The sequence below is a fragment of the Etheostoma spectabile genome, chromosome 9 (genome assembly GCF_008692095.1).
Source record: "Etheostoma spectabile isolate EspeVRDwgs_2016 chromosome 9, UIUC_Espe_1.0, whole genome shotgun sequence".
Classification (NCBI taxonomy): domain Eukaryota; kingdom Metazoa; phylum Chordata; class Actinopteri; order Perciformes; family Percidae; genus Etheostoma; species Etheostoma spectabile.
In genome coordinates, this window is record NC_045741.1 from 33,913,392 (window position 1) to 34,035,601 (window position 122,210).

At 39.6% G+C, this 122,210-nt stretch overlaps 8 protein-coding genes across 12 annotated transcripts in view; 2 read left to right on the forward strand and 6 right to left on the reverse strand.

Annotated features, from left to right (window-relative positions):
• Positions 1-260, reverse strand: part of slc1a6 (solute carrier family 1 member 6) — a 12,425-nt gene extending 12,165 nt beyond the window's left edge. The window contains exon 1 of the mRNA XM_032525211.1: positions 1-260. This exon is cut by the window's left edge and continues 135 nt beyond it. The gene's annotated coding sequence lies outside the window, so the exon portion shown is untranslated.
• A 3,490-nt stretch (positions 261-3,750) lies between these two features.
• tax1bp3 (Tax1 (human T-cell leukemia virus type I) binding protein 3) lies at positions 3,751-10,675 on the reverse strand. Its single transcript, XM_032525232.1, has 4 exons — positions 10,435-10,675; positions 8,286-8,405; positions 5,955-6,032; positions 3,751-5,795 (listed from the first exon to the last, which is right to left on the reverse strand). The coding sequence occupies exons 1-4, from the start codon at positions 10,471-10,473 to the stop codon at positions 5,646-5,648; spliced, it is 387 nt and encodes a 128-aa protein (XP_032381123.1). The 5' UTR covers positions 10,474-10,675; the 3' UTR covers positions 3,751-5,645.
• A 1,283-nt stretch (positions 10,676-11,958) lies between these two features.
• hsh2d (hematopoietic SH2 domain containing) lies at positions 11,959-18,760 on the reverse strand. Of its 2 annotated transcripts, none has more exons than XM_032525221.1 (6): positions 18,682-18,760; positions 17,972-18,126; positions 15,264-15,353; positions 15,002-15,167; positions 14,003-14,251; positions 11,959-13,522 (listed from the first exon to the last, which is right to left on the reverse strand). In XM_032525221.1, exons 2-6 carry the CDS (start codon positions 18,097-18,099, stop codon positions 13,058-13,060), a joined length of 1,098 nt encoding a protein of 365 aa, XP_032381112.1. In that variant the 5' UTR covers positions 18,100-18,126; positions 18,682-18,760; the 3' UTR covers positions 11,959-13,057. The 2 variants fall into 2 exon arrangements, with proteins under 2 accessions (XP_032381112.1, XP_032381113.1); XM_032525222.1 differs by having other exon boundaries at positions 17,972-18,129; positions 18,682-18,696.
• Positions 18,761-22,068: 3,308 nt separating this feature from the next.
• LOC116695139 (ras-related protein Rab-8A) lies at positions 22,069-28,595 on the reverse strand. The gene is made up of 8 exons (XM_032525229.1): positions 28,352-28,595; positions 27,775-27,835; positions 26,284-26,344; positions 23,949-24,026; positions 23,656-23,745; positions 23,098-23,163; positions 22,709-22,759; positions 22,069-22,563 (listed from the first exon to the last, which is right to left on the reverse strand). Exons 1-8 carry the CDS (start codon positions 28,473-28,475, stop codon positions 22,474-22,476), a joined length of 621 nt encoding a protein of 206 aa, XP_032381120.1. The 5' UTR covers positions 28,476-28,595; the 3' UTR covers positions 22,069-22,473.
• A 1,900-nt stretch (positions 28,596-30,495) lies between these two features.
• On the forward strand, positions 30,496-32,254 carry LOC116695145 (40S ribosomal protein S27-like). The gene is made up of 4 exons (XM_032525238.1): positions 30,496-30,786; positions 31,213-31,318; positions 31,404-31,514; positions 31,697-32,254. Exons 1-4 carry the CDS (start codon positions 30,781-30,783, stop codon positions 31,723-31,725), a joined length of 252 nt encoding a protein of 83 aa, XP_032381129.1. The 5' UTR covers positions 30,496-30,780; the 3' UTR covers positions 31,726-32,254.
• On the reverse strand, positions 32,248-54,850 carry tpm4a (tropomyosin 4a). 4 transcript variants are annotated; one of them, XM_032525224.1, is made up of 9 exons: positions 54,428-54,850; positions 52,294-52,419; positions 37,494-37,627; positions 37,230-37,347; positions 36,996-37,066; positions 36,818-36,893; positions 35,600-35,662; positions 35,177-35,246; positions 32,248-33,420 (listed from the first exon to the last, which is right to left on the reverse strand). In XM_032525224.1, the coding sequence occupies exons 1-9, from the start codon at positions 54,539-54,541 to the stop codon at positions 33,338-33,340; spliced, it is 855 nt and encodes a 284-aa protein (XP_032381115.1). In that variant the 5' UTR covers positions 54,542-54,850; the 3' UTR covers positions 32,248-33,337. The 4 variants fall into 4 exon arrangements, with proteins under 4 accessions (XP_032381115.1, XP_032381117.1, XP_032381114.1 ...); XM_032525223.1 differs by lacking the exon at positions 32,248-33,420 and adding an exon at positions 34,092-34,414 and having other exon boundaries at positions 54,428-54,846; XM_032525226.1 differs by lacking the exons at positions 52,294-52,419; positions 54,428-54,850 and adding an exon at positions 47,479-48,036.
• A 17,205-nt stretch (positions 54,851-72,055) lies between these two features.
• On the forward strand, positions 72,056-109,905 carry si:ch1073-396h14.1 (disintegrin and metalloproteinase domain-containing protein 10). Its single transcript, XM_032525209.1, has 15 exons — positions 72,056-72,259; positions 73,966-74,113; positions 74,312-74,430; positions 75,246-75,401; positions 83,170-83,255; positions 84,304-84,426; positions 89,265-89,357; positions 89,723-89,891; positions 95,366-95,529; positions 100,823-100,994; positions 101,126-101,270; positions 101,534-101,717; positions 104,481-104,580; positions 104,941-105,161; positions 106,749-109,905. The coding sequence occupies exons 1-15, from the start codon at positions 72,199-72,201 to the stop codon at positions 106,851-106,853; spliced, it is 2,046 nt and encodes a 681-aa protein (XP_032381100.1). The 5' UTR covers positions 72,056-72,198; the 3' UTR covers positions 106,854-109,905.
• lpl2a (lipoprotein lipase 2 a) lies at positions 109,901-117,224 on the reverse strand. The gene is made up of 10 exons (XM_032525213.1): positions 116,960-117,224; positions 115,931-116,127; positions 115,412-115,591; positions 114,892-115,003; positions 114,545-114,778; positions 113,799-114,041; positions 113,371-113,491; positions 112,874-113,089; positions 112,577-112,684; positions 109,901-112,495 (listed from the first exon to the last, which is right to left on the reverse strand). Exons 1-10 carry the CDS (start codon positions 117,057-117,059, stop codon positions 112,474-112,476), a joined length of 1,533 nt encoding a protein of 510 aa, XP_032381104.1. The 5' UTR covers positions 117,060-117,224; the 3' UTR covers positions 109,901-112,473.
• Between the last annotated feature and the right edge of the window lie 4,986 nt (positions 117,225-122,210).

Here is a 122,210-nt window from a genome sequence, read left to right on the forward strand (position 1 = left end):
CGTTTTACTATCAAGCGGCATGTGCGCGTCCATGGAGCCTCCGGCGGAGAGGAGCGCCTTGCAATTCTGCGTGGGAGGAGGAGAGGTTAAGGATCCTTCATGAGAGAAAAAAATAATAGAGATGAACCACCTGCTGCCCGTCCACAACAATGAAGCCTGTGTAACTAACTGCTTTCTTAATGAATTTCATAATTAGAAAAGCAACTATATGATCACGTAATTAATAGGCTTCACATACCATCAGTTTATTGAACACTGACTTTGGGTCCTGAAGGAGCCTGCAGCCTGCTCACTGCTCCGAATCTCTCTGGGGAACTCGGGTATTTTTAACCCTTTGGCACCCAGCTGCCCAGCTTTCCATTCTAACACCTACTCATTATGTTCACGTTCACAAACGTTGCATTAATATGCACGACGCCTACCACAATCTGAAAAAAGCTGCACCAAATGCGTTTTTCTCTTCTTCACATATTCAAACTGTCTGTCATGAAAAGGAACTTATTCAGTGCAGGTTACAGGTAGCAGCGGTGTGCACAAACATCTTTAGTGTCATTATAAAAAGTCAGAAGCAATGTGCTTGTGGGTTTACGGAGGTGAGGGAACACGTATACGTTTTTATACATTTTGAAAGAAAAAATAAAACATGCCAATATTTTTGCATTATCTTGTTCCAAGCTTCAGAGCAGATGAGATTGAACCACACGTTCCATAGAAAGTCTCAGAACTTTAAAATGACATTGCTGTGCTGAGATTATAAGCCACAATGGACGAGAAGTCTTTAAAGTGCTCAGAAAAAAAGAAATGAATCTTATAATTCAAAGATAAATAGACCACTCCACGTGCTAAACACGAGATGGTTAAGTCAACGTCATGGCTCTGTTTGATGCAGACACTTTGTAAAACCTTTGAGTTGCAATTTCTTTTTTTTTAAAGCACACATGGAAATATTTGAAATGTCCATTCTATTATAAATGTAGCCAAACATATTTTTGGAACTAAAAGTTCTTTGGGTTTGCACAATTTGCCATAGTTAATGAAAAATAAAAAGTATCACACTTTCATTAACAAAATAAAAAACACACAGATAACCTCTGCATGCCTGCACATTCACTGCAAACATTCACCAAGCTATTATTGCACCTAACATGCAGATGAATCTGAGGCTGTGGACATCCCTCTGGTTCCAATCTGGTGGAGGACCAAAGTGATAGGAGCAGATTGCATCGCCATGGCAACACAATTATGCTGCCACAACGTGGGCGGCAGGGATCATGTATGATCCATGGTTAGATAGTGTGATTATTCACCAGCCTGTAGGAAATAACATTTTTCTCATATTATCTTTTAGCACGCAGAAATTACATTCTTTTCTAGTTCAACACATCAACAATTTTGTTTAAATTATTTTAATGTGATTTTTTGCATTGTAGGCTATATATAAATGGTTTGATATGTGTCTGAATGAATACATTAACTAGATTTAAATAGATTCAGGTCAGAGTAATGAAACTCGTTTTTAGGACCATGGTAACAAAATTATGAAGAGTAAATTTGTAAATGCGGATTCAATTATAGCACACAGTACCTCCTGCAATGAAGTTAGGTGGTCATTGCTCCCACTTATAGCTGCCCATTAGTTACCTAGCAACATGCAATATGTCAATGTTGTGGTATTGGTGAGTACTGGCTGTGATGTTTGTGCAACCACTTTATTGTCTCAACATGGTATTATAGTATTATGATGGCCAGGCAAGTGGAATGGAGCATGCTTCCCTCTGTCCCTGGAACAAAAATAACACACACACACACACACACACACACACACCACACACACACACACACACACACACACACACACACACACACACACACACACACACACACACACACACACCACACACACACACCAATAATTTCTCAAGGGGCTCAGTGTTGCCCTAAATTGACCCATGATGTGAGAGGTGTTATTTTAAGACCTAAAAAAAACATTACACAGCAAATTCAGCTCAGCTATGTTTAGGCTTCAGAAAACTGAGTTGTACATTACATTATATACCATTACAAAGCTAATAACGAACTATCAGTACAATCACAAACTGCAGCTAATAAATCAAAGATTATGAAATACATTGCGAAAGAAAACGAATGGCAACTAACTAACTGAGCCTCTCATAGCCACAAATATGAAACAAATGGAAATGTATGTAAGTTGCTTGTTCTTTCAGTTCTAACTGCTAGTTGCTTGGGAGAGGAAATGGAGAAATAAGTGCTTCTAAAAGACAAAATGGACTGTTGCAACACATTATAACTTTCTCACAAGCTTCTTTAATAGTGAGTCACTGTCTGCAAATAGTTTTTCTAATTTTGCTGCACTGTGGACTGTTTGTTTCCCAGATTCCTGAGTTCAAAGTCGCGTGATTGGTTCCAGACTCCCATATTTAGGAGATGAAAGTAGAGAAAGCTGTCTGTATCAAAATGCCTTGGTAAACACAGAAAGGTCAGGGAATAGATTGCTTTGAAATGTCAGCTGATTACTTTATAACAGGCAACATGAAGCTATTTTAAGGGCCTGTAAGATAAAAAAAATGTATAAATACAAAAGGTGATTTACAGTGTAGATTGGAGGGGGGTAAAAGATATGTTGTTATTCTGGATTATATTATATTGGTGCTTTATCAATAAGAAGTAGAGATTCATATTCCTTTTTTAGTCTTTTTATATCAAAGATACATGTACAGTATATAATAAACTGTATACATCAAAAGTACTTTGCTGGCAGCTGGCATACAAAATTTGACGTAATTGATACTGCAAGGGACTTGTTTGTCTTGTTGTACTCATTTCTAAATGTGCCACCGTATTGACATTCTGTAAAGCAGTGGTTCCCAACATGGGGGTCTGGAACTGCATTGGGTCTTCTTAAAGGTCCCATGACATGAAATCTTCACTTTATGAGTTTTTTTTTTTACATTAATATGCATTCCCCCAGCTTGCCTTTGGTCCCCCAGTGGCTAGAAATGGTGATAGATGTAAACCGTGCCCTGGGTATCTTTCTCCGTCTTTGAAAAAATGAAAGCTCGGACGGGCCAATCTGGATCATGTCCCTTATGAGGTCATAAGATGCAAGGTTACCTCCCCTTTCTCTGCTTTGCCCGCCCAGAGAATTTACCCCACCCATGAGAGAGCCATCATGGCTTTCAAATGATCAAAGTGGCAGTTGGTCAAGCCCCCCCCTCAAAAGCTATAGACTCAGAAATACTAAGGAAAGCTCATTGTGGGACTGGCTCTAGCGGCTGTAATTCTGCACCAAGGCTGAATTTTGGGAAAGAGTTTTCAGATATAGTATAATGGGAACCACTAAGGTCTATATAAAAGCCTCCAAAGAGCACCAGGTCATGGGACCTTTAAGATGATAAAAGGAACATGAAAGAAGAACCTGTAAAGCTGTATTTCTGTTACACAAAATTGTTTTTTGCTTTTTTTTTTCCCTGCAAAAAAACGGATACTTTCACCTTGTTAGACCTCTAAAGATCCTTTAAAATGAAAGGATTTTTAATAACTGTTCATTATTGTTTTCGATACTGAGGCCATAATCTGTGATGAGGGGTCACAAGCAGATTTAGATCCATTTTGAGGGCTCACAAGCCAACAAGTTGGTAGTCAGTGCGGTAAAGTATCAGAAGGTTTCATTCCAAAAGGATTTTTTGACTTGTTAAAGAAAACATTACGAGACATAATTTAGGCATACTGTACCTTTAACATTCATTTATTTCCATCAGCATATTGTTGACTCCCTATTACATTACCATATTATAACTGTTTGTTTCTTTACAGTTCATTCATTTTGGAATAAAACGTAATTACACACTTGAATATTAGATAAGGTTATTAATATTATACAAATGAAATGGTTGTATTAAACATAAAATATATTATATAAACCACTAACATAATGAAAAAGAGCCAATAAGATCACCCACGGATGTAAGATTAGTAGATTGTAATTAAACTAACATTTCAAAGCCAGAACATTGTCTATGATTAGTTCTAAATCACTTGCATCAGAGAAACTCATTTTCCTCAAACTCAGTGGTATTCAGTATTCATTTAAGGCTACTGTGCAAATTCTATTATCCAACAACATTCACTCCTGCTTGGGTAGGGCTTATAGTTTTGTCTTGTACTTTTGGTCATTGATAAAAAAAAAAACTTTTTCAACACATTTTGAGAGTTTTCTCAACGCAGCGGATTCCAGTGTGAAACTATAGTGGGTTTGCTTGTATTAAAACAGCAAATGACCAACCTTGCTGAACCTGAAAAACATTGAGAGAGAATATATTGAAACAGGATATGAGAGGTGTTATCCAGAAGTAGGTCCAGCTTGTGGAATGTTGTTCGTTTGAGACATAATTAGTGTGACTTGGAAGAATAACTAGAAGAGAGAAGATCCTTTTAAACATGTGATTGACATCAACAAGAAGCAAGATAATAGAACAGAAAGAAACATTAGTGAAAAGAAATTAGTATGCATTAAAACATTGTGCATACAAGTATATGGTTTGTTTTACAGATAACTGTACCATTATAAAAAAGAAAGAAAATGATTACAAACACTGCTTGACATATTTTGATCACTTTAGAGTGCCTTGGCTTTTACTTTGGCATTTGATGTTGTAATCTTGACAGGAATAATTGAAACCCTGTTTTGTTTTTATTTGAATGAGATGATACAATAAACACTAAGGAACAATCTTGATGTATCCAAACCATCAAGACCAACTTTGGTCAGCTGTAGGCAAAAAAATTCAAAGTCTATGATTGCTCCCTAAGAACTCGTATCAAGCATTGAGAACATCTGGCAAATATCTCCAAAGAGGGAATGAATCAAGAAGGCTGTGCTAAAATCAATTTAACAATCATATAGCTCTGTAGCAGAGAGATATGGAAACATTATTGTATGAAAAAAGGTCTTCAGAAAACTCATTCCAGCTCACCGTTGTTCAAAATCCAAATTATAGCAATAATTAATATCTACACTAACTAAACTAAAATTTTCTTGGGGATGAAAAAAGTATCTATCTATCTATCTGGTTTCTTTTTAATCCTTAATATTATTTTCTACAGCAACATTCTAAAAATTGGCAAAAATGTAAACATTTCTCAAAATGGATCATGCGAGGTTTGGAAAACTTCTCTTTACGTGAAACCGTCGGTAATAATTGGATGCCAAAGGTGGATCTAAAGACTGACTCTCTCTGTCTGACGTTGAATTCTTCATTTAATTTGATTAAATGTATTTAAGCCCTGTAGATCTGAAAAGGAGTTTTGGATTGCTCCATTTTTCACAAGGATATGCTACAAAGATATATAAAAAGTAAAGCAGATAACTTTGAGATGAGTATGAGTGTGTTTGGGAAAAAAAGAGCCCCATCTCTTTGTCTAATGACTGTCCTGCGCAGACTCAGACATCTGGATAAATCTCCTATATATTTAACGATCTGGTGTGATCTCTTTGTTATTTCTGCATTGACGTAGTTGTAAAGGCCACGGTGGCACCATCATCTGAATGTTTGGGAGTCTCAGTGTATGCGAGTGTTGGGTCTTGGGTATTGCATGAGTCTGTGGTTATAAGTAGTGTCACTACATTATTGCCTGGGGAAACTGCCCATAGATTGTTTGACAGCCTCCTCCAACGACTTCCTGGTTACCAGTAGCCGCACCACGTCCTCGTTCTTCTTTGTTAGTCTTTTACGAGCCTGGTCGTGGGTCACCATGGTCATATCCCAGCCGTTCACCTGGGAGGAAAAAACGGATTTTGTTTCAGAAAAGCTGGAGCTGTTTTCTCTAATTTGAGTTGATTACCAGTAGGTGAGCACAGCTCCTATCTGACTCTCTAGTGTACACATGGTGCCATCTTGTGGATGTAGATCAAAGCTCTGATTCACTACACACACCTGCATTAGTTTGTCGCCCATCCTCAAGCCTGCCGCGTCTGCTGGTCCTCCGGGTGTTATCCTGGTCACATAGATGCCCTTTGGACAATAAAAAAAATACATTGCCTATTCCATACGAACGATCAAATAAGAAATACAGACAGATGCAGATCTAAAAACATCAAACAAATTAAGAATGGGGCACCTCAAAATTATAAAATGACAAAATTTGACAAATACTGTAGTATAGTATAGTTTCTCTGGTTTGATAATCGTAAATCTTGGATTATTATTATTATTATTAATTACATCTATTGAATTCAATTGGTAGCACAAAAGTCAATTGCCAAAACCAGAGTGTATGGCTGGGAAAATACTGATTATTAACATTGTGAAAGTAACAAATTGTTTTCTTTTTATTTTATGATCTTGATTAAAATATTTTTTTTTTCTGTAACCTCTAACTATTACAAACAAGCAAATTATAATTATATTTTTAAAAGTGCCTTCTAATAGCAGCACATAATCCACAAAAACTCCATAACTATGACTGCGATTTAGCATTACTTTTGATTAATCTGATATTTATTTCCTTGGTTACTCGCTTGTTGTTGTTTAGTGAGAAATGTCTGTCACAAATTGCTTGTTATGTCCAAAGTCAAAGATACTAAAATAACAATAAAATAAAACACAAAACACAGCAAATACTCACATTTGGGAAGCTGGAACCAACATATTCTTGGCATGTGTCCTAATCGTAATTAATCGTAATTTTCAGCACTATTCGAAACCAATACTTAACAAAATGAGACAGAAGCCTATGGTTCTGTGTGTTCAGTGGTATTGTGAGATAAGAGCAGACACACAGCTCTGTGGTAATTTTCCAATAATGCTTAAAAACATGTGAAGAAAATGTAAAGGAAAGCCGGAAAGGTCAAACAGTAGAGGTCAATTTCTAAACACATTATTCCCCTGTAACAAGATATCTGTGCTTGGCATCAGTTGGCATATTTCCATCTCACACTTTAAACAGTAGGGCTGTAACAATATGCAATATGAAACTGAAATTGCGACATTCAGATCCACTCAGATGTCGCGGAGTGAGGAGGCAGAATCGCAACACACCCCTTACAACTCCCAGAGTTATCCTTCCTGCCCAGATCCAGTGCTACCACATCTTTAAATTCATATTAGTATTAGTCCTTTTGGTGTCTTATCCCATTTTGTCTTGTAAATTTAGCTTACTGTAAAGACGACTAAAAGTGAAGGGGGGTGCACCGGTAACGCTAACGGAGGTGTAACGTTACGAATGGCGGCTGCTCTGACTTGGGTGATTGGGTCTGTTACCTGACGGTTCAGTAAATTGCCGTTAGTGTCCTTAGCACCGGAGTTAGCTAAGTGCTGACCGTGCTGGCTGCTAGCTGGCTGGGGGGTTACTGTGGCTGTGTCTCCAGGCTGGGGCTATAATAATAGTGGATGGTTGCTAGCTGGCTGGGGGGTTACTGTGGCTGTGTCTCCGGGCCGGGGCTGTAATAATAGTGGATGGTTGCTAGCTGGCTGGGGGCTGACTGTGGATCTGTCCTCGGGGTTGTTATCAGCTCTCAACCTGACTGAAGCCTTGCAGCTCTGGGATAGTGAGGCAGAAGACACAGGTGTGCTAGCTAGCTAAATTACCTTTAGATTAGTCGTCTACGTATACAGTTAATGTTACTGATGAAATTGTGGGTTAGCCAAATAAAAGGTTTGTATCGAGTCGTGGGTCAAAAATCGTGATACAAACCAAATCCTGGGTTTGGTGAATCGTTACAGCCCTAGAATACAGTCAGCAGGTCAGACACGACTCTGTGTAAACCTGCAGTATTCCTCTCTATGACATCAGTAAGGGGAGTCTGGTTTGTTCCCACCTGAGGCTGCAGGTAATGTGTTCAGGCTTGTCCCTCATTTATAACTCAGAGTACTGCCCTAGTACAACTGTGCTTCAACAGGTCAGAGATGTGATCAGGAACAGAAGAAAAAAAACAAAAAACAGGTATTTCACTATTACCATTTATCATCTTTGTTATGGCTTTTTATGGATTTCTCTCTGTTGTATTATATTTGTGTATTTAGAATTGTCCTTGTGTATTTTTGAATGCCCAACTATCGTTAACAAATGAAAAAATCATTGAGACTCACACGATTTAGTTTGGGTAAAATACTTAAAATGTATTTAACTTAATGGGTTGAACATCAGTTTGACCTTTTACAGTTTGATTTTGAATACTTGAGCACAAAAATGTCAGATATTGATAATGTCTTCATAAAAAAAGACATGTCACTATCACACCCACCCACCCACACCCCCACACTTACTTTGTCTGTCTTGTCATCAGAGAAGGGGTTCTGTCCAGGGTCCTGGTCTATCCCTCCTCCGATGCTGAATCCCAGGATGAGATTTTCTCCCTGCCGCAATTTCTGGATCTGAATTCGTTGCTGTTTAACAGAAGAAGAAAAAACTAAATCAGATCCATCTGCAGCATTGAGCATTACTTGGCCAATTCATAAACCCTGACCCACAAAATGCATTCAGTAGGTTATAACTACCATTTTATAACGACAAGCCCCAGATCAGGAAAACAGTGGACACTGGATACTGGCTTTCAGACTGTAATTATTTATTTGTGTCAAAATAAATAAAAGCCCAAAATGTACACAGGTTTAAGGAAATGTGTCACTCTGTTCTTATGTGTAACTGTCATTAACCTTAACTGCAACATGAACTTCACTGTTCATGGTAATTTAACATGTTCATGCACACTCATTTACATAACATAACAGTCAGTAAATAATTATGCAAAAGTTTAAAAAAATAATGTTGTAATGTGCAAATGCAAAAGAAAAAAAGAGAGGGAAACCAAGTTGCAAAGCATGATAAATGGAGGGTTTGAGAGGCTGTTTCCTAGTTATGGAAGTCCATACAGGAACAGACTTTATTAGAGCAGCCCTGCCCTTGACACTGACAAGCAGCTGCAGGGTCACTAACCAGATGGATGGATGACTCTGACAGTAGCACTCCTTAGAACACTCCTCAACACAAAGACTGCCTGTGTGTGCGAGGATGAGTAACCAGACATTCACTGAGTGGGGTGTCTGATACAATGAAGTCTGAGGATATCTGGAACGTCAGGCAGTCAGGACTTGCCGGCACTACAGCACATTTTCTCTTCCAGTAAAAAGAGGTTTATAAGCCTGACCGGTAGATCTTCTAGCACCAAAATTATTACGAAATTATGCTATAACTAGGAAACTAGTAGTTTACAAATAGACCCATTGCTATATGTGGACCCAAAGGAGACACTGTTTAATTAAATAATGTTAATATTAAACCAATAAATTGGGCTGGTCAATATATTGTCTTATATTAGTCTATATTAGTTTCTAATGTTAAGAGGGCCACTCTGAAAATAACGTGGTCAAAACTCTTTGATAACTAAATGTAAGCAATAGTTATCAAAAAATTGTAAATAAGAAAACAAATATGAATATTGGCTGATCTTTTTTGTATTAAATTGGCTAATATGAATCTTGAATATCAATTTCAGTATCAGCCTTAAAAATACAGCATTAGTCAGGCTATAACAAATTTCTTTGATAGTTAAGTATTTCTGATTGTATGAATTGTCTAAACACTTCCCAGCTATAACGTTAGACATCCATGATATACAAACTTAATGGTCCTTTTACTGATAGTGGATGCCACACCATGAGGAAGTTAACCTGCATGCTTTCTCAACAGTTACCTGCTCCCCACCCCTCACATGAAATCTTCACAACCCTGACCTGACAAACTCCCTGCAACCCCAGCTATATCTACCACCTCTTTGGCCTAATCATAAATAAATGTTAGCAATGGTAACAAGTCCTACTTCATTTGAAGTCACCGCAAAAAAACCCACAACTAAACAATGTAATCCAACTACACTTTATATTCAGTAACGTTGCGTTCAAGCAGGGAAACTGAATTTCACCGATGGTGACGCCCATCTGTAAAAGAGTGATTTGTCAAGACAAGCCTACGGTGGGCGACGCCGTTTGATAAATTGTATGTGGTGTGCTAGCATTAAGATTTGATAGCGTGTCTTCAGGTAAGATTTGTATACTACGTAACACTTTTCTTTGTAAAGTGAGAAAGCAGACAGACTATAGTCTCTAGGTCTCCCTGTCAGCTCGCTCTCTTTCAATGCATTTACCGTAAAGTTCAGAACACAGGTGCCCCCCAACTTTAGGGGCGGCTAGTTTGACCATGGAGATGCGAGTGAAGACTAGCTTTGCTGTGTAGCACTTCGGCTAAACAAATAAATTAATGGTAATGTAGCCAGCTAACGTTAGTGAGTGCATTATGGCTAACATTTACGTTAGTCTAGTCAGAGTTTTGTACTGATAAGGTTTTACGTTAACGTCGGACCAGAAGCCGAACAATAGAGACCCGTTGAATGGACACAGCCCTTGCTCCCAAACTTACCACAACAGCAGTCAACGGCTGTCCCGGGACGAAAGACATTGTGTCGCTACGATGTGTAGAGTAACAAATGTATAAACTTGCAAAAAATATTGTTGAAGTCTCAGAAAAAAAGGTGTCGACAGTTGGTCAACAAGTTTCCAGATCACCAGCTATCTACATGAGTAACAGCAGGCTGATCCTGGTTAGAAATCCAAGTGCTTCTCAGGTGACGTCACCTCACCCCCCCAGCCTATCAGCTCTGCGCGTTTTGGAACAAGGGGTAGCCAGGCGGGGCGGTGTTTAACAGTTGACCGTTGTCCCCATAGACATAAATATTATATGTCTATGGTCGCCCCCACTGACTCTGCAAAGACATGCGATACAAATCAACTCTCCAAGGGATTGTTGGTCCCCACCTACCCCCCTTGCGTCCCGATTCAAGGCTGTGTGTTTTCCTTAAAAGGAACTAGCAAATAGCTTTGTGATCCTGCATAGTCCATCCCTCTGAGAGATATCACCACACATGTAAAGTCTTGAAGCCCCTCTGATGGGGACCTTGTGCAGTGATATTGCCATTGAGAGCGTAGTGACTAATTTTGCAATAATAACTAGCTATGGTAAACTGTACGTAGCCACCTACTTTTTTGGGGAAAAAGTAATTCTCCCAAAACACTGTTATCAGCTTTAATAAACATTGTTAATTTCACACTCATGGAGCAGCTAAGAACGGTTTGTTTGGTTGGCTTTACTTTTAAGTCTAATTTTTTAAATCCAGTTCGTATGGAAGCCAATTACCACCAGGAAAAAGAAAAACAATCAAATTAGTTAAAATATTAAAAAAATCATTCAAATAAACATAGATAATTATTAGATAAGTTGCTCTTGATTTATCATCTCAAACATGGTGAAAATAAGCATGCAAAGTGTGTTTTTATTTTTTTATTTTTAAATGGTTATCTATTTGTTTGTCCTGGCAGCAATGGGACACTAATTAGCTCATACTTTCCATTGAACTAAAACGTCAGAGGCAATTCTTAGGAGGACACTTAGAAGTAGGAGGACACTGTGGAGGGAAGTAACTAAGGGCATTTACTGAATTTAAATGCAATTTAAGGGGCTTGTCTTCTACTGTCCTTTTAGGCTACTTTATATTTATACTAGAAGCAAATATTGAAGTTTTAGTTCCACTTCAATTGTTAACATCTATAGTTACTTTGCATAAAACACAATATATGTTTAGATTATGACATTTGCTAAATTTGCTTTAGTAGAAATTGCATACTTTTACAATGTGGTAAATGATCTGAATGCCACCACTATACTCTTTGAGCATCTGATGTGGTTTACTGCCACTAGATGGTAGTCTATAATGAGGCAATTGTTTTCTATTAGTTTAGAATGGAAGGCTCTGAACTGATTTGACTACTATTCACCATAAAATACAAACCATTGTTAACCTTTTATATGGTTAAAAATGTTAAAACATACCCAAAGAATAACTAAAGAATTTATCAGAGTATGCAAAACAACAAGTAAGTCATTACATCCTTTAAGTATCTTTTGGCACTTTATGAAAACATATAAAGTAAAATTAGACAGAAGTCTGAAAGGGACTGCTATGTCACACAGGTCCATGGTCAAATTAAAACCCAGGTCAATACACCCCCACAGTAGGCACCCTACCACTGAGTGACATCACAGAAGCCATATCATGCAAAGGTCAGAGTGAGAAGGAAAGCAAAGGAGGAAGAAGAAGAGGGAAATGATGAACTGCATAGAGGTAGAGCAGAAACAGAAATGACGTACATTTCCAGTATGAGTAAATAAAAAAAGTGTCCCTGGTTTGTCGTAGTCAAAATGACATACGTCTCTTGTTTTACAATGCAGACAGATGAAACAGCCATGAAACAAAGGACTGTAGAAGAGCTGCAACAGTGTTGGAAACCAATGCATATTAACCATTTTTTATAGGTGATTTCTTAGCTAAATCATGTAACAATATTTGCTTTGTAAAGATATATTACCTTGTTATGGATATAAATGTGAAATATTCTTGAGATCACACAGATGCTTCATAATAATAACAAGCGTCTGACAAAGCCATTTCAAAGGTCAATTTTGTCTCACCTGAATGTTTCTTCCCGTGAAACCAGTTTGACCAGCGTCTGCATCCATCTTCCTCATCTCGTTGCTGATAACAGACCCGCATCTGATGCTATGACTGTATTCAAAGCAGCTGACATACTGTAAACCATGCCATTTCTCATTTACATACACTGCATCAAACTTCCTCCTGCCACCTATTAATACTTTTCATTCACTACATGGGATAGGGAAAAGGCTTGTAATTAGCTTCAGCAAGATGCATACACTATATAGTGTACATTTGTCAAATTACTTCTCCTTATGTAACAATGTTTGTCTGTATTGTCTCTGTTGAATAGCAAATAAATAAAAGATAAAGCACTCAAAAGTCACTGTCACTAATTACAGTCACAAGTGGACAGCGATTAGAAGGTTGAAACGATGCACTATCAAGCTTTTGTAACTTTGTCAATAATCACTGTGCGGAGTACACTCATTTATTCTCCACTTAGGGTTCAATCCATCTTTACATTCTTTTTTCTAAGGGAGCAGTTGTGTTTCAGTAGCCTGGAGCAAAAGGTGGAGGAGGAAGGTACTCGTGAGGTACACCTCCATCAGTCAGTGTCAGCTCAGTGCAAGTGTGGGGGAATGGTGGAGCGTTGAAGGTCTGCTGCCCTGTGATCTCGTGGTACTCATTCTCAGAGTTTCCACTCCTTTCAGGCTCCGCCACATTTATCTCTGCATACATATTCTCCTGTGATATGCTTTTCTTCTTTTGGAACTTCTTCTTGAGGTTCTTCAGGTTGGAAATGACTGACAGCTTTGCTTCCTGGTTCTTTACAGACTGGATGTTGGTGTTGCTGGGCTGTCCAGTGGCTGTAGGTGTTGGGGGGCTCTCAGGTGCAGAGACTGTTCTGATACAAGCCTGGTTCTGCTTCAGTGGAGGGACAGAGCTCCGATCAGGAACCTCCGGAGGCTGGTTGGATGGAGGGCTGTTGCCGGTGTTCCTCTTTCTGGTCACAGGCTGGAGATTATAAACATGAAACATACAGCATTAAAATTTGTTAGAAAATAAGAAGCCTTATATTTTAATGTTAAAACCGCATAAAACTTAATTTAAAATCTTAAGTATATCTCTTTAAACAGTCAAAATCTAAAACTTATCTGTGTTTTTTAATCAGATTTGATTGACAGTGGCCCGGCAATTTAAGGAAACCGCCCCCACAACTACCATCAGATTTTGATTTAAAGATGACTAAATTCTGAATAGTGCACAGAGGTTATATATATATTTTCCTTGCTGAGCCCACTTTGAATAAGTGGAAAAAAGGCAACAACAGAAACACAGAAATCTCTCATGGGAAACAACCAAAACTGTTCAAAGGTTGGGAGAAAATCATTTGTTCATATTGGGCCCCATCACCAGCAGGAACATTTGGGTAGATTTTATTTTAAGAACAGTTTTAGCACCAGACAATATTTAAAACAATAAGACCACCATTACCGGGACTGGAAGAGGGGAAGTGACACGTAGAAATTCTTCCTCCAAACTTGGGTAAAGTTTGTTTGAAGACGGGACTGGAGAGTTCTTCAGATTATTTGGTCGATAAGGAAGGGCAGGTGGGATATCCTCTTGTGATGTTTGCTGACTTGTGCTGGGAGGCAGTGAGTTGTTTGGTAGCAAACTTGTGTTAGGGTTTAGGTGTCTTTGGGGAAACAACAGCTCTGCATAGTCAGTCTTGTCTTTCGAGGTCTTCAGCGAGATCAGACAGAGAGAGAGAAAAACAGAACAAGTTGTGATTGTTTTTGCATGGTGCACAGGTGGCAAGCAAATACTATGATAGAAATGGTGACTTAGTTTTAACTCTGAACGCATACACTGTAAATTCCCAAATGCAAAGATGTAGTTCTGACCCTCTACTGAAGTGTCCACAGTTAAATTAAGTTAATTTCACATCATTCACTTAGTGAGCACAATGAATACAATAACTTACAAACCACACAAATTTCTATGTATGTTCAGTTAGGACACCTGTAGTCTCACATTGTCAGGGTATGGCTAGTCCACACAGCAATCAATGGGAAAAATGGGGGGAAAAATGTGCTCTGGTTTATTGGCCTTTCTTTAAACCAATCACAATCATCTTGGGCTAAGCACCGAGCGGAGCCACGGTGCCGCTGTAAAACAGCCTCGGAAAGGAACTTGTTTTGGTCGAACATGTGTACTTTCAAAAAACTCTTGATTCAACAGATTGTCTAGCTAGGTGTCTGGATTTAACCTGCAAAGATCTGAGGGGCAGTAAACCATAGTCCTCTTAAATCGACCAGAGAAAATTACAACACAAAGAAAGAGGAAGGTAACGGACATCCAAAAACAGACATCCGAAAAGAGTGACATCCGGCAGAATTTCCGACAGAACAAGAGCAATCCCAGAAGTGGATGTAGACTTGGATATAGACTAGGGTACCTGTATTCATGCAGAATAATAAAACATTTCCTCACCTGTCCACAAGCAACAGTCAGCACCTCAGTGAAAGGAAAAATGGGAGTCCTACGGTGAAAGTCCACCAGGTCCTGTAGAAACCGGTGGTGCCTGTTCTCGCCTACTATGACGTAATGGCCGTCCTCCAATGCATCGATCATGAAATGTCTGCAGCGGTCCTCAGCGCTGAGGGTCAAAGAGAGGGTTTTGAACCATTGGACCAAGATTGTGAGTGTAAACTGTGAAATAGAGCTCCTTTAATCCTTCACACTTAACACCCACCGGTATGAGAGAGTGTAGCCAATCCTGCTCTCACTGACTCTGATGAGGAAGTAACCAGGAGGCTTGGGCATCAGCAGTTCCTCTGCCATCCTGCACAAATAATTATGACCAAGTTACCACAGACAAAAAAACTCTTACACAAGCACTTTAATCTGTAAATGATCTAACAATTTTATTGGGTGGCACTGCATGTGAACTGGAGAATGAGTCACAAGGACATGTGTCATCTTAAGATGGGTAATAAACAGCTTAGCTTTTAACACATAACCAAATGTTCTTATCATGTATGGACTTACTATTTATATAGAATGGTCTGATATACAGGACATTATAGTCTTGTCAAGCAAGTAAACTGGCGCTATACTTAATAACAATCCTCACATATTCATTATACAAATGTGTTAATGTGTATACTGGGTGTGGAGGAAGAATGCCTAGGCCTACATTAAATTTAGAAATCTGCTCAATTAGAACAAGGTTGAAGTCTACCATTTAAGAGGCTACTAAGTTAGTTAGACAAGGGCTTGTATGGCTGGCTGATTTTATGTTTTCCTTGTATTCTTGTGTATTCTATTTCTAGTATTCCGATTTATTTTAAAGCACAGACCAATCTGTGACTAATGTGCATTATAAATAAACATGTATAAACAATGTGTTGTCCTCTTGTTTAATGGCGTAAGTGTCAGGGTGTGCCTGTGAAACCCAAAGAGGCAACTGGCACACCCAAAAACATATGCAAAAGGAATTTTTAGTTATAGCCTTACTAGAACATTTTGTTTAAAACTTGGCTATTATGGATTCATAAAATGTGTATTAATGTGCTTAAAGAAGCCAAGAAAAAAAAAATCTCCAAAAGGCATCAAATGACAGATTAGACATTCGTACAATATGTCACAAAAAGTTCAATTTTATTTCCATCATTTACAGTTTCAAAATGACAGAAAACTAAAAGAAATGGCGTCTGCAAAAGTTTGGGCACCCTGCAGAGTTAATACCTTGTACCCCCCTTTGGCAAGTATAACAGCTTGGAAACGCTTCTTGTAGCCAGCCAAGAGTCTTTCAATTCTTGTTTGAGGTATCTTCGTCCATTCTTCTTTCCAAAAGTCTTCTGTGTTTAGGATCATTATCCATTTGTAGAAACTATCCTCTCTTTAACTTCAGATATTCCACAGATGGCATCAATTTAACGTCCAAAATTTGCTGAAATTTTATTGAATCCATTTTTCCTTGTACTCGTAAAATGTTTTCTGTGCCACTGGCTGCAATACAACCCCAAAGCATGATTGATTCTCCCCCCCCCCCCCCCCCCCCCATGCTTAACAGTTGGACAAAGGTTCTTTTCATTAAATTCTGTGCCCTTTCTTCTCCAAACGTACTGTACCTTTGCTTATTGCGGCCAAAAAGTTCTACTTTAACCTCATTGGTCCACAGAACTTGTTTCACAATTCATCAGGTATGTCTATATGTTCATTTGTAAACTTCAAACGCTGATTTTTGTGGTGAGGACGTAGAAGAGGTTTTCTTCTGATGACTCTTCCATGAAGACCATATTTGTACAAGTATCTCTTTATAGTGGAATTGTTTACCACAACTCCAGTGTCTGCCAGGTCTTTCTGGATGGATCGTGGGTTTAGACTTGGTTTTCTCACAATCCCGCGAGCTGTTCTATCTGATATTTTTCTTGGTCTTCCAGATCTTGCTTTAACTTCCACTGTTCCTGATGACTGCCATTTCTTAATTACATACCAAGCAGAGGCTATTGACATCTGAAAATGTTTTCCTATCTTCTTATAGCCTTCTCCGGCTTTGTGACTATTTTCAGTTTCAGTTTTCTAGACAATTGCTTAGAAGAAGCCATGGTGCTGATTGTTGGGGCAAGGTCAGATGAGTCTGGGCATTTAAAACCTTAAGATGGACATCACCTGGTCTTTCCAGATGATGACTGAGAACAATCCATGAACCTGTCAGGTCTCAGCCTCCAAAGGGGGCGGTGCATGCTAGAAACTCTGCTGGGTGCCCAAACATGGACGCCATTTTTTTGTTTTCTGTTGTTTTGAAAGTGTAAATGATGGAAATAAAATTAATAAAACTTTTCGTGACATATACAAATGTCGAATCTGTCATTTGATGCCTTTTGGAGATTTTTACATCTTTTCTTTGCTTCTTTATGGACATTAATACAAATTTATACCTGGGGTTCCCAAACATTTGAGCCCCACTGTACATAAGGTTGTAATATTAATTAGATGTGGCACACTTGGTTTTTCTGAAACACATCCACATCCATTTTTTTAAGGAGCACATGCTTTATTGGGTTGAGCAAGTGGTATTTTTTGATTACTTCCTAAAATTCCTTGTTTATACTTTGTTTAGATATTTTTGTATTTTTACGCATTACTCTTATATTGGGGCTGTATTTTAGTCTGCTCTAGAAAGGAGGTACATACATACAGTTTTACTTTAACTCTTTCACTAACCTGACATTAATATTACACCTACAGCATAGCAAAAAAATAACTATGGATCCTAAAGAAATATACGACTATAGGCTACTAGAACAGTTTTAAACTTGAGCAATTCACTAAAAACACTGCATGCTGGAACACATCTTCATTGTGTACAACTTTCAATACATGACTTCCCACATTCCTCACTGTCTGCTATCCACTGCTACAGATGACGGACAGGGATAGACTTTGCAAACTTACTTCCTGGAAATGATCCCATGAAACCATTCAGGGACGATACCGTTCCTGATCACAACCTGGAGCTGGGACTCTGTGAACCAAATGAAAGCATCACGCTGTTCTTGTGACGACTGACTGGACTCCATCATCCTGAGAAACGGCTCATTTAATCTGGTCTGCTGGAAAATAAATATATTTACATAAATATTTACAGCTCACTGAGTCTATACATAAGTTTCTTGTACAATGTGTGCACAGAGTAGGCTACAACACATATATATATATATGGGCTAACAAGCACATTATACATTCAAATGCCAATTATTTGATAATCTTTGAATATTGTTTCTCTTTCAATTATAAATAATGTCACTGAACACAATCTATGGTGTGTACTGTAAACATTGCTCATTAACTTTTACATAAAGAGAACCCGTATAATACATTATTTGTGTTTTAAACATGTTTTAATGAAAATTGACAATTTACATTAGAAAATGTAAATTAGTAAGAACTGTAGCCATCTGTACAATGTATACTACTATACTGTACACTATTTGCACCAGTTATGTGGATTATTGAACAAGCCAGACCTACTATGATTTGGTTTATTCAATACATCTTACATTTGTTAGTTTGAATGTTAAAACAGATATAAAAATGACACTGCTTTAGTAAATGAAATTCAGAGATTTCTAAATTCAACATAGTTCACAGCAAAGGTTACTCACCTTGCCTGGCAGCTCCGTGGAGAAAATGACGCAGCAGATCTCACTCAGCTGACCACACCTGTCTCTCTGGGGGCGGAGGCAAAACTCACACCTGAGTAGCTGTTGAACAGTCCCATTTAGCCTATAGGACACTACATAATGTGGCCAAAGAGTAAACGCTTATCTGGAAGTGTGGCAGTGTATTTGGATGCTATAAGGAATGTAGCCACTGATATCATAAAGCCAGGTGTAAAAATCAAATGATCTATCAGAGTAACCTGCTCAGATGAAATGAAAGGCTTCAGTCCTGCCCTCTTCAGCTGTTGCAAAACGTTGTGCTGCAAATACACTTTTGATTTTATTGTTTAATATTAGTGGGTTATTAAAGAAAACTAAGTTGCTGCTCAGCTGCTAATTTAATAATAATAATAATATGCTAATGATGGACAAATGTGCAAGTGATTCGCCGACTTCCATCTACTGTTCTAGAAATAGAGGAAGCAGGAAGTATATTTACAATATAGTTCACTGTCTTTGGTGTTAGGCTATTGTTGGTGACATATAAACCGATTCAATGCTGTAAAGCAGCTTCTGGTACAGTCAAATAACTAATATGGGAAGTTTTCTCTCCACATGATTGTTTATATGAAAACAACAAATGTAATAAAGGTCAAAGTCTTACTGCCTGTACTTGATTCTGCTGCCTGGTGGTGTACAAAGCGGAAGTGTTGAGCTTGCTCAGCTCATGGGGCCTCTTATTCTCCATTTATAAACTCCACAACCTTCTCACTATCACATGGGAACTAGTTTCAAACTGTATGAGTCCTGTTACAAAGTGCCTGTGAAGATGCAATTAGTTTGAGACAATTCAATTACATATTTATAGTCCATCTGCTTGAGCAAACAATTTTTCTCTGCCTTGAAGCATATGTAGCCTTTTGTTTCATTTGTTCATCGTATTAGAAACAGATAAAAAAAAAACAGCATGTGAGAAATACTCATACTCCTAGACCAATGAGACAGTGAGCTGCAGGTAAATGCAGGCCCAGGAAGTTGTAGGAAATGGAAATATTGGCAGTGTGCTGTAGCTGGCTGGTTGGGTCTGGTGAGTGGAACAGTTCAAGTAAGTGAGAACTCTGTGAGAATTCATAGGAAGTAACATTTATCCACAAACTCCATCTTTACAATCCCAAATTTGGCACTTTTAACAGATAAACCATAAAAGTGTAGTGCTGCACATAGTTGCAGATTCATTTTGCAACAGAAAACCTTATCATGAATCAATATTTCCATAATGGGACAGCCTGATTTCATTGACCAACCCTCGGGAGTTAACAGAATCATGACCAATCTGTTATAGCATACCTAACTAATACTAACTAGTGTCTCCACTTGATCACGAGTCAAATTCAAATATCAGACCTAAACAAAACAGGGTAACCTTTTTCATACTGTTTTACGTATAAACAAATTGTAATTGTCTACATGAATTTCCAAAAATAAAGAGTTACAAATATCAGTTGCCACATTTTTTTTAAGAATCTTATTTTTAATAAATCATCAAAACACATATCTACAAAACGTGTAGATCAATAAGATTCATGAACCTTCAGTACAACCAATGTAGATCTTATTTACAATTGCTGAATTGTTTAATTGATTCCCCATGAAATCCTTCAATAATCAGCGATGAAATACAAATTTAGTTAGGGAATGCTGAAGATATGCTAACATGACCTGACAAATGTATAGTTGGTGAGAATTACAGATGACTCTAAACAAAAGAAAAACCAAGCTCATGTTACATTATAAATTTAAGGCAAATTTAAGCCATGAATTGACCGAACCTTTGAGAGCCAGTCATACCATAATTGTGCCTAAAGTCCAACCATGTTAAAGACAATGATTTAAATCCACAGGTTAAACCCTACACAGTTACATATTCAATGACTCCTCAGCACTGCTAGAAATGATTTGCTCTCACTATAAAAACATACTTTTCATCTGCTTTCAATTCAATTCCTATTCTTACAGCTGAACAGTTCCACCGTGCATTTGGAGTGACCGCAGAAAATAAAACAGTAAGGATCCTTTGCACATTTCTAATCTCAAATAAAGCTTGTCAAATCACATGTGCAAAGCTACTTTAGCTTTAAATGCATAGTTCAGACGGCCACGATACTGGGCCAAAACAAGAGAGAGGGGAGGGAACGAGAGAGACGAGATGGGTGAGGGGTGCGTGCATCTCGGATTCCCAAAAGCATCATTGGAGATGCAATAAATGCATAAAACGCTGGAAAATTGATAGAAACTTTTGTAATGGGGAAAACAATTCTTTATCAAAGGCCTTCTGTATATTTTCACTATACCAACTTACAAGACAAGGTTTCAGTGCTCAGATGTTTCTCGATGGAAATCTTGTGCATGAATATTCTTTGCTTTCAGTTTAGACTTGCAACAAGCACAGTCAACAAATGTTAAGAACGTCTTTTACAGAAAGAACAAAGGAAAAGTGCATAACAATAAGAACATAAAAGGGCACTTGGTCATTTTGGTGCTATGTTTTGTGTCAATCCATAAATACTGCTACAGCACAGCCCCTATCCCAAGGCACAGAAAACAGTTGTGTGCATGTTCCCCGATTGGAGAGGAAGAAGTATGACTGCATAAAACAATGATTACATCATTGCTGTGATTCCTTCTGTGCCACTGCTGTGTAACTGTACGCATCCAGATGTTAGAGTTAGGTATTGCTAGTCCACCAGTTGAAGTGCATCAAATAAACATCTGCCTCACACCAATCACATCTTGTCTCATCCATAGAATTTGAAATACTTGAAATGACGAGGCAAGCAACTACAAAAAGGAATCGGTGTGCCCTTCAAACAAGCATACTTAACCCAGTCTTACAACAACCATGTAAAATACTTAAGATAGGCTAAATCTGGGCCCCACATACACATTACATTGCACATTAAAGAGGAATGTTTCAGCCTAAGATATCGACAGAAAGACACAAGTAGAAAAGGTGGACAGAGGACATGTAAAGCCCAAAGTTGATATGAGTAAAATGCAATGGCGCTACCGTTTCATATGGTGAATCATAATCAGCGATATACATTTACATGTTGCGTTTACCTTATGTGGATATATAAATGTCTAGCCCACCCAGTCAGTACACAAATGTGGTATAATAGTTTGGATTGTACTCTCATCACCTTGGATACATACATCCCATTATTCAACAGATGGAGTATATTCAACATTAGGAAGCCCATTGAACGAGTAAGCCTTTTCTGGAAGTATAATTTGGGCTACTTTTAGTGAGAAGGATCGAATATTATATATATACTATATATATTATAATATATAATATATATATATTATATATAATATATATATATATATATATGACATCAAGTGACACTGACGAGGTGAGGAAAAAAAAAAAAACTATCATGGAATCAGACATCATTGTGAGAAGTCAAGGTTTGATTGTTTCTAGTTTCACAGGTTAGGAGGAGGCCGTCTTTAAAAGTCAATAAAATCTAAGGAATCAGTTGGCGCCGTCAATCTTATAAGCAACTGGAAAAAAAAGAACCAGACTTAGCATCTAACAGAGGCCACAGTATTTAGATTCACAGCTGACGAGGGAACCAAGAGAGCGAAAACAAACTTCTGTTTTTCCTTACAGAGAGAAAGAAGGAGGAAGACAGGTAAAGAAAAATAAAAGAGATGCGAGTGTGCTCTGTCCAGTTCTGTCCAGTGGGGGACACAGTTAAGGCGATGGTGGATGCCGACACTCCCATCTCCTCACAGGAGCGTGCAGCGGAAGAAACTGCTCTTCTTGGGTTGTTCTGTAATCTTTACTCCTTGACTGCTGCCCTGCGGGTTGTTGCCCTCCTAAAATACACACAGATGAGAACGCACCTTCAAACTAAGAACAGCAACACCACCAGTACATGGCACAACACAGATACCACACACAGTGACAGCTTTATATTAATAATATTATAACAATTAGGTTTCCACTCATCTTCATTCTTACCAGCTTCTTGTCCATTTTTGCTTTGATGTCTCTGGCGAGGGTTAAAAAGGCCTGCAGACAAAAACAAGTTAAACAAGAGAAATCATTTTTTTTTTATTTTATCAAACCACATTAGTGGCATTTCTCTGGGTGAGACCAATGGTTGTGGACAAGGAAGATTGTTGGTTTAAATTAAATTTTACAAAATCAGAAGAAGTTTGATTGATTCTTAGTCATCAATATGGCATATAAGATATGCACACAATCTGTGGGTTTGCAACGAAAAAGTGGTTACGACAAGTGGAAACAACCACCAGTGAAGGACACAGACAACAATGACCAAAGGCCCAACTCTTGGTGACAATACTTTCAGCTGTGAATGAATAATCAAAGGAAAAGTGTCAACTCACATTCTCAACGTTTATGTTCGCCTTTGCACTGGTCTCCATGAACTTGATACCATACTCCAGCGCCAGCTGACAGCAGGCAGAAAAGAAACAGAAATGTGTCAGTACTCTGGCGCAATGAGCCAAAATAATACATATGTACCCGATGAGAACACAGTTTAAGGCTATGTTTAGACATAGACATGTTTATCAGAGCTACTAGGGCAACTTGAAGGTCCAACATATGGAAATAATCCGACATTTTCCTGTGCTGGCGCGTGCCTGTGACATAAACGCGTATGCGACGAGAGCCACCTTCAGCAGTTTAGAGCGCTTTTACCCTTTAGATGGGAACGGTGGAGTGTTTTTAACATTTCCACTCTGGTGGGTAGTTTCACTTTTTAGCATTTTTAAGCCCCGAAAAAGCCTTCGCCGCCTAAACAAAACGCACATCTGATAATATATATATCTCTCTCTCGGTCTATATATTTTGTCGTTTTCACCCGCAAGCGTTGTCGTGTAAACAGGGCCCAAGTGTACTTTTAAATCAAGTGCATTCATTTGTCAACTTTATCATCCCACCTTCTCTCCTCTTTCTTTGGACACCTGTCGCTTGTCATTGACATCACATTTGTTCCCAAGGACCATCCTTTCCACATCTGCTGAGGCATGCTGTAAGAGACAGAGTGGTATAGTGAACCAACAGGAAATGATAAGTAATAGAATGTAATAGGTGTATGCATGTGCTCTTTAGCTCTTTGTAAAAATCAAATAAAACACACTCAACCATGCACACAGAACAGATGGCTATCACTATTTGCATATAGGAGGTGGGCAAACACACACAGTCACATCTACTAATGTAAAACATTTACCTCTTCTATATTCCGTATCCAGTTCTTGATGTTGTCAAAGGACTTCTCATTGGTAATGTCGTAGACTAACATGATGCCCTGAAGAATTCATACAGGAAAAGACAAAACAATGGCGCAGTCAGTCAACATGAAATCATTGCTTACTAACTGTCATTAGTCCATAGGGACAGACTTAAAGTGTCTAATGGGATTTTCTGCTGTCCAGGTCAACCCTTATTAATAATGGTGGGTCACATGTTTTCGCAGCCTCAACTAAAGGCATGGCACATGAATACCGAAGGTAACAAGGATTAGCTTCCTAAAGTGAAATATGCAAAGCCATGTAGTTAAACTTAAACCAAAGGAGATTCTAACAAAAATACCATTTCAATGCACAGAATGACCTCTGATTTCCCAGGTGTATATAAAATGAACAACAATAAAAACAATGCAGGGTGTGGTTCTGGTAAAAGGTTGGCGCTGCAGTGCTCACACCAGTGGCCCGTTTCAGGAAGGAGGTTTAACAAACTCTAAGTCTAACCCTGATCTCTGAGTTGATTTACCCTGAGTTGGGAAACTGAGTTTTTGGTTCCACAACAGCTGATTTGAGTTGGTACAATCATCTCAGAGTAGGTCCACTCATAGTTAAAGGTGCCCTGTCACACGTATTTCATTACTTTGTGGTAATGTCTGAAGTTCTACCATGGACTGTAACTTGGTTACCTTGTTTCAAGCCATTCTAGCGTGGTATAGAAAGCCTGCAGGAAGACTCGATTTGGGCCAGTTCTAAGAGCTAAGCTGCTTGACTCTGATAGGCTAACAGCTAGCCAAGGAGAGCTTGGCTTTCAGTAGCCTTTACCCAGCAAGCTCATGAATAGTAATGAGCTCAGGCAACATGACATCAGACTGACCAGCTTTTATAATTGGCCTGATTTCTCTGCTTATTTCTTTTCAGTGGCAAGAGGTGACAGAGGAGGTAGCAGTTCATTTTCACATTCAAGACATAAACACATATGGACTTAACATATTTCAGAAAATGCAAGTAAAAATGGTTTTGTGTGGCAGGACACCTTTAAGTGCGTGCACCACCACTATAAAAAAGGTAGCCCTGATACTACGATTCACCATGGCAACAACCACAGACAAACTGGTCGGAGGAAATACTAATGCGCATATACAGCGAGTTTGAACATATATATTCCTTAAAAAGGCAACACAGCGGCTGGTACAAAAGAGAGAGAATTTGCGTGGGGGAAAAAAATGCTGCTAGAGTATCATATTTAATCACAAGTACAGCCTAATATTACTGGTGAAATGATACTGAATCTAGAATCTATTTTGTTTAGGTGCAATCCTGCGGGCGAAAAATTACTACTAATCCCCTTCTTAGGTTGCAGCACCATCATTAACAGAATTATAATTCATATATTTTAAGTCAAAGGGCTTAGATCATTCACCTGCAATCCTGTGGAACTCTTTTTAATAACTCTTACTGGTTTGTTTCCAGGGAACACTACAAAAATGTTTAAAAAAACATTTAAGAGCGAGTCACACTCTTCATACAGTGGCTTTACTAATATGCTCTGCATCACCAATGTTGTAAAGAAAACTGCCGTTTGCACAAAAAAAAACGTAATGCGAAAAAAAATGCTGGGATGTAGGGCATGTCCACAATAGGTGATGTTAGTGAGATGAGGACAGATAAGGCTATATAAGCCTAAATATCTGATGGACTATGAAGAAACATGATACCGCTCAAATAGGTAGTTATCTGGAAATGAAAATACATTAATAGTCTGGGTTTCAATTTCCTCTCCCGATGTGGGTTTAACACCCTGTGAAGCAACTTCTTTGACAGGATTGTCGACAAAAGGAAATGACATTTTGAGAGAAGAAAAAAAAGCAAAAAATGCTTTACAGTCTGCCTAACACATTTATTAAACCAACCCTGTTTTTCCATTCATGCAAATAACAAACTACGCTAAAATGCACCTGATACAGACTGAGTAAATGAATGAGGAAATGAAAGAGCGCTGTGTCAGAAGGAGGAGATTGAGAGAAACTCAAGGTATTTTGAAGAAAACCTGCTTCCGACCTGGTTAGGTTCACGGGCTCAGTTACCGCAGTAACTGACTCTGAGGTTAAGTTACCTCTCTTTCTGAAACGGGCTGGAGTTACCCCTCTCTCTCTCTCTCAGGTTTGATTAACCTCCCTTTCTAAAACAGAAACCCAGAGTTTCCCTCATCTCAGGTTTACTCAGAATTTTCACTAAACCTGCTTACTGAACCAGGCCTCTGAAATAACCAGAGATGAGCTATACTATTGTATAAGTTGTTAAGATGACAACGCAACTTACCATGGCTCCTCTGTAGTAGGCTGTCGTGATGGTCCTGAACCTCTCCTGTCCTGCCGTGTCCCTACATGGGAAACACATTGTTTTTTAACCTTATGTTGCAGAACCTAGCTAGATTTAGCTAGCTCAATTTCCATCTGTACATTAAGCAAAGAGCCTGAAAGCAAGGGGAAACGGCTAACTTCTGCGTGAAAGAAAACGCATAATCAACTATGTAACCATCTTATTTTTGTGTTGTCATACTCAACTAGTTACCATTACATCAAAGAGTCTGCTAGATTTTGTTGAAAAAATAAAATCAGCAACTTTCAGTACACTAAAGGCCGTCTTATGGTTGTGCGTAGAATCGACGGCGTACTCCCGCAAACCCCTCTGCGTCTACGCCGGACCCTACGCCGTAGCCTGACGTGCACGTCTTGAAAAATGTAACTACACATCGCAGCAACGCACGTCGCGCGGCTGTGGCTTGGTAGTGTTGCATTTGTTTCTCTCACTGTGACTCTAGAATCACTACTCACTCCGAAGATAATCGCCATCACTCTCTCACTTTCTCCCTTGCTCTGTCACCCACTCCGCAAACACACCAGGGCACAAGTATAAACATCAGGCCACTTACGTAGGCTACGTCAAAAGCTCTGCGTGGAGCCTGCGCACAACCATAAAACAGCCTTAAGTATTATGTACTCATTAAGTCTAGGGGCAGTACTAAGAACAGGACTTGTGAGATGTCTCATGTAACCACAGGGGACATCTGCTGTTGGTCATAACTCTTCAATGCAAACTGCTCTTTAAATCAATTTTTGTTCTTTTTACATGTATTAAAACACACATTGGCCTAAAGAGTGTATATATGTTAGCTTTTGAATGATACACATTGGACAGCACTAGATTAGACGTTTTCCTCCTGGTTCCAGTCTTTGGGCAAGAGTGAAAATACCCCAAGCTACCGCTGTATTAAAAGCACAAAAATTAAGCAGATGTTGATCTTCCCATCCCAGCTTTGGTAAGACTAAGCAAATCCCCAAAAACATTTCTTTGATACACCAGTATTTGCAGAGGACATATTAGTACAAATGTTTCATCAGTACTCTGGTATCTTTTTTTAATTTACCAAAAGCTGGTAGTTATTCTCAATCAAATACAAGGAAAATCATGAAGTCAACAGCATTGTCAAGAGAGAATACAAAAGTGGTACAGTTTCAAAGATCGGAAACCTGTATGAGAGCGTGATAAAGACTATAATATTGGAGATAATAGAACAAGATATCAACAAAGGTTATAGTTATTTGTCATAAATATCGTACATTTACTAAACCTTTTACATATGTGTGTGTGTGTATATATATATATATATATATATATATATATATATATATATATATATCTCACACCGAGTCAATTGTAGTTAGATGAACCTAATAAACTGGCAATTATCATCCATCATGAGTCTCCACATAAAGGGTCAAGCATTTTATGTAGTGTGACTTATCTTACCATATCTGTAGCTTGATCTTCTTTCCATCTAATTCTATTGTTCTGATCTTGAAATCAATACCTGAGGAAAAACAAAAGTCACATGATTCAATGTAAGCACATCTGTCATCTGGCGCCGAAATTGAGTGATAATCCCATTGACAGTAAGATTAGCTAATGTTTGATTTTAGAAGCATAGTGGTTGACGAGTTCATTAATATTTTATGTAACGTTGGCTAAGAGAGTGCGAGGTACAGACAGCTGGTTATATGAAAAATGGCACTGCCAACTAGCTCACTGACAGCTTTGTAGCTTGTTAGTTCATCTCAAAATAGTTATATATTTGCTGTTAACGTCACAGCTTCGGTGGTACAGTTTGTATGTACAGGGACTTTCTCAGTATATCAACCAGTTAAAATATAATTGTCAGTTCTGGAAAATCCCCTCTAACAAGCAGGCTGGGCAGCTTCCTGACTAGCTACTTCAAAATGAATGCTAGCCAGAAAAGTTAGCAAAAAAAAAAATTAGCATGACGGGATGGGCTGCTCCTGTACCACTTTTCGGCAGAGACAGTAATGATAATACGACTTTTACCTACCTATAGTGGAGATAAACGTTGAGTTGAAGGCATCTTCTGAGAATCTGAATAGCACACAGGTCTTTCCGACGCCTGAATCACCGATTAAAAGTAGTTTAAACAAGTAATCGTAAGTCTTCGCCATGTTATTAGCTAGCTCACTAATGCGGATATCCCGCCCGTTGTAGAGACAGAGACGTCACTGCTTGTGAGCAGACTTTTGGTCAAATCAACTGTCAGTCTTCTCTGTCGTCGTGGCTCCGGAAGTCCGTCTCTATCCCGTTGGGTTCGCTCGTTATGATATTTATGGTCACCCGGAATAGAAAGTTGTTAATAAGTGAATAATAAGTGAATACTCTCACTATATATACATACTACATACATATGCCAGACTATATATTATTTTATGTTCTCTAATTGGCCGATATGGTGTCGATGTTGTGTATTAAGACATAATATTCCATCTTAGCAGAGACACTTAACGTGTTATCATCAATTAACAGGCTGACCACTAAATTATTAGACAGGTACAAATATATTTAAAAGCCTTAAGACTGTTTAAAAGCCGCTTTAGGAAAAGTTTATTTCAGTTTTTCTATGTCCGGACCGCATAGTCTATTTGAAAAACAGCTAGATGTATCAATGTGGCTGTGTTGGACTCTTTATTGTACTGTTTGCAAAATTAATTATTAAAATAACATTATTATGTACTTAACATGAACAGTTCATGCAGTATTATCTGAGTAGCCATTATAGTCCAATCATTGTAAGCCAAAATGGGGGTCAACCTTGAACAAATTGCAGCAGAAGCAAACTCAACTGATTTTGTTTCCTTAATATGTCCTGAGTAAGGAAGAAAGCACTGAAGAATCCCATTGGGGGAAAGTTTCTAAAAAATACCCAAATATAGCCTATTTGTATGCCTATTCATTCATTTTCACACCTGTATAGGGTAAAGGTTTTAACCTTTAGGTATCACTGTGAAAATTACTGAGTTGATTATTTACACCAAGACAAACAGAAAATGTAGTGCAAGTTTTTTTGAAATAGTTGGTTAACGTGGTCAAACGGTCCATACTCTAATTAAGTATGTGCTAATATAGCCAAGTGAATATGTCTTGTTGACTCTTGTTGATATCTTACAGTAAAAGGCAAACAAATGTCCCCATAAGGGGCAGAGATTCAATCATTCATTCAAGCTCCACTCAACTGTCACTCAGGTAAGAAATATGTTTCCTTTTGTTTCCCCTATAATGGATTTATAAACCTACATTGATAAAAAGAAAGAAAAAAAAACATACCTGGTGATCAACTACAATTTATTTGAAACATGTGGATGTGTGTTGAGCTGTGGTATGACCATTACTGGGGAAACAATATCAAGTTTAGGGATAACCAAGCTAGCTAACTAGCAAAAGTGTTAGCTAGGCTTAGGGTTACACTACTTCCTGCTCCGGAGCAGCTCATAAAGGTCATAAGGTGCAGCTGCCAGCTTGACTGCAGCACCCGGAATTGCAGTTGTAATAAAAACAAAACAAACAATGTAGCATGCACCCTGGCCTGTGCACACTGCAGGGGAGGGAGCTGCACAAACTCAATGCAGATGGCCTGTGATGGGAAGGAAGATGAGATTCTCTAGTGGTGCTTTGTGTATGTAATTTGATTGTTTAATCCAGACACTTTTATTTTACCTACCTTTTGTCTTCTGCATTCTCCTTACCCTTGTCTCTTGTTCTTCCCTCAGACTCATTCCCCAGAAAGTCCCAGGACCCAGCCCCAAACCCTATCTCGGCAATAATAAGTAATAAAAGCAGATTCCTTCTTCCTGCTTCTATGTATTATTGCTCATGGGTAGCCTAAATGAGCTCCATTTAGACCTTAATAGTAAGTATTTTAGTGTAAGATGTCAATAAGTTTTAACAAGACGTTTTCACTTGACTATACCCAATGTTTAGATGTTTTTTGGTATTATGCAAGTTTGCACATACTGAATTAGATTATGCACCGTTTGCCCATGTTAACAAACAATTAAAAAAAAACACTTTTGTTTGTCCTGATGAAAATAATCAACTCAGTAATTTTCATAGTGATATCTAAAGGTTACATTTTTTACCCTATTCACATGAGAAAAAGAATATTCTACAGGCTATTTTTAGGTATTTTTCGAAACTTTCTAATGGGATTCTTCGGGTCTTTTTTCCCTTACTCAGGACATATTGAGGATACAACATCAGTTGAGTTTGCTTCTGTTGCAATTTGTTCAACCTTTTTTTCATAAAACGACTGGACTGTAATCTGACTGTCGCGCCTCCCCTAAAGAGAAAGACCCCGCCCGCTTCATCTCGTTCCATGAGCGTTCATCAGAACAATATCAAAGTACAGCTGTTCTGTTGGTGCACTTACTACATCGTATTTGCATTGGACGATAACCCTGAGTGATTTGAGCAAAAATGTCTGTAAGTGAAAATCCTTTTATTGCTATATCTGTTTTTCTGATTAGAAACGTTACAATTGTAGAACAATTGCGAATGACAGAATGTTGCTTAAACAGTCTGTTATCATTTGAGAAACATTATATTATACAGAATGATGCATTGGTAAGCTGTTGATAAATGACGTGTACAACTAGAATTTGCCTAAATGTGCTTTAAAAATCATTATCTGTATTCAGGATGCAATTACAGCTTATCGGGCTTGCCTGGACATGTTTGTGTACTACTCAGTAGCAATTTATTCATCAGACTGTAGGTGGCGTTACGGTCTAACCAAACCAAAACATCAAACTACCATGCATCAAGTTAAATAATAATAACCCAAAGTATTAATTTAACTCTTTAAAATGACACATTTAATCATCCTCTGATGTGTGATCTTGGTTGCAGGGTAACGATCTGTTTTACCCTCGTCTTGCCAAGGAGAGGAGTAAACACAAGAAGAAGAGGTTGGTGCAGAGTCCCAACTCCTACTTCATGGATGTAAAATGCACAGGTAAGGACTGCACCACCAGCTAATTTTCCTCACTCATTTTCTAATGTGTTTCACTGTAATTTGTAATCATCTCTTTACTCACCAGGGTGTTACAGGATCAACACTATTTTCAGCCATGCCCAGACTGTGGTACCTTGTGCAGGCTGCTCTATAATCCTCTGCCAACCAGCAGGGGGGAAATGCAGACTAACTGAAGGTAAAAAAAATAAAAAATGTTGCTTAAGTTATTTCTCCCCAGTGTGAAAGTGAGTGGATAAATTATGTTTGTTACAGTTACAGTTTGTATAAAATAAAAGGTGAAATGTTTGAATTCTGTCCTTGTAACAGTTTTGTCTGTGGTAAGATTTTTAAATGTTTGATTTTTTTTTGTCTGTTTAGGCTGTGCCTTCAGAAAGAAATATTCCTGAGCAGAAATGTGCAAAACATCCATGACAGGCAGCAGAATGGAAGAATGGACCATGGAAAAATGAGTCTGAGCCTCACACTATGTGCTTCTAAGTGTGTCAAATCCTTTGTAGAGAAATATGTATTTTGACGATTTTATGATCCATATCTTGATCTTGGTGTTTCATAGTACAGAGCAGGAGAGGAGCTATGGAAGCTCAAGTTAAATCATACACATGTAGATGTTCCAATATGCTCAGATTGAATTGTATATACAGTATATCCGATTGATATGATAAAGCACTTCATGTACAGTGGTTTTGACTACTTTTATTGATTAAATAAAACATGTTTTGAAATCTTCAAAATGCACAAAGAGTCCAATGAGTCATGATTTCTGTAAAACATTTATTAGGTTGACATAAAGGGAGTTGTTAAATGAAATATTATAAAATGGTCTCAGGCATGTGTGAGTCCCTTTCCATGGCCCTGGCGTGAGATGAAACCATGATGACCACCACAAACAAAAATAAAAACATTTTTTTGAATTTATTGTCTGTGTTATGTGTTCTTTGGTCTTGAGAATTCCCCTAGCAAAAAAAAAGGAAGTGATGTAAATTAAACAGATCCAAAAATAATCAATGCAATACAATTTCTCAAATACCTAACATTATTCTACTATATACAATAGGTTTCCATGGTTGATATAAATTGAGCTTCCAGTGGTTTGGGGTTCAGCTCGCTTATGTAAAACAATGTATTGTAAATCTAGTAAATATTGGCTACATTATGGCATGGCAATAATGAAGAATGTGTCAACGGTCAGGTCAAGCTTAGGGAAAGGCAGTACAGCTTAGAAATACATGTCACTGCTAGATACTGTACATGCACAGCTCACAGATCCCCACATTAAAATAGAGTAGAAAAACCTTTGATGCATACAAATGCATAAATGTGGGTCTTTAACATGTAGGCCTTAGAATAATTGGGGATTGGCATAAGAGGCAGGACACCTAGAGTGCCTGAGCAGCATGTTTGTTGATCTGTTTATTTATCAAGGACACCTTTCCAGAAGGCCACCTGTCCATTTGACCACTGTGCTGTTTAACAGATTTGGGAAGATACTGCTAAAGACAAGCACACATAAGCAAAATGTCTATTGTCTTGTGGCTTTTAGGTGGTAAAGCATGATCTGAAAAAAAAGACTGTTGACTAACTTCATATCACCACTGGGTGGCACTTCAGAGCCATACCAATGTAGACTGAGCTAAACCCAACTCCATCTGTAGCATATGTGTTAAAATAGACACAGGCTTAATGTATGTGCACATCCAATGTAAAATTGAGCAAGTTTAAGTGGTTCAGTGACCAGATCTGAGGTTTCTTAAGGTGTTTCAGTTGCCAGTTCATAAGTGGTCAAAACTCTTTTCTGAGGGGGATTCTGTAATCAGAGGTGGAGATAAAAAAAAAGAAGAATGGGGGCAAAATGGAACAAAAACAACTAGGGACAAGCATTAAGTTAATCCCCCTTCACATGGGGAATAAAGATTTTACAGCTCGAAATGTGGAATGGAGTCGAACATTAAAGAAACATTACATGACAATCTCATCCTCTCCAGCTTCCTCTCTGTGTGTTTATAAGCTGTTGAGTTCCTGCAGGGTCTGGTCCAGGACTTGATGCATGCCGAGATTCTCCTCTTTGGCTTGTGATAATTTCTCTAGAGAGAAGAAGAAAAGTGACAAGGTGAAACATCAACCATCAGCAACTAATACTGCTCCGGTCTTGACAATCTATTCTCCTTTATTGGTTTGTCGAACAACATTCATTGTAAAACAGCACATATAACACTGTTTTACTGGACAGATGTTTTGCATGACTACTTTGGTTAAAATTGTGCCACATGCAAATACTTCACCACATCACTGTGCCTTTCATGCATAAACTGCTGACTGTCATTCTCTGCCAGAAGACTACTAAAAAGTTAGTAGATTACAGTATGGACTTTTTAGTGGACTTGTGCGCTACATTTGTTGTATTAGATGCTACCTTGTGTAATATCAGTCCATACTTGAATACGCGTGACTATGTGTAATATCAGAAACCATCAAAAATGAGATCAATTAACAAGCAAAACAGTGTTTTAAAGGGTAATAGGGGATTGTAAAATGCATTAAGTCACACAAAAACCAGAGTAAATCTCACCTTGTCTCAAATAAACTTGCTGATAATTAGTGGTACATGTACATTAACTGCCAGTTTCACAAGAGCAAACTGTTGGTTACCTAATTACAGAAATAACAGAGTGCACACCGTAGCTGAGGCTATGTATCAAATGTTTTACTGAGATAAACTTGTATGAATAATCAAGAACAGAGAGACAAAAGCTGCAAAGTAGGAAAGAAACAATATTTTAATTACTTATTTTCTGCATAGCAAGATGGGAAGAAGGCACATACAGTATGATCCATAGAGAGAAGATGAATGAATGAAGACAGAAAAAAGAAGTGAGAGGCAGCGAGAGAGAGAGAGAGAGAGAGAGAGAGAGAGAGAGAGAGAGAGAGAGAGAGAGAGAGAGAGAGAGAGAGAGAGAGAGAGAGAGAGAGAGAGAGAGAGAGAGAGTCAGAGCATCTACAGAGATGTCATGTCATTGAGGGCATGGTCCAGCTCCTCACTAATGGCCTTGTACTTGAGCTTCTGAGCATACAATTCATCTGGAGGTCAGAGGTCGACAGGAAGTACAGGCAGGTGCCAGGGACAGCAGCGACACAAACAAGCCGAAAGCAGGATAAGAATGAGAGGCAGATGGAGGCAGAAGAAGAAGAGCAGAGGGAGGAAGGAGAAGACAAAAATAAAAATAGGTCAGGCTTTTTGAAGATGCAGAAATGCATGGAAGAATGATGCACATCTAATTACGCTTGCGGCTCTTTAGCTGGGTGAGCTTTGAGCATTTAAGGCTGCTTTGAATGTCTCATAAAACTGATGCAATAACTCTATAAACTCGGCTGTCTGCGGTCCGACAACCTAATAATGCTGATCTAAAAGCCTCTGAGCACATTCTGTCCTCTTTGAGCCGTGGCTGACATGGAGTAGTCCTTCAGAAACAAGGGTCTTCCATTAACTTAGGAGTTTCAGTACATTTGGAAGCCCTTTCTTTTCCACAGAAAATATGTGCAGTGTGGCTGAAATAGGATAGTCCTTGTGGGGTCTATGAGAAAAATGAATGCAATTGTGCAATCAGTTCATTAAGATGGATTACAATTGGCCCCACTGACCTACAGGAAACTTCACTAAACTATTTGCTTGTGGTTCATAAACAAACATGTTTCCTAATTTACTGAAGCTGAATGCACCCTTAGGTCCAGATGACTGGTTGTTCATTTAAAGACATTCATAATTGCCTTTGTCTGTTTGTGTTAGAAAAATGCATATAAGTGGTGCGAAACTATGCCGGGTGAGTGGAACTGATCTCATACCTTCCAGGTCATCAATGGACTTTTCCAGTTTGGCCACTGTCCTCTCTGCAAACTCTGCGCGGGTTTCAGCCTGACGGAAACACACACACAGTATGTTACAAGGTAAAGAAACAACTCAACATACAGGACAGGTATACTGCAGGTTTTCAAGAGCTTGTTTTGTATCTTCCAAAGTAATCACAGAAATGAAGTTTTATACGTTCACGTGACATTTAGGTTTTCAATGCATGCAGATAATAAGCTGATGAAATGAATAATGACCATAAAGGTCCAGAGACGCTGCAGTCATGGCATTGGTGAGCCTGTGTTTTTCAAAAGTATCACAAAAGTGGCACCATTTATGTGGTCCATCGCTGATTTGTTTCACTCTAAAAACACACAGCATATGCTCAAATTGTGTGATCACTAGAATCACTATCTCACCTCCTTCAGTTTGTCAGTTAGAACTTTGATCTCCTCCTCGTACTTGTCTTCTTTTTCTGAGTACTGTTGACATACGGAGACACAGACAAATACCTAGTCAGTGGCAGATATACAAACACATGCTCATACACGGTTTAACCAAAACATGCGCTATATATGAACACACACTCTATCTCTCTGTGTATCATCCAAGGATTATAATTGCTCCAACAGCAATGGCACCACTCCCTCTGAAGAGTGATATGTCAGGATGAAGGTAGTGGCACGAAAGAGGTGTTGGCCTGGCCGGGGAACAAGTTCTGCTGTGATGCCAACCATGGCACACCTGACTGAACAAAGCAATGGCAGTCATGTGGTTAGCCTGGCATGCCATTTTACCGCCTGTCTGTACCTGCGGCGGAATTTTACGTAGTAAACAGAAATATGTGCTGCAGGTCTCTACTGGCTACTGGATAACGGATACCAAAACACCTTACGCTGCCTTTAGTCCTGCATACAAAGAAAAACAGCCACAGTGGCTAATTTGTCATGTGGTGGATCACAAAGAGTTCAAGTCTTGTAGTCTTGATACATTCAGATCTTAACAGCCTGAGGGGAAAATAAATGGTTGCGTTGTAAGTAGGGCCTGATGATACAAAATTATAATAGAGGTAGTATAAAACAATACTTTGGTGATTTGGTATCCCTCCCTACTCACTCAAATTACTGTCCATTGAGCCATGAGAACCGCCCAAATGATAGGATACAGGGAAATGGAGATGAGTATGTGCTGGGTGCTCAGTATATACTATTGTATATATTTATGTTGTGTATTTGTGAAAGAGAATGAAAGCAACTCCATTAACCATCAGCCAGCTTCATATATTTGCATATATTCATACTGTATTGGCCAAAATGAGTAGAAAATTACGTTTTACCATTGATGCATTTTAATTAGATACATCAATCCCAACTTGGTAAACAAGTGGTTTTTATTGCACATTTTGTGGCTAGCCGTTCACATAGTCCTGACATGATGCTTATCTTTGACATTACTGGATAAAAACAGTTGTGTTTGCTGCAGTCTGATGCATTTTTGCGGTGTGGAAAAACAACACTAATCTGGCACCTCAGGAGACCAAAGAGTATAGTAAAAAGTATTACTTATAAATGTGTATTTCTGCTGCAGTGTCTAGTTATTGATAACGCATCATGATTTACATGCAGCATGTCACTCACCTTCTCAGACTGGGCTTCTAAGGACTTCAGGTTGTTGGTCACATTTTTCAGCTCCTCCTCCAGGTCCCCGGCTTTACTGTGGAGAGGGACCGACATGGTATGCTTGGTTTTAATGGAAGAGCAACGGGTGAGGGCTTGTGTGTATTTGCGCTTGTGTCCGTGCGTTGACTGGTTTTACCATTCTGAGAGCTCGGCCCTCTCCTCAGCTCTCTCCAGCTCTCCCTCCAGGATCACCAGTTTACGGGCCACCTGGGACGAAAGACATTCAAACATTTTGGACTTTGAGCACGTACTCACCGGAAGGCAAGAGTAGGTCAGATTAAAGATGATAAATGAAAATGAAAAGAAGAGTGCATCACAATTTGAAGATGTCTGTCTTGCTCCAAACCAGCTTCCGCTGTTAAAGTCTCACCTCCTCGTATTTACGGTCGGCCTCCTCAGCAATGTGTTTAGCCTCCTTCAGCTGCATCTCTTGAATCTCCATCTTCTCCTCGTCCTTCATCGCTCGGTTCTCGATCACCTTCATCCCTCTGATTGGACAAGACATTTATAAGGCTTTAAATTATGTCGTGAAAGCCAGGTGTTGCAGAAAAAAACAGGTTGTCACAAGCCTAAATGCACATAAACAATATTGTAATCTAAATATCAAAGTTGAATCTTGTTTAATGTGACTGACCTCTCGCTCTCATCTGCGGCCTTCTCAGCCTCCTCTAGTTTCTGCAGTGCCGTGGCCAGCCTCTCCTGGGCTCGGTCCAACTCCTCCTCCACCAGCTGGATCCTACGGTTCAAACCGGCTACATCGCCCTCCGCCTGAGAGGATGAGAAAGTAGGGTGAAGAGAGAAATTTGGTCATTCATTCATTCTTCTTTAAATCTTCTTTAATTCAACTTTAAATCGCCCAATCTTCCCATCCCCCCTCTTCCCCACCATAAAACAGGAAGAGACACAAAGAGGCCAGTGGGGGGGGGGAGAGAAGTCAGCAGTAGAATTGTAGTATAATAGTAATAGTATTACTTACTTATAGTATTAATATACTCCAATTTAACTTCATGATTTTTGATTTGTTTGTTGTTGTTTATCTTAGCACATATTGGTCATTTCTACCATTTTTCCACACTGAGGAATCTTCCAAACTTAAAAAATGAACAGTTTCTAAAATGATTATGTGTTTTGGAATTACTAAAGGGTAATTTTATCTAATTTTATCTAATAGACTTTACACCTTTTCTCTAATGCTGCAAGTGGGCGAAGGTTTTAATGTGTTTGTGTAAAAGAAAGATACAAAAACTAAACTTTATAGTGTATTTAGAGTAACTTCAGTGTTTTCAAATCTACCACTGCTAAGAAGCTGTGCATCTTCTTTTGAAAACTTTTGTCTGTACTCTGTCCTATCATATTAAATCCACATAAAGAAGCAAATAAACTAAAATACATTAAATTCCATCTGTAAGTGAGCTACTGTAATCTATTCTTGATGCTCTCTGGGGCCGTTCCTGTTTCCCAAATCAATAGTTGTCAAGCTGATGAAAAATAGGTGAAATTGAGACAGCTGGAGGTCCTTGGAGGATTTGATATAGAAGAGGGGCCTACTAGCGATGAACACAACTACTATCTGCTGAGTCTGGCTGGAATTTTTTTTTTTATATCTGAAGATCGCGGGACTTTGGATTTGAATGGAACGTTTACAAAAACTCAATTTCCGGAGACTGTGAATGCAGTGGGCCAAGTAGGGTTGACAAATGGGCTTCTTCTCATTTGCCTTTGGTAAACAAAGGCAGAGAGAGGAAAAAGAAAGCAAACAAACAACTATACAGGCATTTCCTCTCTGTTGGACAGCAAGTTTATCCGATCACCACCTCCTAGGGAGCCGCTTTCAAACTGGAAACCATCTCAACTCAGTTTTCATACAAAAGTAACAACAAAGAGACCACTGTAAAAAGTTCACAAACAGGTAGCTCAAACAGGACTACAAAACGGCACTTTTGCTCAATTATTCTTTCAAACCCAGAGTACTCACACAGGTTTACTCCCTGTTACTAAACAAAGCTGCTGGGGAGTTCTTAGACAAACATACTGTATGTTCTTCTGTGCTCAGTTGCAGGGCAGCAGTTAGTAGGTCAGTGACTCATTAGCTAGTCATTCAGTCCAGAAGTCAGGTTGTCTGTCGGATCAGACAAAGTGTCTGCAATTCAGTTTACAGGTAGGTAAATCAATCTGATGCGCATTTGGCGAGATAAAGTCATTAAGAGAAACAAAAGAGAAAGGATGGGCACTGAGGCGGAAAGGTAGCACTGCAGAGAACGTAAGAGTGATCTCGGAAAACTCAGAGGAAGTTATTAAGTCTGTTTGTGCTGAGAATAAGAAGACCTTCATCCAGACTATTCTTCCATTCTGTCATAGACTTAATATTTCAGGAAATGAAAGCATGGTTTCCTGCTTGTTGGCAGCTGGCACGGGCCACTTTTTAATTTTTAAGATTTTCTCCCTCTAGCCTCCATGCCATCCTAGACTGCTGACTAGCCAGTCAGTCTTTCCACCTCTCTTTCTTTGTCTCTTTCTCTGTCCTCTCCCAGGTCCTGCCCTACTGCACCCAGAGCTCCCAGGGGAAACTGCTGATATGAGACAGGAAATGTCTGTCAGACTAGCGCTGACAAGTCTTAAAACAGCCAGCACTTGATAGAGGAAAACTTAGCCCAACACTGAATGAATGAAAAGTCATAAATCGGTCAAACATCTTGAAATCTCATCAGCTATGTCCTTCACACAGGTCTGCATCTGTCAACACTACATCTAGCTGGTGAGAAATGTTGAACAGAATTAAACCGGAGCCTGAAATAACAGATATAATTGTGAAGCAATGTGCTGTGAAGAATATCGTCTGCATACTAACAAACATGCTATTCATGAGCTTTAGGTCAGCTACACCAGCACATCAGTCGCTGTAATGCACACACACACACACACACACACACACACACACAACACACACACACACACACACACACACACACACACACACACACACACACACACACACCACCACACACACACACACACACACACACACACACACACACACACACACATTCTGTTAATCTCTGTCTCTCTCAAACAAACATCACCGCCTAGTTTCCTGCCCAGTAAAATGTGTGTTGTCAGGCAACACACAAACACAAAAACCTAGAGTATTAGCTAATACCACTATGGTGCTAGCATATCTAAGCTCGCAATCCAATATGTTCCACCTGGAGTGTTATCTATCATCAGATTTTATCAATTACAGGAAGGGGAATCCCCTCATAAACAGAGGCAGCCTTGTGTCAAGTAAAAATGCTTATGTGCATACAGGGCATACTGTCATACCTCTCATTCACTCAGCCATGACGAGAAAAGAGAAGAGTTTTTTCTGTAAGCCCTGAAGGTTATGCTGGAAATTCATTTCCTTATGAAGCTTAATAAAAACATTTAACCAGTGCTTAAAGCACAGTAGCAAAAGCTCTTTTAGTATTCCAAGCTTTTGCACGAAAACCGTAAATGTAACAGCAATGCTTATGCAAATGTCACTGAAGAACTACTAAGCCACAAACAACAAACATTTACTCTGAGAATAGACTCTAACATCACTATTCAAATAAGGATCTAGGAAAAAAAGTGACAGGAAGTCAGCTGCCCAATAAAATTTCATTTCCTCCCTTTGATTGTTCTTTCATTCATTGCTGGTATTATCTGTGTCTCTGGCCATGCCCCTTTCCTTTAGCAACCACTTTGCATTCTTGGGCTGCCAGGGACGCACACTGCCTTATATGGTAAAACAAACTATGGAGAATGTTGGTATCAGGGAGATTGCGCACACACGCACACACGCACACGCACACACACACACACACACACACACACACACACACACACACACACACACACACACACACACACACACACACACACACACACACACACACGTAAAGATACTGACGACAAGTAATTGCTCTGTTATCAAGCTAGCTTAATATGTAACACCAGTGCTTTCCAAGAGGATAGTGGTAACTGCTCTCTATATAAGCCAGCTCCCCTGGACCAGTTAGTGCCTTGCTAAAGGACAAATAAATTGTTAGATTTGTGAGGAATTGTAAGATTCTTGAAGGATTCTTAAAGAAATAGTTACAAACATTAGTGCATAGTTACATTACATTAGTTAGTATAGTTATACATTTTAGGAAATTTGCTCTACTTTCTTGCTGAGAGGTAGATGAGGGGTTTGATACCACTCTCATGTCTGTACAGTAAATATTAAGCTACAGCCAGCATGTAGTTAGCTTAGCTTAGCATAAAGAGTGGACCCAGGGGAAAACACCTAGGCTAGCTCTGTAGGCAGGTAGCTAAATCCACCTACCTGTACCTATAAAGCTCACTAATTAAAATGTATCTTTGTATGTTGTGTTTGTGTAATCCATACAAAACTCAAGACTTAGTCTTGGTCGCCTGCAGTCACTTCTCAGTCTCCACTGGTTGGCTAGCAACCACACAGCCAAAAAAAAGACTGTTGATTTAAAAAGTTAAATTTTATGTATTGATTAAACAATCCTGTACAGACATAAGAGCAGTATCAATCTTTTCATCTAACTCAAGAAGAGACTAAAAGCAAGAAAGCAATATGCAAAATTCCCAAAATGTCAAACTATTCCTTAAACAGTCAGTGCTACCTGGTTATCCTGAGCAGCATCAATAGCTGAGTGACACAAACTAGAACATGGACACTAATGTGAATTTCCTCTCACCTCTTTGTCTCTGTTTTCTTTTGCTACATTTACGCCTTGTGTCAACAATACAGAGACAGAGACATGCTCAGTGTATGCAAATGATCATGTTTTGTGCGTTGCAGGATGTGTTTTGCTTTTGTCTTGATGAGAAGGCAGTAGAGTAGATGTGGCCTCAGTAAACAGTCTCATTCCTGACCTGAATATACAGCACAGTTCTATTGGGAATGACTTAAGAAATACCTGAGTGTATTAGAGACAAGATCAAGGACAAGTGGAAGAGGAATCTAATTTTTGGCTAATTCCAGGGCAGTAGGCTAATGAGTTGCACAATGCTGTTAGCGTTCAGGGGAAGTTATTCCTGACACTGCTGCTTGCTACTCTGAATGTAAATGTGTGTCTGTGAGTGTGTAATCTTACACGAAGACCTGGCATGCAAATAGAGCCTTGTTCAATGTATAAGCCAACCTGTCATGAGGTGTGATAAGTAAAAGAAGGTCATTAAACTTCCAGACAAGCATCACAATGAGATCTCACTGTGCAAAAAAGAAGTCAGACTTTCACACAGGTCTTGTTTGAGTGTTTCATTCTGGCTCTGCCGCATAATACTAAAGTATCTAATCTTGACTAAAAGTTCACTGCAAAACAATTTATAAAATGGCCCGTCTAGAATCCACAAAATGTACTGGGAACCAAACTATTTAGATAGTTTTCCATCTCGGTTTTCAACCTAATGACATTTTTGGAAAACAACATAGGTCTTTAATTGTGTGGTCTCTGAACAAATAGATGGCGGGTGATTTAACTACTAGCAATCCTAGCAGCAGCTTATCTTAGCAGTAAAACATTGTATACAGTTCTTTCAGGCTAAATGAATACCACTTGCAATATGCAATACTAGCACCAACATGCTAACAGAGATCCTGCTTTGACAAAAGCATCACTGAAAATGCTTTAAGTATCTCACTGGACCTAGCATGCATTCATAAATGAAAAGACCAACATCCTTTCCACTCTCTAAATTCTTCTTAATGACATTATAGCAAATTTAGCTTTGCTAGCACCAACCCACAACCTTGGCTTGCATAATCAGCTAAGCCACAAGCCACTAACATGGGAGTTTTCTCCAGAATGCCAACAACTGCCAAAACGTATCAACATGTGGCAGTTATATTTGGAAAGTTGAGCTATTCCCAGGGAGAAAGTCCAAAGAAAACAGTGAAACCAGGAAGTAAATCTTTCCACAGAATCTGCTGTAGTCTGCTTGAGGCTTAGCAGAAAACCATCAAGCCCAGTGAACGCACCAAGCAGCAAAGAGATGAAACCTCTAGTTCAATTTGACAAACTGATCATAAGCTGAGTCTAAATAACTTCCTGCAATTAGCTTTCAATATGAGACTTAAGTGGAGTAAAATGAGCACAGTTGTCATGTATGTAGAAAACAAATCCAGTGTGTCGAGGTAATCTAATGTAAATGTCTTTATTGTACAGGAGATTAAGAAATTGCATGTATGGGGACAGATAGTGGACAGTGATGTGTGGACATTAAAGATGTGTATTAAGTATTAAAGGGGAACACCACCTAAATGTACAATTCCGATATGTTATTTCCATGGCCTAGGAAAGTCCAATCAATATTTGTAGACATGAGCCACTCACTCTCAAAGCCAGAAACCAGAAAAGTAAGTGTCAAAGTTGTGATGTCATCAAATATAAAGTCTGAGGCTGCACCATAGACCCAAACAAGCTTTATTCATGTGTAGTGTTCTCAGAGTTCTGAAACTGAAAATGTTCCCATACACTAACAACATTCCCCTGGTGCTCTGTGTCATCTGTAACATCTCTCCAAATTCATTGTCTATGGAGCAGTTCCGGACTTTATACCTGATGACATCACACATTAGGGTTTTAGCACTCTAGTTTTTGGATTCGAGGAGAGCTGGTCATGTTTACTAATATTTTAGGAATAACACTATGAATTTTGAAAATGGGCGTAGTACCCCTTTAAACTTTCACTGAGGTTATACACCACTGACTGGAATCTATGTAAAATTGTGAAGAAACACTCCAGTCCACCACACACACTAATCTTCCTGTTGATCAGGGTCGGAGCTCAGGGACAGGAAGTGTTGGGAGTACAAGCACAGGAAGTGCTGCACCAGTCGGCAGACGACATCCTGGGAGGGGCAGCCTGGGGAGTATTGGAGGGAGACCTGGTTCCCAACTTGTTATACCTCAGTGGCGGTTTTGGAGTTCCACTTCCCTTTTTATCTGTTTTTGCATTCTACATCAATTGTCACCAAGACAACCATTAAACACAGCATACAAAAAGTTCAAAAAGGGAAATAGATACTTTTAATCTTTTGTTATTTTTTAAATAATTTGATTGTTTTGTGATTAACCAAGTCACTATTTTGTATCACAAATATAATAAAATAATAAAATATGTGCATCACAGACTCAAAAATCACAAATTTGCTTCCATATCACAAGTCAATCTGGTTCATCCGAGTTGCTCACACTGCTCTCAGAACCTTGAATGAATAAGAAATCATCATCTTTGGCCTGACTCTCAACTCTGAACCTCCAAACAAGTAACTGCTGTGAACATTACGAAGAATGAACAGCTCAATGAGAACAACAGGCGTGAATGAAATCTAAGCAGGTCTAAAGAGCGTTTGTAATGTCTCTGTAATCTGACAGAGCCTTAAAGCATTTATTTAGCAGTTGAGTAACATCTTTAGAGGTGTCAAAAAACCACACTATAAATAACACAAAAGCACTTTCTAATTAGATATTAGTTGCCAAGTGTTTTTTTCTAATGCCTTTACATTTTCAAACAATGATTCATTACCTTAACACACTCAGCAAGGTTCCTGTTTTGATCTCCCCAAGCTTCAATGAAAAGAGTTTTTGTGCCAAGGAATAACTGCAGGTTGCCCTAATTATTCACATATGGGACCACACCAACCTCGCCACACAAATGCACTGCTCTGTTTGACTTTGAATGCACATGGAATGAGCAGAGTGACAGCTGAAACTGCTTTTACACATTAAGGCTGACAGGGATTAAATGGAAAAACGTGTACATCGTAAAATGTACATTATCTACTCTGCCGATAAAGAACCAATTCATCCCGCCTATTTAGCATTCATAAGCAGTATAGGAACTTGAAATAAGTCGTTTTCACACTATTATGTAGTAGGGATGTAACAATTAGCGGTGTGACGGCAAAACCACAATAAAAATGATGACAACAACAATTACCGTTTTCCTTTAAAATACCATAATTATCACGGTGGTTTACCATGGTGTGGAAACCGTGTGTTTAATTCTTCCCAGCTTCATCAGAGTCTCCTGAAGTTGCCGGGCAGTTGCACCGTGTAGCCTACAACGTGTGTTTCTTGAAGTTGGAATCATGGCGGAGGGAAGAGATGACAGCGCTCAGGACATTTATCAGCCCTCTAAGAGGAATAAGTCTGGAGAATGGGCATATTTTGGTTATTATCAGAATGCCAAAGGACAGTTGATTAAAGATAGTTATCCTGTCTGCAGAACATGCAGGAAAAAAGTTGCTGCTAAAGACGTTGAACACACTATAAAAAATAGGTAATGAAGGACACTAACATATAACAGTTGTATCTATATCAAATGTCTTAATTGGAAAGGTTTTTAATAATTGTTGAGAATACTGTAAAATGTCCTTATATTATGACTAAATTTAAAAACAAAAATTTTGGTATATGTTTACATACACTGTTCAAAATTTATGAATAGGGGGCATTAAAGTAAAGTGTCACTGTTACTGTAATATTTCTAAAATGCAGTTTTGTTAGTGCATGTTATCCTTAAAAACGTTTTCTATTATTATTTTGAAAGATGTTTTTCAAATGGTGGATTTGTTATTTTAAGATTTTAATTCTGAATCAAAAATCTTGTTTTACAACAAACTCATGTGTCACTGCTTTTGGCTCTTACGCGGTTACTGCACTCATACAAGTGGTGGGAAACGCCTCATTGAACATCAGAAATTCATGGGAGGTGTGTGTCTTACTATCCCAGAAGATGAAATGTTAATATGTACTACCAGAAAAAAAGTCATCTATCCATTTACTACGTATACCCACTTCAATGCTTCTGACTAAACGCATGGCTGCAGGTTGGAGATTTCTCTGAACAAAACACACATGTATAAGCTCATTACATGAGCAAATAAGAACAGAAGGCATCCATCAGCCAATCACAACACTTAATGTTGAAATCAAGGTAATTTATATGTCCCAACATGTATGGACTTACACTGTGACCTCAAACGTAAAGACTTTAATTCAATTAAGATAATGATTACTGACATGTGAATATACAAGTTCATGCAGAATGAATACCCACAAGCTGATCAAACGCCCAATTGTCAAATTACCAAATAGGCTGTCTGTAACAAAGGGCTAAGTCCTGCAGCACGCCAGCTCCTTTCATCATCTTAACTCCCATATCTTTACAGCCACACCTTCCCCTCCCAATCTCCTTCAATCTTTCTGCTTGTCCTGTCATTATCCAGCCCCTATGCAAAGGATATGGCACTGAATGCCATAAAGGAGCATGTGAAACAAGTCAAGACTGTTACCTAACTGTGTTGCCAAGTATTTTTTCTCCAATCGCACCTCTACCTTTTCTGTGTAAAGCTGCAACACTCGGATGTGGGCAGAGTCATAAGGCAGGCAGGTGACAGTCATGGGTGAATAAAAAACGGATGAGTCACTTTCGAAACGTCCATTCTATGCGTCTAGTTTGAGAAACCACACATTTGTGGAACTTCAAAAATGACTTGCCAATCACTTCAACTGCTGCTAATACTGTGCGTTTAAATGTAAACACTTGAAAGTGTTGAAAGTAGGGCTGCAACTGACGAGTTCTTTCATTATTTTATAATCTTGTGATTACCAGTTTGGTCAAGAATGTCAGTAAAAAGCTAAATACGGCCATCGCAAGTGCCTAGAGCCCAAAGTGACATCTTCAAGGTCATGTTTTATTTGACCAACAGTTAAAAAAAAAACAAAGATATATTCAGTTCATTATCAGGGAAGATGACTACACCAGAATATATTTACATCTAGGAAACTGAAATCAGTTTTTGCAATTTTGCAACTAATGATCAAAATTGTTGGTGATTCATTTTGATGATCGGTTAAGTGAGTAACAGTTTCAGCTCTTGTTGAACAAGGCACATTTTCCAGACTATTCCTTTGAGTCCCTAATAACAGAGTAGGCCTACTTTTAAGTATATGCCCTTTATTTTCCTATCATCAGTGGAGGCCGGATGGTATGGTGGTTGGGTGTTCAACCAGGCAGCTGCTGCTGGCACACATCCACCACCCTGCTAAAGTACCACTGAGCAAGCCATTGAGAGAGTGTGAAGTGAATTTCCCTGGAGAATCACAACATTAATCCCTTAATCTAAATGCTGGCAGCTCTAAAAGCTGCTAAGACCTCATTAATAGGTTTTTACTATATAATTATGAACACTATTTGTAGCCTATTATTAAGACGTAATCTGGTCAGTCGAATAGATTCATTCAATTATGTACAATAACTGTCAACGTGGTCTACATTATTCGCTGTAGTTTTACAGAGGCCTGTGAATCAGACATCACTGAGCATGCGCACAGACCTGCAGGAATCCAAACTTTTTTTCAGTACAGACCAACGCCTTGCATTGTGGCACAATCACGCCCGCGAATGAATCAATGACATGAACTAATTTGACTTTTTAAGAGCCCTCTGAGGTGAATATGGAGAAATTAACCCTTTTGAATGAGTCTGGCAGATGATAGCAGAGCGGAGCGAGGATATAGAAGAGCGAAAAGACCTATAAAAAAAATTAAAAGTCGAGGATTTGATTGTCTCACTTTATCTCGGAGCTCCCGTTCACTGTCCAGCTCTCTCTGTAGGACCTGAGCCCGGTCCTCTGCGTCGTCGGCCTGCTGCTGCAAACACTGAATCTTCCTCTTGACAGCATCCAGAGAGTTCAAACCCGCCATTGTTGACTGTTTTGTTACTTAGTTTAAGACTACACGTAGAGAAAACGCTGTCGGGACTTTTTCTAGGTTGTGCAAAAAATAAAAATTAGCTACTGCCTCCTGCTTGATTGGTCTATTCACAATAATAAAATAAGGAACAAAATATTTGATTTGAAAAGACAAAAAACGATGTAGGTCCGAGGCCAAAGTCTTTGGAATGTAAAGGAGTCGTTGAAGTGCAAGAAAGTTATGTAACCAGGAAGTTACGGCGTCCAGGTGTTCTCCAAATGTTTCTTCTGGTCTGTAGGAATGATATGTTCATGAGCAGTAGGCTATAGAAAGTTGTCCTCGGGAATGTTGCAGTTGTTGGTCCGGACACTTCAGGGTTTGAGGAGTAGGGTTAGAAAAGCTGCGCGATGAGGAGAGAGGAGAGCGCCAGACTGTGCCGGAGGAGGAGAGAGATGATTGGGATGATGAGGTCAGAGAGGGCGGGGCGTGTGTGTGTGTGTGTGCGCGTGTGCGTGTGCGTGTGTGTGTGTGTGTGTGTGTGTGTGTGTCTGTCTGTCTCTGCGTGTGTGATCCCTGTGACTGATGTGATCACTGCTACGAAGAAACTTTCAAAAGAAAAAAGAAAGCCACGATGAATTAGTTTCAGATCAAATGGCGCAGTGCCAATAGTTTAGATGTCACACACAAACTTGGTTTGTCAGTGAAATTTTCCTTTACAGACTGAAGACCGAAGTGTCCACCCTGCTTGAAAACATGATATATGCTGTGTATTTGTATGCTGAAACAACTTCCAGCATTTTATCATGGACACCGTGACATTACCAATCCACATTAAATACAGTTTCTTTGAATGTCATCATAAAATTGAGTGTTTTCTCCAACAGTTGCATTAATTCAGTCATGGTGATTAAAATTAGTACTACAGTGATGTATAAGACCACCGATATCGGCAAATACCCTGATTTAGGGTCTCTGAATGAGTTTCGGTAGAGAAAAAGTTGGATTGGTGCATTTCTACTTGGGGTAGCAATATGCTGCTACAGTCTTTCTTTTTTCATCTTCCCTTTTAAATTGGAAAAACCTCAGAAGGCAACATTGCTTCCTAAATGATTTAAAGCTCACAGATAAGGGGTCATGATTTAGCATCACCTTGGCAATAAATGGTCCCAAGCTAAAATTATTAAGATGAGATAAATTGGTATATTGTTCAGAGCTAGCCGATATATTAGACGATATTAACTTATAACATATCAGCATACATATCAATCGAAAAGTAGTCTCACGATGCCAGACTTTCCTCCACAGCACTGCAAAGGAGGGTATAGCTAGTCCACACAGCATTCCGGGATGGGAGAAAAATGTGCTCTGGTTTATTGGCATTTCTTGAAACCAATCACAGTCGTCTTCGGATACAATAACGTGTCTCTGCAAAATAGCCTAGGGAAGGAATTTGTTTTGGTGGAACATGTGTACGTTCAAAAGTTGTTTTAGTCGTGCATCAGAAAGCTCAGATTGGACAGATAGTCTAGCCAGCTGTCTGGATTTACCCTGCAGAGATCTGAGGAGCAGGTAACCATAGTCCTCAGAAATCAACTGGAGTTTGTGTGCCAACACACAAGGTGGAAGATGGGGGACATCTGGTGGAGTTTCCAGCGGCACATGAACAATAATAGAAAATAAGCAAGAAATTGCTTTACACAAATTGGAAAAAAATATGATATAACATGTATAATTTTAAATCATTTTTTAAAGTGTAAAATGTCCCTCAGTTTATCTGTATCTTGTTCTTATCCTTTTTGTAATAACCAAATTTAAGGAATCCTTACAAAAATGTTTGTCATGTGTTTATAAAAAAAAACGATTTCATTCTCAAATATCAATATAGATACTGACTGCAAAAACCCAGCATCGGTGAAGCTATAATATCATGTGATGATGTGGTATATAATAATGTCATATGATGCTTACATTCGGTGAAAGGTGTTGGCTGCGCCATCTTGTGCATCATTTTTGCAGTTAACTGTACAGTTCAGTTAGAATTTTTCAGTTCAGTACTTGAAACATTTGACAAGTAAATGGTTTAATCATTAGATGTAACATGCAACAAACTAACCACATGGGGTATATATAAATTAAATTCATAAATGACAAAGTCATCCTCACAATAGGATATAGTACGGGTAAATCTATTAAATAATCATGCATAATCATTATAAGTCTTTCTGTTTTTGAGGAAGCGTGTGACTATTTTAAGGAGGGAGCAGTCAAACATTGTCCACCACCCGCTTGCTCATAGATGATGTTCACTGTGTGGCTGTATATCAGATTTATGCTGCATCCTTCATGTTTCCCTGCTGGCCCTGCTTGTGTTTACCCTCTTGGTTTCCTATTCACACAATCGGCCCTGTGAGCAAACATGTTGTCTGGACGAGCCAGTAGCAGGCCAGCAGATCTCTTCTCGACTCGCTTCAGTTCATGTTCAGCTCAAATTCCTTCCTGCTGTTCACTGTGAAGAAGAAAATCTCTCACAATCAGTCTCATCTGTTGATTGAACCCCTCTCTGTCTGATTTGCCCCTTGCACCGGAAAAGCTGGACGCATTGATTTCATTAGACACAGGAGTGTGGGGCTTTCTATTTGCCTTGGCTGCATTCCTGACATTCCAGAGCCCCCCTGCCTTCTCCCTGCTTTCTCTGCTCGGTCGCCCCCACAGTTCAGCTTTCCCATAAAACAGTAACTATTGCTGCTGTGAATGCTGTTATCAATACCTGTATTCAAAACGACATGATGCCACCCTCTCTGACTCTTACCACCATTAGCTCTCGGCATCCTTTATGCAAATGTTGTGATCTAACTTCCATGAAACAGACTTTTTTTTATGTATCACAACTGCTTGCTTTCGTGGGGTATTTGACTCACACTGTTGTGCTTCCCCTTCCCCTGCCCCCTCCAGGTTTCCAATCTGGTCGTGCTCTCTATGTGAATTGAGATGTGTAATGACTTGACTGCTGTCTCTAATAAGTGACATGTGAAGGGGGATTCATGGAAGTGGAGTAGAGCAGCTTTACTAGCTGGAAATGTTTTTGTGAATATAACTCATTGTAAATATAGTAAATATCTATTTTTAACAAAACTTTAGAGTGGAAGGAAGCCTTACCTAGTCAGGCTCAAACCACAACTTCAACAACTACTTTTTCCAGGGGCCCACTTGACCCACTTTACGCGTGAGGCTTCTCAGAAGTGCTCAGAGTTTATTTAATCACAGCGTGAGGATAATCCAGTGTCTCAGCCTTAGTCCCTGTGTCTGTATGTCAGACACTTCCTTTCTCTTTGTGTGTAGTACAACACTGAATTTCCCTGGGATATCCTCCACAAAGCTAAAACAATACCACATCTTGGTGGCAGCTGGAAGAATTTTAGTTTTTATGATGCTTTTTTCTGCTTAGTTTCCCTGCACGGTTTGCTTAGCAATTTAGTTGGAATGACTGGTTCCTTAGCTATTGCAAGTAAAAGTAAATTTCACTGCTAAACTGGTATGATAAATATTTTATCCATATCTTGGACATAACTAACTCCCTAACAAAGACTTTGTTTATATTTGACTTCCCCCCCTTTCTCTCTCTCCTCACACACACACACACACAACACACACACAACACAACACACACACACACACACACGCATACACACGCACACACACACACACACACACACACACACACACCACACACACACACACACACACACACACACACACACACACACACTTCTGTCCACAGATGCAGGGAGGAACCACCACTGACAGATATACAGCGCTGTGGTTTGCCAACCATCTAAAATATGATCTTTCTTTCCAGATTGCAGCTGATTAGCCACAGGGCAACTGACATGTCCAATGTTCTGCTACATTTACTAAAATTTATTGATTGTGTACATAAAAATGTTCTTGCCAATTTGAGAGTTAGTTTGTGTCTGATGTAGAGGAGATAATCATCCCCTTGAAAGATGACTCTACATATGAGTCATACAGGATTACATACAGATCTTTAACTCCAATAAAAGTACCAACACTACAGTGTAAAATATTCCATTACAAGTAAAGCTCCTGCAATAAAAGTTTACTTAAATAGGAACTACACTGATTTTACACATCAAAATCAGTTAAGTTGTATAAAACTGTAGAGGGCTGCACAAAAAGCATTGGTTAGGAAAACTACGATTGGAAACTACAATTTTGAATGAAAACGAAAAGATCAGAGGTGTGTGTGTGTGTGTGAGTTTTGTTTGGGTGAGGGGGATTACAGTTTATCCGTGTGCTCATCTTTCAGGAGTGGCTACACAGGAATGTGTCAGTCTATGAAGTGCTCTAAACCATTCAACGTGGATCAAAGTAAACCCACAGCTGGTACTGGCTTAGAACCATCCAGCTGTGGAAAAATGGGCTCTGGTTTTCAGTGCCATGGTAACGTGAGTGTATGCCAAAGTTGGAAAAAGCAAGTTATTAATGACAAAAGCAGAAGCCTCTTGTCAATATTCAAACTTGTGCTGGTCAAGCTAAACACAGTTGACCCAGACTCCCCTGTGTGTGTGTGTGTGTGTGTGTGTGTGTGTGGTGTGTGTGTGTGTGTGTGTGTGTGTGTGGTGTGTGTGTGTGTGGTGTGTGTGTGTGTATACGTGTGTGTGACCTTTCACTTACGTCTGCACTTTTCTCAGACAGTTCCAGCTTCTCCTGAGAGTCGTCTTTCAGGCCCTCAGAGAATTTGTCCAGTTCGTCCTCTGTCTGCTTCATCTTCTTCTGGAGGTCCATCAGCTCCTCCTCCAGCTACAACAGGAGAGACCATTAGTCCAGTTCCTCACACTGTGCTTGCTCAGTGTGTTTTTTTTAAATTCTATAGATAATTTTTTTTTACCCAACTTACAGTTGGCCATGTAAATTTACTGTGCACTCCTGCCTTTGTGCTAACTCCACCATTGACCTGAGAGAGTAAACATGTATTCTATTCTATGTAATTCTGCTTTATTCTGTTCTGTTCTGTTTTATTTTAGTCTATTTTATTCTAACATTTTCTCTTCTGATCCATTCTAATCAAGTTTAGTCTATTCTATACAGTTCCACTCTATTCTGCTCTGTTTTGTTGTATTCCGTTCCATTCTATTGTATTCTATTTTGTTCAGTCCAATTTTATTATATTATGCTTGGTTCTGTTCCGTTTTGTTCATTCTATTCTATTCTATTCCATTCCATTCCATTCTACCCTATTCTTTTCTGTCCCCTCTTTAATAGACACATCTCACTCTAACACAATTAAATTAATACACTGAACCCTGGAGGAGTTTTACCCCCCAGACTTTCACCAACTTAGAAAAGATTCCTGTTTATACAAGTACAATAATAGATCAAATCCATTATAGTGTGTTTGCACTGCGCCTAAATAATAGTTCAGGGTGATGGGACGCTGTTAAAGCCTAGGTGTTTGAATTTAGACTAGTGATAAAGCAGCATATTTGGGAGTCTAATTGAGTTTATGATGTTTGGGAACATTTAAAGGGTAATGGTTTACTATCAGTCTCTCATGACATCAACCCTGGTATGCAGAGCCTAATCCTCTCTCTGTCTCTCACTCTCTTTCTCTCTCTCTCTCACACACACACACACACACACACACACACACACACACACACACACACACACACACACAAACACACACATATATGTACACAGGGTTAAGTGTTCCACCTAATCAGTGCCCCCCTCCATGAAGTGCTTCTGATAATCCTACTGAATTCCACTCTGTTCTCTTCTGGTGCCTAAAAATACAACTCTTATCAGTAAGAACACACATGCGGCTGGGACTGTTTGTGTGTGTGTGTGTGTGTGTGTGTATGTGTGGTGTGTGTGTGTGTGTGTGTGTGTGTGTGTGTATGTGTGTCTATATAATTGCCCATTTGTGTCCACATGTATCCCTTTTCATGCTTCTTGTGTGTGTTGTATCCTGTGCTGGATACACCTGTCAGACAGGCTTTATGAGAGACAGACCAACTCTCTTCAAACTGGTCCTGGAGGGAGGGATGTAAACAAATCATGATCTTGGGTGGTCTCATCACCTGAAGTGGCCAAAACCACTATGGGGATTTTTCACAGGGAGTTTTCTTTGAGCTTCACTTTAAAGAGCATTAATACTGCCCTATTGTTACTAAATCAATCTACTATAGATTCCTTTAAGTTGTTTGTGGTGTTCAGGTGGTATGATGACTTGGGTGGTCAGATGTTTTCCCCCATGATGAATAAAAGTTGACGTATTTTTGTGATGCCTAGATTTGTTCTTCCTATTACATATTATATTTTAGCTGGAAATGAAGTACATGATTATCTTACACAAAATTGAGATATAGTTTTGAGAGCTTATCACAAGAGCGTTGCCTGGCCTTTTAAGGAGGTGTTTGTGTTTCACTAGGATTTGTTGAATTTACCCTCCAGTCTCCGAGCGATATTTAAATATTTCTTTAGCTGTTATTCTGCCAAGTAAAACAGTAAATTAGCTGTGAGGAATGTAGAATAGATAAATGTGAAATGTGTATACAGACAGTTTTCTTAAAGGTTTTTCTGGTATGATGATTATCTTAAGAACTAGATAAAGAGAGAAGTCTTAAGTATGCCTTGTTCTGAGTCTGGAGGAATTTTGGCAGTTAATCCATAACTTTAATATTACTATTTTATTTGCTATTTAACTAATCAAAAACAGCATCTTTCATCTCACACACTTTGAACCTGTCTTTGACATCACGGCTGACTCCATCTATCTCTTTCTGTTCTTCTCTTTCATTCTCACCTGCTTGCATTTGTCCTCTGCTGCCTTCTTGTCCGTCTCTGCTTGCTCTGCCCGGTCAATAGCATTCTCCTTGTCCAGTTTCAGCATCTGCATTTTCTTCTTGATGGCCTCCATGGTGGCTGCTCGGTTGGATTTCCCTGTCTGAGATGTTAAAAAATGCAGCCTCAAAAAGCACAAGTCTGTCTCCTGTTGTGTTCAGATGCAGGAGGTCTTATGTGCAGTACTGGAGAGAGCTGGAGTCCAACAAGGCTGCAGAGAAATTGAGAAAGAGAGAGACAGAAATGGGGAGAAAGTAGAAAGGAGACAGAAAGGGTGGTGAACAGAGATGGAGAGTTGAGCCCTATATGGGTAGTTATTTAAACTCCAACAGAACCTGCCTCTAGTCTCTGATCACCCACTCCTCCTCCTCCTCCCATGCTCTCACCCCTCCCATCCTCTGTCAATCTTTCTCTCCATCATCTCCCTCTCCATCTATTGCGCCTTCACTCATCACTCTGCTTCCATTCTGTTCTGGCTCCCTGACTATCATTCTCTCAGACACGTACTCCACCCTATCATACCACCCGTCCAAGGTCTGGCTTCTCCACTCCACTCACTAACTCTTCCAACGGGGCTGATCTCCTTATTTGGGTTGTTGTGCTTTCAGAGAGGGCCACAGATCACACAGGAGAGAGAGAAACGTTTCCACATATAACCTCCTGTCAATGGATAAAGATTCCTGTTGGCACACAACATCTCACACTTAGGGCCTTTAAGAGTGTGTATATTAGAGGAGGAGAAAGGGAGAGAGTAAAATGCCAAGTAGGTGGAGGGGGAGTTTGAGAGATGAAGATGGATGGAGAAAGTTCACATTCTGTAATCACACTGTCATAATAAAACCACAAAACTACCTGGTACAGATGCAGCGGGGATTTTTTTTTTCACTCAGTTGCAATGCTCTGTGAGGTAGTGTGATGGTACAACCTTTGCAGCCTTCATCCAAATTTCTATCATGGTACCATTAAGCTGATTTGGTTTTATGACCATGTGATGCAATTGAGACAGCTCCTGCATGGTTACTTCAAATATGATCATCAGGGGCAGTAGAGAAAAAAGAATGTATCAGAAGTTATGAGACGTTACAAAAACTGTCTGAAATTTGAACCCTGAGCTCTGTGCACCTGATATTTGAGTTTGGTGACTGAAGGATGAAAACTGACTGAGAATTAGAATTTTTCTGAACAATGGACACCACAGTGTGTCCACAGTTGCTCATAATCATAGAGAGCGGGATATGTAGAAAGATGCATGGCGCTTGAAGAAAGAGATCCATGGATATGAGTCAGCACAGAAGGACTAGGACACTTATTCCCCAGGAATGGGTTGCACCAGCTACTTAACCCATCACTAATTTTGTGTGAACTACTGGAGATATTCTAAATCAGGTTTCACTATTAAAGCTTAAGAAATGTCTTTATTAGTAAAGTCAAGTAATGTGAAAATCAATTGCTAGTGAACATCTGTTGCTCCATGTAGCATCAGCTACATAACATAACATTACAAGCTAGCATAACGTTCACATTGACCAATTTTCAGGGGCTACAAATGGTAGCCTACTGATAATTGAAATCCTTTGTAAATGTATGTATGATTTTGTTTTGTTTGTATTTGCAAACATGGAGAAAAAAGTGTATTTTCGAGACATATTCATTTAGAAAGTGAAGGAAATATCTGTTTATGCCAACCTAATCAATGCCATATTTAGTCATTCACGGATAGCTTGGCAAACGTTAGCATAACATTTTGTCATTTGAAGTATAGGCTATATTGCATATTTTTGTGAAATGTAATATGAAATCTTCACAGTTTACAATATTATTAAACACTTTGATCAAGTATCAGGTTTGATATGTTGGCCATATTCTTTTCACGTTACTTATTTTACTCTTTAATAAACTGGGCATATGTTAGAAAGTTAATGTTAGCTTTGTCAGTTGGATCAGTTATGCTACTTGACAGTTACACCTGAAGTTAGGTGTAATCATTTAGCTAGTAACAACTGATCTCACTGTAAAAAAACTAGTTTATGTGGTGTGTCCCTTTTTGATTTAGTGATACGTAAATATTTACCTACATTGTAGTAGGCTACCTAGCTTTTAACTTACAAACACGTGGTACAACTGGCTCACAGACATATAATCTTTGAGCCATTGTGTATTGGCTTTTGGAATCTTGGCAGCTGCACTTCCCCAATTTAACAATTCAATTAAAAAATAATGGACATTTTTCAGATGGTAAGCCATGGTGGTAAACCAATAGTCTGCATGATGTAGCTTTAGCTAGCAAATACTACTGATGTATGTAACTGTAACAGAGGGCTAAAGAAACAGTCATAACGAAGTTATCCTTTTTTTCTTTGTTCCTTTTTCTTTATCATTCGTTATTCGCAGGTCAATTTCAGCATCAGCTTCTACTTTTTACATTACCATTGGATAGGCAGAAGTCAGAAATGTGCCATTGGGTATTATCAAAATGACAGTGTATTATATTATTATATATACCCTACAATAAATCAATATTTGTGGCATTCTAAGACAAATGCTACTGATGCAAAGAGTGCATTACATAACATGGCGTTATTACCAAAGATTAGTTATGACCAGTGGAATGCAGAATGTTTGACCACTCCACTTCTTCCAGTTTGATCTCATAAAATATTGGGTTTTGATTTGAAGCATCTGCTCTCTTAACCTGCAAAGCGTTCAGAAGAAAGGCCAGGATAAAGTAAATGGGAAATATCCTAGAGAAATTTCTCAATAAGGTTTTATTAGGAGTAAATGTGTTGCACAGTGGGAAGAAAAACCCTGCTGAAACTCTGCACTGCTTTAAGCTGCTGATGTGAGTTACAGCTGTCTGTGGTGTTGATGTGGAGGTAGGCCTACTCCACAGCGTTATGGAGACAGGTCTGGCAATGTAAGACTAAAGTGAAGGAATTGCAAAAGTGATCCACACCCAAACTGTATCTCCTTCTGTTAAGCAGGAGAGAGTGTCAGGAAGAAAAGAAATGAAAGAAAAGATGAAAAGAAAGCAATATCACATAATCATCCGTCTAGCTAAACTTCATTAAACTGTCTGGCAACATTTTAAGGTAGTAAGTTGTGTACAATTTTAGAATGATTACTCTAGACTAGTTTTAACTGTTGGCTGGTTCAGTGTTGTGCTATGTAGCCCACTGTCAAGCTCAGGTATAACAGCATGAACAAACTGCATTACCTGCAGTGTGGATTGTTTCACTTTTCTTGATATTGGGATAGGATTTATCACAAAGAGCATTGAGATTTATGGATTTTGATGAAGCCAGCTGAAGCATCTGTTGCACATTTCATGGCAATCCATTCAGTATTTATTACTGAAACTCACTCAAACCCAAAGATCATGGTTGGGCTAGATGGAAATGCAGGAGATCACCAAAGTTGTTTCTCCTCTTTCTCCTCTTTCTACTCTGGGGACCATGAATGTCTGTACAAAATGTAATGGCAACGCATCCAATAGTTGTTGAGATTTCATTTCACAGACAGACAGACAGACAGACCTAAGAGCCATGCCAGCAGTGTGGCTAAAAACACAAAACTAAAAGAATGTCTGGATGTAACAATTCTTCATCTTGAATGGACACTTACATTACACTATATACAATATATACTACTACTAATAAGAATAAGAATAAGAATAAGAATAAGAATAAGAATAAGAATAAGAATAAGAATAAGAATAGAAGTTAGGTGTCCTGTGTCTGTATGTTTGCAGTGTGATGGAAAATAGTGGCTTTTATTACTAAATGTATGCCCTCATATATGAAAAGAACATCAGCAGTCTCTTGCTCTGATTTGTGAGGTTGCAGCTATGTCTCCTGGCCACAATGTCTGGATGTTGCCATGTTCCACCAAGCCTCTCAGTGAGTAATTCAAGAATGTAATTTACTGTTTTCAATACCCTCTCGACGTTCCAAGTATGCTTTTCCTTACTGCTGCTCAGCCACAGAAATGCTGCAGAGGGGCCCAGACTAAACATGAAGATATTTTGAAAATGCAAGTTAAGTGGCCAATTAAAGTGTATGCTTAGGATTAATGATGGAGAACATGGCATTTAGAGAGGATGAGTAAGGCACAGAAAAGGAAAACCCTCTGGTCTGGTGTCCTGAAAGATAAACAGAAAGAGGAGCGTGTCTATGTTCTCTGTTGAGGGAACATAGGGATGACACTACAGAAAGACCTCATGGTTTTAACACAATTAAAGCTTCAGTCCCTGCAGTAGGATATGAGGTCCTCCTAGTATGCGTCCATAGGTTAACGCCTTTGGCCTTGGGGCAGAAACATACATCATGAATTACCCAGACATGATACCACCTGGACTCTGATGACATACACACACTCACACACACACACACACAGTGAGATGCATCTCCCTTTGTAACACTTCGTCTGTACAAGCAGACGCACACGTTTCCTGCATGACGATGAGCGTCTGTGCTGCCTGCAATGATGTCATTACCTGTCATGACCCCATAACCATTTGTTTACTTACACACACACACACACACACACACACACACACACACACACACACACACACACACACACACACACACACACACACACACACACACGCACACACACACACACACACACACACACACACATCAATGCACCTCTCCAGGCATCTCACAGATGTTTTGATCATATCTAACCAATCAGTGGTGATATTGCATGTCTGAACACTCCGCTCTGGGGCAAGTACAAGAGATTATAAACAATACAGATGCGTGAAGGGATGTCAGAGGGTGCACATTTCACAATTTCACCTTTTCTCAACATCACAGCATCAGAAATGTGCATCTGTGCAATGAAGCAAATGTCCTGATGAATGTGTTGTTGTACACATTGGACCCGTGTTTGAATGTGATGAATGTGAAGTCTGTCAGGTTTTTGATTGGTACCAATTATTTCCACCATGTCTACAAAATACTTAGTAGTACTTGATAAGTTTATAATCAGTGCACAATAAGGCAGTGTGCTGACAAAGACTTGTTGTCAGGCCACCTGGAGACAGAAACCTGCAGATCAGGTTTTAAAAGGTGAGAATGAAATCATAGAGCATAAACAGTAATCGGACTTCTCACATCTGAAGTGGTGAGATCAGGGAGGGTGACGTATTTTGCTGCTTGCCCTGTGTCTACCTTTACTTTCTCTGAGTCTTACAAATACACTGAGGTGTAGGTCTGATGGGTCCAACAACAGCGTTGTATTATCAAATTATTGTATAAATAAAACTGAAACTTTAATTTAGGAAAACCATCTTTGTGAAATGTGTGGTCTAGTCTAGTAACCTTGTATTAGCATCCAATTTTTTATATTAATTTACACAATATGATTACACACCATGAGCCACTATCTGTGAATGTCTGGTTGTGCAACAACTTCCTCTGCATAAAAAACAAGTAAGAACATACCAGACTCATTCTTGAATGACACATCAAATAGCTGAGGTGGAAGAACGTACAAAGACAAAGACAGGCAGCAAAACAGATGACAAACATTTTAATTTAACAGTTTGATAAAAGACCTTTATAGACATAAATCAAACATACATACATACTACCCACCACATACTCATAATGCTTTGGTAACATTGTTGTCATTGATCTTATCTCATGAAACAATCTCAACTTAAGGTCCACCTTCTCGTTCCAGACATTTTTGCAGCAGGTTTATTCCATTCAACACAGTTAAATTTATTCTGTAGCTGTCCACCATATCACAGGGTCTTCATCTGCAGATTGAACTAGTAAGTATTATCTACACTACTTGTTATGTAAGTCTGGTGGATATCACTGAATCCACTTTTATTTATTTACATACTTCAAAATTTAAACAGACTGACAGAGACAGAGACATAATGATAGAACACTAACACCTTTGAAAAGGCGGCTGGGATTATGGTCACAGACAAAAGGAAATAGACAGAGAAAGTCAGACTGGGTAGAGTTGTGATGACTTCATGCTGACATGGTGGTGATACACCAGCAGCTGTAGCTTGGGCCTACAGTGCAGCTTCAGCACTGACCTTATAAGGACAACATCCTTCTTACCAATTTATTATCTATCTGGCTGACTGACAGGCTAACTGATACGTCGACTGTTAAAGAGAGAGGATGCAGGGAGATGAGGCGAGCAGTAGCTTCAACCTCAAATGATCTGCAGTTTCATAAAGTTGCATTTATTATCACCGCTCCACACTTCTTCCCTGTTTGTAATGCCTCTCATTTGTTTCCAGTTTCCTCCTACACTTTAATCCCTGACACTCTTTCTTTCTTACTTTCCTCTATTGCCTGTTTGTCTTTACTCTTTGTCCATCTGATTACCTTATTCTCCTGTGTGACCGTGTGTTCACCTGTTGTTAGTAAGGAGGTCAGCATGGATCACACACAGACACACATGAACACACTCTCACACACACACATCTGGCTGTAGCTGGATTTCACCACTTCGCAGGGAGTGTAAAAAGGAAGGGTGTGTGGGCGTGCTTTCTTGCGTGCGTGCTTGCGTGCTTGCGTGCTTGCGTGCTTGCGTGTGTGTATGTGTAAGTGGGAGTGACTGGAGCAGTCAGGGTGAGAGAGGATGAGAATGGGCCCGGCCTCCAGCACCAGAGTCAGAGAGAGGAAAGCCCTCCCACAGGAAGCCAGCGCTCCACTCCACATAGCCTTTTAAGGTAAAAAACTCCCCAAAACTCTTCTCACTAGGGAATGGGGCTAAGATATAGTCACATTTAAAGCTACAGAGAGAGCCGCGAAAAGCCAAATGGAAGCCTGTATGTGGGGAAAGACTTTATGAAAAGTTAAACAAAATTCAAATACTCTATATGAGAGACAAAACTTCGAAGGAGAAAAGTCTACCTGAGTATCTCCCTCTTATGTGTTAAGAGTGCAGACATGGTTAGGCATAACTTGCATTTTCATAACATTTTCCTATCAGAACATTTATGACTTAAGGCACACATTAGGTCTGGTCATTACTGTATCTTTATGGCAAAGCCGGTGACCTGCTGCACACAGATGAGAAACATTCCTGTCATCTGTCTGAGTCATATTAAGTAGAGGGGAGTGTGGGAAACAGACCCCATGCATTTCTACCACATGGGATAATGAGCTGCAATTTAAAGCAACTGTAAACAAAAGATGCATCTATGCACTGAGTCATTATGGGAAATTTGTGCGTATTGTCAAGAGAATTACATAAATTCCTGACTTTAGGCCATTATTTCTTTTGTTCATTACAGCAAAATAATTTCACTTGACATCAGTAAGAGTATTAGCTTTGAGTCTGTTTGCATATGACATGACTGTATTATTTAATTGCCACTGCTGTCAGAGACAATCATGTCACCAAGACATGTAATTATGTACAAAGATTTTCACGTGATGCCAGGATGGTTTAATATCCCTCATGACCTGTTCTGTGACATATGTAACACTCTTGATGTTGTTTTTAAATACAAAGGTTGGAGGATGACAATGTCACTCTGGTGTGCAGACTGAAATACCTCAACAATTATTTTATGGATTTCCATGAAATTTAGTACAGACATTTAAAAGATTCAACAGAATTCACACAACATAGAGAGGGATGCAAGACATTCCACAGCCTAGGAGCCACTGCTTGGAATGATTGATTCCCTCCAGTTTCAAAATGAGTGTGGGGAACCACTAAAAGCCTCTGACTTAATGACCTCAGACTACGGGTGGGAGTATGAAGCTGTATCAAGTCAGAGATGTATGGAGGAACTTGACCGTGCAGGGCTCTTAAAATAAGGACCAGGATTTTCAATTGAATTCTATACTGGACTGGTAATCAGTGGAGTGCTACTATAACCGGCGGGATGTGTACTCTTTTTTTAACGTGAGTCAAAAGCCTTGCAGCAGAGTTCTGAACAGCCTAGAGACGGTAAAGCTCCTTCTCACTTAAACAGGTAAAAAGGCTGTTGCTGTAATCCAAGCGTGAAAAAATGAAAGCATGAATGATCATCTCCAACTCCCCCTTAGTTACAAGTGTTCTTGATTTAGAAATATTCCTCAGTTGGAAGAAACAGTTCCTAACTAATTGTTTAGAGTGGAGCTCGAAGGACATACGGTAGCTAAATCAACAACAAAAAAACCTAAGCTCCTGAGGCTCGGCTGGATAGAGGGAGGGATTCGACTTTTAGGGGCAATAGTTTGTGTTTCTGTTTTATCTGAGTTCAGAAGCAAAGTGTTGGCACATAACCACTGTTTGATTCTAGTCTCAAACTGTTGATTAAAGAAGACAGTTTAGAGAACTCAGTTTCCTTAAACGAGCAGTACAGTTGGCTATCATCCGCATAGAGATGTTAAGATATATTGCTCAATTTGCTAATTATCTGTCCTAAAGGAAATATGTACAAAAGAAAAAGAATGCAAAAGAATAGGTCCCAAGACAGAACCCTGAGGTACCCCACACAACAACTCTCCAGTTTCAGACATGATCTGATTCACATAAACACTAAAACTTCTACCAGAAAGGTAGGATGAAAACCATTTTCATCCAGAGATCCCAACCAGATCACGAAGTCTATTCATCATAATGTTATGACCAATTGTTTCAAAAGCAGAGGAAAGATCCAATAGGACCAAAACTGTATATTCCTTAGAGTTAGCAGACATCATAATATTACTAGAAACTTTAATTAGTGCAGTTTCCGTAGAATGCTCTTTACGGAAACCAGACTGGAATTAGTCAAACAACTGATGATTCTCTAAGAAAAGGGTGAGTTGCTCTGCTACAACTTTTTCTAAAATCTTTTTGACATAAATGGAAGTTTAGATATTGGCCTGTAGTTCTTAGGTTGTAGTGGATTCAAACCAGGCTTTTTAAGTACAGGCTCAACAACACCATGTTTAAAAAAACTAGAAACAACACCAGTTAAAAGTGAAGTATTAAGCATCTCAACAATACAGGGGCCAATGGAGTCAAAAGCTTGTACAAATAGCACAGTAGGGACAACATCCATAGGACAAAATGAGGGTTTCAAAGTATGAAGCAGAGAGGAGATATCATTTATTGTCACAGGTATAGAAGTGGACCAAGAATGAGCAGGAGACAAGTCACAGATAGAATTCTGAGACAGTGATAGTGAGATGTTTGCCCTAACATCTCTGATCTTATTTACAAAGAAGTGGAGAAATTCATCACAGTCCTATTTAGATGACACAGTAGCTTGAGGTCTCCTCAGGATGAGCTAACGTCATCGGACAAGGCACTTTGTTTGCCAATCATGTAATTGAACACATTTCTGGAGGATTACTTTGTAATGGGATTGCCGAAACAAAAGAGAAAATAATTGCCACTGTGATAATTTACCAGAGTTGTACAGTATTCCAGTATTGAGTATTGCTGAATATATATTAGAGATACTGAAGCCGTTCACAAATTGTTAGCAGGTTAGGATTTGCAACCACAAAAAAGATGTGCCATGCCAAATGTGTGTGTGTGTGTGTGTGTGTGTTTGTGTGTGTGTGCGTGTGTGTGTGTGTGTGCGTGTGCGTGTGCGTGTGCGTGTCTTCCCCTGACAGACTTTGAACTGTGTGACTCCCGCTCCCGGCGCTGACCCAACGAGGTCATGACAACATGTTAATTCAACCCTCCCTTCCCTTTATTGCCTTTGCCGTGTGTGTGTGTGTGTGTGTGTCTGCGTTGGTGCGGCCTCATCTTCCCCCCTGTTATCTGGCCTAACATTTGCCGCTTTGACATTGCTCACAGAGAATGTGTAAATAAAGATCCCGATGGTTGAATGGCTGTAATGAGAGCCTGTCTTGCAGTAGTTATTCACGAGTGTTTATCTCCTCATCACACTCATTCATAAGAGAGGGGCTGACATGGAGAGAGGAAGGAGAGGAGGGAGAATAAACAGTAGACCGTTTCTGGAACTGAGGACAGAGAGAAGAGAAAATGAAAAAAGAGGGGAAATGTTTCTCACCTGGCACTTGGGATGATGAGGTAGAAAAGGAAGGCTTTTTAAATCTATAATAATGTATGCACATCTAATAATATGGCCTTGTAAAGTTCACATAGCTAATGGGTAATGGCTCTTGCCTTCATTCTCCTTTTAACTCTGTTTATGTCTCCATCAACTCCTGAGTAAAATGTTTTTTTCTTTAGCTGCTAAATGCTCCACTTTATATTTTTACTTTATATAATAAAAAACATTAAACATATAAAAAACATTGATTATTACAGCGTTAAAAGTAATTAACATGTTGCAAACTACGGGATTGTGCATGTATCAAACAGCTTCTCAGAATGTACTTTACATAGTATGTACACAGTATTAAAGTGCTCATATTATGCTTTTTGGCTTTTTCCCTTTCCTTTTTTGTGCATGTAATAGGTTTACAAAGTGAAAAAGCCCACATTCCAACCCAAATTGATTTACCATCTCCAACAGAAAACACTCAAACTGCTCTAAACAGCTCTACTGTAGTCTAGCCTCTACTTCCGGGATGAATGTACGTCACTTTGTAACTCACCCTATTATGCTCGCCTAGCTGCAGGCGTGGCACTCCCTCATGCTCTGCTTCTGACTGGGTAGTAGTCCTATCCTAGCTACTGCACATGTGCGATTCCCAACAAAGATGGAGTAGAAGTGCGATGCCTCACTCTGTAACTAAAACAGAGAGCTCAAAACACAGGGTGAAAAGAGAAGCTGCAGCAATGTGCATTACAACATAAATATGGTGTTTTTTGAAAATTGAACCATTCTATTCTAACATAACCTCTAAATACAATTATGAACAGGAAAATGAGCATAATATGAGCACTTTAAAATAGACCTCATGCCTTCATAAAAAGGTGGGTATCCAAGGACAAAGCAAAAAGCAACAAGGTTATCTAGGTGCCACACTTAAGAGCCCATGCAGGAAGAATGTATGACGTTATGCTGCTGATAGCTGCCAGCATAGCCTAGCTATGTGAAGCACTGTTGCTGCCAACATAGTCATGAGAGGTGAAAGGTCACTGTATGAGTGATCAACACCCTTCCTGGATTAGAAATGAAACTGAAAGGAAGGTAGCTCACGTTAAAGTCTGAAATCCTGGTACTAAAGGAACTCCCCAAACGTACAGACCAGGTCAGCCTTCCTCTCCAGCGCTGCATGGTGCTGCATTTGTGACCGCTGGTTTGCAGCTCTTCCTGCCGGCCGCACGGCAAGCTGGATACCAGCCTGGCCTGAAATGTTCTCCCTGCTGATTTCTTGAACTTCCCACCCACTACAAGATACAATGGTCACTCCCTAACTTCTTTTGTAAAACCTACAGCTAGTTCCTCTCTCTTCAGCACCATTATTTTTCTGTAAAAACACACCGGCCAACTACTTAACTCATGTGTCATGTATAAAACCCATTGCAATTACAACTGCACATGAATAAAATGTTGGGTGGCACTGCTGTCCACAGTCTGTCTGTGTGTGTGTGTGTGTGTGTGTGTGTGTGGTGGGGGTGGAGGTGGTTGTGGCTAAGAACAGGTCTGTGTCTTTTCGCCTCGCCCACATACTGTTAAACATATGGCTTCATTTAGGGCTAATAGAAGGGGTCATTTGTCATCAGCAGTATAAACAAACCAGAATACACTCAAGCACACACACACACTCAGACACACATGCATGCATGCATGCACGCATGCACGCACGCACACACACACATGCACGCACAGGCCTCATGTTTATGTTATCTTTTATTTTTATTTTACTGTTACAGCATCTTCTCTGTTTTCCTATTCATCCCAAACAGTTTAAAAATCATTTTTAAAGTTGTATTCTCTTTTTCTACTTTTGCTGAGTCCCACCCGTTCTTCTTCTATCCTTGGTAGAAGTATTGCTGGTTTTCATTTGTAGGGTTGTCCCTTTTACCCCCTCCTTTCCTCACAAGATGCAGTTATTTTTATGAAAAGGTGTGTGAGCAGCTCCCTCTGCTGGGCTTGCAGAACATCACGAATGTCAAAAGACGCGCACCAAACAGGCCTTGATGATTGGTATTTCTTAGCACTTGTGGAATTCATGTCTTTAATTCATTTCCTGAACAGGTGAACTTTATTCAAAATGGGTCGACTTCGAAACTATGGAAATCAGCAACAAGTTCCCCACAGTTTAAAATCTCCCTCAATCATCTGCATCTAAACTCATTTGAATTTTAGCCACCTGGTTTATCATAGCCATCTGTGTAATTTAATGGTCTAATATTTAAAAACACTTTACAAGTTTTGCATTAGCTCTAATTATGTCTTTAAAAAAAACAAAACAGAAGAAGACACACACATGAGAAATTAGGAATTAAGTCTATTCTATTGCCATGTCTAATTCAAGGGCTCTACTGTATCTAAGCATGGAGAGTGCTATTAATAAATTCTGTTTAGCTGCTTTAGTTTCAGGGTCCCGGTACAGTGAATGTTACACTGTCCCAGTAAGCCATCTGTCATGGCTTACTTTTATTATAATTATTAATACTATTAATATTTTTGTGTCAAGCTAAAAAAAAATTATAATGACAGTGAGACATATCTTACTTGCACACTCTTGATCTTTGAAAAAGCAGGAATGGAAAATGTGTGTATTTTAATGTGTGAACCCTGGAAAGAATCTGTGATTGGATACATTGGCATCTCTTTTTTTTCAAATTGTAACAAAAAGTGAAAATTCCTAACAAATGTATCAAGGTTAATGGACGTGTTTTAGAACAAGTTTTTGACTTCAGAGCCATACCAAACACAGTTTATCCGGATGTTAGTTGAATGGGCAGAGACTGTTCCTATCTCTGCTGATACTCCCTGCAGTTGTTCTTGTTGTATTGGGTAGCTGTTAACGTCATGACCTTGGATCCAAGATGGCAAAGAGTAATATTTAAACAGATGACAGTGGTGGAATGTAACTGAGTACATTTACTCAAGGACTGAATTTATGTACAAATTGAAGAATTTTCTTTTCATTCCTTTTTCTACTTCTACTCCACTACATTTCAGTGAGAAATATTGTTCTTTTTGCTCCACTACATTCATCTGACAGCTTTAGTTGCTAGTTACTTTACAAATTAAGATTTTTTTTCACACAAGTCGTTTATAAAATACAATATATTATTACAAATTAAACAACCCAACAACATACAGGCAGTATAGCTGAAATGATTAGCTGATTAAACCCTTAGTTGATTGACAAAACTATTTTGACCATTTCCAGTTTCTAAAATGAAGGTTTTTCTGCATTGATACTTTTAATTTTAATGCTTTAAGTGCATTTTCCTGATGATACTTAACACACTTTTACTTAATTAACATTTTCAATGCATGCTTTTTAGAGATTAACAGTAATTTAACAGTAACAAGGTATTTTTTCAGTGTGGTATTAGTACTTTTTTACTTGAGTAAAGGATCTGAAAACTTCTCCCACCACTGCAAAATGGAGGTGTGAGCTCGGCCTTTAATGTCTCCTGTGGGTTTTCTAAGTAATGAGATCTTGAGAGATTTGAGATAGTGCTTTATCCAGAATTTGAAAGGTTTTACTAAATGTCAATAAACAAACACTACTACAGATGGATGTTTGTGCCCAGTATCAAACAGAGTGTACTGTCCATTTGGTCATTGTTTGCCAAAGTTTCCCAATTTGTCCTGACTTTATGGCCTCATTATTTCGAAAGGCAACATGAAACACAGAAGTGTTTGTATTGACAGTTGAAGAGATTGTGGGACTTCAAAGCTCTTTCAAAAACACTGAAAAGCAAATCAATATGAAGATGTGCACAATAAATCAGAAAGGAAAAAAGGAAATAAAACTGCATGTGAATGAAAATTCCACCCAGCTACATGGTCTTTATGCTTCATTTTAACAAGCTTTCCCTAGGGGGAAGCATTGCATTGCAAGTGAACTGACTCCTGCAGTTAAACCCTCACTCAGCTGGCCTCCTGTCTTCCCCTGAACTGAGAGATTACACTTGTGTTAGGTTGACTGTGACAACCTTCAAATGACTCCTAAATCTTTGGTCAGCTGCAACAAGGAAATAATAGTCATGTGTTTCCTGAAGAATTTTGAACATCTAGAAATATATCTCGTTGACAATTAGATAACTGGGATTTCACCATGAATCGCATAGATTTATGATACATGATCACAAACAAACAAATGGTTTCCAGAATGTGCTATCAATCATTTTCTCCAAAATTTTGGTTAGAACAACATTGTTATTTACTTCTGGAACTACAGTGAGATAGTGCTGTAGAGCCATGTTGAAATGCTTTGACAGTTTTTGTCACGATAACTGTAAAAGTGGCCACTGCACACTGATATGTATTTGATTGGAAACAAATGGATTAGCATGAAGGACAAACATGCAGTTATTCTTCCGAGTGCAGAATATCTCAGCTGTCAGAGTCCAGGAAAAGGCATCAGATGAATCATAAACGAGACAGAGATGGATGGCAGCTTGCTAATCTGCTTGGCTCAAAACTTTGTCAATGCCTTGAATACAATGCGCTCATTATGGCATGTGACACAGACTGAATATTGTGGGGTGCCCAAGCATGAAGAATGGGAAGGCTGTGGTCCTTTGTGAAGTGGGTCAACCCAATGAAGAGGTTACCAGTTGGCTATGTTAGCAGAACGATGTGATTTGATAATTCCCATAGCCTATGAACCCTTAGAGAAGCAAAGAAACCTGCTAAGGACCTGCCGTCACAATAATTATCCCATGATCCTTTGTCATTTGAGACATTTGTGGGGACAGATTGGATGTCAGGTGCGGTGTTGGTTTGAATTAGTCTTAAATGCAACATGAAACCCCCATGACCCCCATATTTCAGTCAAACAGTGAGCAAACCTCAGGAGAACTTCACATTTTGCAAATCAGTGTAGGAAAGAACATGAATGTTTAATGCAAGGCAGATAATCTATATGTGGACGTGTTCCCAGAACTGACAGGATCAGTTACAGTTGTGCAGCCTGAAAATAATTTTACTTACATGTGAGAGTTTGCCATTCATGAACAATAACTGAGATCCACATATTTCAGAAACTTGGGAAACAAGCATTTATTTCATCTTTAAATGCCTCCTCTGTCAAGATTTTGGTATTGTGTAGTAAATCTTTTCCATATGTATGGCAGAACAACTTTGATCTTGACATGAAATGTGAGGTCAAAACACACTGATGAGAAAAATCTGTCAGTATGCTTTCCATCTAAAGTCAATGTCTTACAGTAACCTTTCCACACTTCTACATTAAGTTGATCACAGGAGAAGTAAATGTTTAACGAGGGCTTTTCAGTATGAGTAAAAGATGTGCAGGTGTTCAATGTACAATTGCTTTTCATTACATTTTTAATTTATCATGTGGTCTTTAGGTGTGGTGTGTGTGTGTGTGTGTGTGTGTGTGTGTGTGTGTGTGTGTGTGTGTGTGTGTGTGTGTGTGTGTGTGTGCGTGTGCGTGTGTGCAAGCCTGTACTCGTTCGTGTATCTGAATCTGTGATGTCATTTTCGAGGGGAGGCAGTCCGTGGATGATCAAGGTTGGGGGAGGTTAAGCTCTAAATCAGGCTGTAAAACATTGACCTGAAGGAGTAAGTCAGTAGCGTGGTATGTTGTTTGTAGTAGCGTTTTAGGCCTGTAACCTGTCTTCGACGACCCTAGTGGGACATCTGTTGCTGGAAGTGAACCAGCTAAGACAGGAGAAAAATTGTAATATAACGTTGTTAGGACATCATCTTAATGACAGTCCAGTCACAGGCATCAAGATCAGAATCCCCTCGAACATCCTCAACAAATCTGAGTTGAAAAACTTCAAAGCTGAAGATCAAGAGATATTCAGGAAATCCATCAGAACTCACTGAGCTAATAAATCCAATCTGTATAGTCAGTGTGGTTTAATTAAATGTGGTTTTCAACAATGCCCTTCAGAACATGGTCCTAAACTATAATCAGCCACTGGCTTCTTCTTGGACACGCCTTTGGAGATAAATTACAAGCTTAAGTTTAGAGGTGGTTTGGACACGTGATAGACCCTGATCTGTACACTGTAAAGATCTCTGCAAAACCTTCTATCTTGGCATTGACTGTAGCATCAAAATGAGTAATGCTGTTGAGACATCGACTTGAGTTATTTATGATTTTGATAATTTTACTAGAAAAGCTGCAGTGGTTTGGTGCATGTAAGTTAGTAATTGGGCACCTGTGGAGCAACAATTTCCTGTGGTGATGCTGTCGGCACATTGTAAACTTTCTCTCTGCAGTTTCTTGACTGAACTATCTGAAACATATGTATGGAGGCAAGTGAACTACTGAAGCACAGAAGTCTTAAAGTCTTTGTATCTTGTTCAACTATCAATTTCTTATGTAACACAGCAGAAACAGGCCAAATGGAAAAAATGATACACATACAAATAAAGATAAGTTACATAATATTTTCTCTTTAATTTGATTGTTCAGAAAACTGTTGCAAACTTGTTTTTATTCCTGCAGAACACATCAAATATGTGACTTTTTTGTAGCAAGACCTGTGTTTCAACTGACCTCATTTCCAGGTCAAATTATATCTCATTTCCTCTGAAAGGCTTATTGTTCCTCATAATTACCTAAAACTGTCACACTTTGTTTAAAATGAGCCTCTGACACAGTGTGAGTCATACAAATGATGGCTTGCTTCTATAATTTGGAACAATTTTAGGACTTTCTCTACCACACATAAGTCTATTGTTAGACCCGTAGGAGGCATTTTCCTTTGTAAGGAAATAGATAAAATTATTCAAAGTTCACAATTTGGCATTTATTATCAATGACACACTTTTTTTCCACACTCGTGCATGGCTTTAGTGAACTGTCTGTCAGTTGGTTGGGCGATCCACCACTTTGGTCCTGAGAGAAACACCTCAACAACAATTGCCATGCAATTTGATGCAGGATCCCCAAAGAATAAATCCTAATAACTTTGGTATTCCCCTGACTTCTGAGTGAAATCATACTGTTTTTGATCGATGTCATACAATGTGTCCCTTCAAGAGGATTAGTTAAACTTAGTGATTACTTGACCTTCAATCTAGTGCAATCATCAGGTTACAAAATTAAGTATATATTTAATCAGCCTCAGCTGTAGCCTACTTGGTGTAATTAGCTAATATTATCATGCCACTTGTCAGGCCACCATTGTAAATGCAGTAAGAACCTGTTCTTAATGAAAAAAAAGGTGACAATCGATATTTATCGACAAATAACAAGCTAGTTTTACATATCCTGTTTGCTTTGTTGCCCAACACAACAACTGTATTAAACTGTTAGCCACTGAGCAACTTCTGAGGGTTGGTTAGCTTGGATTTATTACTATATTTAAAGTTACAGAAGCTTAAGGTTAGAGCTACTTGTACAGCAAATGTTCATGTCACTTTTTATCTTCACCACACCACTCTTACTCTTAGTAAGTAATCCTCCTACTAGTGTTTTTCAAATCCCTCCTTTAACTGTGCAGGTAACTCATACCATGCTGACAAACAAGTCTGAATATGCCAGTGTCAGTCTTCCAATTTCCTCTGGCTTCAACTTCCCAAGTAGTCACATTCCAGGGAAGAGCACAGGTACGAGGCTGGTGAAGACTTCTCGAAGTAAGAAGGGATGATTAAGAGTGAGGGATGTGAGCGAAGAAGGCGAAAGAAAAAACAGTGAAACGAAAAGAAAAGAAAAACACATTGATGCGGAGACCATGGGGGTTCAACACTACTGGCTGCTAATGTTGCTGGTCGACTGCCGGGACTGGGTTACAGGTAGTGTGGTGGTAGAGTGTGAAGATTTGTGTGTGTGTGTATTCCCTCACCTCCACTCTGAATAAGAATGTGGGATTGTTTGAGGTTGTTTAGCTTGTTGTGTGTCTGTGAGTCTCAGTGCATGTGGATGTGTTAGCATATGCGGTTCCAGCTGGTGTGGTGGACTGGCCTCTTCTGGGCTCAGACATGTCTCAACCTGCTCTCGCAGGAATGCTGCATTGAGCCATCCTGCAAAACTTGCCTGTGATGTAAACATAATGTTCGGCTAACTAAATTGTGACTAATGCAGTACACACATTTATTAAGGGTTTAGGTGAGTGGGATTTACTCAGGAGGGCCAACAGTAATAAGGTAATAACATCTTCTACACAAAAGTGCTGGGAGTCTTTTTCAAGGCTTTCTCTGGGTAGTCAGCACTTTCACAGTCACCACTTAGCGGACAGATCAGTAATCAGTCATTCAGTAAAGTGGAAACGGCAGTCCAAATTTGGGCCGACGATGGAAGGCGGTAAAATCACACATAAAAATTGGATTTGTTGATTTTAATTGGGAGCATGAATGTGCTCACCACATTTTGTTAATCTGAACATTGTTGTCACAAATAAACAAAAGATTGTCAGTTCAGTAAAGCTCTTAAATGTAATATGTTATTTAAAGGTTTAATGGAAATTCAGGAGTTATTGGATGTTGAAGACCAAAGAATGGATGTAAAAGGGGAGGGAGAAGAATGATGTTGTCTGTAGGCTGGTCTGGGAGGACGTGCAGAAGACCTCAGTGAGGGAGTTATGTCTTAGGCGGTTTCCCCAGGCCCAGACGGTATCCAGAATGAAACGTGGGAGAGGAATGTACCAGATGGAATATGAAGGGAGGCATGAGCAGAAGGGGGGGGGGGGGGGGTTAGGGGGTAGGGATAAGGTAGGAAGGAGAATGGACAAAGGGAAGGTAGAGGGAGACTAAGTTGAGATAAGATCAACTTCATTGATTCCACATTAGGGAAATTCACTTGTTGGAGTAGCTCAAGAATCAAAAAAGCAAAAGAAATTGACAAAAATACAAATACAATAGCTTTATACACCGTATACACCATTCAGTTATACAGATGTGTCCATGATAGACAATTGGAATTATTGGCAAATATATTTTCTGAATAATAACATTCAGTGCCAATAGTATGTAGTGTTGACATACACATACATACACAATCCTGTAAAAGTCTAATTGACAGTTCTGTCTACAATTTATCAGTCTTGACATTTTTTGGATGTGATTTTTCTAATTTTACTTATTGTACACCCTGTCAAGGAAAAAATGAAAATAAATAAGTGAAAGAATAAACAAATAAGTTAACCACAATAACATGTAGTTACCATCTTACAGTAACAGATGTCTTGATTTATTATTGTCATACACATTTCTCAAATCTGTGGTTTTTGCTCTACAAAAGACAGAGAGGAGTATTCATGTTTTAGTTTGTTGTTCAATGTGAATGAAGTGTGTTGGTTAAGATGAATATCTCTTGCAATTGCAGGCAAATAGCTTGTAAGTATAACAATATGTCATAAAGGGTGACTTTACGTTGTGAGGTGCTGCAGCAATTAGTTCACTGTAGATGAAAAACATGGAAGGTGAAAGTGGGCATCTTTGTCTGGTTTCCCTGTTAGGTGTGAGGCTCTGTGAAGTGAATGGAATGTTATCCTTTTTGCCAGGTGCTGTGAGTGGCATCAGTCCATATATAAAACATTATGAGGGCTTGTCGTACGACAGGGAGGATCTTCACAGGAAGCACCTGAGAGCCAAGAGAGCTTCACACCTTCAGGAGCACACACTAAAGCTGGACTTTACTGCTTTCCACAGGTAATGTCAGGTTTCTCTTAAAAACACAGTCTGGCTATTTTTTCTTCTGTTAGATTTATTTATTCACGTTCTAAACCCATTACACGTGTCAACAAGTAATTGTCCATATTTTCCTGCTGGTAATAGAAATACATACCATTGACTACACTACAAAGCATTGACCACATCTGTGTGCTGATTGTGTTTTTGTTCCTGCAGAACTTTCCATCTGCGTTTAAAACGCAATGCAGCAGCATTTTCTGAAAACTTCATGGTGGTCAGTGAAAATGGTTCCACATCAACTGACCTCTCCCACATATATTCTGGAACACTAGAGGGTGGGTATGACTGTTATATCTGACCCACTAGGGTTGGGAACAGTTCACTGTGATTCATGTCTAAGTGAATTTACTGGTAATCAAGTTTTTTAATCACCTAACATCTACAGTAATAGTCTTGGATAAAACATCTGGATGCAAATCTGTTTGTGGCAAAACTTTCCCAGTTTTTGAAATTTGAGAACAAAGTAAAATATATTGAACTGTGCACATCAAAAAGTCAGTTAGTTGCTATTAGTGGCACTATTGCTTCATCTCCCCTCTTGTATCTGCTGCCTCTAATCTTGAAGTTTCTATCCGTATCTTATCTATTTATTCTGTCTGTCTCTCTTGAATCAGTTCTTACTTTTTCTTTTATCTGCTGGCACGGGTCACTTTCCATTAAACAGGGAAACTGCATGCAAGGTATTGTGAAGGTGTGCAGCAAAATTGTTGGCACACCCTTAAATGACCTACACAACCTGTTTAAGGCCAGATCATTGAAGAAGGCGAGAGCCATCCTGGCTGATCCTAGTCATCCTTTGTGGGATGAATTCAGGCTGCTGCCATCCGGGCGCAGATATTGTCTTCCACGATGCAGAACAAACAGACTAAAAAGATCATTCATCCCGGCGGTTATTACCATTGTTATAATACTCTGTAAATTCAATTTAAATTATGCTGTATTGTGGTTGTGTTTATTGTTGTGGTTTGATAAAATATTGTTACTGCTGGCTGTAATTCAAATTGCCCCTTGGGGATAATAAAGTTACCTTGAACCTATACCTCAGTCATCTCTGTTCATTTTCATTATCTCTCCTTACCTGGCCTTGCAGGTGAACATGGTTCAGCCTGCCATGGCTCGGTGTTACAGGGTCAGTTTGAGGGAACCATCCATACAGACAACGGGACCTATCACACAGAGCCAATACATAGATACACCAACAGCCAAACAGATCACCACTCTATAATCTACCACGAGGATGACATGGGTAAGACTACCTCCTGTTTTCCACTTTACAAATACATTTCTCAGAAAATGTTGCCTCAGCACATATTTTCCAACTACCCCCAGCAGTGTCCAGAATGAAAAACTCTCAAGCTTGTGCAATTGCAAACTGAAATTGTCCAAATGACACCCCATCACCTTTTGCTGTTTTTCTTGGCTATTTGGTGATGATGGCAAGAGCAGAACAATAAAATTCCTTTCTACAGTAGATCTCCTCAAACAGATTGATTCATGGCTCCCCAAGTAGTCTCACAACTATAGCCTGTTACCAATTACCATTTTGTTGTTCTCATAAAGTATCTGTACAGTATCTGCAGCCTCAAGCTCTATTACAAACTAAGGTTACTAGGGGTCAATGAACTATCCACACCCTTAACTCGTAGTAACATTGGAGTTACTGTAAACCCTAACAGCAGCACCTATTTAGCAACTTTCCTGGGCACATGCCAAAGAAAAGATAAAGCAAAGATGGTGTGACTTTTGAAAGAGGGGAAGGAGAGATGGGGGATGAAGTAACAAGAAAGGTATGAAGGTGAAAGAAGAGGAGGAAGGGGTACAGTACAACGGCAGGAGAAGGAAAAGTGTTTCTAAGGGAATGGGGAGATGAAAAGAGGAGCAGGTAGAGGATTGTCCAGGGATGGAAGTTGTTGAAAACATACTCTTAGTTGCCATACAATTGTGTCATCCTATGGTTTTGCCATTGGCAGTCATCAGTGAAAGCTGTAAAACTGTTGTGTGCATGTTGATTTATCTGGGTGGGTTTCTCTGGCTCTGTGCCCGTTTGTATTGGAGTAGGATTATTTCCAAGAAAGCTTTTTTCCTGGAAACATATTAGATTGTGCCAAACCACACCCTTGTGTTTGTCCATAAGTCCACACAGACTCCGTGGCTGCCTTACTCCCTACACCTCCCGCCAACATCTTTCATGACTGTAGCAACATTTGTACGAGATCACGTTGCAGCTGACAACATCCTGTTCTTCATTCACAGGCCTGCATATCTGCAGGAAACTGTGATAGATTTGGCAATTGATATTTCAATAAACAATCAATGCTTTCCTACAAGAGGTACATCAGGACACACAAGGCTGACATAATGTGTCTACTTCTGTGTGTATTTCCACTTCCTGTGGTTGTCGTCTGGGGGGAACAAAGGTTATGCAAGGAGCTTTCTCTCCCCTGGGATGTAAGTGATTTTGTGAGGTCACTCAGATCTTGGACACAGAGGATGGCCCAGGGTGGGCTTTTTGAAATAAACACAGTGTAATGACATCAGAATGCAAGGAAGGGCCCATAGAGAATTACTTTCTACAGGGCCCAGAATTGTGTGCTACGTCCTTGCTAGACACTGGTGGTGAAGGGACAAAAGGAAATGCCTGAAGATCTGGATTGATGTGAGGTGGACCTTCTGATGATGGAAGGAACCCTGGGCTCTAGATAGGGTGACAACTGGAGGTGAATGGGGTGGAGGAGGTTAGCATCAATTTCCCACTGAAAGAACAACTGAGAGAGAGGAGAATATTTTTAAAGTTTGACAATGATGTGATTGGCTATGGGAGATTATGTCAATTTGGTTGGTTTCACTGAAAGAGAGAAAAGCCCACAGTCCGCTAATAAATTTGGAAGAGAGAGAGAATGAAGCATGAACAAAGAGTTTTTCCTGCCAAGCTTTTATTACTCGTTTAGTAGTTTAGCATAGTAGTAAATACTCTGGTTTATGTGACGATCCCTTTGAAGTTAAGCGTGAATGATGGGTAGCTACAGTATTAACCTTATTCTTCCTTGAGATAAATCAAGGGTAACACACATACTTTAAATATCACTAAAAATCTCTTAATGTTTAACTCCAGGGATATGAATTGTTGCTTCAAACTGAAAGGGATTTTACAGTCAGCAAGTAGTTTGAGTGAAGTTGTGATTTGTGAAAGTTGTGTGAGTATTGAAAGTGTGATCCCTTTCCATGTCCTTACTTTACTTCCTTTCATTACAACTCAACAAATACAAATCTGTAAAATCTTCAGTCTAACAATCATGTAAATACATTTTTTAAACATTTATTACTTCATGGTATTAATTTCCAAACTATAGTATACAAGCATGGATCACTTGATAAATATCTCTTCGGAAAACTGGCTTGTCTTTCTATGTTGCAGCGATGACTGAGGTTATCAGTCTTTTGTGTTTAAATCAGGAGAGAGAAGTGAACAAAATCCAGAAGAATCTTTATTAGTACTTATGATGTGATAATGGAGTGTTGGCAGAAAGTCTTTGATGTTTATACAGGGAGATTTGTAACTGAGGGGCGTCTGCCCTGAACGACAGAAGTATAAATCCCCCTGACACTGATTCCCAGAGTAAGACACTGGTTGTTGTGGCTGATGATTCTGATGGAGCTTAAGAATCTGCAAATACTGGTGGTGATGGAGAGGTGGAGATTCCTTTTGCCATTTATGATGAGAGAGGAGAAGAAATTTAAACAGCGTAACAGCCGTGACTTCAGCTATTGTAAAACAGCAGCATGAACTACAGGCAAAAATCATATTTAAAAAGAAGAAGTTGCAGGATGATAGGCTAACAATTTAGGTGTGTCGCTGAGCTACTGAATATGTAGATGGGATCAGCTGATAACACAATTGACAGCCTCCAAGGAATGATGAATGAGCATGTGTGTAAAGATTGAATGCAGATGCAGAAGAAAAAAAACTACAGGCCTAAGCATGCAAAAGTATAGTCTTCCTGACCCAACCTATGCTAGCATTATGCTATGTCAATTTGTTTTAATTTTCTTTAGTGCTATCAGTTGCAGAGAAAGTGTGACTGTTAAAAGATAGCCATGCAGTATCATGCCAAGTCAGCTCTATAGAGGTTTCATCACTTGCTCAAATGGGGAGGATGCACGTTGATACAGGATATCTGGACAACATGAGGCATAAATTCTGGACAAAGTACAAAATCTGCCAACATTCCTGTATATCATGTCTTTTGTAAGAACACTAGGGTACTTGGCCTGACCAAAGGGGTCATACATGGGGCATTTGGTTAGTGATTTTAGGGCAAAAATGTCCTTCTGCAGTACAGACATCATGGTTTAGAAAAGGGCCTTTTAACATTCAATGGTTTTTGAGTGTTGTGAGACGTAACTTGTTACCATAAGAAAGCGGAGTGAGAGTTAGAGTAAGGAGTGTAAGGAAGAGTTTGTTGTGTTGGATCACAGAATGAGGTCACCACCCCAAAGTTTCAGAACAAGACTTCTGATAGTTAGGCAGTTAAACAATTGTTGTGGAGCATAATTCTTTGCTTTTGAATTGACAAAAACTAATAACAATCTTTTGCAACTTAGGCAAGAAAGAGACACAGAAACAAACCGAGAGAGAGAGAGAGAGAGAGAGAGAGAGAGAGAGAGAGGAAAAGAGAGAGAGAGAGAGAGAACATGGGCAAGTACAAAGGTCTAAAGAAAATTCCGTCAGTGGGTTGACGCCTAGCATTTAGGCCTCCACATCCACCCCCACTCATGCCATGTATAGAACTATATACTGGTTTGTGATTGGCTGCAGGACTTTGGTAGGATGGTGTGATCATGTGTTGCCTGTCCCTAGGTCCATGACTGTTTCAGGGAGTTGCACTGCTGAATGAATGTTTCACATGCACATATATGTACACATGCACACACTGTGCATTACCCCCTGAAGTTCTTATGGGTTACCGTTGAACTGGCAAAACATTGTCTGATTCTGTCACTCTCACATTACTGCATGTGAAAGTGATAATTATGTCATGTGCCTCTACTGTAAGTTGTAGACTTCAAAGCCCACTTTTCTCCACATGAATGTAGCTGGAATACTTTATTTTCTGAACATTAGTCTCACTACATCTCACTTAAATCTACCGTTTCAACTGAATTTTGCAACAGTTTACTTTGCATTAACTTACATTCTTTCTTCCATATTCATATGCTGACACAAAGTCCCTGACCGTACACTATGTTGCAATGAAGTCATTTTGGCTACTTGCTTTTTAGTGGAATTCTGTGTATTTGCCAGTGCAACAAGATGGGCCAATTTATGCAAATGCAACGCTTCCCCTGACTACAATTCCATCAGTATTTCATCAATCTGAACAAGGCACCCATCCCAGAGGTATTGCAAATCACAGAGTGAAATAAAACCAGCAGTTATCACAACATTTTCCACAGGCTGCCTCATGGCTCCCACTCAATACCACAATGCTGATTTCTAAATGTGGGTCCTATATTTATAAAGTGTTGCTTGACATGCTGGTCACTCAGGAGTCAATTTCAATTTATTTCTACACGCATTGTTTTAAATTCTTGTGTTTAAGAAATGGTTAAAATTTAAAGCATAGTTTAAAAGTGAGACCAGAAGCAACACGCCAACAAATTTGAATGACTGGTATCCTTAGTTTTGCTTTTCTATTACTGGGGTTAAAACCAATAATTGTGACCTTGTGCACCTGTTGCGTAAACAAAAGAAGTCATTGACCATCGATGCTTACTTTGTTTTAGACTTAAGGGCTTCTTTTGTTTACAAGACCTTGAAATGTTAGGAAAGACATCAGGTAATAATAGGCACAACTGGAGTCACGTGCAAAATTCTAACTACAGTCTGCACAGCAGCAATTCACGTGGACCAGACTCTAGTTTGTTTTTTATTGCTGAACACAGTTTTCAAATCTCCACACACTTATGCTATGGCTAAACCACAACCTGCACAACACAGTGGATTTAGAGCACTTTGTTCAAATGCTAACACACTGCTGTCACAACAGTTAACCACACATTCAAAGCAGAATACATGTCAGTCTGATGCCTATCAAACACTGCTGATTTCAATTTTAGCTGAAATCCTGAGCAAGTGTCTTGTTTTAGACTAGTTACTGAACCTATACCATTTTTACACAAACACCTAAGAAGAATTACAAACAATTATAAATTGTACCATTTGAAAGAAACAGGTAAAAGAGCAAAGATACCAACATGCCCAGGTAAGCTATCTGAGGTTATAGACACAGCTGTAAAAAACAAAAGGTGAAAAACACTACCTTTACTATAGTAAAACTGCATTCTTACAGTTTTTCAGAAAGTAAAGGAGGTGAAAGCAATAAAAACACCACATTCAGTATTATTTAGAGAGGATGCAGACATCCAATGTGATGAAGACAACTAGCTGCATGATGCTGGAGAGAGGCAGGATTAGTCACACTATTCTCTGTTACCTTAATGTACCTTTAGTTTGTTTTGTTTTCCCAGTAATTCCATAAATTACTAGAGACAAAATACTATATTGAAGCAAACTGCTGATTTTTGTTCCTTCTAGTGTACTTGAAAACTGGTATATCACATAAAATCTATATCTTTTCTTTAAAGAAACTATTGACTAGTATGAAGTCACTCAAATTGTGTTGTAAAGATGAAAAGTTAGTATTTTCTGTATTGATCTTTTGATGCTTGTGTTTTTTTATTCTCACTGTTCTGACTGACAGTGTGTGTTATCTCAGTGAAGGTTGAGCAAAGTGTTTGGTGCACTGAGCACTGAGACATGTGTTCAGAGTTGTGTTGCTTGGAATGGGTTTTGCAGCTGATGTGAACTGATTAGCTCAGGTGACTATTGGTCGTGCAAAACTGTTTGCATAAGAATACTATATTATACTGATCACTCTAAACAAGATAACCATGGAGACATCGTCTGTCCTTGAGAAAGGCACGGGATGTTTCTGGGGGCAGAGCAGGCGGAGGAGATTCTTAGACCGAATGAGATAAACTGACAACATCAACGTTGTTATGTCTTTATATCAACATGTAGAAATAAGTGGCGGTAGAAAGCTTCCAATTAGACATTTTCTATACTATTCTGTGGTGTGGAAACTGTCGCCTTGTGTTCACACGTGAATGTGAACAAAAAATGAACGTTAATATAACTTCTGGTTCCTGTTTATTCTTGATGATGAAATTGTTCTAACACTTACAGCAGGACTGTTCAACTATATTGTTCAAAGGACAGAAAGCTCAGTGCCCGGAAGCTAAACATTTCCCTAAGCTATTGTCAAAAAAATAAAGCATATAATTCCTGATGTCAGAATACTGAGTGATGTTCAGAAAGAATAAAGAAGCAAAGTCCGATGACGTCATTGGCATGCATATTAAGTAGCCATGGCTGGAAAGTGGATTTACCGCCCCAGCAGAGAAGATGGTTTGTTTACCCAGCAGCTAAGTTCACGAGATTTTTTTTCAGATTCTGGCAAACAAAGATAAACAGTTAGATTACCAACCGAAAGCTTTGGTTTTAGCTTGTTTTTTAAAACTTTGCTATTTGCAGAGTAGCATGCTGATGAGAGCAGACAGAGCAGATTGAAATATTGCTTCCTACACATTTATGGCTGTTGAACATGTAGGGGCTGTTGATAATCCTCTCTGTATCATTCCAAGTTTAGAACATGTGTTGCATGTTACACACTAGGCCACCTCCCGGTATTACAGTGTGACGCACGGGCATCGCCGCTCAGAAAGCCATAAATCGTCCAAAATGTAACGCTTGTAAATGAATTCATACTTGAAGCTGCATGGCATTATATCTGGTTTACCTTGACCCATGTTGACGTAGTTCAGCGTGACTTAGGTCATCTCGCAAAACCAAAACTAATCGGCATGTGAATAGAGGGAAAGTGTGAAGGGGAGTGGGGCAGGGTGGGCGGAGTCAGTTTAGTCACTTTAATATCCCAAATGAAAAACGTGATATGCAGTCAAGAGTGCAAGATGAAAAACACATTCAAACAACATACAAATAAACAAGACAACCATACAAAGACATGAGTACAAACATGTTTGTGGCATACAATTGTTTACCACAAGAGCAATCTCTCAAAAGTGTTCAAATTAAGCCGAGATATTGCACATGGAACAAAGATGTTTTTACTCCTATTCCTCTTGAACTCTGCGACCTGAGGGTGTTACGATTTCAGAGTGAATGGGGTGATTTGTGCAGTCTAATACAGATCTGGCCTTGCGGAGTGCTGGTCGTCTCGAGCTGCATTCACTTACTATCGGATATTAAAAAATTCACTCGCTTAAATGTCCAATGAGCCACAACTTTTCTTTGATTTTAAAACTGCCAACTGAAGTTGAAGCTGGGGTAGAAAGGCTTTGTCTAGGGTGGAAATTGCCACCCAATGCCCCCGTGGTAGATCCTCCCCTGTAGGGGACACTGTACGATGACATTAAAGTGAGCCATTGACGTTGTTGATTCAGTCACCGATGGAACATGTTCAAGGACAAAATTACTGGTGACAGTGTTTGCTTGTCTGTGTGTGTTTCAACCTGCATCTTTGTGTGTGTTTGACTGAAGCACGCGTGTGTAACGACCCTCTGGCCTGTTTGGTTGGGACTTGTTTGCTGTTTTCATGCAGGTTCATGGACTGTCCACTTGGGCAGACTCTCTCAATGTGCTTTTTCGGGGGTTCTCAATAATTTTCCCAACAACAACTGCACACCATATTTGCCACACATCCACTCAGTAACAAAACTGACATTACTGCCATCACTCTTTACATATTAGTTAATCTACAGTAAGTCCCTCCCTTTATTTGCCATGGCGCTTCAAACATTTATGACAAGGAACAGATGACAAAGAAGAGACCAAAAAGGAGACAGAGTAGTAGTAAAATGTACACATAAACATATCCACATCTATGCTTTTATCCTGTTTGTGTATCAAAATGTCTATGTTTGCTTTTGTACAGTCCTACCATCCATGAGAAGTGGCCCTGGTGGATTCTGTGGTGCAGAACATCTAAACATCCTTGCCCAAAGCCTCAGACCTGATGAGGTAGGACAGTCCAGACATCAGTCATCAGTCAGTGAATGCTTACCCAAAAACACTTACGCACACTCTGCCTTGCTTTCTTTCTCAGCCCTCACCCTCAGAATGTCCTCCTTTGCAGTGCCATTTACAGCGAATTAACTCCTAACCCAGAAACATTTGACAATGTGTCTGATTCATCTGTAAATATAACTGACCTTATTTCAGGAGCATTAATTTGTTTGTTCACTTTTCTTTATTCTGTTGAGTCACCAAGACCAACTCACATGATGTAAGATGCTCTAAAAGCAACAGAAAGGATGTGTAAGATACAGAAAACACAGAAAACTGAAAGATGAGCTGGTTCTTCACAGGCCTAAACTACAGTTACAGTATAAATGAGGCTGCTTCAGATTTAAACCCTCCAGAAAACCTTGACTGCAGAGCAATTACAAAACCAGGTATGATGGAATAAACATCTGCCAAATCCATTTAGCTAATCCCCCCCGTGGGAACTCTATTTATTGTTAACCTTTGACCAAGTGGGTGGTGATCCCAGTGTTGATTATCAACAATGGATGTTGGGACATTGGTACGAATCCATTTTTAACCACATAATTGCTGGTGGAGGTAATTTCCACTGTTTGGTCATAAAATGGTCTAAACAGATGTTGTTCCCAGTGGTGCGTTCATGTTGTGTTCCTGTAGTTACACATCCCATTTCCCACTGGGACATGCAGCATTCCAGTTATAAAGACATCATGTTTTCATATGTACACATCAGCTGCGCTTCATGAACTTACACCTACAAAGACAAATATTCCCTAATTCTCAAGAGAGTACATGCTAGGGGTGACCATTAGCTGACCCAGTAGAGTGTTGGCCCCATGAGGTTCGAATCCAACCTGTGGCCATTTGTTGCATGTCGCCCCCTCTCTTTCTCCCCATTCCTGTCTTAAAAAAGTACCTGCAGGTTTTTAAGTAGGATTCAGATCTGCCCCTTTCACTGTGTGTCCTTAAAAATCTGTTCAGGTGTAATTCCTCCTTTATCATGTCTCTGCCATTTCACCAACAGGAAGTGCCAGTGAGTCGGATGAGGAGAACAGTTGATGAGTCAAAGACCAGCTGCCTGCTCCATCTCCATGCTGACCACCTCTACTACAAGAGGTTCAAGTCTGTTGAGGCTGTTGTGGCTCAGGTGACGGGTTCAGATCTTTTGTCTTTTAACATCATTTATTTATCTTGTGTCCGATTTGACAAGACATGATGTTTCATATGTGATACACACTTTCTTAACATGCTAACACAAAGAAAAGGTTCGAGCCAGTGTGTGTCCTCCACCTTCAGAGTGAGGCACTGAGATGATGCCGAAACCTGAGCATACCAGAGGACACAATGTACTCTGAAGCATTTCCAGTGTAATGGAACATTCATTATCAGTACACAACAGGATTTCCTCAGCCTCTGAGCTGAGCGTGCTTTGTTTACAAACCCGACCCATGTGTGGGTTTGTAAGTGGACCGAAGTGCAGAACATAGACAGGATGCAAAAAAGGATTAACAGGTTTATTGTAATGTTATTTTAGACGGAGATGGGTTAGAAAAGGGGGATGACTGGAGAGCGTCAAGGTGGCGTGGCAGGCAGAGGAAGCAGCGGAGTGATTGTTGGCAGGCAGACGAGCAGACAGGCAAACAGGAATCTCAGCGAACAGAGAACAAACAAGCATTTACCTAGATAACAAGCACCCAGGGAAAAAATATACCTCAAAGATTCTACAGCTTGGCCTGAGGGTAGCTACCAATGTGATTTGAACAACGGCCTGGCACATAGTTGGAGAAAAGTCAGGGTTGATGTGCTGGAGAGGTGATGAGCAGATGAGCAGCACAATAGGAATAACACACATACACACACACACACACACACACACACACACACACACACACTGCCAGACACACAGAGGCAAACTGGGTGAATGGAGGACACAAGAGGAATGGGGAACACAGGAAAAAGCAAGGACAAGGCAGGGGCATGGCCAAATGGCCTTGTGAAATATTTTAAGATTTCTATGTTAATATCCAATCACGGCTTAAACTTTTCTTTTTTTGGACCATTTTTTCTAATGACTAACATATAGTAAGGAAAACAATTAGTGTTGAGGTAGTTCATTATTTATCATTGAGATATAACCTTGGTCATTTGTATTGATATAACCAATACAAATGACCAAGCTGTTGTCAGGCTGAATATAGTGCCACATGCCAGGGCCTGCATAGACGCACACAGCTCTCACATGTCAGCAGTAGGGAGGAGGTACAGAGCCTTCCCCTCTTTCTGAGAACATGGTTGCACCATAAGTGATTGCAGGATTTTTAAAATGATTTGGCAAAGAGGGGCACCAAGAACCGATCAGGGGGGACCAACTCTTTAAATACACGCCTTAGTGGCACATGCATTGCAGACAGTTTTGCCAAAATAAGGTTCTGTGCCAGCCAGGTGTAAAGGCCAGAGCCACTAGTCCACATGGTTGAACAAGCAGGACCAATCACCTTCTGTTCTTCAGCTGCACCCAGCAGCTCCAGTATGTACCTTCAGTATGAAGTAACAACTCTTTAAGATGCAAAGTTGATGAATAAGAATGCATTTTAGAATTCCTGGATTAAACTGAACTTGTTTTTAGTGTTGGCTGACCTGCGGTGAACTTAGATTTGAGTGACTGGGTTAAAAGCTGCTTGCCTACTGGCGCGCCTGCATTGCCTCAGTGCATTAAGAAAGATAACAGTGATTTATCTATGTTGAAGTTTCTCTGTCTGAACAAAGAGCTCCTCTGGGGTCAGAGGTCACATGAGATGCTTTCTTGATCAGCCCTTTCTAGTTTGGCGACATACTGATGTGGGAATCCAGTGACATAAGTTAAAAAAATCTACTTTGTAACTTCCCCTTTGTGAAAACCCAATTCTTTTTAATTAAATCTCTTTGTGAACAATCAACCTTATCAAGGTCATTTATTAAGTATATAAATCTGTTCTTAGCCGTTTTTCATGGCCACACTGTTAATTCTCTCTGGCCTTCATCCTGCTGTCCATCCTCACTCTCACCTCTGAATTTCCTCAAATTATTTCCACCTTAAACACATATGCTTGTTGTTGTCCCTGGTTCAGTGCCAAACCTTTAAAATAAAAATAATGATAAAATAAACTAAGTGATGCTTTGATGTGCTCTTTTAGTGTCAATAGACAAAATGCTGTCAATCAATCACAGGCTTGGCTGAACTGTTAAATATTTTCCTGTTAAATAACAGAAAATTACTGGCAGCAGGGTTATCGTTATAGTTACTTTAACAGTTCATTCCTGTTAATGTTTTTGTTTACAGGAATTTGATGTCAAATCACAATTTATTTTGTTTCCATTAAATATTGCTTTTTATTGCAATGATTATTATTTTATCATAGTAATGTGCACTACTCATTGTAACAGACATATTCAAGCTTGAGTTAATACAAAAATAGGCATAATACATCACATAACACTTATGTGAAAGAAAACCATCTAGTTCCCTGTTGAATTAACTTTTTTTATTGTAATACAAACACTGAAAGGTAAACACTAGGCACACATAGATCACAGGAAATTTATAAAATATATCATGTTAATTGCTGACATCTAAAACACCATGGGCTCTATTTTAACGATCTAAGCACATGGCGTGAAGCGCCTGGTGCAGGTGCGTTTAGGGCGTGTCCAAATTCACTTTTGCTAGTTTGACAGCAGAAAAAAGGGTCCGTGGACCGGGCTCATGGTTCAAAAGGGTTGTTCTTAGTGTCTTCATTAATCATAGTTGTGTTCTGTGCGTAACATGCAATTAACCAATCAGAGTGTCCCCTCCCATTCCGTTTTAACAGCCAGGCGTGTTTGTACCTTGGCGCATTGCAATTACGATGGCGGACTTGCACCGTAATATTTTTATTTGTAATCTTTTGCATGTGTGTGTAACAAGCATAGTGTGTGTGTGTGCTGTGCACAAGCCTAGGCAAATTTTACTGATGTGCTGTTAATTTAACAATGACTTAAAATAAATTACTTTAGACCAGGGATTTTGTCAGTCAATAGTGCAATCTCTTCCCGCTGCCTCAAGATGGCAATACGCCCAGAATGCACCTGGACACACCTCCCTGTAAGACCAGCATGCCCATGGGCACCAAAGGGGTAAGCCTCTCCTCTCTAAGCGTAGCTCCCATGGCGCCATTTTAATGCTACGAAGCCATCACCCGGCATTAGCATCCCATTGACTGCAATTCATTTTGTCGTCACTTTGACAGTGAACAACTTTACATCTGAAGAGTTTAAAGATTCTATTTGTCTGTTGTTTATTTCTAAAGAAACACAACAATGTATCAAAAGCTCCATTACCTTGTACCTCACGTTATGGCTCTGTAGCAGATGTTTTTGTAAAAATAGGCTAACAATTGTGTCATAACCACGCAACCTGCTGTCGTATAGTCAACAACCGTATTGTCAGGAAGCTCGCAGACAGTTTTGACTAGACCTGTTGAAACCATGCTTGAGCCACAGCTAGGCCTGAACAAATGCAGGTGTTAACAGACAACATCTTACCTCTGGATGGTTTCAAGCATGCAGGCGGCCTTCTTTTGGTACTGTAGGTTAAAGATACAACAAGAATCCTCCAGTGGTTCCAGCGCTGGATGCTCCTAAAACAGAAATGTTTTAGTTTGATACCATTGAATTCACTACATACAACAGATGGGAGATCATCTTGATCAGCAGTGTGATCAAGGATGGTACCCTGAATCTACATCTGTAATTAAAAACAAAAACAATTGTAAACATTTATCTACAACTCAATGATAATCAAAACAACAACAAAAAAGCTGTTCACACAGATACTGCACTAGCCCAATCAGTAGTAGCTGTTTTAGCTGGATTTACCTCATTGCTGGGCTAAAACCTGCACATAAAATAGTCACACCAGCATGTCTGGTAGCCCTAACAGCTAAAATCCATCAAAGGCGACAAGCTGACATAAAATCATCAAATACAGTCTCAGACCAACTCTCTAGGATCATAAACAGCTACCAGTAAATTGATTTATCTTAGCCGTTTGATTTTCTGGATGAACCTGCTTTAACCAGATGTGGCAATGAATGAAAGACATGGCAAGATTATCACACAAACATGACTTCGGGAATGATACTTAAACGGCACAGTCCTACAGTTAGCCTATTATTTATAGATTTGCGCATCGGAGTGTGAATGTGTATGACTGTTTATCTGATGAGCAGGTGGTACCTTGTATGGCAGCCCCGGCCACAGTGTATGAATGTGTGTGAATGGTGAATGTTTCCTGTAGATGTAAAAGCGCTTTGAGCAGTTGTTAAGACTGGAAAAGCGCTATATAAATACAGCACATTTACATTTACATTTACATTTAGATTGTATATATGAATGGACATTAATTAAGCGCATTGTTTTTTAAGATTAATAGACAAACTATCAACATTTTGCTAGCTGGAATCACCTTGGCTCATTAGCTGCTAGCTAAGTTACTTTATTTCATGTGGTGCAAGTTGTGGCGTTTAGTATACATCAACATCAATGATAAATGTTAAAACTATGCATAACTTTAAAGAAATATTACTTTATGAATAAAAGGATTATTGTAATTTTCCGATTTCGATCTCCGTGTGTTCGTTGCAGGTTCAAATGCCTTCTTCTATGCTCCTTCCCGGAATGCAAAAAATACTGTGATAACATGTTATTTCAGATAGAGATTTGGGTGTAAATTAACAGAAACATTTAACAGTGTGGCTTAAGTGTCTCCTGCATCCAAGATGCCAAGGCGCCAAGGTGCTGCATATGTGCTGTCAAACTGAAGGCGATATTATGTTCTTTTGTGTTTTGTCTAACTGAGTTTTGAAGTTGCAGTGGGTTGAGCTCCAAGGCCTAGACCTCATAACCTACACACTAAAAGAAACAGTGGATGTTATTGACCATTTTGTCATGTTGTTATGTTTTTCTCAGGTTGCCTCCTACATGCGAGCTGTGAATGACATCTACGACAAAGTGGAATTCGATGGAATCAAGCTGATTAACTTCAAAGTGAAATCCCTCCGCGTAAGACCCTTCTGCACTCAAACAAGGACACGTTTGTGCCAAAACTTCAGCACGTCAGGTCTTTGATAACTCCAGTAACCAGTAATCCTAGCTTTCACACATTTAATTTTAATTACACAAACATGTCAAAACCTTGAGATGATTTGGCCAATGCATCACTCTCAGATGGTGAGTATATGTCTTCTTCTACCAGTGAGAATGAAATAGGGAAAGACTCTCAGCCTCAAAAGGATTTAAAACGACTAAATACAATGCTTACTTTCTTAGAGCCGCAGAGGAGCATGTCATTGTTTGAATCATTGTGTGTCAAGTGAGCTCCTTCGCAGATATTTGATTCAACAGTGTGTTTGCTGGTCTCTCTCCAGGTGATGAAAGAGGAGGATAGAAAGGATCCTCTGTACCCTCTTTACATCGGGCCTGAGAAACTGTTGAGTCTGTACTCCGAGAACAACTGGGACAGCGTCTGTCTGTCCTATCTGCTAACTGACAGAGACTACAGTGGGTTGCTGGGGCTCGCCTGGGAGGGCAAACATGGTGAGTCAGACTCAATGGGACACACGAAAATCACATTTACAAGTAGCACACATGCTGTACGGTGATTTGCATATCTGTATCAGAGCAAATAGGTCAATACGGTGTCCTCAACTGTTTTGGCTGACCCACATTGAAAAGACATGTAGATAAGGTAATAGGAATACATTCTGAGATTACTTTATTTTAGCTTGGAGCACTTTGCCATAAAACAGCAGGTTGATTAAGAAAAGTAGTCACACACATTTATTATTATGGCACTCTGTGCCTTAGCCAAGACCTTTTTTAGGGGTTGAGTTGTGTAAAATCAGCATGAATTTAACAGCACTGAAATTGACAATAAAAATACTTTTTTAGCACAAAGCTGCCTGTCTTGTTCAACTGGGTCAAAGAAGGAGTAATAAAGGAACAACAGACTACAAACTGCAGTAAAAATAAATGCAAGCCTTCCTTGGTTTTCCTGGATCATGTGATGTTGTAGCACACATGAGTTGCCAGAATATAACAGACCCTTATGCAGTCCTTCTATACAAGCAGTGTTTTGGTTTGGGAGACCAAAAGAAAAACGTGAGTGAACTCCTCAATTAACAATCCCCAGCGGTAGGCAACGTTATCTTACCCTCTGCTGTAATAGGCTAAAATTTGGAAATGTCATTAACAGACGACATTATGGACATGTTTCATTACTTTCTTTTAATTTTATTTATATTGTTTACAGACAAAATCAAAATCACGAAAAGATTACAAATAGAACTCGTGTTTTTCAGCTCTGGTGACAGACTTTCTGTGTGTAGTGTTGGACACATATATACATATGTTGGGAATTGTTGTAGTAGGAGGTTCTCCTTCAGTTAGACCCAGCTTTTGATTGGCTAAACTGAGGGGTGTGAGACCACACCACCATAATGACATGTGGTTAAGGAGCAATGAACCTTTGACACTCACACACACAAAGAAGACACATAGGACACACCACTCCCATATGTCTTAGTGAGGGTTGCTGACTGCATTCCACAGCATGATAGCCATGGTGACATCTCAAGTGAGGCAGACATACACACGCACACACACACTCCCACACACACATGCATTGTGGATTCATGGTGGCAGTGACATTGTTGAGACTTTTCAGTCTCACGTGAGACTGAGGAAGAATGAGCAAAATCGTGGATAATGTTTGACCTCCAAAAACAGAAACACTCAACCTCAGTTTCTGCATAACTCACTTCCACCAGTTTATTACTGGTCTTGGGAAATAGAAGGCCCATTAACCATGGGATCATAAACTCAAAGACCCCAATGACACTCATGATGCACCGTGCACACACATGCTCAAACACAGCTGCCATCAATCACTTTGACCTCCTCCTCTAACCTCTCTAAGTTGTATGTTCATACGTCAATGAAGGACAGGGGTTGGAGTTTTTACACCAGTAACATTCCTTCTTCTCCTGAGACTAATTGAGGAACTAATTGTAATTTTCCACACAATAATTTTGCGGTTGATGTCGTAATGGGTTTTTGAGAGTACACACTCATAAAGACTAAAATAACAGTTACCATAAGTTTATATCCTTGAAATGTGGATTTTCAATTACCCTTCCACTGTTCTGCCCATGGGGCACTACTACCATGTCTTTCACTGATGGCTAGCACTATTGAAAGTTCCAGGAATATGAACTAGGTCTGGGTTAAAATAATCGGTTCTCCAATTAAAAGGAATCCTTTTTTGAGTTATCTAACATAAAAGACATAAAAAAACTAAATCAATCCAGAAATCCATCTTTCAATATTTGCCTTTTCATCATGGATGTATAACCCAAGAGAAACATTTTGGCGGTCAATTTTTAATGTAAACATTAACCTGGTGCATTATAAAAAATATTTGAGGGTTGGTTCTTCCTTGTACAATTTACAAGTTCTCCGAAAAGCTCTTTTATATCCAAGCAAGATTGGTAGTGTAACTGAAATTGAACCCCCCCCCCCCGGCAAGCCACTCCGTTGTGATTGATCATTGTCCGAAAGACCTCCAATAGCTCAGAGCGTGCAGCAGCATGACCATGTAAGGAAGTCCGTTTCCTTGACGTACACAAATACTTGAAATTCAAAGACCCCACTGCGACCCTATGAGCACCAAATGTTAAAAGCTGGACAAAGCGGATCTTAGCTGCCTGCAGAGCTCAAGTCTAAATGCATTCATCTCATTATTTGACACTTTGGTATTGTTTAACATGACTGTACAACATTATAACATGTATTGATCAGAAACAACGAGAAAGCATAGTGAGTTCTCTTCAAACATCTTGAAGGAAACCAAAACGTTGTGACAATGCATTCCTTTCCCTAAATGTGCAGAAAACTAAGGACATGTGCATTGATTTTAGACACAAACCTACTCAAATCAACCAAAATATCATTATCAAGGGATAGACTGGAGACTCTGCTGAAACCTAGAAATATCTTGGGACTCTAGTGAATAACAAGCTTAAATTTATTTTCCACAAAGAAGTTTTATGCAAATAAAACAGCCCAGCAACGTCTGTCGTCATGTCAACAAATCTCTTAGGATTCTTTTTACAGATCTTATATTGAATCTGTCCTGACCTTCTCTCTTCTCTGTTAGTTCGGTGACCTTAACATCATGTCCCAAATTGCACTAAATTGAGTTGTGAAGATAAACAACAACCGTTCAACAGTACACATTATCAGACCTGTTTCATAGACAGAAAATTAGGAAAGCTAATGCTATTCTCTCCGACTGAATTTTAGTTCTTGCCCTTGGGCTCCCGTCTCAGATGTCCATCCGTCAGGAGCAACAGATATAAGTACTCCTTTATATCTACAGCTATATTTCTCTTGAATATTTCTCTTTTCCTTTTTCTTACCCTGTGTAGGCTAAATGCTGCTACCCACGCAACCACTCTCAGTTATCTTGCTATTTCTTCGTACAGTAACTGCTGGCTTCCAGTTTGTTTGTTTTTGTTCAGGCTCACTCTTTTTTTTCTCAGTACTTTTGTTGGTCTTCCAGAGCATCCACTGCACTTTTCCGAAAACTGTGGTCAGTGTTATTAGCGGTCATATCGCCCACTGTGTCTGTTTTTGTTGCTAAAGGTGTTATTAAGACAGTGAGACCCACCCCGCTTGTTTATCCAAGGAAAGACCTTCATCCCTTTACTATTATTTGTCATTAAACCGTGTGTGTGCGTGTGTGTGTTTTCCTGTTTTTCTATGATGTTAATTGATACTTTATGACTAAATATTTAAGTAGGTGTTACTGGGTGTATGTTTTCTGCTTCTGTGTGTCTTAGTACTTGTTTACTCCTTATGGTGAGGGTGTGCATTATGTGCACGTGATCTGGAGGCTTGCTTGTTTCTTTTGACTGTGTTTGTAAAGCGAGCTAATAATAGGAGTCTTTCATTGCATCTCCTTGCTGTGGCGAAGACAAGCGGGAGGAGGGGCCAAAATCGTAGCCCCTCTCTGCTCGCCCTGCCAAAAAACACAGCACTGTCTTCCAAAGCAAGCTCTTTCTAGGAAACCCAGCTCCTTGAATAGCCCACTGGGGGGAGGGGGCGAGGGACTTTATGTCAAAAGCTAGGAATGCTGGAGAAATGAATGCATCCAGAATTTGTGATTACAATGGCCGGGGGGGTCTTTCCTGACAGTTGGCGGATATAAAACTGCTCTCCTTAAACTGTTAGCAGTAAGGAGTACAGTTTCTGACAGTTTAATGTTTTCCCCTGAAGCTAAAATAATTTTAATGTGCTTTCTCCTTTCTGGCAAAAACCATCATGTGATGTCAACACCAAGGAATAAAATAAGAGGCTCAGATTATTGTATTGTCACAGGCAGCGTCCTTCACGTGACATGACGATAGTGTGCCTTCTGCCTTCGCTCCTATTCCCTATAGTACCCTCATTGTTTCTACAACAGCACAGATAAAGGGCACTTTGGTTTTTGTTTATCAACCTCTAACTGTCCCTCGCTGTTCCTGGACGTCACACTTACGCCCACAGTGTAACACAAACATGCCGGTAGGAGATCCAGATGCCCTCGACTGGTTCCCACAGTCCTCAATGACACCTAGTGAACTCAGATTTCTCTGAAACAGCCCCTAAATTTCTTTAACAGACGCACACCTGATGAGCTATACCCCCTTAAAATGGTACATTGTGTAAGAGGTGTTACATAAAATTCATGTGACTGCATGGGAACTGCTAAACCGTACAAGGGCACAAATGGGAGAACCAATGAAGAGAGAGGATGGACACATAGAGATTACTCCCACTGATTGAAAGAGTTGGTGATGGCAATAAGTGCTGAGAAAATAATGCGGGATGAAGAAGAGCATGAATAGACATGGCTGTGGATGTTGTTAGTTAGTAATTAGTCAGTTTTGTAGGCTTAGATTAGAGGTACAGGTGGTTAGCATCTTCTCAGGTTCAGTTTTTGGTAGATTTGTGGCCCATACATTAAGAATGATTGACCCCATTTAAGTGTGAGTTGTTATGAATGGTCTTATTTTAATAACACAAAAAACAACAGAACAAATATATGACAGATCAGGTCTAACCATCAATACACAACCAAAGATCAGACGATAAAATAAAAATAAAAAAAGAAAAGGAAGAAAAAGAAAAAGAAAATGCTAAGAAATAAATAAATTAATAAAAACTAACAATAATGGTAAGGTGCTTGAGCTTCCTTCCTTACTCCTCTCAGAGTAATCAGAGTGATGGGAAAAAGGGCACAAAATAGAAACAATAATATCCATTAAAAGAAATTAGCCAAAGAGCCAGTATTTACAACTCCCCATTAGTTTGTCCTACTTATTAAATACAAGACTGCTCACCATCCTTCAGTTTTGATAAACCTTTCCCACCTTTTAAGTATTGTATTTACAATCAATCCTTCCAAATTATAATGAGTAATCAGATTAGTAATATAACATGAATGGTCTTTTTAAACCACCTAAACTTTACTCAAATCCATGAGCAGTCCCTCCAAGGAACCTTGTCACAGGTGCCCATTTTGATCAATAGGACCATAAAAGCAGTCCTCTGGCTGGTCAGCTGAAATATGATGTCACAACCTAGACATCCATCCAGCCATGTGAACGTGGCCAGCTGTTTGTAATTGTGGGAATGGCTTTCAGGGACATTACATAAACCCGAAGGCAGATGGAGACCATTGGAGGCCAAATGGCTTTGTAGGCTTTGATGTGAAACTAGAGAAGCTCAGCAGGTCTGTTGGTCTTTCTGCATCTCCCCGTCCCTGGGCCTCAGAGGTCGATAACGCTTCAGTAGCAAAACATTGTTGGTTTAAGGTATTTCCAGTAGCACAAGGTCAGTCATGCAACCATACTGTATATAAAGTGACACGTGGGTATGTTTTAGATAAGTCTTTATATTATATACAGTATGTAATTTACTCTAACTAAACTCCATGTTCATCCTCTTCTCATCTGTGTGCACTTCAGGTAACTGGGGAGGAATATGTTCACAGCAGACCACCCAGCATAATGGCCAGACCTCTAGCCTGAACACAGGTCTGGTCACAATTCAGAACTACGGACAGTTCCTGCCTCCACGACACGTCCAGCTGACCCTCGCTCATGAACTCGGCCACAGCCTGGGATCCCCGGTCAGTCGTCATAACCGAGTTTACAAAATACTAACAACATGCATCTGATACTGAATAAAGAGGGGGCCTTTAAAGTGGCTTAATCAAACCAAACACACGTTTAAAGTGAATACTGCACCCGATATATCCCATGAATTGGATACGTTTTGTGCTCTACATTCATGTAGACTAATTTGCATGTAATATTTCAAAATTCTTCAGCATACGTAGAGATTATACCATCTCTAACAAAAATGTTAGGGAAAGAAGTTTAGCCAAGATCAATGTCCAAAATCACTGATATTGCAAAATGTAGAGTCTGTTTTAGGATGAATTTTCCTTTTAAAGTGTTGTTGTTCATTCATTGTATATCAGCTTTTTTCACACCAAACATTGAAACGACCCATGGCAGAATATTCACAAGTCTAATTAATACCGTTAAAGCTGTGGTAGGCACATTATTTTTGCTGTCGTTGGGCAAGTATTCTTACTTACTAAGTACTTTCAGAATATTGTACTTTAAGCGGTCTAATTTATTTATGATTTTCTGAGTTATGCACCTCCTGTGGGCTCTGTCTTCAGGCATTAGATAATCTAGCCATAATAGAATTTGGTCAATCCCAGGTCATTTCAGAGAAAGAGAGCGTTCCTAGTGTTCCAGTTGCAGGATCCTGCTACTGTGAGAGCTTGTTTAATCAACAGTCTTACTAGGCATTCCCATTGAAAGGAGCCATCGTTATTATTATTAGTAACACCTGTGATTTTCTACCATGACATGTCAAAAATGTCTGCTGTGTAAAAGGTCTAAGGGCTCAACTAAAGCCCTTTTTGGAGCCATGTTTCAGACATTTGTTAAACTTTACTAGTTTTACCCTGAACTCCTTTTGGTGCCCCAGTGAACCAATAATTTAAACACTTGTCTAGTCCATCATAAGACCATGTGAGTTGCGTGCTGAATGATAAGTCAACATGAAAAATCCCTGTGATTCAAAAGTTAGACTAAACTCGCATATTCTCACATACATGGCTGGCTGTTTGCACTGCACCGGAACAAATTATCTGTGAATGATTCACTCATGTGGGCATGAAAGACCTTGGCCTGTATTAACTGGTTTGTTTCATAGAAACTCTTGGCTCAGCCTCACTGGATAATCTGAAATAAGAGAACAGGAGGATCTCTGATTTCTTTCTCTCTCCAGTTATTCTCTATTCGTTTGCCTCTTCCAACATAACAACACACAGCTCATGTATAATGCACCTCTCTATGTGTGATGGCCGCTAACACCTGCAACCTTTCTCCCACTGCCCAAAATGTCAGCAGCGTTTTTCACCCCGCCCTCTGCTATTCACACTTCCACAGACCAAAGAGTCCTCTGAAGCGTTCCTGAGCAGATTAGTTCTGCTAGCCCCTGCAGGCTTTTTACAAGTTAAACTACCGCAAGTTCTAGTGTCCTGGATCCTGGAGGCATGTCTCATTGTTTCCTGACCGGACAGGCTGGAAGAGATCTGAACATGTGCTTTACCTAATGTGTGCAGCAGGCACGGTGAAGCAAAGAAGAGGGGTGGGCTGTTGTGCATTCTGAGAGGGAATTCTGGGTAAAGGGCTGCTTTGGCCTTTGGCCTACTTCCCTTGCAACCACACTTGCACGCAGTGGATTTTAGAGTTGTGTGCTATGGATCAATTTGCTGCTCAGGGGAATGGTTAAATATATTAAGAAATATAGAAATGTGAAATAGAACTGATTTCCTTCTTTGTTGTATCAATACTTCCTTTTACTTCATTTTATTTAGTTGGTACTATTATATTTGCTAAATTGCATGCACCCTAACCCCACTTTTAAGAATTTCCCAAACCCAATTTCTTGTCAAAAACCCCAGATATTCAGTTTACAATTGTGTATGATGAATAAAAGCAGCAAATGTGAGTAGTAGATCATGCTCAGCATTGTCACTTGAATTAATTGATTTCAATCGATTAATGATAACTATTTGTTTTAGCTGTACCTGAAATGTATAATGTGTTTAAACGAACACAGAAATGCACAAAACAAAATACAGTAGCTTACAGGAATTACAAGCCACAACACCAGAGAAAGCTTGACTAAACTTTTGAATTTGTCATAAAATCTAATTAGTTAATGTCTGTGGTGTCAGCATTTCTAAAACCACTACAGTTGTCAAGAAGTTATCAAGAGGGGCAGGGAATTTGCAGATTGACAGAGTACTGTACGTATTTGCCTGTACTTTAGTGTTCTTTCTTTTCTTACTGCTTTCCGCTGTTTTGTTGTCATTATAGCTGCAGCAGTAAATGTAAATCACCATGTGGTACGAAACAGTACATAACAAAAAGAAAACAAATGTACTATTTGCATGAAACAACTCCAACATCGGCTGTGAGATGCAGTTGTATTAACCCCTAGAGCTGCAGATACTGACAGTACTGAGAAATATTGAAGACTATAACATTCCATCCATTAAACTAATCAAGAACAGATGCAGAAAAATACCCACATCAAAACATGTTCCATGTTAATTTCAAGCCCTTTCCTTGGCCTCTTAATCCACCATTTTTTTTGAACCCAGAGGCCCCGTTCCAAAAAATTTTTCACAAATAATCTCTTTTATGTTCCCAGGGCCCCCGCTGTAGAACAAAAACATTCTCGCTTTTTTCAGGCCATCAGTTTCCGGGAAAATTTTTTGATGAAAAGGATTTTTTTTTAATTTTTTAAAAATTTATAACAAAGATTTTTTAAAAAGTACAAAAACTGTGAAAAATTCAATGCCACGTGGGCAATGAGGGAGATACTTGGAGAGGCGTGATGGGGGAACGGCCTCCCTGATCAAAAAACCAGAGGGGTGTCTGTTGTTGGATTCTTGAAGTCAGGTTTGTCCTAAAACACCATGTTGAACATAGGGATGCTTAAGTGTATTGGCCCCGGGAAACCCTAGGCCAAAGGTAATGATCTTTTATAATCGTTTTTTGATTGGGCCTTGTTTGGGCACCGGGTGAAGAGAGGGGCGGGAAACGTAAACGACACCTGGGGGAGTTGGGTAGGGGGTGGGGGAAGATTGGAAGAGGGGTAACCCCAAACGGGGTCGGGTAAACGGGAACGTTGGAGGGGGCCCCCTGCCGGACTTTCAACTCCACCTCGCAAGCTTTTCGGGCATCCCGTGGGGGTTTGGGGGCATTAAAATGAGTGGAAAAGTTCAAATTTCCCTTTGCTAAAGCTGCGGCGGCGAGATGTGGTTTAGGGTTTTTGGGGCCCCCTAAAGGGGCGGAAACCACAACCCCCTGGTGGACACGGTGGTAGGGAAGCCGTCCGACTGAAGAAGGAGTCTTTGGGGGTATTTGTTCGGGGACCCCGGGGGGGCATTTTGAGGGAAACGAGGGCCAAAGGGCTGCAGCCTTCTGTGAAAGAGGCAAAGCAGCGGTGTGGGAAAAGTTTGGGAGAAGACATGGGGGGGACTTTCGGCGGCCCAAGGGTTTTGGGAAAAAACGTTCGCCACCTGGAAGGGGAAAGGAGGAACACCAAGCGTTACAGTAAGGGGGGGCCGTGTTGACCTAAATGAGGAAAATAGGGCGGTGGAAGGAGCCTTTGGGGAACCCCTAAATCCAGCGGACACGCCCTTTTGGGGGAGGCAGAGCGGAGGATGATGGGGGATTGTCGAATTTCCCGGGGAAGTCGCCTGAGGTAGTAAAAAAAAAACCCCACAGCGGGCAAAGCCCGGGATTGATGAGACCCCCAGAAATGCTGAAGCTCTGGGTGTGGAGGGGCTGTCTGGTTTGAACGCCCTTCACATTGCGGGAAAAGTTGGGCGGGGCCTAAGGGGTGGCAGGGGGGGTGGGGTTCCCCTTCAAAAAGGGGGACCAGAGGGGGGTGTGCAATTACAGGGTACACCTTCTCGCCTCCTGGAAAAAGTTACCAAGGGGTGTGGAAAGGGGGTTGGCCGATACGAACCGGATTGAAGGGAAAAAAATGCGGTTTCGTCCGGGAGGGGAAAAAAGGATAAAAATTTACTCTGCAAGGAATTTGGAGGGGGGGGAGTATCCCCAACCGCACAGTGTTTGGATCTGGGAAGGGTATGACCGGTCCCCGGACAATTGTGGGAGGGTGCGGAATATGGGGTGAGGGGGTCCCTTTTAGGCCCACCAATGTCTGTAGAAAAGCCCCGAGAGCTGTGTCAGGTTTACCGGCAGTAAGTCGGACCGTCACAGTGAGAGTGGCCATCGCCAGGGGCGCTTTGTCACCATTGATTAATATTTATGGACAGGATTATCGAGGGTAAGTCGGTGTGGGGTGGGTTGAGTGGTGGGCCTGGATGTATACTGCTTTTTGCAGATGATGTGCACAGATGCCATCATCGGTATGTGCTTCAGCATCACTAGGATCGGTCGCAGCCGCAGTGATGAAGCGGCTGGATGAGGTCAGCACCTCTAAATTGAGGCCATGTTTCAGCAGGAAACCGAATTGAGTGATTCTGGGTGGGGAGGATCTAAACCCTAAGTGAAGGAGTTAGTACCTGGGGTCTTGTTCGCGATGAGGGATATGTGACTGTGAGATTGGTGCGGATCGGAGCAGGGTGCGGTTATACATTCCATTTATCCGCGTTGTGACGAAAGAAGCTGCAGCCGAAGCAAACTGCTCATATACCGGGGCAATTCAGTTCCTACCTAACTATGGTCATGAAGATGGGTCATGACGAATAAGAACGAGACTCCAGGGTACAAGCGGTCGAATGGGTTTCCTCAGGAGGTGGACTGGCGTATCTTAGCGAATAGGGGAGAAGCTCATCATTACAGAGGAGCTCAGAGAGACACTGCATCCTTCGCGTCGAAGGAGCAGTTGAGGTGGTTAGGGATCTGGTAGGATGCCTCCTGGGCCCTCCCACAGGGAGTGTTCAGCACGTCCAGCGGGAGGAGCCCTCGGGGAAGACCACAGGACTGTGGAGAGTTATATCCCACTGGTGAGGAACGCCTCGGATCCCCAGCGGCTGGTCGATAGTGGCTCGGGAAGGGAGTTTGGGTACTACTGGAGCTGATGCCTCCCGCGACACGATAAGGATAAGCGGAGAAGATGGATGGAGGATGGACAGAAAACTGTGTTTACCTATTCAGAAAGGGCCTGTAAAATACTGTCCATGCCTGTGATGATGGCCTACAACAACGATGGAAACAAATGTTTTTTTCCCCTGCTGTTTTTGTTTGGCTGTGTACTTTTAATGGAAATGTCCAAATAACTACTTTGGCTCAGTGTAAAAAAAAAACAAAAAAAACATTTCAAAGTTAATTTCTGCTGTTTTGTCTGTGTTCCAGCACGATGAGGGATCAAACTGTGGAAACCTCGGCTCCAGCGGCGGTAAAGGCAGGTATCTGATGTTCCCTCACGCCACAGACAATGTGCGTGAAAACAACGATAAGTTGTCGCCCTGCAGCGTCAAACACATCAGCAAGATCCTGAAGCTGAAGAAGGATGAGTGCTTTGTGGGTAAGGAAGAAAAGATGGGTCATGCTGAGTCGGCGGCTAAATGTTTACACTGTGCATTCCTTACTAGTTATAAATTGTGTGTGTGTATTTAATTGTGTTTGTTTATCTGCATGTCTGTTCTTTCTGGCCAGTCAGTGATCAGCCCATCTGTGGAAACCAGATTGTCGAGGAAGGAGAGGAGTGCGACGTTGGACACAACGAGGCAGACCTTTGCTGCTTCAGTGCCAAACAGCCTGTAGGAGTCCAGTGTCACCTCAAGCCTGGGAAAATCTGCAGGTATACACACCATCGGAGTGTGCACAAAAGCTTCAAGAATGGACATTTAAACATTTCTAACTTAGGTGTATCAGAAGAATTTAGATAATGCATCTGCATGCAGACTGTTCTGATCCTGTTCTTATGATCTTATGATTGATTAAAATAGCAGCACGGCACTTTCAATTCAACAATTTTTGATGAGGATGGATCTTCTCGTGTTGTCTTTGTTTTGTTTATATGTGGCTTTCACGTTTATCTCTGTGTATGATGCTTTTGCTCAGTCCGAGTCAAGGCCTGTGCTGCGGTCAGGACTGCGGGTTTAAGCCGGCGGGTCAGACCTGTGATGAGGAGACAGACTGTCAAAGAAAGGCTGTGTGTTCAGGCCTCTCCCCGGTCTGTCCCGAGCCAAGCGCCAAGGAAAACCTCACTGTCTGCAGTCAGGGGACGCGTGTCTGCCTGAACGGGGTGAGGCAGCCACATCCACCACACCACCGTGTGACTCAATATGGTTCAACTACATTGCCTACTAAAACAGACATCCATTTATTTCCATTAATTTTTGGATGAAGTGAGGTAATGAAGTGAAAACTTTCCAATTCAATCTGTGTTTAACTCCATTACCACACAACAACAATGTGGGAAATAACAAAAAAAAGTTTAACTTTATCAAGGTTTGAGCAAGCAGCGCTAAACTGAAAACCAGATGTGAATATAAACGGACGAATGCAGTGCAGGTGGAGAGGTGATTGAGAAGCTCAGGTGTGGGGAACGAAGTGATTAAGCAGGAAAACAGGCAAGGCAAGACAAGGCAAGGCAGCTTTATTTGTATAGCACATTTCAGCAACAGGGCAATTCAAAGTGCTTTACACAAAATCAGTTAAACAGATAAAACACAAGTAAAAACAGTTAAAAATCATAAGCATTAAAAACCGGTAAAACACATGAATAGACAGTTAAAAAATAGACACATAAAACACAAGAATAAAAGTTACAGTGCAGCATAAGAACTGTGACACATGCATATGTAGTCAAAGAACATCTTAACAGCTAAAAGACTCTTTTTGATTTCCAATGGTTTCACTTTTCAGCCTGCTGCAGTGATTTAGAACTGTGCTATTGGGTGTGTCCACCCTGACATCACTGTTGGGTGTGGTTACAGCAACAAATGGTTGCCCGTGTTTACGTTGTTTTTCTGACTACCAGCGTTCACATGGTCAGGATGCGTGTTCTTCTTCTTCTGTTACATTGCCGTTTGGCATAACAACTGTTGGGCATAGCCTAGAGCATCAGTTGTGTTAAAATATGGAGGCCACAATAACAAAGGACACCCCAAAGCACTTCAATTACGCGTTTCTTCCCTCACTACAAAGAGCTCAAAACATAGGCCTACTTGAATTGGTTTACTTGTTACTGTCAATAGCACACAACTTTTAGAACCAATGGACGACTACAACCTAAATCGATAGCACATTGTGGACATGCGTGAATTTTCTATATTTAGGAAAAGGTTTCTAACCATTCAACACATTTGAACGATTGTCGGCCGTGTTTCTGTACGTCAGTTGTCAACAATTTGTCACCAACTGGGAAACTGTTGGCAAAATCTAGCCCCACTTTCCAAAAGGACGTGTTGTGAATGATGACTTTTTCCCTGGGAACAATGTTTTTCCGATGCCCATGAATGCACAGTCACATCCATTGCTGAAACTTTCAACCAGAAAGGGCAGTGAAACACTGTATATCAGGCTAATATAAAATACATTTTTTATGAGGTTTACAATACTTAAAATACCGTATGTCTTGGTTTATTAGTTAGAAAAAGGTTGCTCTTGCTATTCATAGGTTATTGTATATATGCTATTTTGAAACTGGTTCAGGGCTATGTAAAGGGTTTCCTGTTTATTTATCAGCTAACATTTTGTAAAAACTCTTCTGGATTCAAGTAGAGGCTTCACTGTCTAATGAGTATGCTAACCATTCACTGAATTTGGAAATAAACAACATATTACAACACAGCGTTACTTAGAAAAGACCTCTAATTCACGTTACCAGCAGACAACAGTGTGTGACTCCATAAAAGTTTTATATCGACCAGATTTCCTTTATCATTAAATGTCCTCTGGTGATAGTCCTCTTAGCAGGAGAGGCGAGGGATTTATTCCAGCTGTGTTTTTAATATATTACTCTCCAAATGTGCAAAGTGTGCTATCCCCTGATGTTCTCATCCACAAACATGGAACATAACTGGAAAAGTTAAAAAAATGTTAACATGCAAGAAATATAATCCAAAATAAAGGTGGAGTTTTAGTTATTGTGTTCAAATGAATCATAAATTATGCTGACTCACTTTCAGCAGAAGGCTCAAATCCTTCTTAGAATCAAAGGAACAAAAAATAGGAAAACTGACTCCCTCTGTACAAATAAACAGAGGTAACACAAATTTTGGTTCACTTCTTCAAAACACTTTTGAAAAAAATAAAAGATTAAAATATCCAGAATGTGTTCCCAGTGTAGGTAAATATATATACTTATATATATATATATATACATATATATATATATATATATATATATATATATACATATGTGTATATATATGTTCAGAGGATTACAATATAAACAAACAATGTTATAATATTTGGAAACAGAAGGAAAAAACACCTTAAAGAGTAATTTAGAGAGATTCAGAATGGTGGATGCGGGGTTATATGAGGCTACCTGTCCATAGTCAATCAGGTGAATCCGAACTAACCCTTTAACACCAAAGTCACTCAATAACACTAACTAACTAACCCATCTAGGAAGCGGTAGACTAGCAACTCGTTCAGCAATGTAAAATTACTGTGTTAGGAGTCTGGTTGCTTGTGGCTTTGAAGAGAGCTTCAATGGAAAGGTAAAAATATTCTAAATATAGCCTACACTTGAACTGATATTGATTAGGTGTGCCGTAGGTGATAAAATACAGTGACTATGGATAAGTACCTCATACAACCCCAAATCAAAAAAGTCCAAACTATCCCTTTAACACTAGGCTAAAAAGCAGTGTATCACTATAACTCTGGTCCAAAGTTTCAAGTCAGTTTGTGTGTGGTCCGAAATGCACTTGAACTCGAATTGCACCTGTAACCACACCCAACAGTGATGTCACGGTATAAGCTTAATTTCCTCATCTTCATCTAAGCCCAGGGATGTCTAAACTTAACAAAGTGCTTCTGGTTCTCTTTGCAGGTCTGTGCGGAGTCTGTGTGTGTGAAGCACAGCCTGCAGCAGTGTAACTGTCCAGGGGACTCCATGAAGGAGAAATGCCACATGTGCTGTCAGCAGCCTGGTAACTAGCCAATGTCCTCTACTGTACTACTGTGGAATGTGTTTACACTTTGTGTCCCAACATGTCAGCTTGTGTCAATTTGTACCAAGGTTTACTTTTTCCCATTACATGCCCTCAAAACTATCACAAGAGACAACATCTGACATAATGGTCCATGTACACAGTATAACATGAAGTTTGGTATCTGTGTTTCAAAGGCATTTCATATTTTGAATTACTTTGTTTCTTTCTTATTGCAGAACACTTACAACCAAAGACAGAATGTTTAAATTATATACAGTACATAATGGCTTTAAGCACATACATGATATGTACGTATTATGGTATGTTTTAATGATAATTTCTCTGTACCAATGGCAGATAAGCCTGAGACGTGTGCTAGCACCACCTCCTCCGTGCTATCTCGTCACTTTCAAAAGAAGGCATTGCCGTTGGTTGGCGGAGCTCCGTGCTCAGGGAACCAAGGATACTGTGACAAATTCCATGTGTGTCGTCTGCTGGATGCAGACGGCCCCATCGCAAGACTGAAAAATTCATTTCTCAAATTCGAGGAATTTGATGACATAGCAGAGTGGATGAAGGTAAAGGTTTCCTACGATAAGTTTGATAACACATACGTACATAAGATAACAGCACATGTGAAATAATGGAGGGTGTCACAGGTTGAATTCATAAGCAATGAAATGCACCCTTACTTAATTTGATGCATTCAGGGTTTTTTTGTTAGTCTTAGTTTGCTGACTCTTCTCTACTTGAGTTACCAAATACTACAATTAAGCATTTACCATTATAGAGTTATTGTCACAGTAAAAGTTGCATTATTCCATTTTAAAGGCACCCTGCTGAGTTTTTGATCACTAGTGGCACTGTGGAGTAATGTTAGGATGAACAGGTCCCTCTATAGTTTAAATTGTGCTTTACATTTAAGCTGGCTGCACCAGGCTGTAACACCTGCTGGTGATACTGCACCTTAAAATAAGAAATGTGCATTTAACATGTTTGTTAATCCATGCACTATGTGAATTTAAACTAATCTGTGTGTGTTAACAAAGAAAGCTTCACAGTGTTCTGATCAGTGAATCTAATCAGTATTTCAGTTGGCAGACCCTTTTAAAAGCCTAATCCTAGACTTAAAAGAGTTAAGAGTTTTACTTTCTTTAACTACTTTACTTGTTTCAAAAGAAAGTCAGTGTCTAATTGTACACATGCACAGAAAACCATCTGGACATAAAGAAGCTCAGCAGATGTCCTGATCAATGGTTTTCTGGCCATCAGGTCAGACACGTTTCAACATCGATTACGTGGTTGAAAAGTGATTGATGTGTAGTTCCTGTGAGTTGACTTCCTTCTGTAAAATGTTGTCATGGGGACTTTTTTAACAATGATTATTTAATGTATTCTATGGCTGCGTACATTGTCTTTGTTAAAATGCAGCAGATGTTTCCCTAAGGTCACATCCTCAGCTCTGTGTGTTTCTTAAACGTCCTGTCGTGATGTTCAGCTGTCTTTGTTGTTTCAGTTGTAGCTGCCTTTATGGTTCAGTTCCTCGTGATAGCGTGAATAATAAGTAACACCCATTTGGTTGTTGAAAGAGCACCTTAAGGATTAGTCATCTGTGTCACTGGACACAGAAATGACCCCTTAGTCAGGAACCATTGTGTTGTTTTACACACCTACAGCACATTGTGTTGCTGACTTATTTTCTAATGTGGGCCTACTTAAAAACGATCACAGTCAATCATGGAGTACTGTTTTTTGTTTTTGTTTTTTTACAAATGAAATGTGAAAATTGTGCTTCATATTGAAAAATCAAACACTGAACCTAAACATGTTAAATTTTCTTGTTGTGCTGCTCACATTTATCAGCACACACTGTATTGGGGTCATAGTTGGGAGTTCAGAGAAATGTTAGGAACATGCAAACTGAAATTTTGAATTAATGCTTCAATGATTAATCAATTACTTAGTAATTTGACAGATCTGCAATGATTTGAATAATGGAAGTCATTTTTTTTAAAGAAATAATTGAAGAAAAAAAAATATTTCTTTGGTTTCAACTACTCTGGTGATGCACAACATTTCTCTGATTAGCATGACAAAAGCCTGGTCAAGAAATACAGTCAACAGTAATCCAAACTCACATGCAATATTTTTTCCATCCTCTGCAGGTTCATTGGTGGGCCATCCTGCTGGCTATCCTGACTCTGTCTGGAGTGATGGGATTCATTGTCTGCCTCTGCAGCCTTAGACTGGACACCACTGACATGGAGTGATCTCTGACCCCAAACACACACACACACACACTTTTATGTACTTTACTTAAAAGAATCAATAGTGCATACTTTTAACTTTTACTTTGTCACATTTTGCAGCAATTATCTAGACTCTCTAATCCACTACATTTCTACAATGTTCCGTTACATTTCCTGATCAGTTTTTCCCCCTGCCAAAACATCTTCCTGACCGTCACACGTTTGCAGTTCGCAGGGAAGGCTTCAGCAGCAGCAGTCCGTCCAGCTCCCGGTACCGCTCACGATATTACGAATCCCACTATGGCCACGCCAAGACCAGCATTTCAATAGCATTTATTGGCCAAGCACATACTGCTCCCGGTACTACCGCTGCTGCTCCCGATATTCTGGTTGGTCATATGTGAAGCATCCCTATATTGTATATACATTGAGAATAAACTGTTATGCAAGTACTTCTACTTTTAATACTTAAGTACAGTTAAAAATCAGGTATTTTTTTCCCCCCTTTCACTTAAGTAGGGTTGTCATTGTGGTACTTCTACTTCTATTCAAGTAAATATGTCTGTGTACTTTTACTTAAGAACTGAGGTTCTGTACTTCCTCCACCACTGCTCTCAGGCATGCAGTGAGAGGTGTAGGTAGACTGACAAAGTACGTCATTATCCATTTGATTTTCCTTGTGTCACATGTTCACATTTCAATAAGTGGCGAAAGTCTCCTGTGATGCATGTGTTGTGGAAAACAACAATGTTGATGCAAACTGTGGGCCAGTCAACCCCTTTGAGGCCACATAACATACACGTACAGCTGCGAATGAAAGTCACCCGTCCCTACGAAGACTGATTGGACTCTTTGTTTTGCCTTGCAGTGTCCTTGCTGTTGTGATTGAACTTTCGGCTAACTTTAGCCTTGTTGGCCACCCAGCTTTTCCTCAGTGAAACTTTATCCACTTTATTATTGTCATAGTGAGTGTGACTGAGATAAACTATTGGAACATAAAAGGACTCTTGGAAGGACCTTTGGCCTGAAGCTTACAAAGCCAAGTTAATAAAGTGGCCGTAAACATGTTTGTCATCTCAAAGAGTAGTCGTTACTATTTATGATTTGTAGTGGTGTAAAGTCACTAAATATGTTCACATGGATGTCTCATGGATGAGTGAGGGATGTCTAAAGTTTGTATTTGAAAGTTATAGATACAAATTACATTTTTTTACAAAGGTTAAAATGTTGCAAGAAAAAAAACAACATTTGTTTTGTCACATTTCAGACGTCCATGAGATGATAGCAGTTTTATCAAAGAAAGATCAAGGTTTCATTGTTGCCGGCCAAATAGGATATATCATCCAATATTTAACAAAAATAATAGATTAAAGAAAGTAAACAAAATGAAAGATGGCTTCACAGCTACAAGGACACAAAGAAATCACAGAGCTTATTTTGTCAGGGTTGAAGGCTAGGACCAAAGTGCAGGAAGACGAGGAGGGTGCAGCAGTTTGAAATAATTTAATGAGAACAGAAAGTGACTTACAAACGTAAATCCAGAAAAACAGGAAGACGGAAGAAACGGGCAAAAAAATCCAGGAGTACAAAAACACAAGACAGAACTCTTCACAAAAGACAGCTGCCAAAGGACAACCAATGAACCACTAACACACAGACACAGAAAGCAGTGGGACTAAAGTAAACGAGAGATAACAAGGGGCAGGTGACACAAGGCAGGTGAACAGGTGAAAGACATCAGACAATTACAAAGGCGGGACTACCAGAAGACACAAAGTAAAACAAGACAACACATAAGGGAATAAAGAGACTTCAAAATAAAACAGGAAATGGAAATAAACAACAGAAAACATGAAACCAACTAAACACAGAAACTTGACACAGGAACTAGACCTGACAATTTTGTGTAATTTAACAATTCCCAGAACTTTAGTATCAAAAACAGATGTGAGAGTTTAAATTATTAAAAATGTTTTGATCACACAGGTTTTGTACTGATAATTAAACAACCTTGAGCTGGTAAGCATGAACAATAGCAATGGAACAATTCCATAGACTTAAGCGCTGCTTTTGATTTGATCAAGTTGGCCACAACATCCTTAATAACAGACTGCAGAAGTGTGTTGGCTCCTCTGGCTCAGTTTTAGGTTGTTTTATGATTTGTCTGTCCGGGAGAGAGTATTTTGTCTCCCTTGGTGACGAATACTCAGCTAAAACTAGCATAACATGTGGAGTTCCTCAAGGTTCTATTCTGGGACCTGTGTTGTTTTGTCTTTATATGCTGCCACTGGGAAATATAATCAGAAAACACAGGATTAATTTGCATAGCTATGCTGATGATACACAACTATACATTTCCCAATGAGATCTCTTGATAGTGCATTGATCACAAGATAGGACAGAGATTTTAATCATCGGAGAAAGCAGAGAGAGATACTGTGCAATAATTTAAAGTCCTTGGTACAATATGCCAAGCCCCAAGCAAAGAATCCTGGCATGCTTCTAGACCATGATTTGACTTTGAATCTTGCACCAGGTATCTCACTTAAACAGCCTTTTATCACCTTAGAAATATTGTTAAGTGTAGCGGTTTATCTCATTGGCAGATACTGAGATGCATGCATGCTTTCATCATCAGCAGGCTTGATTACTGCCATGCTCTCCTTTCTATTGTCAAATTCACTAGCGCCTGAATACCTGTCAAACATGCTCTCAACACATGCTCGCCCTAGATCACTCAGGTCCTCTGACAATGGCCTTTCACTTGTTGCCTGATTGAGTACAAAGGATTACGGGGAGGCTGCATTTGGAGTTGATGGTCCTTGTCACTACAATAGCCTGCCAGAAAAGCTAAGGGTGTCAATCTATAATACCATTAAAAGGAACATTAAAACTTACCCTTTTTGTTTAGCATTCTCTTTATCTTTAATTATTCTTAATCTTTAATTTATTTCCATTATATTGCTGTATTTCCCTTGTATTGGTGTATTGTAGTTCCATGATTTAGTTAGTTTATTATCATTTTTCACTGCCACAACCATAAAGTAAAAGTCAGACTGAGGGTGACCTTCCAGATGACACTTTTGGTTTATTAGAAGAAATTCATACAGTACAGGGAATATTCACAAATATGTACAAAAGATTATAGAAATGCACATTTTACAGATTGAATTCATTCATGGATAAAAATATATAAGTGTTCCCTACTATCATATATGGTATTTACAAAACTGTACAAGTAACTTGGTTAAGCAATCTCTTCCTCTGTTTTCAGTGCAAAAGGAAAACATTTCCACTTTTTAAAGTAGGTGGAAATGAAGTCACAATGATTACAGTACCAATCTCTAAAGTAGCCTTTATATTATCGCATTGACTACTGTAACGCACTTTTTTCCTCACTTCATATGTCTGCTCTGGATTGTTTCAGTCATTCCAGAACGCTGCTGCACGGCTACTTACTTGGTCTAATAGACGATCTCACATTACCCTGGTAATTAAGTCCTATCACAGGCTTCCTGTTGCATAAAAGATTCAATTTAAAATTATCACACACAGTATTGCACGGTCAGGCTACGGCATGTGTGGCAGATAAAGACATATTATAACTGTAGACAGTTGTTTAGTTGACCGGTATATACCTGGTCTACACTTTCAATATTGTTCTGTAATACTGATTGTGTTCTCACTCTATATTGTGTTTCTTGTGTAACTACTACTTTCTGACTTATGCCTATGAAAAGAGCTTCATAAATACATTTTACTTACTTACTTAAAGAGCCATGGTTTAGATATCGCTCACAGAACTGCTACAACACATAATTAGGAATAGAAAAGCATTAGTCAAGATTTGAAAGGTCAGGTGCACAGAAGAAACTGCAGTGAAGAGTGACCCATGATCGACAGTACAAAAAAGGACACCATGATATAAACTCTGCTATCTACCTCACACTGAGCATCAAGTACCTCATCAAACTTAAATAGAACTATGGTAGACAAATTGGCAAGTGCTTCTTTGAGGTAACATACTGTATTCAAAGTAACACCTTGCAAAGAGGTAGCCGTAAAACAAAGTATTTAAAACCACTTTTGAATATTCAGATGTTACAGTAAAAGTTCATAAAATAATAATAAAGCACATTGAGGTTAAAAACAGCAGATAAGTTAAAACAAGTTCAATTTGTAACAGCTTACTTCTGGCAACCGTTAGGCACACCGTTACAGGTCCAGCAGTCACAAATAGTGCTGTGAGCCACAGTGGTGAATGCTGTGTTAGTTATATAATACATAAATGTCAATCAACTGTACCTATTGCATAAAACACCTTGACAAAATCCTCTTAATTGTTATTTTCCATAGTGTCTGCTGACCTCCATGGACACAGAGAGGAAATTATTCATGCTAATCATGATATTTACACTCAGGGTATTTTACACAATGGGACATCAGAACCTCTATTACGGTCAATCAGTCACACCTCAGTGACTCTCTTTAGATACAAAACATGCAACAAAGACAACGGCATTTCTTTGTCGCACACCAATGAAGTTACCGTTAAAAGGTCCAAAATATAATACATTTACTGTAATAAATCTAAAAATTAAAAAGTTCTTCCTGAACAGGTAAGCATTAGCTTCTGAATAATTTATCAAGGGACGGCATTTTATGTCATTTCAACATTTGTGTACCCCCATTGAATTATATAGCTAGAGTACCAGAGTTGGTTACTCGCAAAAACAACTGAGACACAGCCAGGAAAGTGATCCTGACTGGTCCTGGCTAACGCCGCCATGCAAACCCTGCTAACATTACCAGAGGACCACGCAACTGGGCCACGGCTGTTTACAACGTGTAGCCTGTTCAGCGGCCGTAGCTGACAACGGGGAGTTATTTTAAGCCAAGAGAAGGGGACTGTAAATCCGTAAGAGATGACCGTGAGTCTGCAGTGTGTTTAGCGATTGTTGCCATAATTCTAAGCTAATAAAGTGTGTTCAGTCAGGTGGAGAAGACAGCAACGTAACGTTAGTGTTAATTTCTGTGTTTTTTACCGTGATTCTAAGCCAATAAAGTCTGTTCAGTTGGGTGGACGACGGCAAGGTAGTGTTATTTTTAGCTGTTCCTACCGTAATTCTAAACCGAAAAGTGTGTCTGTCAGTTGAGTATAGAGCTCTGCATGAGCAAGGGCTTTTATGTCTAACGTAGCCAGTATCTAACGTTAGCTAATCTGCTGTGCTGTGAAGTAATGTCTGGCAATGTGAGACAAACATCTAGCAACATTGTTGTGGATACTGTGGTCTCAGCATGGCAACCAACATGAACTTTGGGACTGGGGAAGAGGGGCCGAGGGAGACGACTCTTTAGAGTACTTTGAATTGGTACTACAGTAACTATTTGAAACACTAGCTGTCAATATTACATATTGCACCTTTAAAGTGTCATTAGAACAGCTCTTAAAAAATATTTTACAGTATTCAAACACATATTGTTTTAAATAACAAACAAACATACTTTTTGGGATATATACAAGGAGGTGAGAGATTTCTATCATTTCAAGAAATAAAATAAGTTACAGGTGTACAAATTATTTACTTTAAGTGCTGAAATGGACTAAAGGGTGTTCAACAGTGGTGTCTTTTCTTGGAGGTCAGTAGTTCTTCAGAGTTACTCTATGGACAAAAAATTGTTTTTATTCAGAGCATTTCCAGTAATGTTAATAGTAATTGGGGAAACCGCAGAGAGTATCTTACCTTTTTGGAGTATGTGTCGGTTTTGTCCTCCATGCATCCTTACATTTAACAAATGTGACCTCTTGTGTCAATTTCTGAGCTTCAGGGTCTTTTACACAGAACACCATCCTGAAAAACACAACCAGTCTGTATGGTAAGTCTTTATCTACCGCAATAACTTTATTAATAACAAGATAAGCGTTACAGGTTGGAATTTTGTACTACTTCTACTACTAGAAATAATGCAAAAGTCTGTTTTTTGTCACATTTCCAGTTTTTTTAGGACTTTGTATAGGTATTTCATATAGCACAGCTTACTTTTGTTGGGTCTCGCCAGCTCGGATGCGGATCTTGTGAACCTCCATGTTGCTTTCTGAGTCACCGGACCACCAAGAGGAAACCATCTTCAACATGTTGGAGGCTGACCAACTGTTTTCCTCCTCCCATTTAAACTTCAACATCAACAAATCTCCGATATCTTTCTCAGTCACGAGCAGAAATGAATGTGTCTTATTCGTCGCTATTTTCTCATTTCTGCCAGATAAAAATAGAGAAAAGTTACTAGTAGCCAGTAGGAGTATTTTATAAAGCTATAGGCCTCATAAACACTGCATCATAAAACCATGATGTAACCCTACATAGCAGGAGCACATGTTGCCAAGTCTCTTGCCAAGTTATGTCCCTGTTTATGGTTTCTACTTCATGCTGTTTCCTTAGACTACTGTGCTACTGTTACAAAACAACTAATGACTTGCAACATGCAAGTCACAGTGCTGTCATTCTCTTTTATAAAGGTTTTTAAATCACCCACTCACAGTTTAAGCTCTAGGTTTTCAGCCTCTCCTTTTGTTCCGTGCAGTGAGACAGTGAGGGACGGCTCCATCTCTGAACGATTCACTTTACTGGAGAAGTGGATCTTCAGTTGATAGTGGTAAACTGCAGAGCAAGAAAGCATTTGGAACATTTTAAACATGCATGTGAAAGTGGAGCTGCTGATTTAGTTTTACTTGGTTCAGCAAACTTAAGCTGCAGGTGATCAGAAGTTTGCCATCAAAGCCAACGGAAACTGAAACACTTTGAGCTCAGAACTTAGAATTTTGCCACTGGACCTTGTTTTTGCAACATTATTAGTTCATCTGGCTCTGGGTAAATAGCAGAATTGTGCAACCTCCCACAAACTGAACCATCCACATTGAACATTAAACATTGAAAACAAACACAGTATTAGATAAAGTCCACTGACCTCTGAAAGGCATAGAGGCTCGTGTTTTGGTGTACAGCTGAACGTTGCGTGCCTTGCGGACCCTGCTGATATCGTAGCCCACTGCGTTGCAGCGGCTTTTGCGGCAACTGAGACACATGCCGCGGTCAAACATGTCGTTGCTGCCGCATCTGTAGGCCTTGGCTGCTTCCTGCTCGTTCAGCAGAGAGTCGATGAACAGGTGGACAGAGCGCTCATGTTCACACTTCACTGCATCAGTAATAGCTGAGGAGGAACCAGGGAACCACATTTAATTACATTCATGTGAATTTGTTACTTTTCCATTGCTTTACTGACCTCACTTTAGATAGGTGTCCTTGACACATTAACCTATTCAGCCATGTTTGGAGCCATCTGTTTAATTTCAGCCCATTGTAACTGGGGTCACGTGACAGTAACAATGTTCACTTTTAAGACTCCAGTGTTATTGGAGCTGCTGGACTATGTACTCTGTGTGTGTATTAATATGCATTGTAACCTGTTAAAATATACAAATATAACATTCTAAATTTCTGCTGATATCACAATAACAGTTTAGTTATGGGAAATCATGTGTAAAGTTGTCTTTAGTATTTCAGAAATCCTTTAGGGAGAATAAGGTGTCAGGAAGTGCTAATTTAATCATCAAAATGTTCATTATTTTGAAAATTTAAAAAAGACAGTTATTTTGTGTTGTGATTAAAGAGTTTAAGTTTACACTTTTACATGTAACATTATAAGTCGCTCACCAAATAACCCAAAGTTAGCGATCTTCTCCAGGGCCCCCCTGAGGTTGCAGCCCGGTTGGAACTTGCCGCCGTTTGGGTAAATGTCTACGTGGCCGACAGGCTGCTGGATCCCGATGCTGAGACCCAGGGAGCCCCGTGTGAAGGTGTGGAGGACGTCTACAAAGTGAGCATCATCCGGGGATAGACGCCTGTGTGCATGCTCTCCCTCAAAGTCAGGACCAGCTGGGTCCAGCCCTGCAGACAGAGACAGGTGACAGATAATTAAGCAATCAACTCACAATTAACTGATTTTTCTAAACAAAATGAAACTGCAAAACACATTATCAAATGTAATATATTTTTGTTACCAGTTATTCTTCCAACTTTATTCGTTGCTTGGCTTCCAGCAAATCCTGCCACATGAGCCCCGAGGCTGTAGCCAATCAGGTGGATGTTCTCTAGAGGCATGTTGGTGGTTTCCTATAATTAAAATAGGATTTTGGCAATCAGTGACAAAAATACTCTCCTTCACTGGTAAACTAAACATTACAAGATTTAAAAAATCATGACAGATGATAAAGTGACACATCCCGTTACAAAGTGACTAGTACTGTTTATCAGTAGGGTATATATTAAAACAAGGTTTATAAGATGTTACTCAAGAAGTTACTAATGGTTATAAATTATACGTAAAGGTGTTTTGGCTTGTTATAAAGAGAGAGAACAATGTTCTTGTGTCACAGATGATGATTCACAAACCCACTATGAACTTTCACTAGCTTTGCCTTTTTAATAAATAGGTAGTAAAAAACGTTCTACTCCCCCAAAATGGACAGTGACAATTGGAACATTTTGGGGTGAAACCTACGGATTTTTGATCCCACCAACCTCTATCCAATCGATGAAGTGAGCGATCTCGCGTCCCACTGTTTTGGTGTTCTGAGCTGCAACTACATAGTGGTTCTGTGCCGAACTGAGCCAGTCCACCACGATGACGTTGGCCGTCTGCTCTCTTTCGTACAGCGCCGATACCAGCTTCGCCACCCAGCTTTGAAACATCCCACTCAACTGTTGAAATGATAGTTGAAACATTAACCTTACAATGCAACATGGTCGTTAGTACTAATATAACTGGTAATAATTAAAGGAAGTTTAGGGAGAATTGGCTTAATGGCCTAACATTTAAACACTGTCCAGTTTATCTCTACAGCATGTTTAGTATTACCTACAACATGTGGCTTCTTGTCAATATAGTTAGTGAATTTGGCAAGACCTAATGGCCCTGGAATTTGGTGAAAATAATGACTCACTAAAAGTCACAACCAAAGGAGAGTCAAAGGAACAAAGGCCTGAGTTTTTTTTTAAAGACCAGAGCACGTCACAACAGGTTGAAGCATCTCTGCTCACCGTCCATCCGTGGATTACCAGGAAGGTTTTGGAGGTGCTGTTAAAGGTGCAGGCAGCCAGGGACTCGGGTTTGCCTGGAACGATGTAACACAGGTCATCATCGGGATCGGATGGTTTTCTGAGCGAGAATTTGGCGACACTTTGATTGCTGTCATCCTTGTGGTTAAACAAGTCTTTCAGAGGGTCGAGCAAGTTACCTGAAGGAGAGGACGGTCGAGAAATTAGATGTTAGAGTGGACAAATCTGATCTAATATTCTGGCTGGGATGCCTGACTAACTAACTGAATAACTGGCTCCAATAAGCCCCGCCCCCAAGGACCACTTAGCAAATGAGCATTCACCTTAGACAAGATCATTTGTCAGAGTTTACATGAGTTCAGTTGGTCACACTGAGCGCCATAGAAACAACAGAGAGCTTTGTTCTTGCCACCTCACCAACTATTATCTGCTTCAACTTTCAGTGGTCCAGTAAGCTGGGGGGCACTGGCATTCAAGTTGGTGTGTGTGTGGTGTGTGTGGGTGTGTGTGTGTGTGTGTGTGTGTGTGGGGGGGGGGGGGGGGGGGGGGGTGCTACTGCACAACTACACAACATTACAAGATGCTGAAGTACTTTATGGGGCCATATTGTAAACATAAAATGATCATAACTGCACTTAAGCTGAAATCATTGAGCAGCCTGAATTTGTTCACCACTTTGTTCCTCTCGAGCTCGCTGACATAATTTACATCCTGTCTCTCATAGCCAATAGTAGTAAGTAGTTGGGCATTGGACAAAAAACACAAACACAAGTTTAGTCATAGACACGTGATACTTAGTTATCTCGTATAGAGCGTTAACGTTTTTAGTCCACACACACACATACCCTGCGTATAGCCTAGACACAAGTCTTACTGCGCGTAAATTCCACACAAATATCCTTTACACGCGACTGTCTGCACCGGTAGGCTAAACCGCTCAACTCTTTCCCTTTTGTACAAACGTGTCCTTGGTGTGAGAGTAAATGGATAAAGTTTGAAGTGGCAACTCACCAAAAATAGACTCGGAGAGCTCTTCTTCCAGAGACGTCACATACTGTACAGCTGCATTCAACACCAGAAAGTACAGAAACCGAAGTCGCCACGCTTTCATTTCTTATGCAGCTTAGTGTGATTTTCTCCTTTTAGAAAAATTGTCTTTAACACTGAACTAAATCAATCGGATCGCGCAGTGGAGGAGTGTGTGTATGTCTGTATTCCCTCTCAGAATAATTCAGTGCATCCTGTTGCGCTCACAGCGCTGATATCTGAACCTCTTGAACTGTCCGCGTCTTAAATAGCACCTCTGACAAGCCATTGGCTGCTGAGCCCCGGGCGGGGAATGGAAAGATATGTGTAAAGTAAATCATTAGACTGCTTTGTGAGAAGAGTTAACAACATTGTTTCCCACTATAGCTTCTCATTAAAACCAGTGGTCGCATAGGCTGTGTATTATTAATGTTTCTAATGCATGTTTTTACCATATAACCTGGCGCAACATGACCATAAACTGTATATACCCATTCAATATATGGGAATGCCACTTCTACTGCATGTTGGAATTACTTTTTGTTTACTTTTTACTGTTTGCTTAACGGATTAATTTAGATATTTATGGATGGAACAACTACCCCATTAGCTGGAGAGGGTAATGCCAAAATTATAAATTTCATTTATTTAGCACATCTCATGCAAAAACATATAATGTGTTTCACAAAAGAGGGAATATACAAAAAAGATACAAAAATATGCTTTAAAAACAAAGTAAACGAATAGTTTTAAAATGCTTGAAACAAATGGAAGAGATATTTTAAAGGGGAAAATGTATTTTAGTAAAAGTTTCCAGATGATGAGTTTCAAGTTTTTATTTTATTTTATCATCACTGACTAACTCTGAGACTTAGGTTTAGTCTGTTGACACTTCCTTTAGTCAGTTTGTGTGTAGCAGGCTATCACGGCCTGCATTCACACACATTCACTGATGTGCGGCTGTCCTGGCATCAGAGAGCAGGTGTGAACATACAGAGGAGACACAAACCTACATCAAGCCGTATTTTTTTAAGTGTTATCAGGTTCTAACTCTACTATTTCTATTGTTTTGTGTGGTCATTAGTTGTGCATTATAGGTTATGTTAGAATTTTGTAACTTTGTGTTCGTTGGATCTCTGAGGAAGGAGGCTCTGGTCCAATTGAGAATTAAGAAAAGGTTTAATGCAACAAAATGATGAAGATGATAAGACAAAAACAATAAGACACAAACAACATGATAACACTGCAGCTGACAGCAAACTGATCCATGCTTCCCCCATGATGGAGTCACGTGAGACCAGTCCTGAATATTCCTAAATCACACCCATTTATCCCCTGCACCTGGGGGTGGTTCCTTTTCACCTGGTGCATTCAAATCCATTCTCATTGGTCCGTCGTTGGCATGGCAACATGCCGAGCACATCTTAGCTGTCCAATGAGGAAAGATATGGCTCTAAGCTCGGCCCCTTTGGGGGTCGTTTTCGGTCACAGATCAAAAGGTTTTATCATTTGAATGTGAAATTCTAAAATCAATACAGTTTAATCAACTATGCATTGTCTTAGCCTAGTCTAAGACCCCAGAGCAGGAGACAGGAGGCAGAGATATTCATATGACCCTAACCTGGCTGCATCAAACGTTGTTTTTAACTTTTTATAACTCAACAGTTATTAAAAGAGTACGATTTAGGATTGCACTCCTTTAACTTTGTTAGACTCAGATTTCAACCTGTTCTTCTTTGTCCAAATATGGCACCTACAGTACCCACAATGCAACCCAACCACCAACAATTTGGTGTGTTATGCAAGTTAGGGCTAATGTAGCCATGAGTCGCCAGCCTCGGCAGCGGTGAAGAGCCGTCTACAGAGGATTTGTAAGCACACATTTTTTTCTTACTTCACACCACAGTTTTTTCCCTTACATTTTCAAACCTGTCTTCAACCCCAACTGATGCTGACACAGTTGACACGATACATACCTAGTATCCAGTCGACCAACATAGCTAGTATCCAGCATCAGCAACATTTGGACTGTGTGTGTTACAATTTACAATCATTAAAGCTTTTGGCTGAATCGCAATGAAACCGGCAATCACAGACTACTGTTAAGTTTCCATTACTTCAAAACTCAGACTTTTGACCTATTGCATGAACCATTTCACTCACTAAACGGGTAAAACATGTTGTTTCATGCCAGCTAGTGTGATGTGCTAACGTTCAGGCAAGAGTAGTTGGCTTCACAGCAGCTGATTTGTTGCCCAAAACTCCAGCTCGCCAAGATAAACTGGGCAGGAGGCCGATGAGGCGGCGGTTGAAAAGTTACAAGCTTGTTGCTATGAAGGTCAATTGAACAAGAAATCTCATAGGCATGGTAACATTTGTTATAACAAATGCCATTGTAACCTAACATCAGTTAACAGTGTGTCACCAGCGTAATGATAGGGACAACTTGATTTTAGAAAACTCTGAACACAATTGGAATCTACTATTACTACAAAAAGAATTGTCTTTGAATTGTTTACATACAACTCCTTTAGATGTACTGTACATGCAGTCAATTACATTAATGGACCAGCCATGAAAGAAAACTAGATCCAGGTCATTAACTCATGCTCATAAAGGTTTGTGGCTCAGGAGGAAGGCCTAGAGGTTTGAGGTAGATCCCTGGCTCCTCGTCTACATGTTTTGGTCAGTTGCCCAGTTTGTGTTTTAGCAGTGTGTGTATTTTGCATTTGGTTTTATTGGAAGTGTGTTGAATGTTTTCACAGTTATTATTTGCATGGTTTTGTGGATTTGCTCTGTTTTCCTAGTTTGTTTTCCCAATTTCCAACACAAAAAAAGAAACACAGGTGCAACCAGCTAGGGGGGAGAGTTTTTGATTTTAGTACTGATGCTGTGCAGAAGTTGCCTGTTTCTATTTTAAACAAATCATTGAGGAATCATCCTGTGGAACATAAGTTTTTAACAGTGGAAACACTTTTTTGCTGGTAAAACAGGACCTCACACAACTTCCGGGCCTTCTTCCACAGAGCTGTAAAGGAGGGTCTGGCTAATCCACTCAGCATTCCAGGATGGGAGAAAAACATGCTCTGGTTTAATTTTGAAACCAATCACAATTGTCTTGGATGGCTCTAAGCACCGGTCGGAGCAACAGTGTCTCTGCAAAATAGCCTTGGGAAGGAACTTGTTTTGGTGGAACATGTGTACGTTAAAAGGTTGTTTTAGTCGTGCAACAAAAAACTCCGATTGGACAGATAGTCTAGCTGGCTGTCTGGATTTACCCTGCTGAGATCTGAGGAGCAGTTAACTGTAGTCCTCATAAGGTTTAGAGTGCCAACACAAAGACAGCAGAAGGTGACGAACATCCAGCTGAAATGAGGGACATCTGACAGAATTTCCAGCGGCATGTGAAAAATCCCAAAATTGAAACATCGTCGATATAGACTACCTTTAGCGAGACACTGATCCCTGAGCTGCTCTCCGACTGCTTTACAGCAGCCCTTACAGTGGCTCACTGCTCCCAATGCTTAGGATGGGTTAAATACAGAGATTAACATTTTACGTAGTGCTGTGTACAATTGCATGCAACAATAAAGTTTACATCAATTATATTTTTGAACGAGGTAGTGATATCTGAAAGCACTGTACCAAACAACCTGTCTTCTATGTAATTATAGGATTAGTCATGATATATTAAGAGTGTTTAAAAACACACTTTTAAAGTAAAGCTATTAAATCCAGTGAGTATAAAGAAAATATCCAAGGCTCTCATTCATTGTAGAAATAAATATTATAGGCCAGTGAAGATGATTACACATAGTTGCCTTTTCAAAAATGCCTTCTGTTTTAAATGCGGTGGAGCAAATCCCAGGTGGGCTTTCCTCCAGTCAAGCAGCTTTGCAGCCTATGATTGGACTAAAAGGAGCTGTCAATCAGGCTCTATAGGTCTGCATGTAAAGATACGTTTTAACATACAATAAACACTCTTTAAACTAAGCCAGCAGCAATTTGCCAAAACTATGAGTCACAAGCCTTTGTTTATCTCAAATTAATTCATGAAAATCGTAAAATATCGGATGTTTAATTCAGTGTTTATCTGCTACAAGAAGTGCAGTCCACACAGTGTAACACACACACACACACACACACACACACACACAGCTCTTTTATGAACATGATGACATTTTCCTCGAAATAGAATGACTGCATGAATTTTCACTGATCCTGTTGTTCTTGTTTCTGCAAAGGGAAATACTGTCAGTCATGGGGATAAAGACGTTGTGATAAAGTGCAGAGCCAATCAGACGCCAGACCTCCACAGTAGGGATTTGGTGTGAGCAGAGAGGGAGAGTGGACAAGCAGTAATCCCTCCACAAAGTTGGGAGACAAAATGTGTATTTCCAAGACTTATTTCCTCAGCTAATTTCTGGGAATGGCACATGATCCCATATTGTTCAAATACAAGTCCGAGAATGTCCTATGGTGAATCTTGTTGATCAAAAACAACTGGATGTTGTTATTGAAATGTGACTATATTCCAGTGTTTCACTGGTTGTCAGCAGCAGTAGGATAAAACGAAACAAACCCTTTTACTTCTTTTGTGATTGTAATAATAAGGTAATATTAAGGTCAGATAGACTTTGTAAATACGTTCAGTTACTGGGCTTTTACTGGGACTTTACTCTTGTTAGAAACCACTCCTTCTCAGCCAAGACTCTCAAATGTTCCATGCAAGAGTATAAAAAAAACTAAAGATACAGAATGTACAGACTATAGGTTTCAGAAATGTCATTGAGAGTTCTTTTTAGATTTGATGATTCGAAGAAAACTTTGTCTGCGTCCCAGTTTTGGAAAAGTGTTTGAGTCAGGTGAACATTTTGTTGTTGGAATATTTAACCACTTGATGAGGTGACAACTCTAAACTTTAAAACAGCCATAAGCTGGGTAACAGAATGGCTTTTCAAGAAAAATCTCAAATAAAAGGGATAGTAGCGTTATTTATACACATCAATTTCCCTTTTTTTTTAACTCTGTCCAGATCCCAGCCGTTGCTCAATACATTTCCTGCCTTTCAGCAGTCAAGTGGGAATCTCTTTCAGAGAAACTAATCCACAAACTCAAGGAATGTGGGATTCAATTTTGTTTTTCTTCCTCTGTGAGTTGAGACAGTGTTACCTAATATGTTTTGAATTTCTAGCAAAGCTGGCTTAGTGTGAACAGCCAACTATAGTCCTGTTGC

What these genes read in the sequence shown, in the direction of transcription:
- tax1bp3 (XM_032525232.1), bottom strand. Translation starts at nt 10,473, where the DNA reads ATGTCTTTCGTCCCGGGACAGCCGTTGACTGCTGTTGTG. An exon ending in AGCCGTTGACTGCTGTTGTG is followed by an intron (nt 8,406 to 10,434) that starts GTAAGTTTGGGA and finishes TCTGTTAAACAG; the next exon opens with CAACGAATTCAGATCCAGAA. An exon ending in CTGATGACAAGACAGACAAA is followed by an intron (nt 6,033 to 8,285) that starts GTAAGTGTGGGG and finishes TATTGTCCAAAG; the next exon opens with GGCATCTATGTGACCAGGAT.
- tpm4a (XM_032525224.1), bottom strand. Translation starts at nt 54,541, where the DNA reads ATGGAGGCCATCAAGAAGAAAATGCAGATGCTGAAACTGGACAAGGAG. An exon ending in TGTCTGAGAAAAGTGCAGAC is followed by an intron (nt 37,628 to 52,293) that starts GTAAGTGAAAGG and finishes TCATCCTCTCAG; the next exon opens with GCGGAGGGCGATGTAGCCGG. An exon ending in GTCCATTGATGACCTGGAAG is followed by an intron (nt 33,421 to 35,176) that starts GTATGAGATCAG and finishes TCTTCTCTCTAG; the next exon opens with AGAAATTATCACAAGCCAAA.
- lpl2a (XM_032525213.1), bottom strand. Translation starts at nt 117,059, where the DNA reads ATGAAAGCGTGGCGACTTCGGTTTCTGTACTTTCTGGTGTTGAATGCA. An exon ending in AGCCTCTATGCCTTTCAGAG is followed by an intron (nt 113,492 to 113,798) that starts GTCAGTGGACTT and finishes CTTGCTCTGCAG; the next exon opens with TTTACCACTATCAACTGAAG. An exon ending in GCTGGCGAGACCCAACAAAA is followed by an intron (nt 112,685 to 112,873) that starts GTAAGCTGTGCT and finishes TGTGTTTTTCAG; the next exon opens with GATGGTGTTCTGTGTAAAAG.
- LOC116695139 (XM_032525229.1), bottom strand. Translation starts at nt 28,475, where the DNA reads ATGGCGAAGACTTACGATTACTTGTTTAAACTACTTTTAATCGGTGAT. An exon ending in CCTACTACAGAGGAGCCATG is followed by an intron (nt 24,027 to 26,283) that starts GTAAGTTGCGTT and finishes TGAATTCTTCAG; the next exon opens with GGCATCATGTTAGTCTACGA. An exon ending in GGATACGGAATATAGAAGAG is followed by an intron (nt 23,746 to 23,948) that starts GTAAATGTTTTA and finishes TGTCTCTTACAG; the next exon opens with CATGCCTCAGCAGATGTGGA.
- LOC116695145 (XM_032525238.1), top strand. An exon ending in CATGGATGTAAAATGCACAG is followed by an intron (nt 31,319 to 31,403) that starts GTAAGGACTGCA and finishes TTTACTCACCAG; the next exon opens with GGTGTTACAGGATCAACACT. An exon ending in GAAATGCAGACTAACTGAAG is followed by an intron (nt 31,515 to 31,696) that starts GTAAAAAAAATA and finishes TTGTCTGTTTAG; the next exon opens with GCTGTGCCTTCAGAAAGAAA.
- si:ch1073-396h14.1 (XM_032525209.1), top strand. Translation starts at nt 72,199, where the DNA reads ATGGGGGTTCAACACTACTGGCTGCTAATGTTGCTGGTCGACTGCCGG. An exon ending in TCAAAGTGAAATCCCTCCGC is followed by an intron (nt 89,358 to 89,722) that starts GTAAGACCCTTC and finishes GTCTCTCTCCAG; the next exon opens with GTGATGAAAGAGGAGGATAG. An exon ending in CGCGTGTCTGCCTGAACGGG is followed by an intron (nt 101,718 to 104,480) that starts GTGAGGCAGCCA and finishes TTCTCTTTGCAG; the next exon opens with GTCTGTGCGGAGTCTGTGTG.
- hsh2d (XM_032525221.1), bottom strand. Translation starts at nt 18,099, where the DNA reads ATGATGGAGTCCAGTCAGTCGTCACAAGAACAGCGTGATGCTTTCATT. An exon ending in CATGGGATCATTTCCAGGAA is followed by an intron (nt 15,354 to 17,971) that starts GTAAGTTTGCAA and finishes TTATTTGTGCAG; the next exon opens with GATGGCAGAGGAACTGCTGA. An exon ending in GGCTACACTCTCTCATACCG is followed by an intron (nt 15,168 to 15,263) that starts GTGGGTGTTAAG and finishes TTTGACCCTCAG; the next exon opens with CGCTGAGGACCGCTGCAGAC.